Here is a 144,179-nt window from a genome sequence, read left to right on the forward strand (position 1 = left end):
TGGAGCCTGAGGAGGTAGGGGAAGCCCTAAATGAGTTTTTTGCTTCTGTCTTTACAAAAGAAACCAACTTTGTAGTGAATGAAACCTTTGAAGAGCAGGTTTGCATGCTGGAATGGATAGAGATAGACGAAGCTGATGTGCTGAAAATTTTGTCAAACATTAAGATTGACAAGTCGCCAGGCCCGGATCAGATTTGTCCTCGGCTGCTTTGGGAAGCGAGAAATGCAATTGCTTCGCCACTTGCGAAGATCTTTGCATCCTCGCTCTCCACTGGAGTCGTACCTGAGGACTGGAGAGAGGCAAATGTAATTCCTCTCTTCAAGAAAGGAAATAGGGAAATACCCGGCAATTATCGACCGGTAAGTCTCACGTCTGTCGTCTGCAAGGTGTTAGAAAGGATTCTGAGGGATAAGATTTATGACCATCTGGAAGAGCATGGCTTGATCAAATACAGTCAACACGGCTTTGTGAGGGGTAGGTCATGCCTTACAAACCTTATCGAGTTTTTTGAGGATGTGACTAGAAAGGTTGATGAGGGTCGAGCTGTGGATGTGGTGTATATGGACTTCAGTAAGGCATTTGATAAGGTTCCCCATGGTAGGCTCATTCAGAAGGTCAGGAGGAATGGGATACAGGGGAACTTAGCTGCTTGGATACAGAATTGGCTGGCCAACAGAAGACAGCGAGTGGTAGTAGAAGGAAAATATTCTGCCTGGAAGTCAGTGGTGAGTGGAGTTCCACAGGGCTCTGTCCTTGGGCCTCTACTGTTTGTAATTTTTATTAATGACTTGGACGAGGGAATTGAAGGATGGGTCAGCAAGTTTGCAGACGACACAAAGGTCGGAGGTGTCGTTGACAGTGTAGAGGGCTGTTGTAGGCTGCAGCGGGACATTGACAGGATGCAGAGATGGGCTGAGAGGTGGCAGATGGAGTTCAACCTGGATAAATGCGAGGTGATGCATTTTGGAAGGTCGAATTTGAAAGCTGAGTACAGGATTAAGGATAGGATTCTTGGCAGCGTGGAGGAACAGAGGGATCTTGGTGTGCAGATACATAGATCCCTTAAAATGGCCACCCAAGTGGACAGGGTTGTTAAGAAAGCATATGGTGTTTTGGCTTTCATTAACAGGGGGATTGAGTTTAAGAGTCGTGAGATCTTGTTGCAGCTCTATAAAACTTTGGTTAGACCGCACTTGGAATACTGCGTCCAGTTCTGGGCGCCCTATTATAGGAAAGATGTGGATGCTTTGGAGAGGGTTCAGAGGAGGTTTACCAGGATGCTGCCTGGACTGGAGGGCTTATCTTATGAAGAGAGGTTGACTGAGCTCGGTCTCTTTTCATTGGAGAAAAGGAGGAGGAGAGGGGACCTAATTGAGGTATACAAGATAATGAGAGGCATAGATAGAGTTGATAGCCAGAGACTATTTCCCAGGGCAGAAATGGCTAGCACGAGGGGTCATAGTTTTAAGCTGGTTGGTGGAAAGTATCGAGGGGATGTCAGAGGCAGGTTCTTTACGCAGAGAGTTGTGAGAGCATGGAATGCGTTGCCAGCAGCAGTTGTGGAAGCAAGGTCATTGGGGTCATTTAAGAGACTGCTGGACATGTATATGGTCACAGAAATTTGAGGGTGCATACATGAGGATCAATGGTCGGCACAACATTGTGGGCTGAAGGGCCTGTTCTGTGCTGTACTGTTCTATGTTCTATGTTCTAAGATTCACTGACATTGGCTCAACATTCCTTGATTAGAAAATGAGTGGAGTCATGATGAGATACCTGGAGGTTTTTCAGGGAGAACTAGGGACTATCAAAGAGGCCAACACCACATTTGCATGTTGACCAGGAAGCAATCCCAAGATCCTGCGAGGCCTGCCCAGTGCCCAGTGCTTTGTGAGCAAAAGCAGAGGCAGAATTAGGAACAGTGATAATGGGAACTGCAGATGCTGGAGAATCCAAGCTAATAAAGTGTGAGGCTGGATGGACACAGCAGGCCCAGCAGCATCTCAGGAGCACAAATGCTCTCTGATGAAGGGTCTAGGCCCGAAACATCAGCTTTCGTGCTCCTGAGATGCTGCTGGGCCTGCTGTGTTCATCCAGCCTCACATTTTATTATCTATGGCAGGAATTAGGAGACTGGAAAGTAAAGGAACCATCAAACCAGGTACAGAATGGGCAGCACCGGTCATATCGATTGTGAAGCCTGACGGGTCGATTTGCCTTTGCGATGTCCTTAAACAAACGGTAAACCATTTTTCACTGCTGGATGAATTCCCAATTCCTCACATAGAGAGATTATACACAAAGCTGGCAGAGGTAAGCTTCACTAAGCTGGATATGAGCCATGCATACCTGTGATTGTGGTTAAATGAGGATTCCCAGCAGTATGCTACAATTAATACCCATAAGGGCTTGTGCCAATGTATGAGACTGCCATCTGGGGTATCATCAGCCTGTGCCATTTTACAGCAAACGATGGAGAACATTTTGCAAGATCCACCCAGCTCACCATTCATCTGGATGACACGCTAATAACCAGGAAGCACAGAGAGAGCTTGGACATGGCCCTTAGATGTATCTCCCAGGTGGGCACATGCTTTAGAAGGGAAAGTGTATGTACCAGGCAGTGACCTCCTTGGTCTACAGAGTCAACAAGGCCGGGTTACACCTGTTGGAGGATAAAGTGAGGGTGACCAAAGGTGCCCCAGTTCCCGGTCTGTACCAGAGCTCAGGTCCTTCCTGGGGCTGGTGAATTATTACAGAAAGTTCATACATAACCAGCCTCCATCCTGGCACCTTTGCATCAACGCCTAAAACAGGGTCAGCCTTGGAAATGGTGGGATAGCCTAGCCTTAGCTTCTAGGTAAGTGAGGAAACAGTTATCATCCTCTCAGGTGTAGGAACACTATGATCCCATGTGAGATCTGATACTAACATGCAACGCATCCCCATATGGCATTGGAGTGGCATTAGCTCAAAGTGAGCCCAATGGAGAGGAACACCCAAAAGCATATGCATCCAGGACTTGAGCTAATGCAGAGTGTAAATACACCCAGATAGAGAAGAAAGGTTTGGTGGTAATGTTTGGAGTCAGGAAGTTCCGCCAATACCTTTATGAATATAAATTTGTAATAATAACGGGCCATAAGCCCCTGCTAGCTGTAGTTAAAGAGAACAAAGCAGTGCTATCCATAGCTTCAGGCTGAATTCAGTGGTGGGCTCTAACACTACGTTGTAGAATGACAAGTTGGAGCGCTGCGCGGGAGGCCAAGTAGCAAATGTGGATGCATTCAGCTGCCTCCCTCTGGCTGATGCACCCCCGATGGTACCGCCACTGGAATAGCCCATAAAGGTTTTAAATTTTCTGGACACACTCCCAGTCACAGCTGACAGTATCAGCCTCTGGACACAGAAGGATCCGGTCCTGGGAAACGGGAACAGCTGGCGGTGATGGGGAAAACCAAATGGCCATCACAGCCAGAACTGACACCATTCTGAGCCCAGAGAGACCCAATCACGGTAGAGGACGGCATATTATTATGGGGAGCAAAAGGGAATGTCCTGAGCAAAGGTCACTACTAGATTCTGGCTGAACTCCACCTGGGTCACTCAGGGGTTTCCAAAGTGACGATCTTGGTGAGACGTTGTGCCTGGTGACTAGGATTGGACGTAGACATAGCAGCGTTGGTGGAGTGCCCACAGTGCCGTCAAGGACAAAAATAACAGCCAGGAGCGTCCCCACACCCACGGGTATCGCTGGGTAAACCCTGGACTCAGTGACACGCCGACTTATGCAGGTCCTTACGTGGGCTCAATGTTCTTAATCATTGTCGATGCCCTCTCAAAGTGACGGGACGTGCGTAGAGTTTGTTTGTCAAACACTGGGGACAATGACAGGAAGGCTGCACACAATTTCTGTAATACACGGACTCCCGGAAGTGTTGGTCACTGAATGGGCCATTGTTTACCAGCAGGGAGTTTGAGTATTTCCCAAAGTCGAGCGGGATTCAACACATGAGGACAGCTCCGTCCCACCCACCACCCAATGGTCTGGCAGAAAGAGCAGGCCACACTTTGACGGCAGCATTAAGGAAACGGCCTGCAGCATCACTTGGTACCAAACTGCCCCAGTCCCTGTTTGATTGTGGGACCGCGCCTCATGTAACCACAGGGATGGGTCCAGCAGCGTGACTAATGGGGAGAAGACTCTGCACCAGGTTAAACCTGATCTTCCCAGACCTTGTGGGGTGGGGGGTGGGGGTAGCGGGGAGGGTGAAACAGCCTCAGGAACCTCAGTGCCAGGCACAAGACGGTGCTAAGGGAGAGAGATGGTTTGCTTTAGGGGATGGGGTTTGGTGTAGGAGCCGCGGGAATGGCCCTGCATGGGTAAGAAGCGTGGTCAACGTGAGGTCAGGCCCAGTGACATATAAAGTGTGGGTAGGTCCTGAACAAGCACATGGACATGTGAAAGCAGGGAACTTGCAAACAGCGTGGGTGTAAAACATTCCCGTTTCCTCAACAGCCTTTCCGACTGTTCCAGAACCTGTAGGTTCTCCCTCTGTGTCAAGCATTGAAGATACCTCGGCATCTGAGATGGACACAGCAGATGTCACTGCCTTGGAGCCTCTGCCACCTGAAGAGAGGGAATTTTTTCCAAGACACTCCAGGTACAAGAGGCGCGTTACTGTGCGTTACATGCTGCCCATATTAGGGGCAGAGTTGGAGGAACCTGACCCAGTGCTAAAACACCCGGAAGGAGCTACAGAACAAACCAGCCTCGGGCACAGAGGGGGAGGGATGTAGTAATTGTAACAAAGTCAGCCTGGTGAACCTCATAGAGTAGGAGTTCCCTGATTGGGACTGTTAATCTGGTCCAATGAGGGAGCCCTGGCTGACAGATAGAAACAGGAGTGTCAGTGGTTCTGTTCACTCTTCAGGCTGGCTCTGAGGGAGCTGCATCGGTGTCAAGCACTCTCCAAATGTAAGTAAAGGGAGATTTGATGATAGAATACCAGCATCTGTGGGATTATTTCAGCCTTACGTTCAAACACTCCCAGATACAGAGTAAAGCTCCCTCTGCACTATCCCCCATCAAACATTCCCAGGACAGGAGCAGCATGGGGTTAGATACAGAGTAAAGCTCGCTCTGCACTATCCTCCATCAATCACTCCCAGGACAGGGACAGAATGAGGCTAGATACAGAGTAAAACTCCTTCTACACTGTCTCCATCAAATACTCCCAGGACAGGGACAGCATGGGGTTAGATACGGAGTAAAGCTCCCTCTACACTATTCCCCATCAAACACACCCCAAGACAGGGGCAGTATGGGAATAGATACAGAGTAAAGCTCCCTCTACACTGTCTCCATCTAACACTCCCAGGACAGGGAGAGCACAGGGTTAGATACAGACTAAAGCTTCCTCTACACTTAAAAACCAATAGAACTGCGGATGCTGTAAATCAGGAACAGAAAGTTGCTGAAAAAGCTCAGAAGGTCTGGCAGCATCTGTGAAGGAGAAAACAGAGTTAACGTTTCGGGTCCAGTGACCCTTCCTCAGAACTGATGGTGGCTGGGAAATCGTCTGTTTATACGCAGAAAATAGGGCGGTGTGTGGGGTAAGGAGTAAACGATAGGACAGAGCCCAAAGGGAGAGAAAGACAGTTGGACAGACAAAGGAGTTGCTAACGATCAGGCTGGGATGGTGAAGAGTTGTTAATGGGGACTGTCAGTGACTAACAACAGGGGGTGTGTAGTGGCAGGCTCTGCGGTAACAAGAACCAAATTTGGTTCCCTGAATGCTTACAGGTTCTTCAGAAAATGCAGGGACCAAAGGGTCTGGGCCCTCAATGGTAGGGCCCTGTGGAGTGTTGTTGATCAAAGAGACTGAGGAGTTCAGGTACACAGTCCCTTTTAAAATTGCATCACAGGCAGGGTGCTTAATTTGGCACGCTTGCCTTCATCGCTTGGAACTTTGAGTGTAGGAGTTAGGACATTATGTTGAGATTATACAGGACGTCGTTTTGTCGTTTATCTCAAGAGGGTTGGAATATAAAAGCAGTGATGTGCTTCTGAGGCTTTATAAAGCTCTAGTCAGGCCCCATTTAGAATACTGTGTCCAATTTTGGGCCCCACACCTCAGGAAGGACATACTAGCCCTGGAACGTGTCCAGCGGAGATTCACACGGATGATCCCTGGAATGGTAGGTTTAACGTATGATGAACGGCTAAGGATCCTGGGATTATACTCATTAGAGTTTAGAAGGTTGAGGGGAGATCTAATAGAAACTTACAAGATAATGTATGGCTTAGAAAAAGTGGACGCTAGGAAGTTGTTTCTGTTAGGTGGGGAGACTAGGCCCCGTGGGCACAGCCTTAGAATTAGAGGGGGTAAATTTAAAACTGAAATGAGACAACATTTCTTCAGCCAGACAGTGGTGGGCTTGTGGAATTCATTGCCACAGAGTGCAGTGGAGGCTGGGACGTTGGATGCCTTCGAGGCAGAGATCGACAAATTCTTGATTTCAGAAGGAATCAAGGGCTACGGGGAGAGTGCAGGGAAGTGGAGTTGAAATGCCCATCAGCCATGATTTAAATGGTGGAGTGGACTTGATGGGCTGAATGGCCTTACTTCCACTCCTATGTCTGATGGTCTTATGGACATTGATGAGGCCCCTTCTCAGTGACGTGTCCAGTTCTGCTCACCCTGTTCTCCGAAGGATATTATTCAGCTGCATCAGGTTCCGAAGAGATTTACCAGGATGTTGCCGAGAATGGAGGGTTTGAGTTGTGGGGAAAGGTTGGATAGGCTAGGACTTTATTCCCTGGACCGTAGGAGGTCAAGGGGTGACCTTATAGAGGTTTATAATATCATGAAGGGCATTGATAAGGTGAACAGTAGATGCCTTTTCCCCGGGGTGGGGGAGATCAATAGTATGGGCATATTTTTGAGTTGCGAGGAGAAAGATTTAAAATGAACCTGAGAGGCAACATTTTCACACAGGGGTGTTTTGGATTAGATTCCCTACAGTGTGGAAACAGGCCCTTCAGCCCAACAAGTCCACACCACCCCTTGAAGCATCCCACCCAGACCCATCCCCCTATAACCCACACACCCCTGAACACTATGGGCAATTTAGCATGGCCAATCCACCTAACCTGCACATCTTTGGACTGTGGGAGGAAACTGGAGAACCCGGAGGAAACCCACGCAGACACGGGGAGAACGTGCAAACTCCACACAGACAGTTACCCGAGGTTGGAATCGAACCCAGGTCCCTGGCGCTATGAGGCTGCAGTGCTAACCACTGAGCCACCGTGCCACATGTGGAATTAACTGCCAGAGGAAGTGATAGATGCAGGAACAGTTACAGTGTTTAAGAGACATTTGGACAGGGACATAAATAGGAAAGGTTTAGAGGGAGATAATGGGAACTGTAGATGCTGGAGAATCCAAGATAACAAAGCATGAGGCTGGATGAACACAGCAGGCCAAGCAGCATTTCAGGAGCACAAAAGCTGACGTTTCGGGCCTAGACCCTTCATCAGAGGGGTTCATCTCTCTGATGAAGGGTCTAGGCCCGAAACGTCAGCTTTTGTGCTTCTGAGGTGCTGATTGGCCTGCTGTGTTCGTCCAGCTTCATGCTTTGTTATCAAGGCTTAGAGGGATATGGGCTAAACACAGACAGGTGGGACTAGTTTAGTTTGGGAAACGTGGTCAGTGTGGACGGGATGTACAAAAAGGTCCATTTCCATGCTGTATGGTCCTGTGGCTGTGTTATCAAAACTGTGAAATGGACAGTATTGACCAGATATTTTGCAGCAGCTCTCAATAAATAGCAATGCAGCACCCCGGAGGAAGACTATTGCTAAAGAAATGTTCCTTCAATTTATCTGCAGAGTTGAAGGTGTATCGTCTTGTCTTGGACTTGCTGAACCAATAGGAACTCAGCCTGAGCAATCAATCTCTCCTAAGAGCCCAACAAAGCACCCTGCAACCTTCTCTGCTCCTGGGAATACATGCCTAGTTTTCGGAATTTCTTCTCTTTAATCTAATCCTTTGAGCTCTGGTAACTTTCTGATGAATCTGCCTGATACTTGGTCCAAGGTCACTGCACTATTCCTGAAATGCAGTGTACTGAGGAAAACTAAATCACAGAGTTCCTACCGTGTGGAAACAGGCCATTCGGCCCAACACGTCCACACCACCACTGCGAAGAGGATCCCACCCAGACCCATTCCCCTACATTTCCCTCGTCTAACCCACCTAACCAACACGTCCCTGGACACTACGGGCAATTTCTGATGGCCAATCCACGCTAGCCTGCACATCTTTGGATTATGGGAGGAAACTGGAGCACCTGGAGGAAACCCATGCAGACACTGGGACAGTGTGCAAACTCCACACAGTCGCCCGAGGGTGGAATCAAACCCGGGTCCCTGGTGCTGTGAGGTAGCAGTGCAAACCACTGAGCCACCCCACAATGCCAGGCTCTGATTACAGAGAGACAGGGAGGCAACAGGGATGGTTCAAACTGTGGGTCACTGTGAGTCAGGCAAGAGGAGAGGCTGTGAAGGAGAAATCTTTGTCATTATACCAGCCGGGGAACTACACTGTTATCATCACTTTACATTGCAAAAGGACATTCAACCAACTGAGCTAACCACATGCCTCCAGACGTGGTTTAAGTATGGCCCTGTAGGGCTCCTCTGTAGAAAAGGAATCGCTTGGGAAATGCATGGGATCCATCTATCCTCTGTGATTGGATCAAGGGCCCGTGCAAAGTTCATCAGCATCTAACTCCTAGGGTGCTTCGCGCTGGCGTTTACAATATCAGCCCCACCTCCCCCAATCCTCACCAAAATCAACAGCTCCCCTCCCCCACATTGCCCTTCTTTTCAGGAGCAAAAACAGAAGTTGCTGGAAAAACTCAGCAGGTCTGGCAGCACCTGTGGAGAGAGAAAACAGAGTTAATGTTTCAGGTCTGGCGACCCTTCCTCAGAACTGATGGTGGCTGGGAAAATGTCAGTTTGTATGCAGAAAATAGAGAGGTGGGTGGGATAGGGAATAAACGATAGGATTGAGCCCACAGAGAGACAGTTGGACAGACAAAGGAGTTGCTAACGATCAGGCTGGGAGGGTGAGTAGCTGTTAATGGGTAGCTATAGAGAATGTTTCTCATAGTAGCTATGAGAATATTGATTTATATGTAGAAGATAGGTTTGGGGGAGGGGGTAAGGAGTAAATGATTGGTGGGGATAGAGCCTAAAGAGAGAGAAGAACAGTTGGACAGATAAAGGAGTTGATAACGATCAGCCTGGGAGGGTGAATAGTTGTTAATGGGGACTGTTAGTGGCCAACAATGGGTAGTGCCTGAAAACCGAAAGAACTGCAGATGCTGTAAATCAGGAACAAAAAACAAAGTTGCTGTGCTCCTGAGATGCTGCTGGGCCTGCTGTGTTCATCCAGCTCCACACTTTGTTATCTCGAATTCTCCAGCATCTGCCGTTCCCATTATCTCTGTTGGTAAAGCTCAGCAGGTCTGGCAGCATCTGTGGAGGAGAAAACAGAGTTAACGTTTAGGGTCTGGTGACCCTTCATCAGAACCTTCCCTCAGAATGGGGTGGGGGGGGTGTGTAATGGCAGGCTGTATGGTAACAAGGCCTGGTGTGTGGGGTAGGGGGCTGGGAGGTGGGAGAGTTTAGGCCTGAAAATTATTGAACTCGATGTTGAGTCTGGAGGGCTGTAGGGTCCCCAAGAGGAAAATGAGGTGCTGTTCTTCCAGCTTGTCCTGAGCTTCACTGGAATGCTGCAGCGAGCCTGAGACAGAGATGTCGGCCAGTGGGGGGCAGGGTGGGGTGTTAAAGTGGTCAGTTGGAAGCTCGTGACCAGAATGTCCCTTTCCCCTTCGCTTCTTTGAAAGCTATTCCCATTCACTCTCTGTACTCATGGTAGAGCCTTAAGTAAGAGGGTCCTTGACCAACAAATAATAAATCTTTAGTGAGGAGGGGGCGGGTAGATGATTCCCATGGACAGTTGACATCTGTTCTTTCTCCACTTTAGTTTCAACAGTATTTTCTATATTTGATCTTCCACTAATAATTCTCCCTTCCCCCGAATGACTAACCTCGTACGCAGAACAGAATCTGCAAACGCTTCCCTGTAAAGCCCCTTCCGGTCTGTAGTTTTCCAGTGAATTGGGTTCGGCCTTTCGATTTAAATAGATTTCACTTACTTCTCTTTGCAACAAGTGTTTCAAATCTAGCAGCTGTCCGTTCCATTCAGCTGCTGGTGTCCCTGAATCTCTGCCTCCCGCGGCATCTAACACACTCGGTCAACATCACCCACTCCCCATCATTCTGTGCTGGGCCATACCCTCTCCATCCAGCTCACTGAGGCCACTCTGCAGGTAGTGGAGGGAGCTGAGATGTGGGAGGGAAGGTGGGCTGACATTCACTGAGTCGCCCTGCAAAGCTCAGGGCTAGCAACAGGCAGTGAAGTCTCCTGTTTGCAGAACCAAATGGCTGAGCAGAAGAGGCAGGTCAGAATAGCACAGCATTAAAACATGTCTTGCCTGCAGCACTAGGGCAGAGTCCCACAGCACAGCCCCGTACTCCCTGCGGTTCAGGGTATCACCAAATACCTGAGTCAGCGAAAATCCCATCCACGACCTCAGCATTTCATGGAAACTCCTCAAAGCCAGCTGTTGGAACTGGGGCATTAACTTTTAAGAGAGAACTGGGTTTTTATTTTATCTTTATTTTCAAAATGTCATTGTGTATTTATTAACAAAATCCTTTGAGTGTTCTCAACCATGTTTCCATTTGTTACTGAGAAATCTATCTCATGACATTGTATCAAGACCAAAGGGCTGGTCCCAGTGTTTCGGCCAATATAATCCCAGCGCCAGGACACGTCACCATGGAAATTCTTTCCCTTCTCTCTTTAAGCCGCTGACCCATGGACACTGAATGCCATGCACTATCTCACACAAACAGCTTGACCATTCAACCATACTCATCTGGTCTGAGCCATCCCCTTCTGAAAACCATACCTGTGCAATTCTGGCTTTGATACAAAGGATTATTGACCCAGGGAGATGAGACTCTCTCACCTCACTGCCTGTTGCTAGCCCCAGGCTTTGCAGGGCGACTCAGTGAACGTCAGCCCACCTTCCCTCCCACATCTCAGCTCCCTCTGTTACCTGCAGATTGGCCTCAGTGAGCTGGATGGAGAGGGTATGGCCCAGCACAGAATGATGGGGAGTGGGTGATGTTTATCGAGTGTGTTGGACACGGCAGAGATTCAGGGACACCAGCAGCCGAAGGGAGCGGACAGCTGCTAGATTGAAACACTTGTTAGCTTCATGCCTTTCAGGAGAGGTTTGAGCTGGGCTGGTGTTGCTCCTGAGGGAGGGCTGTACTCTCAATGATGCCCTCACTCCAGGAAATACTGCCCTGTCAGGAATACAGAATCAAGCCTAAGGCATTGCTTTGTGGAAATACAGGGAATTCTCTCCGGTGTCCCGATTATTGGGTATGCGTGCACATTCTCTGGTTGTTGATCCCATCACAGTTTGTGGGAGCTTGCTGTCTGTGTATTTAAATCCCCACCCTGTGGCTGCAATGGCTCTGTTCCATGTGACTGGGACAATGGTAAGCATTCATCCTTTACCCAGGCTAACCACACCATCAGCCTCCAGCCCTTTCCCATGTGTCCAGCTACAAAAACAGAAATTGCTGGAAAAGCTCAGCTGGTCTGGCGGCATCTGTGGAGAGAAATCCGAGTTAATGCTTCCGGTCCCATAACCGTTCCTCAGAGCCTCTTCAGAGTGTCCAGCTGTTGGGCAATGGGACTGCTCTCTCTCTCTCTCTCTCTGTCTCTCTGTAGCTCTTTCTGTCTCTGTCTCTCTCTCTCTCTCTGTCCAGCTGTAGGGGATGGGGGTATCAGGCACTGCTCTCTCTCTCTCTCTCTCTCTGTCTCTCTTCCTCTCTCTTTCTATCTCTCTCTCTGTGTCCAGCTGTAGGGAGTGGGAGTATCAGGGACTGCTCTCTCTGTCTCTCTCTCTGTCTCTCTGTAGCTATTTCTGTCTCTGTCTCTCTCTATATCTCTCTCTCTGTGTCCAGCTGTAGGGGGTGGGGGTATCAGGGACTGCTCTCCGTCTCTCTCTCTCTCTCTTTGTGAGTCCAGCTGTAGGGGATGGAGGAAACAGTATCTGCTCTCCGTCTCTCTCTCTCTCTCTCTCTCTCTCTCTCTCTCTCTCTCTCTCCCCCCGGCATTTACCTCAGCCCATTCTTCCTCAGCTGAGTCTCCATCACCTCCAGAATAAGACAAAATCATTGTGGACTCACTCTTCCATCAGAGGGAGGTGGAGGCAGGTTACCTGCTGGTGAGTTGAACCTGAGGGCCCCTGTGCCTCAGGTGGGGTTGAGAAGGGGAGATCGGCATGGTAACTCGGCCTGTGTGGGAATTGAACCCTTGCTGTTGGTGTCACTCCCTAGCAGAGACCAGCAATCCAGCCACCTGAGCTAACCAGCCCCTTCTCCACGTGTTTCCCATATCCTCCAGCCTCCCACATTCCTCCCTTGTGAACACATTCAAAACTCTATTCTCTTTGTCCGAGCCCACGTTAACTTTCATTCACAGATTCAACATTGTGGGCAATGAGCTCTTAGATTCATTTGAAAATATTTCTTTTTGTTTCCAAATGCCTTGCTCCTGCTAATCTAATCTCCTCCAACCCAATCGTTTCCTGATTTTGCCATGGTCTTGTCATTCCGACCTGCTGAGATCCCTATTTCTCCATTATCGATGGCCATGTCTTCAGCTGTCTAAGCCACAGGCTCAGGAATTCCCTCCTTAAATTCCCTGTTAATATCCTCCTTCCATCTGCCACTTTCTACCAACTGTCCTCATCCCTCACTCAATGGTTTGCTGTCTAATCCTTTTTGAGAATAGCTCCTTTGAACTGCCTTAGGGTTTTGATTAAAATTTCTACATAAATGCAAGTCATTTCTTTTGCTCAGAGGGTAAAATAGGACCTGACTCTAATGTCTCATCCAAACGTGTGCCCACAGCAGGAACATGCAAGTGAAGTCTTTTACACAGAAACACAGAAAATAAGAGCAGGAGTAGGCCATTCGGCCCCTCGAGTCTGCTCCACCATTCCACATGATCATCCAACTCAGTGCCTTGTTCCTGTTTTGTCCCCCCATACCCTTGATCCCTTCAGCCCTAAGAACTACGTCTAACTCCTTGAAAACATTCAATGCTTTGGCTTCAATAATGTTCTGCTGCAGAGAATTCCACAGGCTCCCCACTCTGCGTGAAGACATTTCTCCTCATCTCAATCCTAAATGGTCTGCCCTGTATCCTTTAACTTGTGATCTCTAGTTCTGGACTCCCCAGTCATTGGAAATATCCTTCCTGCATTTTTCCCAGTCCAATCCTTTCAAATTTCATACATTTCTACAAGACTCCTGCGCACCTCCCACGCACCCCCCCCCCCACCATTCTTCTAAACTCTAGTCTGAACCAATCCAGCCTTTCTTCATACATTGGTCCCACTATCCTGAGAATCAGCCTGTGGGGTTGAAGGGCCTGGCTGTTGCTCTGCAGTTAACACACCGTTCTGACTGACCAGCAACATCAAACCACGCCACCCCTCCTCTATCCCCCCACCCACTTCTACCATTGGTAGACCAGGAAGGTTTACAGATCAATACTCAGCCCAATTGGTTGGATTACGACACGCATTGCACGGACCTCCATGGTCCTGGGACGGGGCTTGGACCCAAAGCTTCACTCCCTGAGGCAGGAACACTGTCCACTGTCCCACAAGTTCTCCCTCACCTGAAAGACAACATCTCCAACAGTGCAGGCCCCTCTGTGAAAGTTTAGATGATGTGGTCAAGTCATTCAGTCATTGGGTCGGAGAGTTGTACAGCGTGGAAACTGACCCTTCAGCCCAACTCGTCCATGACAACCAGAAACCCTAAATTAATCTAGTCCCATTTGCCGGCATTTGGCCCGTATCCCTCTAAACCCTTCCTATTCATGTCCCCATCCAGATGCCTTTTAAATGTTGTACCAGCCTCCACCACTTCCTCTGGCAGCTCATTCCATACATGCACCACCCTCTGTGTGAAAAATCTACCCCTTAGGTCCCTTCTATATTTTTCCCCTCTCACCGTAAATCTATGCCCCTCTAGTTGTGAACTCCCCCACCTTGACTATTCACCCTATCCCATGCCTGTCTTGCTTTCAATGAAGCTGCCCCTGGTTTCTCCCTTTCTGGAACATTTCCACTTTAGCAGGAAACATTAACTTCATTTCTCTCTCTCTTTTTGCAGATGTGGCAAGGTCCATCGAAAACTCCAAGCAATTTTAGCTTTGTTTGAGAAGCAGCTGGGTATGTTTCTGGAGTGAGCAAAGTTTTGGAGTGGAAGTGCAGCTGAGAAGAATGGATACAAGCATCATGAATTAAATGGTCACCTCTTTTTCAGATTTATCGAGGCAGAGGTCGTCATTCCAAGCTGAAACATATACTGTCAGGTGTAATTCCGCAACTAAGTGGCACTTACTGAACAATCCTGAGTCTGCTAATAGCTACACCAACAGCTAAGGTAAGATGATCATACTATGACTCAGTTACAATTACTAGAATTGGCATATATTCATCCACAAAGATCTACTCTCTGCAAACAAAAGGAATATGTCCCAGCCTTGCACCATTTTTAGATTATCCTGGAGTTTGGGTAGCCAATAGTTTCCTATTCCTTCCTCCATGGCAACACCTCGGCCAATCAGAGTCAACTTGTTGTCCAATCAGCCCCCTTTCCTCCTGTACATTGATATGATTGGTTGATATGGGGCATTCTTACCTGTGTTCTGACAAGTGCAAGATGAAAATACTGGGACCCACATCTCTATTTCAACAACACAGCTTTTCTTCTTAAATCCATTCCATTATCTGCTATTGGAATTTCTCCTCTGAAGGTCCATGCAGTAGTGTTAGGTCTCCCATTGTGTGTTGGTCATTTATCGAGAGCGGGAGTTTGATCAGTCATGAGGAAATTATGATCAATCCTGTGTTACAACTGACAATAGATTGATCCTGGATCAATGATGGCTCTAGAATGTGATATAGGTCCTGGTAAAGATAACGAGATGACTTGAGAAATCCACCAAATTGTTAAGCATTGTCGATGTTTTTCTCAACCAGGTCATCGCTACGTTACTTAATAACTGGCTAAACTGGAACTCTCGGGTAATGGCAACTTTCCAGAGGGGCTTGGCTCTTTTAATGAGAGGATCATGTCCATTTGAACTGCATTTCACGCTGCCTTCTGACTTGTTTGTGCTTTTCTGCAATAAATTAGTTAATGTTGAAAGAGAGCAGTTTCTGACCTGCTTATCCATTAATAAATTAATTACAATGTAAAGAAAGAGAGAGACATATTCTGCGATGCAATCCTCTTCATTCTCTAAAAGGGAAATGTTATTGTCTCCCATACACCCACTCACTGACCGGTTGGGACTGAGCCACACAGACCACTGTTTGAGCTGTTTCGTTGATGTTTCTGCCAAATCCAACGCAGACTCATGGCAGGACTTAATGAGGCACAAGGCGTGGGTCAGAGAAACTTAAAGGGAGAAATTAAAACAATTTGCGTTCCTGGATCACCATTTCCCCAGTTTCAGATTGACAACAATTGAAGTGCGCTCACTATTGTGATGGCTGTGGACGGGGCTCTGCCCAATTTTAACACAGCCGGATCCCACACGCAGACGCACATCTACATGCCACGTTGGCGATGAGGTTGAATCCAGGCAGGTGAGGCTGCTGAGTCTTGGTACGGGCTAATGGGCTTACCTGTGATGCCTTCATGGTTAAACAGCCACCTGGCCTCACAGTCTGGTGCAGTATGTGGAAGGAACCCTCGTTCAATTGTCCGCAGCATGACTCAGGCAATAAACATGGAATGAAACGCACACAGGAATGTAAACAGAACAGTTTCAGTTTGCCAATTGGCAGGAGATCGTTCAGTGCCTGTAAACTAATCTTTTGGGATCATCTATGTTCACAGAATCAGCTGAGCTCCTTGATTACAGTGAACTGTCACTCTCTCTTGGCCATCAATCTGCATCAGTTTCACACACGCTCTCTTCCTGATGGGCCATGTGCGTCAAGCCCTTTCTCCTGAGAACCCTCTGTTAGACCCATAACTTCTAATATCCTTTACCTTCAATGCTCCAAGCACCCTCAGAGTTGTGGGTCCCACACGACACATGTCCCCGTCATTCACTGAGCATCAGTATCCTAGGGGTTACCGCCAAGAAGAAACTAGGAATCCTGGAGTGAAATAACTCACCTCCGTTCTCCCCAAACCATGTCCATCATTACACAGACAGGTCAGGAGTGTGAGATAACAAGGTGTGGAGCTGGATGAACACAACAGGCCAAGCTGCATCAGAGGAGCAGGAAAGCTGACGTTTCAGGTCTGGACCCTTCTTCAGAAAAATGACTGTACTTGCACGCAGCTTCAAAAATATTCGAGAAGCTTGACAGCTTCCAGGACAAAGTTGCCCAGTGTAAGCGTCTGAGGGGTGGCCTTCTCGAGGTTTATAAAACCATGAGAGTCTTAAGTAACATGAATAGCAAGGGCCTTTTGCTTAGGGTGGGGGGGTTCAAAACTAGGGGCATATTTTTAAGGTGAGAGGAGAAAGATTTAGAAAGAATCTGAGGGGCAATGCTTTCACACAGAGGATGGATTTTATGTGGAATTAACTTCCAAGAAAGCGTTGGATGTAGTTACAGTTACAACATTTAAAAGACATTTGGACAAATACATGATCAGGAAAGGTTTGGAGGGAATTCGGCCAAACACAGGCAGGTGGGACTAGTTTGGTTTGGGAAACTTGGTCAGTGTAGGCTGGATGGACTGAAGGGTCTGTTTCTGTGCTATTTGACTCCATGACCACTTCTATCTGGAAGAGCGAGGGCGGTAGATCCCCTGCAACTTCCCCTCCAAGCCCCTCACCATCCTGACTTGGAAATATATTGCCGTTCCTTCACTGTCTCTGGGTCAAAATCCTGGAATTCCCTCCATAGGGGCATTGTGGGTCAACCCGCAGCACATGGACTGGAGCAGTTCAAGAAGGAAATTCACACACACCTGAGCTGGGGTAATAGAGGAGACAATGACCTCGTGGTATTATCACTGGACTGTTAACGCAGGGACCCAGATACTGACCGGGGGACCCAGGCTCGAATCCTGCCACGGCAGATGTTGGAATTTGAATTCAGTAAATATCTGGAATTACGAGTCTCTTGATGACCATGGATCCATTGTCAATTGTCCGTAAAATCCCATCTGGTTCACTAATGTCCTTTAGGGAAGGAAACTGCCATCCTTATGGGGTCTGGTCTACATGTGACTCCAGGCCCACAGCAATGCGGTTGAATTTGAACTGCCCTCTGGGCAATTGGGGACGGGCAATAAATGTTGTCCTCACCAACAACACCTTCATCCCATGAATGAATAAAGGAATCAGTGCGGGCAACAAATGTAGGACCAGCCAGTGATGCCCACATCCCCTGAATAATTTTTTAGAAAGACCATCAAAACACCATATCATCAAAGCTAAGACAACGAGGTGTGGAGCTGGATGAACACAGCAGGCCCAGCAGCATCACAGGAGCAGGAAACCCTTTTTCTGAAGAAGGGCCTGGACTCAAAACGTCAACTTTCCTGCCCCTTTGTTGCTGCTTGGCCTGCTGTGTTCCTCCAGTTCTACACCTTGTTATCTCAGGTTCTCCAGCATTGGCAGTTCCTACTATTTCTGTACCATATCGTCAAAGCTGGCAAATTTGTCAGAAATTTGAGCTGAATTAGCCAGACATGATTTACTCTTCACAAATCCTCCTTGACCTTCTTTTCATCAGTTGATCACATTCCAAGAAGTCAGCCCCTACATATCATTTCCAACAATTAGAATAAATAAGTGTGAAGAATAGACAGATTTAATGGGTTTTTGATCAATGTTCCTTGAAACTTTCATAAGGAAACCTTGGAATGTGTTCTAGCAGCTAACAGATAGAGTTATAGAGATGTAAGGCCTGGAAACAGACCTTTCGGTCCAACTTGTTCATGCCAACCAAATATCCTACATTAATCTAGACCCATTTGCCAGCATTTGGTCCATATCCCTCTAAACCCTACCTATTCATGTACTCATCTAAATCTCTTTTAGATGTTGTAATTGTACCAGCCTCCACCACTTCCTCTGGCAGCTCATTCCATACATGCATCTCCCTTTGTGTGAAAAAGCTGCCCTTTAGGTCCCTTTTAACTCTTTCCCCTCTCACCTTAAACCTATGCCGTCTGGTTTTGGATTCCCCTACTCCAGGGAAAAGACCGTGTCTATTCACCCTATCCATGCCCCTCATGATTTTATAAACCTCTATAAGGTCGCCCCTCAGCCTCTGAAGCTCCAGGGAAAATAGCCCCAGCCTGTTCAGCCTCTTCCTGTAGCTCAAACCCTCCAACCCTGGCAACATCCTTGTAAATCTTTTCCAAACCTCTTCAAGTTTCACAGCATCCTTCCTGTAGCAGGGCAATCAGAAGTGCTCACAGTATTCTAAAAGTGGCCCTAACCAATGCCCTATACAGCCGCAACACAGCATCCCAACTCCTATACTTAATGTACTAACCGATAAAGGCAAGCATACCAAACACCTTCTTCACTAAACTATCTACCTGAGACTCCACTTTCAAGGAACTGTGAGCCTGCCCCCCCAAGGTCTCTTTGTTCAGCGACACTCCCAAGACCTGACCATTAAGTGTATAAGTCCTGCCCTGATTTGATTTGGTCTGGGAGTTGGTTCCTCAGAAAGTCCAGTCATCACAACAGTAAAATATTTTCATCACCTATCTTCTGATTTTAATACCTGCGATCTTTAAGAATTAAATTTGTTTTTAAAAGAATGAAAATTGGATGGAAAATGGCCATAGCAATCGCTGCAAATAGAAACGAGCTGAGGAAATCAATATGGGACAAACAAAGTTACCTGAGTTAAAATGGTTACTTTACCTGAAGATTCAAAATGAATCAACTGAATGAGGTGCCAAGAAACTCATGAACCCTTTTGTAATTTACATTGACACGTATTGGGCATGAAAGGACTGAATAGCTGCATCTGCCCAGCTTGGGAACACAATGAGCCAGACTCTGGAATACACAAATGAACCATATGACACTGGGATAGCAAGAATTTCTGAAGAAGTGTCTAGGCCCGAAACGTCAGCCTTCCTGCTCCTCTGCTGTTTGGCCTCCTGTGTCCATCCAGCTCCACACCTTGTTCTCTCTTAACCATATGACACTAAGTGCTTGGCACAGTGGACTGGTAAAAGCAAATATGGGAAGATTCTTTACCTCCGCTGTTTCCTTCACAACCTCTCAGAAGTCTACACCAATGATTAAAGCAGAAATGGGCCAAAGTTTCACTTTTTTTTTAAGGATCCAACAAATTTTGCAGCTGGTGGAGATCCAAAATACTGAATAAATTGTTAAGGGCTTAGGCTTAACTATAACAATCAAAGAATTAAGAATTTTTTTAGAGATAGTAGGAACTACAGATGCTGGAGAATCTGAGATAACAAGGTGTAGAGCTGGATGAACGCAGCAGGCCAAGCAGCATCATAGAGCACAGAAACTAACGTTTCGGGCCTAGACCCTTCTTCAGAAAATCCTACTCTCCTGGTTCTTTTTTCTGAAGAAGGGTCTAGGCGCGAAACATCAGCCTCCCTGCTCCTCTGATGCTGCTTGGCCTGCTGTGTTCATCCAGCCCCACACCGTGTTATCCAAGAATGTTTTAAACTGCCTATTGTCGATCTTCTACTTGTACTGGGCAACCTCCCCTTTTTAAACTCTATTCCTGTATTTGTGTCTGTATGTCATATTTTTTTTTCTGGCTTGTAGCTAATAAAACTTCTCTCCCTTTCACTCAAGTATAGGTTTTTTTATTGTTTCCTTAATTCTGACAAGTTGCAGAATGTGGGTGAAGTGTGTGATATAGCTGCTCACTGAAGAAATGTCAAAAGTGTTAGTTGTCACCAACGGAGACAGACTTAAAAGGAGATGCTGCCTGACCTGCTGTGTTCCTCCAGCTCTACACTTTGTTATCTGTAATGGTTTATCCCTTGTCTCAAAATTGTAACCGGCTCCACAAGTTCGATTCTTACAAAGAGCTGTCTCCTGGCCTGGCTCATTCTCCGGGTATCTAACTCCCATATGTAAGGATTGCAGCGCAAGGCTTTTTTGAGACTGCAGGAAATATCTGGCATTTTTTTGTTAGCCTAGTTTGATTCCTTCCAGAGCAGTCTGTGACCACCCCCCAACACGGTCAAGTCCATGAGGCAAATACCCTTATTAAAGTTTCCTCTGGTTTCTCCCTGTAACTTCACCACCAAATAAAGGAGAAACTGGCCTTGTATTGCGTGACCAAGATGATTTAAAAGGTCAGGAATTTCACACCAGAGGTTAGAGGTTGTTATTGTTTTCTCTGGAGGAGACGTTTCAGCGGGAGCCCATTGGTGGTCTGCAGACTGATGAGGTCAGTTGCAGTAAATTCTTCTCCATTCTCATCCTCACTCGGCTCCTCAATCAGAGGGAGATTAAAAGTAAGAAGCAAAAAGCTTCCTCACCCAGCAGGGAATGGTTCTGTCCAACAAATTAGCAACACTGGTCTTTGAAACCAGCACTGAAACAGGCTGACTGCAAAGGGAAGGGATTGCAGCACATGAGTAGGTGGGAGTGAGGGATTTGATGGTCATTGTGGAAACTGCAAATGGATAACACCCACTGACTCACAACTGGTCATCTCCATTAACCAAAACAAAGCCAGCTAATTGCCATTAACCAACTCTAAACTAGCAGATGATCCACACTGACCAATACTGAACAGTTACCTTGTAACTTTCAACTTGGGTAATTGCATGTAGGTCCCTAGGAGCAATTCACAGCTCTTCCCAAAGTCAGGCTAGAGCTGAGGGGCAATTACTGGGCAGAAGAGAGTCAGGGGGGACCTCATGGCCTTCAGAACATAACCAGCGTCTGTGACCGCGCCCCCCCCCCCCACTGCCAACACAGTGACGACGCGGGGGTCTGTCTCTGTGACCCCCGCACATGGTGACAGGGCAGGGGCCTGTGTCTGTAATCGCCCCCACACGGTGACAGGGTGAGGTCTATGTCTGTGATCACCCCCCCCCCAAATGGGGATGGGGCAGAGGTTTGTGCCTGTGACCCCCCCACATGGTGTTGGGACTTAAGTTGCAATAATGTTTGCTAGATCTGTGTGTCAAATGTCAACCATCCATTTCACATGAGCTCATCATCAGAATGATCCCATCTGTCTATAAAACAAATGACCTGAGAACATCCTTGGAAATGTTCAAAATCACACACCATCCTGAATTGATTAACAAGTCATTAGTTCCAGAAGAAAGTGATTATCCTTTCCATTAACCCCGCAGTTGCTGCAATAATTAGCCCAGTACAAAGAAGGGTCTTAATTCTCTGGGTGAGACTCAACAATACTGAGGTTTCCAATGAAGCCAACTTTATAGCGTGTGGAACTGTACAAATTCCCCTTTGTGTACTGACTAGTGAATGGAGGTCAGTGGTAAACAGCATGAGGGAGCCCTGACTCCAGCAGGAACATTGTCAGCTAGGACACTGAGGAAAGGAATCGCATTTGACTGTTCCATTTCGAAGATGAATTTGAGACCAGGATGGAGATCAGATTGTTATCTGAGATAACAAGGTGTGAAGCTGGATGAACACAGCAGGCCAAGCAGCATCAGAGGAGCAGGAAGGCTGATGTTTTGGGCCTAGACCCTTCTTCAGAAGATTTCAGCGCTCCTCTGATGCTGCTGGGCCTGCTGTGTTCATTCAGCTCCACACCTTGTTATCTCAGATTCTCCAGCATCTGCAGTTCCTACTATCTCTCAACTGAGTGAGTAACTGGGTTCATAAGTTCTGCCATTATTGATTGAGATAATGGTGGTTGGTCTGGAGACAATGGTATGGTTCTCCAGGGAGATGCCTATGGGAACCTTGACTGGCCCATTGGTGCATACACTAGCAACAACAAAGCAAATGGACACTGTCTTGCTATTGAAATGCTGGACATGGCCTTCCTAAAGGTGAAGGTGTTGGTGGACACGTTGTTCAAACTGGTCGGTGCCTTTGTTGGGTTCCACAGGAAACGTCTGTTCAATGCAGTATGGTGTAACCTCCTGCCCCTTCCCTGTTTCCGATCTGGTGATGGTTTACGATATAAGAAGCTGCAGCACATGAGAAACTCCTGTCATGCTCTAACCAATCAAAGTCAACCTATTCGGTTCAGAGTTTAACAAAACCTGGCTGTTAATTGTCAGTCAGCAATAATCGGTGCATTATAGAGTCATAAAACATGGAAACGGGCTCTTCACTTTAACCAGTCCATGCTGAATATAATTCCAAACTAAACAAGTCCCAACTGCCTGCCCCTGGCCCATATCCCTCCAAACCTTTCCTATTCACATACCGATCCAAATGTCTCTTGAACACTGCACTTGTACCCACACCCACCACTTCCTCAGGAAGCTCATTCCACACACCCACCATCCTCTGTTTAAAAAAATTTACCTCTTTTGCCTTTTTTAATCTCTCGCCTCTCACCTTAAAAATGTGCCTCATAGTGTTGAAATTCCCCAATCCTTAGGAAAAGGCAACTACCTTTAATCCTATCCATACCTCTCATCATTTATAAACCTCCACAAGATCACCTGTCAACCTCCTACACTCCAGTGAAAAACATCCCAACCTATCCACCATTTCTATATAACTCAAACCTCACATATCCCAACAGCATCCTGGTAAATCTCTTCTGAATCTTCTTCAGTTGAATGATATCCTTCCAAAACTGGGTGAGCAGAACTGAGCACAGTGCTCCAGAAGAGGCCTCACCGAGGCCCTGTACAACCTCAACATGAAACCCTGACTCCTGTACTCAAATCTCTGGACAATGAAAGCAAGCGTGCCAAACGCCTTTTTAACTATCCTTGTCGATATGTGATGCAAACTTTAAAGGATTATGTACCCGGATCCCTAGGTCGGTCTGTGCTACAACAGTACCCAAGGCCCTATCGTTAATTGTATAAGTCTTGCTTTTGTTTGTTTTACCAAAATGCAATACCTCACATTTATCCAGATTGAACTACCACCTGCCATATTTCAGCCCATTGATCCATTTGATCAAGATCCCTTTGTGATCTTAGAAAGCATTCTTCACTGTCCACTATACCACCAATGCTGGTGTCATCCACACACTTACTAACTGTGCCTCCGACATTCTCATCCAAGTCATTTATATAAATGACAAGCAAAATAGGACCCAGAACCGTTCCCTGTAGAACACCGCTGGTCGCAGCCCTCCAGTCCGAAAAGTAACCCCCCATCATTACTCTCCGTCTCCTGCCATTAAGCCAATTTTGTAACCAATTGGCTAGCTCACCCTGAATCCCATGTGACCCACTTTACGAATGAGTCTACAATGCAGAGCCTACTCAAAGGGTTTACAAAAATCCAAATAAACAACATCTACTGCTCTGCCATCATCAATCTTCTTGCTAACTTCCTCAAAAAACACAATCAAATTTGTGAGATACAATTTTCCTCTCACAAAACTATGCTGACTATCTCTAAATGTCCATAAACCCTGTTTGTTATAATCACCTCCAACAATTTACCCCCAACCAAAATCAGACTCACAGGTCTGTAGCTGGGACAACACCTCTACCAATCAGAGGTAGAGGTGCCAACCAGAATGCCCCAATCAGCACTCGCCTGTCTTTCAGCGCAAATGGTGGCTTTGTCATTGAGTTGGCATTCTTGCAAAAGCTCCTGATGAGTGCAAGAGGAAAGCCTCTAGGACAATGTATCTTTTCTCATCAGTCGGCTGGCACTGTTCTGATCTTGTTAATCAACACATAATCCGAGATCTGAATGAACGCAGCAGGCCAAGCAGCATCAGAGGAGCAGGAAGGCTGACGTTTCAGGCCGAGACCCTTCTTCGGAAAAAATTTTTCCAGGCCCGAAATTTTTCCTGCTCCTCTGATGCTGCTTGGCCTGCTGTGTTCATCCAGCCCTACACCTTGTTATCTCAGATTCTCCAGCATCTGCAGTTCCTACTATCCGCACATAATCCAGGGGGCAGGCCTTCAAAGCTTGCTTTGTCAGTTTTGAGTTGAAAAGAATCAAAAGAAATCTGGGCGTTAAAAGTTGGTAATGGGAAACGTGACCTTGAGGCTGTTAGATACTTACAAAATCTGAACTGGTTTATCGACTTTCTTCAGGCCAGCCAATTACCTGTTCTCAGGTTGATATGTGACTCCAGTGGGCTCCCTCAGCTGTGTCCGAGGCCAGTTTGCGTTGGGCACATTGTGGCCCCCTTACCAGCAGTTTAACAAACATTTTGACAGAAATCAAGAGGCTTCAGTAGGAAATTCTGCAGGCACAGGGGCCAACACATGCTGGGGAAACAGGAAAGCAAAACTGAACTAAAATGCAGATTATCAAGTGATTAAATCAACCAAGTGAAGGATGCATAATTTTGCAAGTGTTGCCAACGCTTTTTACAAGTCAATTAATGAGCTTTGACGTGTTAGGAATCAACTAATTGCCTTCAACAAGAAGGAAGTAGAAAAATCTGGCATGGAAATCTCCCTCAATGCATTAGCATTTCCCTGCAGGCTGCCTGCTTTGCTCAGGGTCACGTGACAAATACACCACAAAAATTTGGATTAAATTTTGACACACTCATTGTTGTCACGAACTCTCACTCTGATGTTTTGAAAAGGGGTATTCTCAGGGTGTGGGGCATTACCGGATAGTTTGGCACTGGCCCCAAATGCTGGTCGGTGCACCATAGGAAGGATGGGATTGCACTGGATTGGGTGATTCACCAGGATGCTGCCTGCGATGGAGTAGTTTAACTGTGAAGCGAGGCAGCGAAAACTGCAGATGCTGGAGTCAGAGACGACACAGTGTGGAGCCGGAGGAACACAGCAGGCCAGGCAGCAACAGAGGAGCAGGACCCGAAACATCAACGTTCCTGCTCCCCTGATGCTGCCAGGCCTGCTGTGTTCCTCCGGCTCCACGCTGTGTTAACTATGAAGGCAGGCTGGGTACTCTTGGGTTGTTTTCTTTGGAGCAGGGAAGGCAAAGGTGGGTGGGGGGTGGGGGGGGGCGGGGTGGGGGGCGCCCGATAGAGGTTGTGTGAGATTATGAAAGGCATGGAAAGGCGGGGGGAATAGGAAACAGCTGTTCCCCTTAGTTGAAGGGTCAATAACAAGGGGGCATAATTTTAAAGTGAAAGGCAGAAGGTTTACAGGGGATTTGAGGAAAAGCTTCACACCGAGAGGGTGGTGGGGGCCTGGAATGCATTGCCTGGGAGGGGAGTTATGGTGGGAAACTTCACAACCTCTAGAAAGTACATGGTTCAGCATTTGAAATGTCATAACATTCAAGGCTATGGGCAATGAATAGCCTCCTCCTGCTCCCATGTCCCCTGTTCCTCCCCATGATCTAGAACTTCTCCCATGTTCTTGTGACTTCTAGAATAGAACCTTCAACAGGCAGGGGCTACATTTCCACATCTTTAGAACATGAGCCTTGATTGGCCAAGAGCTGGATCCAGAGGCTGTTTCAGCAGCCAATTGAGCGCTAGGACACTGAGGCTGGCTTTGGTGGTGTCATCGAACAGGCCAGGTCAAGATCATGACAATTACTCTTCTAAAGGGTGCAGTCTACACCACCTACTGAATAACTTCATCAGACAACAGCCTGGGGACGGATGTCACGAACATGAGAGAGGTCATCGTCACAATGCCCCGATTCAAACGCCACATCGAAAACTGGTACGTTTGAGTTTCTTTTGCCAGAGTTTCGCCAGAATGAACTGGGGGAGATGGCAGGGGAGTGACGAGAAGCAGGAGGCTGGTTGAGGCCCAAGACGATGGGCTGAACGTCCTCCGCCCATGCAGTAACCGATGTGTGATTCTGCTTTCTTTTGGCAGATGAAACCCGGAGGCTTTCAACTTAAATCTTTTCATTGTGATGTCACAAACGGAGCTGGCGCCAGCTCTCTGGGTACAGCAACAAAGTAAGTCACCATTGGACAATGGAGAGGTTCCATTATACACCATGACCCTGCAGTTCCTCTCATTTTAACCTGTCACCACAGCTTATTACATCTTTTTAAGGCCGTTTTCAAGTCGGGTGCCTCCAAAATAAGGGGACGTCTAACACGGGATACAAGATATGCAGAGTATTTTGACCTTATTGTAGGATAATAGGTCGGCACAGCATTGTGGGCCAAAGGGCCTGTCCTGTGCTGTACTGTTCTGTGTTCTATGTTCTATGTTCTTTTGTAAAACACTAGTTCAGCCTGCGCTGTGTCCAGTTCTGGGCTGTACACCTCAGGAATGATGTCTAAGCCTTGGGGAAGGTACAGAGGAGGTCCACCTGACCAGTACCAGGGATGAGGAGCGTTGGACCCAATGGAGAGGCTGGTGTTGTTTTCCATAGAAGAGATGTTGCAAAGGTAATAGTTCTAATATATTACATAAATTGATGAATCAGAAACTACTTTCAGGGAAAGGTGTTTACCAAAGGACATGGTAACCAGCCAAATGGGGAGAGATGAGCATAAGGAGCTCTGTGTACCGAGCTGGTGAGTTGGCAATGCACCGTTGGAGAAGGTAGTCGCGTTGTGGAGCTGTTGTTGTTGGACTGGGACAGACAAAGTCAGGAGTCAAACAGCACCAGGTTATAGTCCCATGGGTTTATTTGAAATTAGTTTTCGGACAGCTGCTCATTTACCTGAAAAAGGGGTAGTGCTTCGAAATCTTGTGATTTCAAATGAGCGCAGCATTTAACTTCTGAGACGTAGTGGAGGCAGGTTCAACAGGAAGTTTCAAAGAGATTTTGAAATGGACAATAGTTGAAATAGAATTGTTTGGCTGGGGGTGAGAGTAGGAACAGCATTGGACATCATTCAAAGGGCTAGCACATGCACATTGGGCAGAATGGACACCATCCATCCAGGCAAACTGATTCTGCCATTACAATGGGAGGTTGGTTTGATATCTCCCAGATGTGTGAGGAGCTAGGCTGAGCAGCAGAAGCATTCCTCACACAAATGCTGTTCCAGAAATAGTTTTATTTCTCTGGTTCCTTTGTCCGGCCCCTTACAGTTGGTATGGGAACCAGGGTGTTGGTAAACTCTGACAGAACAATGCCTGGCTCACAACACCCTCCACCGCACCACCCCCCCCCCCCCCCCCACCCCCTGCCCTCCCCCCCAATTTATCTCGAATGGACAAGCTTCAATCCCATCCCAAAACACCACAGCAGAAACACAAACCCTTCAAAAAGGAGCTGGAAAGGAGATTGGGTGGGAATGGGGGAGGGACCTGGGAGGATCTGAAGTGGGAGTAGGAACAGGAATGAGAAATGAAATAATCCAGTTCCTTCTGGTGGCATGTATGTGCCTCTTTGCTGGTGTGTGAGAGGGAAAGGGATTGGGCAAAGGTTAAATGTGGGGACAGAGACATGTTAGCCATGTTCACGAGGATAGGTCCATTTGGCCCATCCAGTGTCTGCTCGTGCTTTTCCATTGCATCTCCTCCCACTACACCTCATCGTTTTGGAACAATGTCTCTCCCGTTTTCTCTTGTCCACTCAGTCAGTTACGTTCAAAGTGGGCAAACAGCTAGGGCCAGGGAGAGAAATCACTGTTCTGAACCCAGGACCGCTCTCCCCTGACAGCACAGCCAGCCCCTTGAACCCTGGACTCTTGCTTGTTACACACTTAGCACACAGAACATTACAGCGCAGTACAGGCCTTTCGGTCCTCAATGTAGCACCAACCTGTGAAACCAATCTGAAGCCCATCTAACCCACACTACTCCATTATCATCCAAGATAATAAAGTGTGGAGCTGGATGAACACAACAGGCCAAGTAGCATCTCAGGAGCACAAAAGCTGACGTTTCAGGCCTAGACCCTTCATCAGAGAGAGGGTCCGAAATGTCAGCTTTTGTGCTCCTGAGATGCTGCTGGGCCTGCTGTGTTCATCCAGCTCCGCACTTTGTTATCTTGGATTCTCCAGCATCTGCAGTTCCCATTATCTCTGATCTCCATTATCATCCATATGTTTGTCCAATGACCATTTAAATAATATACAATAATTACTTCGCCCACTTCCTGTGGCAAAGATGCTGCTCTCTGAGCACAAAGATCTCTCTCTGTTTATTGACTGAATTAACTACCGACTACTTCACCCTGCCATCCACAAGTGGAAACATTTGCTCACTGACGGAGTTATACAGTCTTAGAGCTATACGGCGCGGAAACAGACCCTTTGGTTCAACTCGTCCATCCCAACCTGATATCCTAAACTGATCTAGTCTCATTTGCCGGCATTTGGCCCATATCCCTCTAAACCCTTCCTATTCATGTACCCATCCAGATGCCTTTAAAATGTTAGAAATCACATGACACCAGGTTATAGCCCAACAGGTTTATTTGCAAACACAAGCTTTCAGCGCCTCGCTCCTCCTTCAGGTGTTAGTGAGAGAGATAGTATCAGACACAGAATTTATGAGTAAAAGGTCAAAAGGTTCACACCGTTGATGAGGATGCATTAGACAAACCGAAGGCGCCGTTAAATCTTTGATCAGTTAGAAGGTGTTCATTGATCAATATGTACATGTACGTCGCCGACTTCCTTTCAAGTCACCGCCCTGAGAGAACGAAAGGTTTGTTTCAGTGTAAAGCAGATGTGACATTTTAGGCCAGACAATGAATGTTAGCTGTGAGGCCTTGTTTAGAATCTGTTTGTGTTTTGGTTTGGAGTCAGACCGGTTTTATTTCTAAAGTGGGAATTTGTAAGATGGCACATTGTGCGTTTCTGTGTGTCTGTGTGTGTGTTTGAGAGAGTGTGTGCATGTGACGAAGGGAGAGGAAAGTGCCTGTGTGTGTTTTGGCTTTTGATTAGATTCCCTACAGTGTGGAAACAGGCCCTTTGGCCCAACAAGTCCACACCGGCCCCTGAAGCATCCCACCCAGACCCATCCCCCTATAACCCACACACCCCTGAACACTACGGGCAATTTAGCATGGCCGATCCACCTAGCCTTCACATCTTTGGCTGTGGGACGAAACCGGAGCACCCGAAGGAAACCCACGCAGACACGGGGAGAATGTGCAAACTCCACACAGACAGTTACCCGAGGCTGGAATCGAACCCGGGTCCCTGGCGCTGTGAGGCTGCAGTGCTAACCGCTGAGCCACCGTGCCGTGTGTGTGTGTTGCTGTGAGAGAGGCAATGGAGAGTGCAGGATGACATGCCAGGATCTGCGCTGGACATACCTGGAAAATGAGGGGTCAACCTGGTGAAGCCACCAAACAGGAATACTTACATGCCAAACTGCGAAAGCAGCAAGTGATAGACAGAGCTAAGTGATCCCACAGCCAACTGCTCCGGTCTAAGCTGTGCCGTCGTGCCATCTCCAGCGGTGAATGGTGATGGACAATTAAACAACTCACTGGAGGAGGAAGCTCCTCAGATATCCCCATCCTCATTGATGGAAGAGCCCAGTACAGCAGGGCAAACGTCATGATGAAACATTTGCAAAAATCTTGAGCCAAAGGTGCCGAGTGGAAAATCCACCTTGGCCTCCTTCCGAGGCTCGTAGTTTAGTGACAAGAAAGTTTGCACCATACACATGCTAAGTAATGACCATCTCCAACAAAAGAGAATCCTTGATGCTCCATGGCATGACCATGACTGAATCCCTGACTATCAACATCCTGGGGGTCACCACTGACTGGAAACTCAACTGGACTCGTGAAATAACTCCCCTCCTGACTCCCCAAAGCCTGTCCCACCAATTACAAGGCACAAGGCAGGAGTGTGATGGAATACTCCCCACTTGCCTGGATGGGGGCAGCCCCAACAACACGCAAGAAGCTCAACACCATCCAGAGCAAATCATGGAACCTCATCGGCTCCTTTCAACATTCATGCCTTCCACCAAAGTCGCAGCAGTGTATACCATCTACAAGATGGGCTGCAGTGATTCACCAAAGATCCTCAGACAGCACCTTCCAAACCCAAGACCTCTTCCATCTTGAAGGACAAGGGCAGCAGATACATGGGAACACCACCCCCTGCAAGTTCCCCTCCAAGCCCCTCACCATCTTGACTTGGAAGTATATCGCCGTTCCTTCACTGTAGCTGGGTCAGAATCCTGGAATTCCTTCCCTAAAGGCATTGTGGGTCAACCCACAGCACATGGGCTGCAGCTGTTCAAGAAGTCAGCTCACCTCCACCTTCTCAAGAGGGGCAACTAGGGACGGGCAATAAATGCTGGACCCAGCCAGTGATGCCTATGTCCCTCACCTAATTGAGAAAAAGGTCATGTGTTTAGGGTAGAATGTATGGATGCTGCTGACATAGGAATATAGACTGCGATGTCATTGTAGAACTTCAAAACTGCAGGAGGAGGTGTGGGAGAAGGTTTGGCTACAGGAGAGCTGGAGGAAGGAGGCTTCAAGTGGAGGGGCTGGTGGGGAGTGAATAAGACTACAAGATTGATTGAGAGAGAAGGAGGGGCCTGTGGTCAGGCAGTGGGAGATTGTGAGGCTGCAAAGGATAAAGAATCGTATTAAACTTGTCAACAAGAAATGCTCAGCAACGTGGGAGCTAGAAACAGCTGAACTAAGGAATTTGTGGTGAATAAACGTGGAATCTCTAGTTTAAGGCAGACTAAGTTTTGTGGAGCAGGTATGACCTCTATGTTCTGGATGCTTTATAATAAACACTGTACATCAATTGTTAAAATCATATTGAAGATTGAGGTTTAAGATGCAGTACAAAATATTGTAACATCCTGGTTAAATTGTTATAGCTTCGTCCATATATGATCATAGCACATCAACTATGGTGTGACCAGTTTGTGGAAGGTGTGTTTAGCAGATAGATTTTAGTGTGTGTCAGTTACTGTAAAAACGCACTTTGTTAACTTCTGCCTGTTGTCTTCTGCCAATTTAAATATTGTGGTTTCTTAGAAATTGATGCTTTCCTTATGTGTTGGATCTCTAGTTTTGATGGAAGGGTTTGATAATTCACAAAAGCGAAATCATGTCTGACTCATGTAATGAAGTCTCGACCAGAGTGGATAAGGGGGAACCAGTAGATGAGTTGTATTTGGTCTATCAGAGGGCATTCACCAAGGTATCTCACAAAAGGTTAAGTCATGAGATAAGAGCCTATAATGTTGGAAGTAGGATATTGGCATAGATAGAGAATTGGCTCATGGGTAGTAAAAGCAAGTGGGGGTAAGAGACAACGTCACAAAGTGCTAGCAAAACTCAGCAGGTCAGGCAGCTCTGTGGGAAGAAAGCAGAATCAAACTTTAAAAGTCCAGTGAGTCTTCATCAGAACTAGCTACTGGGCTTGAAACGCTAACTCAGCTTCCTTCACACAGATGCTTCAGGGCTGCTGAGTTTCTTCAGGACTTTCTGTCTTTGTTACAGATCTTCAGCATCCTCAGGTCTTTAAAATAAAAACTGAAACAACCACGGAAGCTGTAAATCAGGAACAAAAACTGAAGTTGCTGGAAAAGCTCAGCAGGTCTGGCCGCATCTGTGAAGAAAAATATCAGAGTTAATGTTCCGGTGACCCTTCTTCAGAACCAGCAACTTCCGTTTTTGATCTTCAGGTCTTTGTTTGATTTTAGTGGGAATATGGGGATCGTTTTCAGGCTGGCGACATGTGATCAGTGGGCTCCACAGAGATCAATGCTGGGACCGCAACTGTTCACAGTATATATTAACAACTTGGAGGAAGGAAGTGAATGTACTGTAACCAGATTTGCAGACAACCCGGAAATAGCTGAAAGGGCAGATAATGGGAGGGTTACAAACAGTTTATAGAGAAATAGTGACAGGTTAAGTTCGTGGGTAAAAATTTGGTAAATGGAGTATATTGTGGGAAAATGTGAAGTTGTTCATTTTGGAAAGAGAACAAAAGGACACAGCATTATTTAAATGGTGAAAGGCTGCAGAAAGCTACAATACAAAGGGGCTTGGCGGAGCTTGTACACGAAACACAGAAAACTAGCACACAGGTACAGCAGGTAATCAGGAAGGGCTAATGGAATGGAGGCTGTAAGGACTGCAGATGCTGGAAGGTGGAATTAATAAATGTGGAGCTGGAAAAGCACAGCAGGTCAAACAGCGTCCGAGGAGCAGGGAAGTCAATGTTTCGGGCCGAAACCCTTTAGATGGAGTCCTGTCGAAGGGTTTCGGCCTGAAGGACTGACTTTGCTGCAAAAGCACTGACAGCACTGCACCCACCAAAAGTTTTACCAGCCCCTTTTGGAGGTATGGAAGGAGTAATGGGGAGGGGGGCGGGGGGCGCGGATCAGGACCACTGCAGGAATATCACAATGTGGAAGCTGACATTCTGTCTCCCGTCATTCTTGATGAAAAGGAAAAGGGAAAGGCACAGCATCCGAGATATTTTTGGAAATTTGACAGGACACTGAGACATTAAATGAAAGACTGGGACATTCCTGGCAAAACGAGACATCTAGTCTTTTTGATGAGGTTCTGGTCATCAGCATGCTCATAGGACAAATATGGCCAAGTGCTGTCTCAGAGATAGTAGGAACTGCTGATGCTGGAGAATCTGAGATAACGAGGTGTAGAGCTGGATGAACACAGCAGGCCAAGCAGCATCAGAGGAGCAGGAAAGCTGATGTTTCGGGCCTCGAACCACCTTGTTATCTCGGTGCTACTATTGTTCCTGCTTTATATCTTTCTATGTCTGTAACAACCTGCTTTTAAATCTATTTCTGTGCCTTGGAAACTTAATTTATTATGGTGTGGAGGCTTTTAGGTGTTTTACTAGCTCACAGACACTCTATAAATGTGAGCTATTGGTATGTTGGCTGCTGAAGTTCCCAGTGTAACTATCAGAAAGCTTCTGAAACTATCAGCGTGAAAACTCTAAAATGGGTGTCCCTGGTGATACAAAATGGGTGCACTCACATGGCAGGGTTTCCTGTTGACTGTATTCAGATACAAAATCTCCCGGGTTAGCTGCACCAGGCCAGTCGTTAAGAAAGCCCTGTTAACAGATGTATTCCAACTCTGGTGCACAGACAATATTTACAGCAAAGGGTTAACCATTGCATTGCCAGCAGGAAAGGAGCAAGGTTTTGAGACCGCACTTTGTGAGGGTTTTTTTTCGATCAGGCCTTCCCTTCCCGCAAAGCCCCAACCCTCTCAAACAAAGACAGAACAAAGGAACAGAGAGGGAGGAGTGACTGCAATGCTGAGGTGGGGGTGGGAGTAAGGGTTATATCCCTGGCTGCACAGCCCTTATTGTAAAGTGTAAGAAATGTAAACAGGCAGTGTGCTACGTGACTGGGAGGGCAGTTCTGGAATGAGAGAGGCAGAGGGAAGGGGGGTGGGTGTGTGGAGGCAGAGGAATATGGAGGGGGGGGTGCAGTTTGCAGGCAGCTGAGGAATGTAGGCTTCTGGCAAAAAGAAGTAATTGGCTTTAATGGCAATGATTGTATGTGTGTTTGGGAGAGTGTCTAAATATTTGAGTATGTCTGTGACAATGTGTGTGTGTGTGTGCAAGTGTCTGTTATGAGTTGTATCTCTGTAGGAATGACTGTGATAGTGTGTGTCTGACAGAGTGTTTCTATCTGAGTGTTAATGTGTGTCTATCAGAGTGCATGTTTTTGAGTGGCATGTCTGTCTGAGGGTGTGTTTCTGAGTCTATGTCTCTATGTCTATTTTGTGATTCTATGCATGTGTGTATCTCAGTATGTGTCTGTATGTAATTTGTCTAACTGGGTATGGCTGTGTAATTTGTGTGTCTGTGAATCTGTCTTTGTGTATTTTGTGTAACTGGGGAGTACCTCTGACTGCATTGTTTATAACTGTGTGTATTTCAGTGTGAGTAGGTATTTTGTGTGTGTGTGTGTTTCTGTCTGTAACTCTGAATGTGATTTTCTGCGTGTATGTGTTTCTGTGTGTCTGTACATCCCAGGAGTACCATCTCCCTCTTCTGACGAACCACAAAGCTGCTTTCCCTCTCGCTCTCTCTTCTCACAGCCGTGCCAGTTTTTACGTGCTGACGCAGAGAGGCAGTTTAGCTCTGGGGTTTTTCCACTTATGTTGGGTTTAGTGTTGAAGGAGGGCTGCTTAAGAACAGGGCCCTATAAATGAAATCCACTCTTTCACCAGTCACCGATTCAGTTGCAGTAAAGTAACCGAGTGATCTGTGAGCAGCTCAGGGATCCTCTAGCCTCTGGGATCCCAGGCACAGGTAACCAACAACGATTCTGGGACATTTTTCAGCAATAGATAAATTCTAGTTTTGTTTTTGAAACGTTTAGGGAAGGGTGAATTTTTTAATACGTGAAACTGCAATTTGTGAAATCGATTCCCGGGGCTTTGTGTATGTTGGGATTTCTGAGACACAACGTCTTTATAAAAACCCATTCTCACAATGAGGACTTTGCATTTAAACACATCCTCGTGTGGCTTTAATATTTGAGAGAATCTGGCAAATGGTGTAGGCGAACCGCCTATTAATTCTCGTTGTCCGGAAACAAAGGGGTCTGTCCGTTTGACAAGAAAACATTACTGAGCGGTTTTTTTACAGGATTTAATGATCCGCTCAGATCATTTTCCTGACAGTTTTTTGAAATATATGTAGGAAGGTGATATTTGGTTTGGAAGGGTTTTTTTAAAGAATAAAAAAAATCTGCTGTATTTTCCGTGACTATTTGCGAATTGTATTGGACCCTTTTCCCGGAAAGTTGTATCTCTCTCTCTCTCTTTCTCTCTCGTTTTTTTTGTTGTTTTTCTGTTTTTTTTATTTATTCTCTCAAACAGAAGGCTGGAGAAGTACTGGACCAAGAGTAAGGGCGTTATCCCCGGAGTACAGTACTGCTTTTGTTGTATGTATTGTTGTATGTAGCGAATTATTGCATTTTTAAAAATTGTTTTGTAAAAAGATCACACAAAAAGAAATTAAGAGGCACACACACACGAGAAACCTCGTCTGTAATGAAAAAGATCTTTTCAGAGAAGCATAGATTTTTTTAAGGAAAAGCAGAGAAGGTTTACGTGGGTGAGGTCTGGAGGGAAGTGTTTTGAGTGAGTGTGTGTGTGTGTGTGTGTGTGTTTTGGAGGGGGATGTAGAAGACATAAACGAACTGAAAAAATGGATTTGTAAAAGAGAGGGGCCCTGTACTGAGCGGAATATGCACAACGTGCTCTCCCCATTTGTAAATGGAGATTTATACAGAGGGCACTGAGACAGATACAATCCAGCAGAGAGACGAAATATTATTTCTAAGGCAGAATAGAGAATGGATTAAATCCCAATAGAGAATGGAAGTGTTTTTATTGTGGGGGGGATTGGTTGGGCGGGGGAGACAATGGGGATTGATTTTAATATTGGAATAAAGTGATCAGATATAAAATGAGATAGAGTTGGTGCTGTGTGTCAACGATCAGTCCTGATTAAACCCCCCCTCTGTTTCTCCTCCTTCCTCCCTCTTGTGTGTGTGTGTGTGTGTGTGTGTGTGTGAGATCAGGAATGGCCCGGGGTGAAAAGATGCATTCTTTAAAAGATTTTCACAAAGACACCCTGAAGCCCTCCCCCGGGAAGAGTCCGGGTACCCGGCCCGAGGATGAAGCAGATGGGAAGGTGCAGCGGGAGAAATGGGCCAGCAAACTCGACTTTATCCTGTCCGTTGCCGGAGGCTTCATTGGTCTTGGGAATGTGTGGAGATTTCCCTATCTCTGCTACAAGAACGGTGGAGGTAAGTGTGTGCTTTGGGCAGGGGGATGATACTGTGTGGGAGGCCATTCGGCCTTGCACAAGGGAGTGGGGCGGGGGGGGTAATTATGTACTGTGCGTTTTATCTTTTGTTGGGTTTGTTCTGCTGAACCGCCTCCATGCAGGAACGTAAAGGGTGTGCATTTCTTTTTCATCTCCCTGAGCATAGTCGATTACTTCCCCTCGCCTCCCTGTGTCTCTGCATCTGCCTTCCCCCGCCCAAAAAGATACACAATATTGAGAATCCACGTGTTGGAATCCTAATCTTAATTAAAACAAGAGACAGGAGTGGCCTGCGGTACATTTGTTTCGTACACCATGCTGTATCTGTGCTCTCTGTAGCTGACTAAAATGGTGGCAGATACTGAAGCCCTGAGTATATTTACTGAAGGTTACAGCTTCTTCCCTCCATCCGTCCCCTGGGTCGTTGAATGTGGGAGATGCTCATCTCAGTGTGTGTCCCAGCTGGAATGACCTCTCCACCTTTCCCCCTCCTGCTCTGTGTACCATGCACAGCAATATCCACAAACATCCAGATAAAATGGTACCTTCGCCTCACCTGGGACTGTGTGTGGTTTGGATTTAGCAAGGCGGGCCTGTTATGATGTAAGGTTTGCGTTCACACAGGAACATTTTTTAAAAATGCTTTGCAAAATTTACCTTTTCTCCATTGACAAAGATAAATTTTAAATGGAAGATTGGTAGATGTCACAGCAGTTTTGTTCTGTGTCTGTGTGTGTGTGGGTGCCTGTGTGTGTGTGAGAGAGAGAGAGAGAGAGAGAGTGTGGGGGGATAAAGGCAAAGCCATATCAGAAATAGTATCAGGTAGAAACAGTAGATATGTTCCAACCAACCTTTATTCTCCTCCCCCTCTCATTAACTCTCACCCCTCTCCCCTCGCATATCCTTCTGATTCCTGCTCCTGAATAAACAGACCAACACACATTCACAATCTGTAACATCACGGCCCGGCATATCCCCCACACAACCATTACCGTCAAGCCAGGGCATCAATGGAGAGGGCAGGACGATATGCCAGGAGCAGCACCAGGCATAGCTGAAGATGAGAAGCCAACCTGGTGAAGTCACCAAACAGGATACTTACACACCAAACAGCGAGAGCAGCAAGTGATAGGCAGAGCTAAGCGATCCCACAGCCAATAGATCAGATCTAAGCTCTGCAGTCCTGCCAATATCCAGTCGTGAATGGTGGTGGACAATTAAACAACTCACTGGAGGAGGACACTCCACAAATATCCCCATCCTCAATAATGGAAGAGTCCAGGACATCACGGCAAAAGATAAGGCTGAAGCATTCGCAGCAATCTTCAGCCAGAAGTGCCGAGTGGATGATCCATCTTCACCTCTTCTAGAGGTCCTGAACATCACAGATGCCAGCCAATTCGATTCACTCCACGTGATATCAAGAAACAGTTGGAGACACTGGACACTGCAGTGGCTACGGGCCCTGACAACATCCTGGCAATAGCACTGAAGACTTGTGCTCCAGAACATGTGCTCCCCTCGCCAAGCTGTTCCAGTACAGTTACACTCTGGGATCTACCCAACAATGTGGAAAATTGCCCAAGTGTGTGCAGTACACAAAAAACAGGACAAATCCAACCCGGCCAATTCCCACCCCATCACTCCCCTCTTGATCATTAGCAAAGTGACAAAAACAGTAATCCCCATGAACTGCATGGCAAAACAGGAACTCAGTTGTTCAGAGTCCAGTCACTTCTTTCAAGTTACCGTCCAGACTATGCACTGAAACAGATGAGAGGGAACATTGTGGGAACATAATGGGTGGCCCCATTGGCATCACAGAAATAACCTGCTCAGTGACACCCAGTTTGGGTTCTGCCAGGGCCACTCAGCTCCTGATCTCATCACAGCCTTCGTTCAAGCATGGACAAAAGAGCTGAATCCCAGAGGGTGAGGTGAGAGTGACAGCCCTTGACATCTAGGCTGCATTTGACTGAGTGTGGCATCAAGGAGCCCTGGCAAAACTGGGATCAGTGGGTATCAGGGAGCAAACGCTGCAGTACCTGACACATAAGAAGATGGTCATGGTTGTTGGAGGTCAATCATCTCAGCTCCAGGACATCTCTGCAGGAGTCCCTCAGGGCAGGAGCTTCATCAGTGACGTTGCTCACTGCATCACAAGGTCAGACACCATCTGTGAAAAGACAATCAAGTTTCTGCTCAGTGACTTTCATCAGAACTGTACAAGATACCCAGCAGAAATTCACCAAAGATCCTGAGGCAGCACCTTCCAAATGACCACGACCACTTCTATCCAGAAGGACAAGAGCAGCAAATACATGGGAACACCGCCCCCTGCAAGTTCCCCTCCAAGCCACTCATTATCCTGACTTGGAAATATATCGCTGTTCCTTAAGTGTCACTCGGGCAAAATCCTGGAATTCCACCCCTGAGAGCATCATGGATCAACCCACAGCACAGGGACTACAGCGATTCAAGAAGGCAGCTCACCCCCACCTTCTCAAGGGGCAATTAGAGACATGTGATAAATGCTGGGCCCAGCCAGCAACACTCATAGTCTTAGAGTGAATAAAAAAAACCATTAGCCTACACCTGGTCTTTTCGTTAGAACTGAAAAGAATGGCTTTTCAATCTTTGTGAACTGTTGCACCTCTCTAATTACTCTGCCTTTATTTTACTAATATTTTCTGCATTTTCTTCAACTTTGCAATAGCCATGTAATAATGCAGAGACCAGCACTGTGCTGTGAATTAGGTCACCAAGATTCTACATCTGTTGGTTCAGTGTCTCCTAGCTTTTGTACCCTGGTTGTTCATAAGTAGGCACCCCTTCTGATTTTTTGACTCTGGTCAAATTGCGTTGGAATTTTGAATCGTTTCTCTATTTCCAGTAGTCTTTGCTGCTGTGCAACGATTGCTTTTGTAATTTTGCTGAGGAAAACGACCTCTTTGTTCCTCCATTCATCAGGAATTTGATCCCTTTCTGTCTCATTCACTTAGTCTTGTTTCTGCCTGGCTACGGTTTGATGCTGCCTTCCATGTTATTTAACTGCGTTCCTACTGCTGTGTGACCCCACCCCCCACCTATGTCTTCCCCCATTCCTGACTGGTGGGGGGTAAGAGTCAGAACGCAACACTCTTGTCTCTTGACTTAGAAGTTTGTGGTTTGAGACCCACTCTAGAAACTGGAATAGAACCACTCCAAGCCTATCTCTGCAGTACCTGAGGGAGTGCTGCACTGTTGATGGTGAGATTTTGAACCGATCTCTGTCTGCACTCTTGTGGGAATGTCAGAAGATCCTTTGCTACACTTTTTGGAGAAGAGCAAAGAGGATGTTGTCCCCTGCAACTATCCCTTAGCCAGCACTGGTAAGGCAGGTCACCTGGTCATGCTGAATAGAATCTTGCTGTGTACAAAACCAGTTGCTGTTTTTCCTAGATCGCAACAGTGACTACACTTCAAAACATTTACCTCGGTGTCTGAAAAGTGTTTTGCGAAATATTTGTGGTTGTAAAAGATGTTCTCGAAATGCAAGTCAGTCTTTTCCTTCCCAATTTTATCATCAGACGAGCAACAAAAAAATTTGTGTGGATTGTGCTGGGTTTTTGTCTGAATTTGCTGAGGTCCCAGCACTCATTGATAGTGACAACAATCCCCCATTTTCTCTCAGCCCCACAAGCATCCCTTGATTCTAAGCTGCTGTTTTTGTGTGATTCTGGAGCCAAGTTGAAGCTCAAAAAGCATTTCCTACATTTTTCTTGGTTTTGAGAGCTGGAAGGATTCCTGCTGTTTGAATGCTGGCTTGTCGTGTGGTCTCTGGTCTGTAATCAGTTTGCTGTATGTTCTATGTGATCACACCAGCCGAGTGTCTGCTATTTGTTGGAATTAAATAATAGGATTTAGCACAAGTAGTTATCCAAACAAGTCCCGTTTGTGTCTAATGTACATTCTGCAAGAAATATTTCCCTTTCACCCTGCATCGTTTCTCCCTTGGCATTATTAGGTGGGGCTGAACAGAAGCAGCTGTGTGCTTTACACAATGCACCCCCTCAAAAAGTTTGGATAACAATCTTGTGGCTGTACAGACAGGGAGAATGCTGAGTTGGCACAAAGAACAGTTTGAGGGCCATTACCCCTGAAGGAATGTTGTACCCTGGTGCTTCTGCCAAGTTACCGACTCGCTTTAGCGATTCCAGTGGGGACATGCATTGTTCCCTCGTGGTGGCAATGAATAATAGTTGAACACCCCTTGGTAACAATAACCCAACAAAGAGATAGCTATCTTTTATTGCAACCTGTTAGCCATAATAGCTGAAACCGGCACAGTAACTCGTTACGGGCAGGAAACCAGGAGGCAGGAAACACTGCGACTGGTAACTCTGCCACTGGGAATGTAGGGAGAGGCAGAATGTAACAATTCTGGTCTTTAACCTGCCATCAGTGAATCCTTTTACACAAACAACTGAGACTTGAAGCACATTTTTAAAATACCTCCAAACAATACTAAGCTCCTGCATTCCAGTTTAAACCAAGTCAAGCATTTGGTGGTAATTTTTAGTTGAGGAGAAGATATATCAGGACAAACAGTAGAAAGTTTGGTCAGAGAGCTAGGCTCAGGAGTGTCTTCATGCAGCAGAGACACATGGGACTTTTCACGCAAGGTCTTCCCAGGGATAGGAGCTGGGAGCTGAAGGTCTGGTCCCAATCCAGCAGGAGTTAAAACTGGGAATACTCAAGAGAGCAGAACTTGAGGAACGCAAAGATGCTGGAAGCAAAGGAGTTGTCGGAGCAGAGGTTGGTAGCTATCGCTGAAGACAAGTCCACTAAATAAAGGTAAGAGTTCCAGAATGAAAGCTGAATCACATCGTTGTCCCCACCAGTACTGTACCCCAGTGTTATACAGTGACAGACCTGTCCCCCACCGGTACTGTACCCCAGTGTTATACAGTGACAGACCTGTCCCCCACCGGTACTGTACCCCAGTGTTATACAGGGACAGACCTGTCCCCCACCGGTACTGTACCCCAGTGTTATACAGTGACAGACCTGTCCCCCACCGGTACTGTACCCCATTGTTATACAGTGACAGACCTGTCCCCCACCGGTACTGTACCCCAGTGTTATACAGTGACAGACCTGTCCCCCACCGGTACTGTACCCCAGTGTTATACAGTGACAGACCTGTCCCCCACCGGTACTGTATCCCAGTGTTATACAGGGACAGACCTGTCCCCCACCGGTACTGTACCCCAGTGTTATACAGTGACAGACCTGTCCCCCACCAGTACTGTACCCCAGTGTTATACAGTGACAGACCTGTCCCCACCTGTACTGTACCCCAGTGTTATACAGTGACAGACCTGTCCCCCACCGGTACTGTACCCCAGTGTTATACAGCGACAGACCTGTCCCCACCGGTACTGTACCCCAGAGTTATACAACGACAGACCTGTCCCCACCGGTACTGTACCCCAGTGTTATACAGCGACAGACCTGTCCCCACCGGTACTGTACCCCAGTGTTATACAGTGACAGACCTGTCCCCCACCGGCACTGTACCCCAGTGTTATGCAGTGACAGACCTGTCCTCCACCGGTACTGTACCCCAGTGTTACACAATGACAGACCTGTCCCCCACCGGTACTGTACCCCAGTCTTATACAGTGACAGACCTGTCCCCACTGGTACTGTACCCCAGTGTTATACAGTGACAGACCCGTCCCCACCGGTACTGTACCCCAGTGTTATACAGTGACAGACCTGTCCCCCACCGGAACTGTACCCCAGTGTTATACAATGACAGCCCTGTCCCCACCGGTACTGTATCCCAGTGTTATACAGTGACAGACCTGTCCCCCACCAGTACTGTACCCCAGTGTTATACAGTGACAGCCCTGTCCCCCACCGGTACTGTATCCCAGTGTTATACAGGGACAGACCCGTCCCCCACCGGTACTGTACCCCAGTGTTATACAATGACAGCCCTGTCCCCACCGGTACTGTACCCCAGTGTTATACAGCGACAGACCTGGCCCCACCGGTACTGTACCCCAGTGTTATACAGTGACAGACCTGTCCCCCACTGGTACTGTACCCCAGTGTTATACAGTGACAGACCTGTCCCCCACCGATACTGTACCCCAGTGTTATACGGCGACAGACCTGTCCCCACCGGTACTGTACCCCAGTGTTATACAGTGACAGACCTGTCCCCCACCGGCACTGTACCCCAGTGTTACACAATGACAGCCCTGTCCCCACCGGTACTGTACCCCAGTCTTATACAGTGACAGACCTGTCCCCACTGGTACTGTACCCCAGTGTTATACAGTGACAGACCTGTCCCCCACCGGAACTGTACCCCAGTGTTATATAGTGACAGCCCTGTCCCCACCGGTACTGTACCCCAGTGTTATACAGTGACAGACCTGTCCCCCACCGGTACTGTACCCCAGTGTTATACAGTGACAGACCTGTCCCCCACCGGTACTGTACCCCAGTGTTATACAATGACAGACCTGTCCCCCACCGGTACTGTATCCCAGTGTTATACAGGGACAGACCCGTCCCCCACCGGTACTGTACCCCAGTGTTATACAGTGACAGACCTGTCCCCCACCGGTACTGTACCCCAGTGTTATACAATGACAGCCCTGTCCCCACCGGTACTGTACCCCAGTGTTATACAGTGACAGACCTGTCCCCACCGGTACTGTACCCCAGTGTTATACAGCGACAGACCTGTCCCCACCGGTACTGTACCCCAGTGTTATACAGCGACAGACCTGTCCCCACCGGTACTGTACCCCAGTGTTATACAGTGTCCCCACCAGTAATTGACCATTATCCAACAGCCTGTATGATCCCGGTCGTGAGCTTGAGCTCGGTGTTCACAGGGACAATGTCAGAGTTTCCTTCGAGTCAGTTGGAGAAAATGCCTTGGGAGCTGATAACATGAACTGTCACTCCTCCAGTGCTCGATTGCACAAATATTAATTGCCTCCTGCATTGATTGAAACTGGCTATTCTGAGTGTCATAAACAATTTGAAAATCTCAGCCAGTCACCATCCTGTTATTCCTAACTCCCAGTGACAGTGTTCCAGCTAGAATTCCGAATTCTCCTCGTCTATTGTTCATTCATTTTGGATGTGTGTATCCATGTCAAGGCCATCAGTCTTACCTGTTCAAAGCTGTGACACAATAAATAGCAGCGTGATTTAATGATGCTCACTGGGATTATTTTACAATTTAGGCAATTTTAACCTGTTCTAAGGAGCTTTCTGTTGAAGGTTCTGTTCTGTTGGCAAACCTGTTTTTACTGGCTGCCTGTAGGCATTGAATCAGAGTCAGTGTTCTAGTGTCTGTGACCTGTGTAGGTGATACAGTGTTGTCATTGTTGTAGTGTGGGAGAGATGGCAGCTCATTTCCACACAGCAAGATCCCACCAGAATGCTGCGTGTCAATGACCAGATGATCTATTTTATGGGAGTTGGGTGAGGGATTGGCTGGGGGAAACTAGAAGGAATTTCCCTGTTTGCTCCTACGTCTGGGTATTCTGTATCCAAGGGGTTGGGGGGGGTGGGGAGAGAGAGACAGAGGGAGGGAGGGAGAGAGAGAGAGAAACAAAGCCTCAGTTTATAGGCTGGTCATGGAGAGAGAGCAGGATGACATTGCCCCGCTGTCCAGCTCACTTGACCTCTCAATACAGTCATGGCCACTCTTATATTAACAATAATATCTCTCTCTTTTCATCAGCCAACCGTAGGAATTCCTCACTCTTAGCTTTGAGTCGTTATTCTTCATATACATAGCTGCACAGTATCTCAGAACTCTGGAGTAAGGAATTCCTTGTCCTGTGAGCTGCTGAACAGGGCTACATTGGGGATTGAAGATAATGAAATGTGAGGCTGGATGAACACAGCAGGCCCAGCAGCATCTCAGGAGCACAAAAGCTGACGTTTCGGGCCTAGACCCTTCCTCAGAGAGAGGGATGGGGTGAGGACCTCCCAGTCGCAAACCATTTCCACTCCTCCCAGTCGCAAACCATTTCCACTCCCCCTCCCATTCTTTAGATGGCATGTCCATCATGGACCTCCTGCAGTGCCACAATGATGCCACCCGAAGGTTGCAGGAACAGCAACTCATATTCTGCTTGGGAACCCTGCAGCCCAATGGTATCAATGTGGACTTGACCAGCTTCAAAATCTCCCCTTCCCCCACTGCATCCCAAAACCAGCCCAGTTCGTCCCCTTCCCCCACTGCACCACACAACCAGCCCAGCTCTTCCCCTCCACCCACTGCATCCCAAAACCAGTCCAACTTGTCTCTGCCTCCCTGACCTGTTCCTCCTCTCACCCATCCCTTCCTCCCACCCCAAGCTGCACCTCCATCTCCTACCTACTAACCTCATCCCACCTCCTTGACTTGTCCGTCCTTCCTGGACTGACCTATCCCCTCCCTACCTCCCCACCTATACTCTCCTCTCCACCTATCCTCTTTTCTCTCCATCTTCGGTCCGCCTTCCCCTCTCTCCCTATTTATTCCAGTTCCCTCTCCCCATCCCCCTCTCTGATGAAGGGTCTAGGTCTGAAACGTCAGCTTTTGTGCTCCTGAGATGCTGCTTGGCCTGCTGTGTTCATCCAGCTCCACACTTTGTTATCTCGGATTCTCCAGCATCTGCAGTTCCCAGTATCTCTGATACATTGGGGATTGTATTCATTTCTGTGCTCAGGATCTGCAATGGGGTTGGAACCAGTGGTACTGTCTAATTTATGAGGCAAGGATTGCCCCATCAGAGCAAGGTTCCTTTCCCTGTGGAAGCCGGTAATCGAAAGATTATTCCAGTCAGTGTAAATTCAAACCTGCCCTTGCACTGTTGAATATTTGTAGAATCCCTGCAGTGTGGAAGCAGACCCTTCACCCCAACATGTCCACACTCAGAACATCCCATCCATTCCCATGCCCCTATACACCAGGGACAGTTTAGCTCGGCCAACCCACCCTACCCTACACACCTTTGGACTGTGGGAGGAAACCGGAGCATCCGGAGGAAACACACGCAGATGCAGGGAGAACATGCACACTCCACACAGACAGTCGCCCAAGGGTGGGATCGAACCTGGGTCCCCGTCAAAGCGCTAACCCCTGTGCCACCTTGGATTTCTGATGACCATAATGGGGTCAGATTGTTGTTTTTAAAAACCCCACCATCTGATTCCCTTGTGCCCTTTTTGGGGCAAGAATATCTGTCCTTGGCTGGTTTTAAGCCTGTATGTGACTCCACTCTCAGGAACTGATTGATAATGTTAATAAAAACTGAACTGCGGATTCTGTAAATCAGGAACAAAAACAGAAGTTGCTGGTTTTGTGCAGGGAAGGTCATGTCTTACCAACTTAATAGAATTCTTTGAGGACGTGACAAAGTTGATTGATGAGGGAAAGGGTGTAGATGTCATCTAGATGGGCTTCAGTAAAGCGTTTGATAAGGTTCCCCATGGCAGGCTGATGGAGAACATGAAGTCACATGGGGTCCAGGGTGTGCTTGCTAGATGGATAAAAAAACTGGCTGGGCAACAGGAGACAGAGGGTAGTAGTAGAAGGGAGTTTCTCAAATTGGAGACCTGTGACCAGTGATGTTCCACAGGGATCTGTGCTGGGACCACTGTTGTTTGTGATATATGTAAATGATTTGGAGGAAGGTGTAGGTGGTCTGATCAGCAAGTTTGCAGATGACATGAAGATTGGTGGAGTAGCAGATAGTGAAGGGGACTGTCAGAGATTACAGCAGAATATAGATAGACTGGAGAGTTGGGCAGATAAATGGCAGGTGGAGCTCAATCTGGGCAAATGCAAGGTGATGCATTTTGCAAGATCAAATTCAAGGGCGAACTGTACAGTAAATGGAAAAGTCCTGGGGAAAATTGATGTACTGAGAGATCTGGGGTTCAGGTCCATTGTTCCCTGAAGGTGGCAACGCAGGTCAATAGGGTGATCAAGAAGGCATAGGGCATGCTTTCCTTCATTGGGCGGGGTATTGAGTACAAGAGTTGGCAGGTCATGTTGCAGTTGTATCGGACTTTGGTTTGGCCACATGTGGAGTACTGTGTACAGTTCTGGTCGCCACATTACCAAAAGGATGTGGATGCTTTGAGAGGGTGCAGAGGAGGTTCACCTGGATGTTGCCTGGTATGGAGGGTGCTAGCTATGAAGAGAGGTTGAGTAGATTAGGATTATTTTCATTAGAAAGAGGGAGGTTGAGGGGGGACCTGATTGAGGTCTACAAAATCATGAGGGGTATAGACAGGGTGGATAGCAAGAAGCTTTTTCCCCGAGTGGGGAACTCAATTACTAGGGGTCATGAGTTCAAAGTGAGAGGAGGAAAGTTTAAGGGAGATATGCGTGGAAAGTTCTTTACGCAGAGGGTGGTGGGTGCCTGGAACGCGTTGCCAGCGGAGGTGGTAGACGCAGACACGTTGGTGTCTTTTAAGATATATTTGGACAGGTACATGGATGGGCAGGGAGCAAATGGACACAGACCGTTAGAAAATAGATGACCGGTTAGACAGAGGATCTCGATCGGCACAGGCTTGGAGGGCCGAAGGGCCTGTTCCTGTGCTGTAGGTTTCTTTGTTCTTTGTTTGTTTCTTTGAAAAGCTCAGCAGGTCTGGCAGTATCTGTGATGGGAAAAAAAAATTTAGGGTTAACATTTCGGGTCTGGTGATTCTTCCACAGAACAGAGCAAGTTCTGAGGAAGGGTAACCGGACCTGGAACGTTAACTCTGATGTTTTTTGCTTTTCCAGCAACTTCTGTTTTTTGTTCCTGATTTACAGCATCTGCAGTTCTTTCAGGTTTTTGTTACCATCTTGGAATTGATCTCTCCAACGTAGGTCTTGTCCTGCTGGAGATCAAGTTGGGGGTCAGAACCCGGGTGGGGGTGGATGATGAGGGAGTGGGAGGGGCACTCAGGCCAGGGTCATGGGGGTGGGGGCATGTGAATGTCAGCAAGGTTAGGGGAAAGAAGTGGGGTCAGTGGGGGGGGGGTGATTCAGTGAGAGGTCAAGGAGTCAGCGAGGGATGTTGTCTCAACCATCCGAGTATGAGTTGGACACTGTGAGGGTGGGGAATGAGGAATCCTGAGTAGGTGGGTGGCGGTGGGGCACAGTGAGTGGGTGGGGCCCTGTGTTGGTGGCTGTTTGGGGAAGGGGGGTTAGTGTGGAAGCGATGCTGCTCCTGACCGTGGGGATTAAAGCAGGCGGGTGGTGAGCAGATGTGGGTGATATCAGGTTTGGTTAATATCAGGGGATTATCCTCTCTCTGACCACAAGCTGCTGAGCTTCAAATTCCAAATTCATTTTTGTCTAAATGAATAATTTGTGAACCTTCAACTGGGACTTTGATTCTGTGGAAATGCTGTCACTTTCACTTCAGGGCTGCCTCTGTTTCTGTTTGCACTTTAGCCCCCCACTTCACAATAGCAGCTTCCTGTTTTGTTGCAGAGGCAGCCGTAGAGACCTGAGTCACTTTTCACATGGGCATCGCTGGCCGGGCTCAGCACTTGCTGCCCGTCCCTAATTGCCCCTTGGGAAGGTGGTGGCGAGTTGCCTTCTTGAACTGCTGCAGTCCATGTTTCCTTTGCCCTCATTCTATGAATGAATTATTGCTGGCTAGGCTAGCATTTATCACCCATCCCTAATTGCCCGGGCGCATTTAAAAACCAACCACGTTGCTGTGGGTCTGGAGTCACATGTTGGCCAGACCAGGTAAGGATGGCAGTTTCCCACCCTAAAGGGCATTAGTGAACCAGAGGGGTTTTCCCCAACAACCAACTCATGGTCAGCATTACACTCTTAATTCCAGATATTTATTTAATTCAAATTCCACCATCTGCTCGAATGGGATTTGAACCCGGGTCCCCAGAACATTACTTCAGCCTCTGGAGTAACAGCCACGCGGTCATTGCCTCCCCATGCCTGCTGTACATAGACCCACAATGACCTTGGGGAGTTCCCATTCCCAACATACAGCATCCTTTTATTGTGGTGCATCTGTCCCAAATGTGAAAAGTGTTGGCTTTGAAAGGGGGCCAGATTACTGAAGAGGCTGATGGGAAATCCTCCCTGTGCATGGAGGGCGGCATTGACCGTGTTAATGAGCAGGCCACCAGCTTCCTCAAGACTCAAGAACCTGCCTGTCTTCAGGTGAAAGTAAAAGTTCCCATGGAAGTTAGTTCTCCGAGAAGGGCAAGGTGTTCCTGACCAACATTTGCCCCTCCAGCAGCCCCACTAAAACAGAGCTTGGTATATAGGGTCACAGTTCCGAAGGAGCTAGAGTTCATGTTCTATTGGCTTCACCCGTTCTGCTGAGATCATTTACAACTTATGGGTAGGGAAAATGAGTCAATGTCTCACCTTTGGAAGGAGCGGATGGATTTGTCCCACCTCCTTAAGTTCCAGTCTTTCCACCTGATTAAATAAGAGTTATACTTATTTCTATGGTACAAAACCCCTTCCTGTTTTCTAAGGAGAGGGGCTCTACAGTAGATCCTTGACCACAAATGACTGAATAAGCCCACGACAGAGCCAAGAGGATTGGTGTCAGTGAATTGACAATGCTTTTTTTTCAGTGGGTGCGCGGGGGGTTTTTAAATCAGATACCCAAAGGAGTGAGCTGGGGAAACACCACACACGCTTGCTACCTGTTTACGATCACATAGCTATTTGTGTGAGCTCGCTGTGCTGCAGTTGGCTGCATTTTTGGATATTTTGGCTCAGCACATCCTGGGGTGTTGCAGGGTGCTATAGAAATGTAGAGAGTGAGCGACGAAAAAGGCTGGTTGGATGAAAATGTGTTTACGGACACCGAATAGACTAGAATCGTAGAATTGAAGTAAAACACAAATATGTGAGGAAACTGTGTGGTGATTTAGTAACGGGCAGTGATCCTGTTGGATTAAACAGTTGGCACGTCGCTGTAAATATTGTAATGTGAGCCATATTCTTGCTTCCTCTCAGCAATATTGATACTGTCCCTGGTGCTGGTCACTGACAGAAGCAGCCATTTTGTGAAATGTTTCCCTTTTTTTTATTTTTGTTGTTGCTGAGGCTCCCAGTCCCTGCCTTTCATCTGGCGAAGGGCACGAGGCTGTCAGAGGCAGCTCCTCCTGCCTCCGAGCTCCCCCTCCTCTGCTCAACCCCTGCTCCAACTCCCACCCCACCCCCCGACACAGGGTCAGTGTTTTTCCAGCCTGATGTGCAGCAGCAGGATGTCAGAGTTGAGAGGCAAAACTACATTCATGTCCTTACAGCTGGGATCTTAACATCACCCTCCCCCTCCCCGCCCCCAGCCTCACGGTGGACAGACAAGGTCCCTCCCAGCAGCAGCTCCCAGATGCAGGATGAAGAGAAAACTGTCGGCTTAAGGTCTCCAGAACCTCGCCAGTCAGCAGCTGAACTTTGTCTCATCTCCCGGCCACCCACACAATTTATTCTGAGCATTTTCAGAAAAGAAACCTGTGTTGGTTTCCATTTGCTGTTCAGTGGGGCTCAAAAAGCCATTGCGAGGAAAAGGTCGGAGGTGTTGAAATGAAGCAAGCCATTTCACCCATCATCTCAATGCTAGCTCTTTCACATGCTATCCAATTTCACTGGCCATTGTGTGGAATTAATAGCAGACTGTGTCCCTTCTCTCTCTTTCTCTCTCTCTCTCTGGCTCTCGCTTTCTCTCTCTCTCTCTCTCTCTCTCTCTCTCTCGCTGTCTCTCTCTCTCTGGCTCTCTCTCTCTCTCTGGCTCTCGCTTTCTCTCTCTCTCTCTCTCTCTCTCTCTCTCTCTCTCTCTCTCTCTCTCTCTCTCTCTCTCTCGCTCGCGGTCTCTGCATTGCTGCCTCTCTGTGATTGTGTTGCTGTCTCTAGCTCTGGCTGCTTACTCAGTCTCTGTCCCTGTCTCTGTCTTTCCCTCAGAGTCTCTCTCTCTCTATCTCTCTCTCTCACTGATACCCTGCAGATAGCTGCCTCCTTTGCTCAGACATGACTGACATTGACAGACAGAAGCTCTATAATTAACAGCCTGCAACCCCCAGGCTGAAGACTGGAGGTCATTCCCAGGACGGGTGGGAGTGAATATTGATTCAAACCAAGATGTCTCTCTGTTGAGAGACAGATCAGATGTTCCAGCTTTGGACTGAAGCTGGGTTTGAGTGAGAAACACAGGTCACTATAAACCCTGACCTCCTGACCCCTGGCTCTGGGATGGATCATTGACAATAATTTCTCTCATTGAGCACCGGCAAGTGTGTGTGTCTGTGTGACTGTGTCTGTGTGACTGTGTCTGTGTGACTGTGTCTGTGTGTGAGTGTGCGAATCTGAATCTGTGCATCTTTGAATGTTCAAACATCACTCCGGATACATTTTGCTCTTTGAGATGGGAGATAACTGCTTCCTCCCTATATTCCTGATCCGAAAGCTCACTGCTCAAACACTGAGCAGCTGAAGGCAATGTGCTGGGGTGGGGGCTGGGATATGGTACTGTATGCCAGGCTGCACCACAGTGGGCGGGGGCTGTTGGCACAGTACTGGGTACTTGGCTGTGCTGGGGGGGAGGGAGCTGGTGCTTGATGATACAAGAGGAATAAAAACACAGGAACTAATTCCTGGAGGTATACCGTTGTGCAGTAATAGGGCCGTGGGGTGGTTGGAGGGAGCGCCAGAGAGATTTGGTCATGGAGGTTTGAGGGGGTTTGTCACTCTCCTGAAGGCGAGGCTGTAGCTAGCTCGCAGCTCTTTTTGGAAGGCAGTGTCTCAGATCAGAGTGTGGGTGCTTTCTCAGCTCGTTTGGAGGGGGCTGTGCTCTATTCTCAACTAAAAGCAGCCTCCGGGAAGAACACTTTCTGGTCACTACCTGCTACTGAAGTACTTACATGAAACTGTGTACAGTCAGCTGGAGGCACATGATTGACTGTTCTCTTATTGTGTTTTTTAAATTCATTCATGGGATGAGGGTATTGCTGGCCAGGCAGCATTCATTGCTCATCCCTAATTGCCCAGAGGGCAGTTCAGAGTCACCCACGTTGCTGAGAGTCTGGAGTCACATGTAGGTCAGACCAGGTAAGGATGGCAGTTTCCTTCCCGAAAGGACATTAGTGAACCAGATGGGGCTTTCCCAACAATTGACAATCCAACCCCCCCACCCCACCCCCCCCAGGACAGAGACAGCACAGGGTTAGATACAGAGTAAAACTCCCTGTACACTGTCCCCATCAAACAATCCCACAACAAGGACAGCATGAGGTTAGATGCAGAGTAAAGCACCCTCTACACTGTCCCCCATCAAAACCTTTAAATATTACAGTCAGAGAAAGTTCTCATACCTGGTTTTTGAATTATGAACTCTGTGATTTTCCCATCTCCCAGGCTCCCTTAACCTCTCGCCGTGCCTCCATTAGTTGGTTCTTATTTGCTGCCCAGCGCCTCCTTCTGGGCTGTCAGTGTCATTGCAGTATTTGGCTGTAGGACAAATACAATGGCAGTTCTCTGATGTGGGGTGGGGGGGTGGTATGGCTGTTTGTTATCCCATCCCCAAACCCCTCCCACCCACCTTCCAGCCCAAGTGCAGCCAATGTTGACGAGAGTCACTCTGTCCTGGAGTGAACTCTGGCATGTTTTAACTTCTTGCCTTCCCCAAAGTGCGTCACATTAATTCCCCAGATCAGTCCCTGATGGTGAGTTGTTGTGATCTGAGAGAGTGGTGTATAATAACAGCAATTTCAGAAGGAAATGGGAGAAACACTGGAGGAAAAGGCTAGTGGCTATGGAGCTGGGTGAGTGGATTAACTGAATCGTTTTTTGAAAGGGCTAGTATGAGCATGATGGGTAGAATGTGGTGAAGCAATGTTCTTAAAGTGATTGATCTGTTCACAGCAAGAAGTTCCAACTTTGAGCCAACCTTAGGAGCATGTGATATAGGTGCAGGAGTAGACCATTCAGCCCATTGAATCTGTTCCACCATTCAATGAGATCATGGCCTTTATGGTAGTCCTCAGCATGTAGAGCCAGAAGTTGCTGGAAAAGCTGAGCAGGTCTGGCAGCATCATGGGAGAGAAATCAGTTAACATTTGGGGTCTGGTGACCCTTCCTCAGAACTGATGATAGTTAGGAAAATGTTGGTTTATGCGCAGGAGACAAGGTTGGGGGAGGGGGTGAGGAGTAAACATAAGGTGGGAACAGAGCCCAAAGTGGGAGAAGAGCGATTGTACAGACAAAGGAGTTGGTAATGATCTGGCTGGGAGGGTGAGTTAGTGGAAAATGCTGGTCTGCCATTACACGCTACCGATTGTAAATCACTGATAATAAAGCCTGGCATGTGGAGTTGGGGGCTAGGGCATGAGTTCAGGCCCTAAGCAGCACTTCATCTGGACGGTATGTTTGGGCCCTTGGATAGTGGAAAGCGGGGGGTTAAATGAGCGGGTGTTACACCTTCAGCAGTTGGAGGGGAAGGTGTCGTGGGCCTGTGGGGGCGGGGGGGTTTGTTGGAATGGAGGAAGAGTGGACCACAGGTTCCCGGAGGGAATGGTCCCTTTGGAAGGCAGACAAGGCAGGGGAGGTGAACATGTGTCTGGTGGTGGAAATGGTGTCAGATGATCTTCTGGATGTGGATGCTGGTGGGGTGGTCGGTGAGGATAAGGGGAACACTTATCACTGTTACAGGAGGGAAGAGAAGGGGCGAGGGTTGAAGTGCGGGAGATGGGTTGGACCTGGTTGAGGGCCCTGTTGACAACAGAGCTGGGGAATCCTCAGTTGAGGAAGAAGGTGGGCATTTTGAAGTTGGCCTCATCTGAACATATGCAACAGAGGCGGAGGAACTGGGAGAATGGGATGGAGTCTTTAGTCCAGAAAGCTATGGGAGTCAGTGAGTTTATGATGATAATCCTCAACTCCACTTTTCTGCCTTTTTCCCATAACCTTCAACTCTCTTCCTGACCAAAATTCTGTCTGTCTTAGCCTTGAATGTACTTAATGACCCAACCCCGACAGCCCTCTTTGGTAAAGAATTCCACAGATTCACTTCCCACAGAGAGAGGAAATTCCTCCTTATCCCGCCTAAAATGGGCAACCCCTTATTCTGAGATTTTAGCCTTTGGTCCTAGACTCCCCCACAAGGAGAAACAGCCTCTCTGTATCTACCCCGTCAAGCCCCAAGAATATCTACGGTTGCCTCGCATTTTTGTAAGCTGCAATGGGTACTGGCCGAAACTACGCAACCTCTCCTGATAAGATAGTCCCTCCATCCCTGTGAATGGCCTTGAAAGATTACCATCCGCTGGCAGGGAAAGCCAGTTCCATTAGCTCAATACTATGTGGAGCTGGAGAAACTCAGCAGGTCAGGTCAGGAGTCCTGGTGAAGGGTATAAACCCGAAACGTCAGCTTTCCTGCTGCTTTGATGCTGCCTGGCCTCCAGCTCCACACTGTGTTCTCTCTGACTCCAGCATCAGCAGTTCCCACTAGCTCCAGGCTCCATTAGCTCCTCTATTTGACCTCATATACATGCTCCGCCCCCAGAGATGATGTCACCAGGGATAGCGTTCAGGCTGTTTGCGTTTGGAAGGATGTCGCTCAAAATTGTGCAAGTCCCAAACTCCATTTCCAACTGGAGGAATGCAGGGGGTGGTGTGTCGTGTCCATACTGGTGTTAACTTGTGTATTTGGCACATCACCAAGCTCTGTTATTCACTTCTGGGATGTGGCTGTCATCAGCTGGGCCCAGCATTTATTGCCCCATCCCTAGTTGCCCCCTTGAGAAGGTGGGGGTGAGCTGCCTTCTTGAACCGCTGCAGTCCATGTGCTCTGGGTAGACCCACAATGCCCCTTAGGGAGGGAATTCCAGGATTTTGACCCAGTGACAGTGAAGGAACGGGGATATATTTCCAAGTCAGGATGGTGAGGGGCTTAGAAGGGAACTTGCAGGGGGCGGTGTTCCCATGGATCTGCTGCCCTTGTCCCAGATGGAAGTGGTCCTGGGTTTGGAAGGTGCTGCCTGAGGATCTTTGGTGAATTTCTGCAGTGCATCGTGTAGACAGTACACACTGCTGTGACTGAGTGTCGGTGGTGGAGGGAGTGGGATGTTTGTGGATGTGGTGCCAATCAAGCGGCTGCTTTGTCCTGGATGGTGTTGAGCATCTTGAGTGTTGTTGGGGCTACATCCATCCAGGCAAGTGGGGGGTATTCCATCACACTCCTGACTTGTGCCTTGTAGATGGTGGACAGGCTTTGGGGAGTCAGGAGAGGAGTTACTTTCTGCAGGATTCCCAGCTTCCAACCTGCTTTTGTAATCACTGTGTTTATGTGGCGAGTCCAGGTCAGCCCCACAATTGTCTGGGATCTCTGCACTGTCCTGGTTTGGAGTGTTGTGTTGCTTATTCAGGAGGCACACCTCCGGTCTCAGGACCTTTCATGCCCCTTTGCTTTATGACGTTGACCCAAATTATTTCATCTCTGACTACTGCTGTGATGTTCCCCTTCGTCAAAAATGCCACTCCCCCTCCCCTCTTTCCTCCACCTCTGTCCTGCTGAAAACACCTGTATCCTGGCCCATTAGGTTTCCAGTCCTGTCCCTCCCCTTATAAAAAAAATGAAGGAACTGTGGATGCTGTAAATCAGGGACAAAACCAGAAGCTGCTGGAAAAGCTCAGCAGCGTCTGTGAAGGAAAAAGCAGAGTTAACGTTTTCGGTCCCTTCAGTTCTGAGGAAGGGTCACCAGACCTAAAACATTAACTCTGTTATTAACTTCACAGACACCATCAGACCTACTGACCTTTTCCAGCAACTTTATTTCCGTTCCTCCATTAGCCATGTCTCTGTGGCTATAATACCCCAGCCCCACGTACATGTCCACCCCCTGAGTTCATCGGCCCTACCTGACAGCCCTCTTGCATTGAAAGAGATGCAACTTAATCCCACAGGAATTCCTCACTCCCTGTCCTGTTCCAGCCTGACCTGTCTCTTCAGTTTGCTATTTCTGATTCCTGTATCTCCTCCTTCCAGCCTCGCACTTGCCTCCCTGCTGTTGAGGATCCCCCCCACCCCCCCAACCCACCCACCTAGTTCGAACCCTCCCTGGCAGCACCAGCAAAGCTCCCTGCCAGATATTGGTCCCCGTCCAGTTCAGGTGCGACCCATTCGTTTCCCCTGCTGTCAGGAAAGCAACCCGGGCCTGTCTAATCCCTTTTTATCACTGAAACTGTCTAGCCCCAAGGCAACATCCTGGTAAATCTCCTCTGCTCCCTCTCCCTCCTGTGATGTGGATCCCAGACTGGCACACAGTGCTCTCGCTGTGATCTAACCAATGTTTTATCCAGTTAGAGCAACACCTCCCTACACTGTTACTCTGTGCCTTGGCTATTAAAGATAAGTGCAGCACGAGCCTTTTCCACCATTTTATCTACCTGTTCTGATACCTCAAGGGACCAGTGGGCATGCATACTAAGGTCCATCCAATCCTCAGTACTATTCCACATCCTACCATTCATCATGTGTTCCCTCGTCTTGTGTGTCCTGACCAAGTGCATCGTCTCACATTTATCTGGATTGAATTCTGTTTGCCACTGATCAGTCTGTCTGTATCTAACTGTAATCTCAGGGTCTCCTCCTAACTATTTACCATCCCGCCAGCTTTCATATCATCCACAAACTTGTGTTCAAAATTGTTTATATGAACCGTAGACAGCAAGGAGCCCAACACTGACCCCTTGTGGAACTCTGCTGGACACCGGCTGCCAACCTGGGAAATACCCCTCAACCATCATCCTCTGCTTTCTGCCTCTCAGCCAATTCTCAATCAAATTAGAACATTGGATGTAGGAGCAGAATTAGGCCATTCTGCCCATCAAGTCTACTTGCTTTTCGATCATGCACGACCTGTTTCTCAACCCTAAATATGCCAAATTTCCTTGGATCTCATATGCTCTTCTCTTCGCTGTCAGTAGCTTATCAAAAGCCTTGCGGAAACTGCATCAAAAGCGTTGTCCTCATCTACAAAGCTGGTCACCGCTTTGGAAAGTTCAGTCCAGCTGGTCAGTCATGCTGTCCCCTTAACAAAACCATGCTGGCTGTTCTTGATGAATCCCTGCCTCTCCAAATGCAGAGTAATTCTGTCCCTCAGAATTGCTTTCAATAGATTCCTCAACACCAAGACTAGGTTGACTGACCTGTAGTTTTCTGGTTCATCTCTCACTCCTTTCTTGAATAACAGTAGCATGTTGGCTGTCGTCTGGTCCTCTGTTACCTCTCCTGCGATCAGAGGAATTGAAAATTACTATGAGCTGTTTCCTCCTTTGCCAGCGGCCTGAGACACATTTCATCTGGCCCTGGAGATTTATCTCCTTTTAAAGCTGCCAGATCTCTCGGAACCTCCTCTCCGCCTGTGCTAATTTTCTAAAGTATCGGACAGTCCTTCCCCTGATTTCTGTACCACATCATCCCTCTCACTAGAGAACAAAGTATTTATTCAAAAAGCTACCTGCATTCTCCAACTCCACACCCAAATTACTGCTGTGTTCCTCTCCCTTGTTATCCTTTCATCCCTAATGTGCTTGTAAAATAAGTTAAATAAATATTTTGTCACATTCTGAGGGAGCAAGGTACAACATTTACTGTGAGGTATCGTAGGATTGAAAGTCAGAGTGTGGAAAAGTTTGAAAAAATACCAAGTAAACAATGGAACAGTAATTTATTTTGAGACTTGTACAGCTAGTTGGAGAGTGAGAATCTCTACGTCAGTCAGTCAGTCTGTGACTATGTGGTCATGAAAACATAAAACCATGGGGCTTTGTTTAAATAACAGGCTGTGTTTTTTTAAAATTTCACTCATGGAACATTTATTGCCTGTTCCTAGCTACCCCTTGTAGGTGATAGTGAGCTGCCACCTTGAACTGATGCTGTTCAGTTGCCCACAGAATTATTTGGTGTTTGTGCATGAGCCTGGAAGTGGTTACAAAAACAAAGGAAGTTACAAGTGAGCTGAACCTGTGCAGCTGCGAACATGTCTGAAGCGTTGTCAATAAGGCTGGCATTTGCCTTTAGAGAGAGGCGGGCACTACAGTGGGTATAATGCGTCATCTCCCCCTTCCATCTCCATTTGGATTTAGATCCTTCCTCCCATCCTGCCCCACGCAGACACCCTCGCTGCGAACTGAAGCAGAAGAGCAGAAGCTCCTGGTTAGATTTCGAACCAAATGTTATCCCTTTTGCTGCTCAAAACACAAGCTATCCCTCAATCACAGGGAGTCCTGTCACTCAGGAGGGGCTGAGGGTCAGTGAGGGTCACTCAGGGGCTCCCTCCAAGTTAGTGAGGGTCTGCGGACCAGTGAGGGTCTGTGGGCTAGTGAGGGCCAATGACGGTCTGCGGGTCAGTGAGGGTCTGCAGGCCAATGATGGTCTGCGGGTCAGTGAGTGTCTGCAGGCCAATGACGGTCTGCGGGTCAGTGAGGGTGTGAGGACCAGTGAGGGTCTGCAGGACAGTGAGGGTCTGCGGGCTAGTGAGGACCAATGACGGTCTGCGGGTCAGTGAGGGTCTGTGGGCCAATGATGGTCTGCGGGTCAGTGAGGGTGTGAGGACCAGTGAGGGTCTGCGGGTCAGTGAGGGTGTGAGGACCAGTGAGGATCTGCAGGACAGTGAGGGTCTGCGGGCTAGTGAGGACCAATGACGGTCTGCGGGTCAGTGAGGGTCTGTGGGCCAATGATGGTCTGCGGGTCAGTGAGGGTGTGAGGACCAGTGAGGGTCTGCGGGTCAGTGAGGGTGTGAGGACCAGTGAGGATCTGCAGGACAGTGAGGGTCTGCGGGCTAGTGAGGACCAATGAGGGTCTGCGGGTCAGTGAGGGCCGATGACGGTCTGCGGGTCAGTGAGGGTGTGAGGACCAGTGAGGGTCTGCGGGTCAGTGAGGGTGTGAGGACCAGTGAGGATCTGCAGGACAGTGAGGGTCTGCGGGCTAGTGAGGACCAGTGAGGGTCTGCGGGTCAGTGAGGGCCGATGACAGTCTGCGGGTCAGTGAGGGTGTGAGGACCAGTGAGGGTCTGCGGGACAGTGAGGGTCAATGACGGTCTGCGGGTCAGTGAGGGTGTGCAGGTCAGTGAGGGTCTGTGGGCCAATGATGGTCTGCGGGTAAGTGAGGGTCTGCAGGTTATAGTCCAACAAGTGAGGGAGGGCCTCTGCTGTCAAATTGAAATCTCTGATGAATGGAATGCTGTAAAACAAAGAGTCACCTGAGCCTTGGAAAGACCCTTTCTCCCGAACTGCAGAGATTCCCGAGACGGGGCTGTCATGTTAGAATACGGATGGAAATTGTTTGGCAAAAACAGCTGGAGGAGGTGAAACTCTCCTCCTTCCCATTGCAGAGAAGCGTCTGGTTTCAGCTCAGTTTCTAGAAAATGGCTGATGTTAAAAATAGATCAAAATACTTTTACCATTCCTCATTCTGAGAATGAGTCATAGTGCACAGTAACACACACAGTCAGTAACACGCATGCAGTAACGCGCACGCAGCCAGCAACGCACACGCAGTAACGTGCATGCAGCCAGCAACGCACACACAGTCAGTAACACGCATGCAGTAACGTGCATGCAGCCAGCAACGCACACACAGTAACGCACACAGTCAGTAACACGCATGCAGTAACGTGCACGCAGCCAGCAATGCACACGCAGTAACGCGCACGCAGCCAGCAATGCACATGCAGTAACGCGCACGCAGCCAGCAATGCACACGCAGTAACGCACACACAGTAACACACACACAGTAACGTGCACAATCAGTAACACGTATGCAGTAACGCGCACGCAGCCAGCAACACACACAGTAACACGCACGCAGCCAGCAATGCACACGCAGCAACGCACACACAATCAATAACGCACACGCAGTAACGTGCACACAGTCAGTAACACGCATGCAGTAACGCGCACGCAGCCAGCAACGCACACACAGTAACGCACAGCCAGCAACGCACACGCAGTCAGTAACACTCATGCAGTAATGCGAACGCAGCCAGCAAGAGATATAAAGTAACGCTTTAAGTAAAGTAATTTCCTTAAGGAAATGTTCCGCGATAATTCCCAGGTAGTGATCTGAGTGAGAAATGAGTAACTATGCCCAGTGTGTCTCCCTGCCATTTAGTACCCGCTCAGCCCAATCTGATTGGTGACAGCACAGTCCACGTGGTGCCCCCACACGACATTCTACCAGTGTCGGGGAGGGGGTGGTAACGTGTGAGCGTTGGATTGACGTACTGTGCAGCTTCCGTCTATTCCCACTACGTTTGGTATTGCAGGCTGCGTTCACACTGCTATCACACCACTCAGCTCTAACTGTCGGAGAGCGCAGAGCCACCAGCTTCTCAATGATACAGCTGCACCCACAGGGCCTGGAGCTGCGTTTCTGGTGCTAGTGTTTGATGGTTCAGTTGAACACTTTTCTGTGTCAGCATCAACCCAGCACTAAAACACAGTCCCAAAACACAGCCTGGCCCTTAAAACACTGTCCCATAACACAGCCCAATCCCAAAACACAGTCCCATAACTGGGCCTGGCCCCTAAAACACAGTCCAAAAACAGCCCAGCCCCTAAAACACAGTCCCATAACAGGGCCTGGCCCCTAAAAAACAGTCCCAAAACACAGTCAGACCCCTAAAACACAGCCCCAAAACATGGCCCAGACCCTAAAACACAGTCCCAAAACAGGTCCCAGTCCCCAATACACAGCCTGGCCCCTAAAACACAATCCCAAAACACAGCCATGTCCCAAAATACTGTCAGAAGCATAGCCTGGCCCCAAAACACAGCCCAGTCCAGAAAACCCATTCTAGAACACGGTCCTGCCCCAAGACTCAGTCCCAGAACACAGCTACAAAATGCAGACTAGCCCTCAAAATGCAGTCCCACAACATGGTTCAGCCCCCAAAACGCAGTGTCAAAACACAGACCCAAAATGGGGCTGCACCCCCAAAACACAGGACCAAAATGCAGCCTGGATGCCAGAACACAACCTGGCTCCCTCTCTGATGAAGGGTCTAGGCCCGAAACGTCAGCTTTTGTGCTCTTGAGATGCTGCTGGGCCTGCTGTGTTCATCCAGCTCCACACTCAGTTATCCTGGCTACAAAAACGCAGCCTCTCACCCAAAACACAGACCAGCCCCAAACAAACTAACAAAAACAGAATTAGTTGGAGAAACTCAGCGATCTGGCAACAACGATTGAGAGAGACATCAAGACAACATTTTTAATGGTAAAGATTCTTCACCAGTGACTAGACTGAAATCGTCACAGAGCTGGAAAAATAAAGGCCATAATTCTCCAACATTTTCCATGTTTTAGGGCATTCTGGAGGTCGTCACTCCATGGACAATATGTTAAATTCAAACGGTTTTCTAGAAAGTAGGGTAACAGCTCAGCTGTGTTTTAGTGATGTTGGCTGAGGGAGAAATAGTGCCCAGGATAATGGGCACAACCTCCTGCTGGGCAAGAACCTAAAATACTCGACACCCACTGCAACCTGTGTTCATGGTTCTGCTACCAATATTGAGGGAGTGCCGCACTGTCGGAGGGTCAGTACTGAGGGAGCGCCGCACTGTCGGAGGGTCAGTGCTGAGGGAGCGCCGCAATGTCGCAGGGTCAGTGCTGAGGGAGTACTGCACTGTCGGAGGGTCAGTGTTGAGGGAGCGCCGCACTGTCGGAGGGTCAGTACTGAGGGAGTTCTGCACTGTCGGAGGGTCAGTACTGAGGGAGTGCCGCACTGTCGGAGGGTCGGTGCTGAGGGAGTGCCGCACTGTCGGTGGGTCAGTGCTGAGGGAGTGCGGCACTGTCGGAGGTGCTAACTTTGAGATGAGATATGTCAACTCTCAGGTGGCTTTAGTACTGCTGCTGATGGGGAAGGCACTTTGGGAAGCTAGTGTTTTTTGGGGTTGATATGTTCTCAGTCCTTGTGTTTCGGATGTCAGGAATCATCTGGAATCCTGGGCTGGGACCTTCGTTTTCCCTTCATCCCCCAACACCTTGATGAAAATTTACATTCTTGTTTTCTGATCCATTGCCCCTCCCTTCCTCTGTCACCTCCAACGCAGCAACCCTCCGAGATCTCTGCGTTTCCCCAATTCTCGCCCCCTGAAGCAGCCCTTGATCCCCATTGCTCCCCCATTGGCGGCCGTGCCTTCGCCTGCCTGGGTCCTGGAATCAGCAGTTCCCTCCGTCACGCTCAGTGCCTCGTTCATTGTTTCTCAAAGTCCCGACTTTGTTTACATTTCCTGTTCCTCGAAACTCCCCCTGGGAGCTTGTGTCAAATGTCAGTTTGGACCTTCCCAAGAAGCATCTTGGGACGTTTTCACCATGGCCAGCTGTGAATAAATGCTCAGTTGTTGTTGGTGTATTTGCTGCCGTACTAAGGCTTTAGGTCGCAGTGGTTACCAAAGCCAGGCCAGTGGGATAGTGTGCGGAGGCCTACTGAACGATACACTCACTGACTGGTGGGTCTGGCCTGTCCGTTCAGCTCAAGGCATGTGTTACACTCGAAGCAGTGTTGAAACAATTCCGAAGACATTGCCAGAAAGCGCTCTGCTTCCGGATCTGCCGCACAGATTACAAAATCAAACAACAAGACATCAAACAGAGTGTGTGCTACATCTGACGGTAGTGGGAACCAGCCCCAATTAAAACCAGCAGCTCCATACCGTGGCCCCAGTGTGAACGAGACATTTCCTCATGACGAGGGGAGAGTTTCACAAGCGGTTCATTGTCATTCCTTGCTCTTGTGGCTTTTCGAGGCTTAACAGAGGCAGAGGATATGAGCCTGTGCGGCACCAATCCACAGAGTGGGCCCAGAATTGTACACCAGATGCTTTCAACCTCTTCACAGCCTCGTGTTTAAGAAAAGGAAGTGGAGGTGAGGTTCCTCACCTCCCCCCGCCCCACCGAACCTTACAGACACATGACCAACCCTCCCCCCACCAACCCTAGCCTCCCTAGCACCTCTGTCCTAAGCTCCCTGTGACTTCAGGCCCTCCTACAACTGCCAGTTCCTGGCCCACTAATGTCACAATGGCCTGAGCCTTCATCCAATCCCAGAATCTGGGGAATGCCCCCCCATTTTCATCATGCCACCATCAGCAGCCATGCTTTTAGTTGGCTGGTCCCACACTCTGGAATTCCTTCCCTAAACCTCTCCATTTCCCCCCTCTCTCTCTCTCGCTCTCTCTCTCTCTCTCTCTCTCTCGCTCTCTCTTTCACAATTTCTCTATGACTTTTCCCTATTTCGCTTTCTCTCTCACTTCCCATCTTTTCTCGATCCCTCCCTTTCTGTGTTCTCAATCACTCTCTCTTTCTCTTTTTTTCTGCTCTCTATCCCTCTTTTGCTTTCCTCTCTCTCTTTCTCTCTCTCTCTCTCGTGCTCTCTCTCTGGCTTGCTTGTTCTCGCTCTCTCTCTCTCTCTCTCTCTCTCTCTCTCTCTCTCTCTCTCTCTCTCTCTCTCTCTCTCTCTCACACTCTGTCTTCTGCCTTGTTCCTTCCTTAAGCCACTCCTTTAAGTACTGTGTATCTCTGGCCAAGTGTGTGGTCTGATTTAAGTTCATGGCTCATGGCCCCTGTCTGTCTGAGGAGTGCCTCCCTTTTGGGTCCCTTCTGGGTTTGTCTCCTTCCACGAGGCAAGTGAGACTGTGAGCACACCCCCACGAGCCTGCAGCAGGCCCCCAAGAACAACACAGCAAACCTTCAACTCACTCAGGCCTTGTGCAACACAAAATGTGGGCCTGATGTTCACAACTGTATCAGGCACATTACCTTCGCTTCCTGAATTCTGACTCTCGGGAACTAGAGAGCAAAGCATTTCTGAGAAAATATCCAAACCAATTCGGAGAGAACTAAAAATAAAAGGAACTGTTGCGAGCGATGTGACCCTACCTAAGCTCACAGCTAGATTTCAACAGCTTACACTGTGCAGAGCGAACCACAGGAATTTATATAAAGTGCTAACTCAACCTTTATATAATAACACAAGGTTAAACGATCAGAAAGTAGATTGTAGTTAGAAATCTCAGGGAAAAGTTCTTTGCTGTTAAATGTTAAAATTGGCTCTGTTCCAACTCCAGTCATTGACATGAAGCCATTTGCTCAGTAGAGTGACTGATGTTGAGATTGGGTGGTGTTGTGTGCCAGGCAGTGTCTGTATGTGCACGTGGGTCTTTTGACATCACTCACTTGGTACCTGTGATGTGGCTAAGACACCAAATTGTTAATGCCCGCCAGCAGGAAGAGCTCAAGTTTGTGTTGTCAGCAGCAAGCTGTGTTTTAAAGACATTTTGCAAAAGAAAATCCCCAATATTTCCCTCGTCTATCTAAAGCAAACCCTATGACGGAGCAGGCAGTGAGTGGTGGGAGGTTATACAGTCATACAGTGGGGAAACAGACCCTTCGGTCCAACTTATCCATGCTGACCATACATCCCAGTCTGACCTAGTGCCATTTTGCCAATATTTAGCTCATATCAGTTCAAGCCAGGATGTGACATGCCCCTCTAAAGTAGTACATTCCAATTGCGTTAACTCACACGTGTGCCACATAATTCAGGGTGCAATGTTGCTGTCCTCTCTGCAAAAACATTTCCCTGTATGTGTTGAGTTTGATCACTGCAGTTAACCTTCTCTGCTCAAAGGAGATCAATCCCAGCTTCACCAATTTCCTTCAAACCCCTCAATAGTTAGTTGATTGTTTTTCACTAGCACAGACACGATGGGCCAAAGGGCCTGTTCCTATGCTGTAGATCTCTTTGAGTCTATCTCTGGGGCTATTCCATTAAGTCTCCCCTGTGCCCTCCTCAAAGCTGGGTATGACCATCTCTTCTGCCAGACAACAGGCACCAAATGCAGACCAAGAAGGCAGCTCACCACCACCTTCTCCAGGGGCAACTAGGGACGGGCAATAAGTGGAGGGCCCAGCCTGCAACGGCCGTGTCCCGCGAATGAATCTTAAACAGAAACTAGCCCCTGCTGGGCACAGAGTGGTGATGGTAACCACTGAGAAGTTCTGGAAGTAGAGTGAACTTAAATGGAGTTTGAATAAAAGGTTTATGTTTTTGCTCCTTTAATTTATCCTTTTCTTTTTCCTCTCCGTTCAGGTGCTTTTCTCATCCCATACTTTATCTTCCTGATTGGTGGAGGGCTGCCTGTGTTCTTCCTGGAGGTAGCACTTGGTCAGTACACTTCCCAAGGGGGCATCACCTGTTGGGAGAAACTCTGTCCCATTTTCTCTGGTAAGTGCCAGCACTCAGCATGACCTTGAGGCTCCCGTCCTCCAAGGAGTGTGAAGGTGGTGGGCTGGGGGGAGGGTGGGCAACGTGGGGTCGGGGAGGTGGGAATGTGAGGGTTAGGGGAGGGAGCATGAGGGTCGGAGGGAAGGGTGAAGGTCAAGGGGGACCATGAGGGTCACAGCAGGGGAGTGTGAGGGTCAGGGGGTGAAGGGTGAGGGCCGGGGGGCTTAGTATGAGGGTTGGTTGGGTAAGCATGAGGATCATGAATGAAGCGTGAGTGTCGGGGGTGGTGAAGGGGCAATGTAAGGCTCGAGAGAGAGGGGTGGGCAGTATGCGGTTTGGGGGCTTGAAAGGGTCGGGGGAGTGGGAGCGTGAGGAGTTGGGGAGAAGGGAGTATGTGAGGGTCAGGGGAGGGGGAGCAAGATGGTTGTGGGGGAGGGTGGAGAGCATGACGGCTGGGGGCAGAGGGTGGGCTACGTGAGGATCAAGGGGGAGTGTGGGGTTTGTGAGGGTTGGGGAGAGAGTGGGTGTGTGAGAGTCGGAGGGAAGAGGGGAATGTGAGGGTTGGGAGGAAGATGAGGGTCAGGGTGAGGGGGAATGTGGGGGTCAGGAGGGAGGGTAGGGAGTGTGAGGGTCACGAATGGTAGGGGGAAGAAGAAACAAACAATAAATAGTGGGTTTTTCCTGTTCCCTCAGACAGCAAAAGGGTGTGGAGCTGAGGGGCAGGCAAATAGAGTTAAGGTAGAGATCAGCCATGAGCTGATTGGATGCTAGTAGAGGCATGAAGTGCCAAATGGCCTCCCTTGTCTTCTATTCACATGATTAGGAAATTGAAGAGGGAGGTAAAAGGAAAAAGCTACTCACTAAAGCTGTCAGTGAGACAAGCTAACCTTGAGTTCGAATCACACAATCCCTACAGCGTGGAGAGAGGCCATTCGGCCTATTGAGTCTGCTCCAACTCTCTGAAGAGCATTCCACCCAAACCTATCCTATAATCCTGCATTTACCACAGCTAACCCACCTAGTCTACATACCCCCACGAGAATATGGGGCAATTTAGCATGGCCAACCCACCCTACCCTGTCCATCATTGGGCTGTGGGAGGAAACCGGAGCACCTGAAGGAAACCCACGCGGACACAGGGAGAATGTGCAAACTCCGCACAGGCCTGAGGCTGGGATCGAACCTGGGTCCCCGGTGCTGTGAGGCTGCAGTGCTAACCACTGAGCCATTGGGTCACCTGTAGCCCCTGTAACGTTTAGAGTCGAAGCTGGTGGAGTGGAATATTACAAGTTGCCAACGACAGCTCCATCTGATGTTTGAGAAGTTGACTACGAATTCTCAGGCTGCGGGAATGTCCGGCCAATGTCTCAGTTGCCCTGGGTAGATGGAGGCCGGGTGAGGTCCTGAAATAGCCAACTAACTGAGCCTCCAGAGAGGCCAGTGCCTTCGTGACTGGAGACCAAGGAGAAATACATAGGTAACCCTGCTGGATGTTTGACCAGAGTTCAAACTCACCAATGGTTTAAGCTTAATTCACGTCCCTAAGCTGGGGCTTGGGAACACATCAGAGCAGGCAGTCATACCAACCCATGTGCCTCCTGGGTATTGGGGAGAGAAACGGGTCCAGGGGTCTGCTGCCAGTGTCACCCCCCAACCCCCGAATCCCTGGGTCACATACCCTGATGGGATTGTGTGGCGATGACTAGCACACGGTGGGAGTCACTGCTGCTTTCTAACTCCTTCATGAAACGTAGTCATAACTGGTGAAGCCCTGATTGGTCCCCTGTCCCTTACCCGGCCATTTCAGAGGGCAGTTGCTATGAATCTGGAGTCACATGTAGGCCAGGCCAGTAGATTTCCTTCTCTATGGTGGGGCATCTGAGACCATGTGACACAGGAGCAGGAGTAGGCCATTCAGCCCACTCAAGCCTGTTCCATCATTCAGTGAGATCGTGACTGGTCCGATAATCCTGAGAACCCCACTTTGTCCCTTCTCCTCCATAACGCTTGATTCCCCTTCCTGATTAAAAATGTCTATCTCAGCGTTGAATTTACTTGATGATCTGGGCTCAACAGCCCCCTTTGATAAACAATTCCACAGATTCTCTCCCTTCGGAGAGAGGAAATTCCTCCTCATCTCCATCCTGACTGGATGAGCCTTTGCTCTGAGCTGATGCCCTCTGCTCCTAGACTGCCTGGGCAAGGGGAAACACCCTTTCTGCATCTCCCCTGAGAGCCCTGTCTGTTTCAATAAGGTCACCTCTCTTACTTCTAAACTCCAATGATCACAGGCCCAACCTACTCAACCTGTCCTCATAAGGCACTCCCTCCATATCAGTCAGGTGAACCTTCTCCGGACCACCTCCAGTATCAACATGTCCTCCCTTATGGAGGGGCCCAAAACCGTTTGTGGGATAAATTTGACACCATAACTTCACCTTCGTTGAAGGGCGGCTACTCGACTTGCATTGCTCATCAGATCGAAACACCACAGGCGTCCATCCTCAGGTCGTTTTGTCTGGGTCACGTGATTACAAATCCAATGGGTGTGCCACTGCACCACTGCGATTCACGGCCAGGTTGACCCAGCATCAGGGATTGGAGGGGGGACAGAGGTGGTGGGTGGTGTTCAAGGAGGCTGTTTCAGACTCATGGAGATTGGTAAAAGCGGAGCAGTGGGATGGCGTGGGGGTGGGGAGAGTGGACAGTATGTGAGGGTCAGGGGAAGGGGAGCAAGATGGTCGTGGGGGAGGGTGGAGAGCACGACGGCCGGGGGCAGAGGGTGGGGTATGTGAGGATCCAGGGGGAGTGGGTTGCTGCTTTCTTTGTGAAATAGAAAGATGACCTTGTGTCTTTGGTTGGCCAGGAATCGGCTGTGCGTCCATCGTCATTGTCTCCCTGTTGAATGTTTACTACATCGTTATTCTGGCCTGGGGACTCTACTACCTCTTCCAGACCTTTCAGAGTGAACTACCCTGGGCAACGTGTGGCCATAGCTGGAACACCAAGAACTGTATTGAAGACCGCCTGAGGAAAAACATCTCCCTGTGTGTGACCTGCAATGGCACGAACCTCACGTCACCTGTGACAGAATTTTGGGAGTAAGGAAAGCCAGCAATTCCATTCTCGTGTCTTTTTACAGAAAACACAGTTTAGCCAAAGTCCGGCAACCAGTCACAGGCCGAGCCTCAGCCTGGCCGCTCCTCCAGTTCGGATGGAAACAGTCAGCTGACATTAACTCTGGGCTCTTCAGCTTATTGACCAATGAGCACTACCAAACCCACTGCTCCCGGGTCCATTGGCCTTGTGTAAGCATAGTGAATAAAACCATTCTGCCGCCTCCTGAGAGCTAGCACAGGCTTGATGCTCTGAATGGCCTCGTTCTGATCTGTATCCGTCTGTCATTGTACAACTCTGTTGAGCCAGGATAAGATCAGGCCGCTAGCATAACATACATAAGACTAGTAATTCCATCAGACCGACCCTTCCCTCTGTCCTGCCCCACCCTGTCAATCCCCTGAAACTGACCGGGAGCTCCCATGGACCCCTCATGGGCAACCTAGTCCTCATTGAGATAGTCTCTGAGCTCAGTTACCCATCTCCAAGCAGGAACTCTGCCAATCCCCGTGGGTTCTGAGGAAGGGCCACTCAATCCGAAACATCAACTCTGATTTCTCTCTCCACAGATGCTGCCAGACTCGCTGAGCTTTTCCAGCAAATGCAGTTCTTTGGGGTTTTTTTGTTTAATCCCCATTGGTTACCTGTTCCCGCTCAGTTCCCACTTGTTCTCAGCATCAGTTACTTCTCTCTGATCCCAGTTCACACCCGCAATCTGAGCTCGCTTCCATCGGCACCCTGTACTCTCTGGTTTACATCGGCTCTCGCTCCTGTGTCGCCTCAGAAGTTTGACTGTGTTTTGACATTTCTCTGGGAGCTCGCTGTCCCCACCCTTTCCTCTGAGACCAACTCCTGTCTGCCGAGATCCCCCGTCCCCACCAACCCAAGTCCGCCAATCTCGGCCTCTTGAGCATACCCCCAATCCCGTCACCCTGCCAACGGTTGCTGTGTCTTCAGCTGCCTGGGACCTAAGCTCAGGAACTCCCCTCCGAAACCTCTCCACCTCTTATCTATCTTTAAGATGCTCTTTCACACCTGCCAGGCCATTGGCCAGCTGTCCTAATCTCTACTTGCACATCTTGATGTTCAGTTGTGGCAGTGAAGCTACCGTGAAGTGCCTCGGGCCATTGTACAGTGTTAAAGGTGCTATGAAAGTGCAGGTTGTTGTTGACTTCCTGCCTTGATCTGTTCAGGATTGGTCTTGTCTTTTATTCCAGCTCCTCTCTACCAAGTGTCATCACAATTCACATATTAAATGGATTCTGTTTCTTCAATCCATTTCTGGCAACAATTTGCACAATTTCCTTTTCTCTGAAACATCACTTCCTGGTCACGCACTAGAACCTTTGAGAAGATCCTTCCCCCGGTCCCTTTGTTGAGCATGGACAGGGCTCACATTCACTGACTCTCTCCTGCTCCCCCCCGCCTCCCCCACCACCATTACCCAGTTCACTGATATTTCCACGTATTGGCTTCTGTCACTGAAAGTGGATGAGAGTTCCACAAACATCGCACTGTCTGGGTGAAGACCTCCCTCCTCACCTTGGTCCTCACTGGCCCACCCCGTATCATTAATCAGTGACCCCTGGTTCTGGACTTCCTGGCCTTTGGGAACATCGTTCCTGCATCTGCTGTGTCTCGCCCCGTTAGCATCTTCAATGTTTCTGTGAGATTACCCCCCGCTCATTCTTGTGAAATCCAGTGAATATAGTTCGAACTGATCCAGTCTGTCTTCATACATCAGTCCTGCCGTCCCAGGAATCTGTCTGGAAGGATCTCCCTTCATCAGCAGAACATCCTCCCGCCAACAAGGAGACAAAAACTGCACACAGTGTGGTCTCACCAAGGTCCTGTCTGATCGCAGCGAGACATCCCTGCTCCAACACTTGAATGCTCTCGCTATGAAAGCCAACATTGTTTACCCCCCTCACTGCCTGCCGCACTTGTAATGCTCACTTTCAGCAACTGGTGTACAAGGACACCCTGGTCTCAATGCACCTCCCCCACCCCCGTTTCTCAATCTATCACCATACAGATAATAATCTGCCTTCCTGTAAGAGGAACTGGTAACAGAATGGGTAGGAGCTGTGGTTCAGTGGAGTTAGCACTTCTGTTTTGGTGACTAGTAGGTTTGCTGTGAATATTGTCACAGCACAGCTCACAGTGTGAGACAGGAACTGCATTGCTAAAGACGCTGTCTTTCAGATATGACCTTAAACTACTGTCTGCTCGGCTGGATGGGAAAGGTCACAGTTTGGAGAAGTTGTGGGGTCAGTTCCCTCCCACAGTTCTGGACAATTATGTATGAATATCACTGAAATGTTTGCTCAGAATCACTGCATTTTGCCTTCCCCACGTCAGTGTAAAATCACTTCATTAGATTTGAAGTCCCAATGTTGCGAAAGCTGCTGTGTTAGTTTATTAGCCACCTGTCATGCCCACGCGATCTGATGCCATCCTGCTAGTGGTTGCCTGCAGCGGTGCCATTCCTGGTAGACACTCTAACCATTCTCACTGAGATAGAGCCAGGTTTTACTGAAAGCTTCAGAGTCGAGCTGTGACCTTCGCAGAGGCAATAGTACAACCCTCCTCCTGGGTAAATGCAGTGCCTCGGCCACCTTTCTGAGGGTGCTTCTTTCAAATTTATCTTTGTGTGGTCTTTCTTTGGCTATCTCGGAAGGCTGTAATACCTGCTCCCACTCCTAATTCCTGCGTTCCTATCCATTACCTGCCTCGGCTGGTGTGGAGCCCAACACTTAGATCAATTCAGACAGCTGCCCGGATGGATGATCAGTGGCACCCGATGTGAGGACTCCAGTTACTGGGAACATTGAGCGCCAGTTCAATTTTGTGGCTGTCCTTTGGCGTTGCTGGTTTTAAAGAATTCTGCTTTGAACTTCCTTCATCAGTGAGTTTACAAAATGTGAAATTCCAGGCTTTCACCCCAACCCAATCAGAGTGTAATGAAGGGACATTTCCCATTTCCCAGCTTTGAGCCCAATTTGTCCCATGTTGGAATCACCTTGCAGCTATCTTCCCTTTGAACAAAGATCTGCAACCATCACATTAACCTCTCCTTTGTCTTTCTAGGTCTAATGAACCAAATGTCTGTCTTCAACATTTTCTGTTGTTAATTTACATTTTATTGTGTACTCTTACAAAAACGCCTGGGAGTGTTAGTAGCAAAGCAGAAAGGGAAAACATTGGACTGGGGAGTGGGGGGAAGGCTTACTCTGCATCTAACCCTGTGCTGTCCCTGTCCTGGGAGTGTTTGATGGGGAGAGTGTAGAGGGAGCTTTACTCTGTATCTAACCCCGTGCTGTCCCTGTCCTGGGAGTGTTTGCTGGGTACAGTGTAGGGGCAGCTTTACTCTGGATCTAACCCTGTGCTGTCCCTGTCCTGGGAGTGTTTGCTGGGGACAGTGTAGAGGGAGCTTTACTCTGTATCTAACCCCGTGCTGTCCATGTCCTGGGAATGTTTGATGGGGGACTGTATAGGGGGAGCTTTACTCTGTATCTAACCCCATGTTGTCCCTGTCCTGGGAGTGTTTGATGGGGGACAGTGTAGAGGGAGCTTTACTTCCAGTTTCAAAGAGTGCAACAGCTTTACTGTCAGTTTAGGAGAGTAGGGAAGCTTTACCTTCAGTTTAAAAGAGTAGGTGGAGCTTTACTCTATATCTAACCCTTTGGTGTATATGTCCTTGGAGTAATTGATTGGGGACAGGGTAGAGGGAGCCTTACTCTGTATCTGACCCTATGCTGTCCATGTCCTGGGAGTGTTTGATGGAGGATAGTGTAGAGGAAGCTTTACCCAAAGGCCTGGGATTATTTGACAGTGGTCTTGTTGCTTGAGATTTTAACCTAGCTACTTCACTCTGAATCATTGAAACAATGGAACAAGTCACATAGACATCTACAATGAATAATTATCTGTAGCTGAGTTAATTACTGTTTTAACTGTGAGGGAATATTTTGCAAATATGAGCATGGACGTTTTAAGTTCACTTTGTCCAACTGTTTTGTGTTTTCACTGTTATCTTGCAGTTCTTTCCCTCTGTGCCTCTTGTAACCACATGGTGGTCTCTTGTTCCCTGGGTAGAGAGCCTGCCTGAGCTGCCCAGTCAGCGGGCCTGAACATTAAACCGCCTAGATGAATGGGACACAAGCTTACTCACCCAGTTCACTGAGAGTCGTTAATAAATGCTTTCCCTTCAATTTCCGAAGCCAGTGCCAGGGGCTGTTTGTTGTGATGTGGAGGTCGCAAACAAAGTAAATTGGAAGTTGTTTTAATCCGAAGGTAGCCCATGGCTGTTTTGTTTCTCAATCTTTTCTGAAAATGAATTTGTTCTGCATGCCAGCTTCCACCCTCTCCCGCGCCCCCTCCCCTCTCTGAGGAGCCTGTGGCATGCTCGTCTGCTTTCAGTGAGCATGTTATAAAGCAGCAGCACCGTCCCAATGGAACTGCGGCACATGCCTTCATCTCATATCTCTGCTTTGCTCCGGTTTTCCAGGCCCTCCAAATAATATTGCGTTTGTTTTTCCTCCCTCTCTCTCTTTCCCACTCTCTTGCCCTCTCTCCTTTATTTCTCTCCCTCTCTGTCTCTTTTTCCTCCCCTGTCTGGCTGTCCCTCCATCTCTCACACCACCTCCTGTCTATGTCCTTCCTCTCTCTTCCACCCTCTGTCTTTTACACCTCCCACCATAACTTCTATTTCCATCTCTTTATTTTCCTCTTTTTTTTGTCTCTGGCTCTATCCAAATTTCCTCCTCTCTTTCTCTCTCTCTCTCTCACTCTCTCTCTCTCTCCCCCCCTCTCTCACCTTCTCCCCACCCCGGCCCATCTGTCTGCCTGCTTCTATCTCTGTGCCTGTCTGTCACACTCTCCACCTCCCCCTATTTTTTTCTGTAACCCTCTCTCTGCCTTCCTTCCTGTCTACCTGTTTGTTATTCTCTCTCTCTCTGCCTCTCCTTCTCTCTCTATCTGTCTCTGCCTCTCTCCCCAACCCCTCTCTCTCTCGCTGTCACTCTCTGTCTGTCTCTCTCTCACTCTCGCCCTTGCTGTCTTTCTCTCACTCTCCCTGTCTTTCTCTCACTCTCTCTCTGACTCTCTCTCACTCTCTCTCTGTCTTTCTCTCACTCTCTCTGACTCTCTCTCACTCTCTCTCTGACTCTCTCTCACTCTCTGTCTGTCTCTCTCTCACTCTCGCCCTTGCTGTCTTTCTCTCTCTCTCTCTCTCTCACTCTCTGTCTTTCTCTCACTCTCTCTCGGTCTCTCTCTCTCTCACTCTCTGTCTCACTCTCTCTCTGTCTCTCTTTCACTCTGTCTGACTCTCTCTCTCTGTCCCCTTTGCCCCTCGTTCCCCTCGCTGTCCTTCACTTTCCCAGGCGGAACGTGCTCGGCCTGTCTTCTGGAATTGACCAGGTGGGCTCTCTGAAGTGGGAACTGGCGCTCTGCCTCATGGCAGCTTGGATCATCTGCTTCTTCTGCATTTGGAAGGGTGTCCGTTCGACTGGCAAGGTGAGGCTGAGACTGTTTCGGTGACTGATTGCCGGGGCGGGCCCTTTCTCTGGCAGTGGGAGATGGTGGTGAGGTGGGAACCTGGTAGTCAGGCCAGGAGTAGGAAGATGGTGCAGCTTAATACGTGGCTAAAGAGTTGGTGCAGGGGGGAGATATGTGGATCATTGGGATCTCCTCCTAGGCTCCCTTCCAAGGACCTGTACAGAAAGGACAAATTGCACCTTATCCAGAGGGGCACCTACCTCCTGGCGGGGAGGTTAGCTCGAGCTCCTCGGATGGAGTTAAACTAGTAAGGCGCAGAACCAAAGGTTAGAAAGTGAGTAGGAGGTAGCAATTAATAGGATAAACAGGCAGGGCCAGTGGTGAGAGAAGGAAGCATAAAAGATCAAAATGTGAGTTGAAAGTTGGAATAAATAAGGCTTATAGAACATAGAACATTACAGCGCAGTACAGGCCCTTCGGCCCTCGATGCTGCACCGACCTGTGAAACCAAACTGAAGCCCATCTAACCTGCACTATTCCATTATCATCCATATGTTTATCCAACGACCATTTAAATGCCCTTAAAGTTGGCGAGTCTACTACTGTTGCAGGCAAGGCATTCTACGCCCTTAATACTCTCTGAGTAAAGAACCTACCTCTGACACGTGTCCTATATCTATCACTCCCTCGTGTTAGCCATCACCATCCGAGGAAAAAGGCTCTCACTGTCCACCCTATCTAATCTTCTGATCATCTTGTATGTCTCTATTAGGTCACCTCTTAACCTTTTTCTCTCTAATGAAAACAGCCTCAAGTCCCTCAGCCTTTCCTCGTAAGACCGTCCCTCCATACCAGGCAACATCCTAGTAAATCTCCTCTGCACCCTTTCCAAAGCTTCCACATCCTTCTTATAATGCGGGGACCAGAACTGTACACAATACTCCAAGTGCGGCCGCACCAGAGTTTTGTACAGCTTCACCATAACCTCTTGGTTCCGGAACTCAGTCTCTTTACCAATAAAACCCTAACACACCGTAAGCCTTCTTAACAACCCTATCAACATGGGTGGCACCTTCCAGGGCTCGGTGTTATCAGGGATGAATAAAGAAGAATGGAGAGTGTGGAAAGCGCAGCTCACAAGAAAATATTAGAAGAGAAAGACAAATCAGCAGAGTGTGTGTTCAAAAACCCTGTAGCTAAATGATGCTAAAGTGTCGGGTATGCAGGGCACTTCAGTCTTAGAGTAGGATAATGGGTCTACACAACATGGTGGGCCAAAGGGCCTGCGCTGTTCTAATTTTTAAATGCACACAATTTTTGGCTGGATTTGGTACGGATAGGCTGGAAGAAAGATCCATTGAGTGTATGAGGGACTGTTTCTTAGAGCAACATGTCATGGAGCCACACAGAGAATGGGTACAGAAGATTTGGCATTATGCCGGGGGCGGGGGGGAAGGATTGCTGAATGGTCTTACAGCTATAAGGATCCTCTTGGAAGGAGTGACCACACACCATGCTAGAGTTTCAAATACAAGTCAAAAGAGCTGGAGACAGAGTTGAATACGAGAGTTCTAGTGTAAGGCAAAGAGCAGAGGAAAGAGTTGTTCCGAGTGGACTGGGCAAAAATATTGAAGGGCAGGACAGTTGAAGAAGTTGGCAAATATTTAGCGAGGTACTAAATAGCTCTCAATTAAAGAATATTCCTGAGGGGAAGAGGAATTGCAAACAGGTAAAAACAAATCATCAGAGTTAATGGGAACTGCAGATGCTGGAGAATTCCAAGATAATAAAATGTGAGGCTGGATGAACACAGCAGGCCAAGCAGCATCTCAGGAGCACAAAAGCTGACGTTTCGGGCCTAGACCCTTCAATCATCCATGGCTTAACAGGGAATTCGAGGTTAACATCAGAGCAAAACCGAGGGCATATCAGACTGCAAACGTAGTGGCACCCTGGGGGATTGGGAGAACTTAAACATCCTCAAAGGGTGACTAAAAACATAACCAGAAGAGCTAAGACGGACTATGAAAGGAAACAAGCATAAAACAAAAGCACTGATGCCAAATAGTGAACAGTGAACCGAAGTTTAGAGGATGAAAACGGTGAGGTAATAACGGGAAACTCAGAAATGGCAGAGGCACGAAACCAATATTTTGTCTCTGTTTGCACAGTGGAAGACAATAATTTCTTCCCAAAAACTGCAGAGGAAGTTGCTGACAGTACTGTAGCTCGGGGGCAATATTTGTGGGGGAGGCAATGGCCTGGTGTTATTATCACTGGGCTGTTATTCCAGGGAACTGGATAATATCCTGGGGACCTGGTTCAAAACGCACCACGGCAGGTGGTGGGGTTTGAATTCAATAAAATATCTGCTATTAGGAGTCTAATGATGACTGTGAATCTATTTCTGATTGCCCCTACGCCCCCTCCAGCCCCCTACACCCCCTCCCTATCTCTGTAAACCCCTCCAGCCCCTACACCCCCTCCCTATCTCTGTAACCCCCTCCAGCCCCTACACCCCCTCCCTATCTCTGTAAACCCCTCCAGCCCCTACACCCCCTCCCTATCTCTGTAACCCCCTCCAGCCCTCTACACCCCCTCCCTATCTCTGTAACCCCCTCCAGCCCCCTACACCCCCTCCCTATCTCTGTAACCCCCTCCAGCCCCTACACCCCCTCCCTATCTCTGTAACCCCCTCCAGCCCCTATACCCCTCCCTATCTCTGTAACCCCCTCCAGCCCCCTACACCCCCTCCCTGTCTCTGTAAACCCCTCCAGCCCCTACACCCCCTCCCTATCTCTGTAAACCCCTCCAGCCCCTACACCCCCTCCCTATCTCTGTAACCCCCTCCAGCCCTCTACACCCCCTCCCTATCTCTGTAACCCCCTCCAGCCCCCTACACCCCCTCCCTATCTCTGTAACCCCCTCCGGCCCCTATACCCCTCCCTATCTCTGTAACCCCCTACACCTCCTCCCTATCTCTGTAACCCCCTCTAGCTCCTACACTCCCTCCCTATCTCTCTAACCCCCTCCAGCCCCTATACCCCTCCCACTCGCTGTCACTTCCACCTTACAGTTACAGCTGTCTCTGAGATCTCAAACACTCAGGGATTGTTTCTTCAGCTCTTATTTTTTTTGACCAAAAGTGACAGAGAGATGGCCAGTTGCTTCTCCCGTCCTGTCCTTGCCGGCGTCGTGTTACAACAAGACAAGTGTGGGGATTATGTGTTTTTTTGCCAGTTCCCATGTTGTCTCGCTGCTGCCTGTTCCTTGCTGACCCTGTGAGGCCCAGCCGGCTGTGTAAGCGATAAGGAGGGTTAGGGGTGAGCTGGCTCAGCCTGCCTCCACCATGGTGACCCTGCCCTCCATGTGAACCTACAGGCCCTGGAGAGCTAATCCCGTAAGACACACAGCTGCAACGATTGCTAAACTATGACTGGATTCATAATCTGTCAGCCTCGACTATAGATCACACACAGAAGGTCAAATCCCTCATGATAGCTGAAGATTTAAGTTTAGTTAAATAAGATGACTTTTCATTTGTGCCTGTGCTGGAATCCCAGAGCAGTGCTCCTCCCTTTAAAGAGAAAGACAGCACGTGGTGAGTTTAACCTGATGGTTACCCTGCTTTGGGTGAGGATTAAGGCTGAGCTGTTGGGATCTTCACTGTGGCCTCAGGCTGGGCGTGGGATTTGAACCCACCCTGTTCACAGTTACTATTGAAATCCTACTGCCCAGCTAGCTCAGCTAACCGAACACCACGCCCCCCCCCCCCCCCCCCCCCCCCCCCACCACCCCCATCTTAACCTTTGTCATGGCGATCACAGCTCTGATCGAAATGTCGGGAAAAACCCATCTGGTTCACTAATGCCCTTTAGGGAAGGAAACTGCCATCCCTACCTGGTCCGGCCTCCATGTGACTCCAGATCCATAACGATGGGTGACTCTCAGCTGCCCTTTAAAATGGCCACACATTTGTGAATAACGTCACTCACCACTGGCTCCCAAAGGATCGACAGTGAATGTTGAACTTCTTGGCTCCTTGTGGTACAGTGATAGTGTTCTCACCTCTGGGCTAGTAGGCCGGGGCTTGGGAGCCACCAGTTGCAGAGGTGTCTAATAAGATCTCAGAGCAGGTAGATTTAAGACGGCTCTCAGATATCCCTCTGACCCCATTAATGCTGACAAGGGCTGAAAGCTTACAGTCAGTACATCACTGAACAGACCCCTCATCATTTATATTCACCCCTTGAATGGCCTAGCAGTAACTTTGAGCTCCTGGATCCTCCCCACAGTTTCCCTTTGAAATACAGTAAACAGTGTCTCTCTGTTGATATTATCAAATCTATTAATCACTTTAAACACTTCATTTAGATCACTCTTTAATCCACTGTATTCAGGGAGAGTACAAATCTAATCCATACAACCTGGTCTCATATTTTAACCCCTTCCCCCACTGGGCCCATTCTCTGCTCTGCTCTCCCTCCAAGGCCTGTATCTCCTTCCTGAGGTGTAGGGCTCAGAACGGAGATAGTAGGAACTGCAGCTGCTGGAGAATCTGAGATAACAAGGTGTGGATGAACACAGCAGGCCAAGCAGCAACAGAGGAGCAGGAAAGCTGACGCTTCGGGCCAAGACCCTTCTCCAGAATGGAACCCAGTTCCTCTGGATGGGAATCTGACCCAGTCTCAGTACAACTGTAGCAAGATGTCCTCACTAACACATGCCCCTATCCATAAGAATGTTAATACATTGGAATCAGGCCAGAGAAAATCAACCCAATTAATACCTGGAGAAAGCTGGAAGACCAAAAAAAAACCCATTGAAAATTGAAATGGGAGAAGGCCATTCAGCCCCTTGAGCCTGCTGCACCATTTATTGGGATCATGGCTGATTCGACATCCCTCACATCCATTTTTCCGTCCTCCCCCTGTAATTGTTGATTCCTCGATGACACTCGGCATTTATTGCTCATCCGTAATTGGGCAATTTAGAGTCAACCACATTGCTGTGGGTCTGGAGTCACATGGAGGCCAGACCAGGGAGGGATGACAGTTTCCTTCCCTAAAGGGCACTGGTGAACCAGATGGGGTTTTTGATCATTGACAATGGACTCACAGTCATCATTGAATTCTTAATGCAGATATTTTTTACAGAATTGAAATTCCACCATCTGCCGTGGTGGGATTTGAACCCAGGCCCCCTGAACATTGTCTGGGTCTCTGGATTAACGTAATACCACGAGGCCATTGCCTCCCCAAGCTGTCTGTGACAAGGCGTTCCGAAGACACTCAACCCTCTGAGAGAAGAAATTCCCCCTCATCTCAGTCTAAGAATAAGGTATAAACCATTCAGGACTGAGATGAGGAAGAATTACTTCAACCAGAGAGTTGTTAACCTGTGGAATTCTCTCCCACGGGAAGCTGTCGGGCCTGGATCGTTAGATATATTCTGGAGAGAGCTGTATGCGGCTCTTGGCGGCTGTAAGGGTATGGGAAGAGAAAGCGGGAATGGGATACTGAGATTGCATGATCAGCCATGATCATGTTGAATGGTGGTGCAGTCTCGAAGGGCCGAATGGCCTACTGCTGTCCCTGTTTTCTAAGTTTCAGTCTTTCAGCTGGTGCCTCTTCATTCTGAGGAAAGGCCAGGCAGGTTGGGCCTGCATCTTCAGGAGTTTAGGAGAGCCAGAGGTGACTTAATTGAGATATCTGGTCCTGAGAGTGATATTGACTGGGTGCATGTATCCTCATTTGGGGGCCGGGGGGGGCGTCGGCGAGGAGTCTAGAATTAGACGGTCACTGTTTAAAAACAAGGGAGTGTCCACTTTCAAACAAAGATGAGGAAACATATTTTCTCTCTCTCTCTGAGAGTTTCTTTAGAATTCCCTTTCCCAAGCGACAGCAGCTGCAGAGTCTGTAAATGTTTTCTTAAGGCGGGGGAGATAGATTCCCGGAGACCAAGGCGATGAAAGATTATTGGGGCGCGTGTGGTGTACAGAAGTGTAGGGTTGGGGTGAAAATCAGATCCTCCACAATCCTCTTTGAATGCGGGAGCAGGCCGGAAGGGCCGACTGGCCTGCTGTGGTTCCTTGTCTGGGTGTAGAATTCCACTTCCTTTCGGAAAAGGCTAACACTGCGTGGGACTCCTTAATGACTTTCTGTATCTTATCTGCTAGCTGATAGAGAGAGAGTTGTGTGTACAGATTCTCCGACCTCCCCCACCCCCTGGCCTACCGTTTCACTGCTCACTGTGTTTGTTTAAATCCGGCTGATGGTGGGAGATGCTGGAGTTAATGGAAACTTGTTTTGATCTGTGTCCCTCTCCACCCAGGTGGTTTATATCACTGCGACATTTCCTTTCCTCATGCTGTTGGTCTTATTGATCCGTGGAGTCACTTTGCCAGGAGCAACTCAGGGAATCAAATTTTATCTATATCCTGACATTACTCGCCTCGGTGACCCACAGGTGAGTGCGTTCTGGTAAACCCACAGCCCCCTGCCCCAAAACACCGCCAGAGCCCAGCTGATTCTGAGAGGCAGGGGTGCTTGGTGGTAGAGAGACGGGAGAGGGAGAGGTAGCTTGTCTCTGTGTACAGATCAGTGTGCCGTCAAGCTTCGTCATGGTCAGGGACCCAGTGAAACAGCTCAGGATCTGAGCTCCGTCCACGCCCAGGGCTCGGGCAGTAGCAAGGCACAGCTTCACCCCCTGGGCAATGCTCACTCCATACTCTGCACTGACTCGATTGGTCCTGGGCCCATTGACAGTGACCACCACGGACCTCAGCATCCTGTTCCCATCCAGTGCAGTTGGGGGGGTGGGAGGTCCGGGAGTGGACAAGGGTCAGGAATGGGATTGCCACATGGACCAGCCAACCTCCGCTTGGGCCAAGGCATTGTGGGAGTGGAGCAACTCAGGGGCAGGACACTAGGGGGGATGTCAGGGGGGAGCATGGGGGCAGGATGTCGGGGGGAGCATGGGGGCAGGACCTCAGTGGGGGACTGGGGGCAGATTGTCGGGGGGGTGTGGGGGCACGACATCAGGGGGCGTGGGGGCAGGATGTCGGGGGAGTGTGGGGGCAGGATGTCGGGGGAGTATGGGGGCTGGAAGTCGAGGGAGTGTGGGGGCAGGATGTCGGGGGTGGTGTGAGGGGGCAGGATTTTAGGGGGCGGAGTGTGGGCAGGACATTGTGGGGGGTGTGGGGGCCGGAAGTCTGGGGGGGGGGTGTTTGAGGTCAGGACATCGGGGGGTGGGCATGGGTGCAGGATGTTGGGGGGAAGCAGTGTGGGCAGGACATCGGGGGGGGTGGGTGTGGGGGCAGGATGTTGGGTGGGGCAGTGTGGGCAGGACGTCGGGGGTTGTTTGGGGGGGGGAGCGCGAGGGGGCAGGACATCTGGGGTGGACATAAGCGGGCAGGATGTCCGGGGGGGGGGGGAACACGAGGGGGAAGGACGTCCGGGGGGGGGGGCGCGAGGGGGCAGGACGTTGGGGGGGGTGAGGCACGGGGAGGGTGGCGCGAGGGGGCAGGACGTCGGTGGGGGGGAAGCGAGGGAGCAGGACGTCGGGGGGGCGCGAGGGGGCAGGATGTCGGGGGGGGCACGAGGGCGCAGGCCGTCCGGCTGCCAGCGAAAGCATAGTGTATCACACTTGCGCTTTTGGCTTATCAGCTGTCGCTCTCTTTCCCCCAACTCCCCTTGTCATCCCCCCCTGCCACCCCTGCTCTCCCTGTAGGTATGGATTGATGCGGGCACACAGATCTTTTTCTCTTATGCAATCTGTTTGGGAGCGATGACATCACTGGGAAGTTACAACAAATATAAATATAACTGTTACCGGTAGGTGGATTACTCGTGGGGCTTGGGGGTCGGGGGGCGCTGCTGATGGGGAAATGAGTCTGTTCTCCCGGCTCGTTCGGCAATGTTATTAATGCCATGCATCCGTTGTGATGTGTGTACACTTAGGGACTGTATGCTCCTGGGATGTCTCAACAGCGGTACCAGTTTTGTTTCGGGCTTTGCGATATTTTCCATCCTTGGCTTCATGGCTCAAGAACAAGGGGTGGACATAGCAGATGTAGCTGAGTCAGGTACGAGCAGCTCCAGGTGCATTGTGCACAATTTAGAGATTTGACCATTTTGTAATCAGTGTTTTTTTGTAGCATGCATAATCCTGGCCTTGCTGTTTCCCAGTTAATCCGACTTTGCTGAGCCTGTCTGATCGGATCTGGAAGGGGTTTCCTCCCCACATTTCCAACCAAACTAACAAAGGGGCTTCATTGCCTCTGAGCATGTACCTGATGCACTGTGTGCCCGCTTCCTGGCAGAGAGACCTCTCTGGTGACCAGCGGGCCGGCTGCGGTGCCAATGTTCATTAACAGCTCACCGAAAAAACCCAGCAGCTGGCACGTGCCCTCTTCCCCAAAGCCCTCCCCATTACCACTTGCTGGCATTCTCTTCAAGCTGGGGGTAACATGTTGGTTGGCTCTAACCCAGCGACGCAAGCGCTGCTGCGGCTTCTGGAGGTCTCCTGCACTGAGGAGGGCCGAGGGAGTTTTGGTGGGGTCGGGGAGGAAGGGGACGTGTCAGGGAAAACAGCGCGGTCACCCCGTATGACAACAACCATGCACCCCCCAACCCCCAACTCACTTCCACCACCCAACCCCCAGTGTCTGCATTCCCCACTGCTGTCCACTGATTCCTGCTGGTCAGGCTCAGGCTGGTTGGTGATGCCCCTGTAGCCGAATAGACCAGCTGCCTCGCTTCTCATCTAGGAACATCTGGGCATGTTGCTGCCAGCGAGATGCAGTGTGCCCTTTCAGCGTAGTCACTGTCCCCACATCAGCCTTGCATCAAATGATTGTTTTCGATCGACACTTAACAACTGTTAGTTTTGTGATCCACGTAATTCCATGCATGTGGCATTCATCTAATTTAAAGTAATTTTTAATACTTTTACAAAAAGTGGGTAGCCAATCACGCAGTGGGTTGGCAGAGAATTAACCGTCCTGCAACAACTCTGCAAGAGCTTTGGAGAGAGTCCCCGGGCGGCACAGGGGGAATGGGTGCACTGATCTCTGACCTCTGTCAGGGTTTGCCACACAGGCTCACTCGCTGACCTCTCTGAGCTGTCGGAGTGTTCCACAGACAAGGAGCATGGCATCAAACAGCCCCAAAAAGAGGGGCCCGCAGTTGGGAAGCACCTTCAGAAAGTCCACAAGCATGCAACTAGGGTTATATTGTACATCAGTATGAAGCTCACAGAGTTAGAATGTAGAGGGAGCTTTACTCTGTATCTAACCCTGTGCTGTCCCTACCTGGGAGTGATGGGACAGTGTAGAGGAAGCTTTACTCTGTATCTAACTCCATGCTGGCCCTGTCCTGGGAGTGATGGGACAGGCTGGCGGAAGCTTTACTCTGCATCTGTCCCTGGGACTGTTTAATGGGGACAGTGTAGAGGGAGCTATACTCTGTATCTGACCTGTGCTGTCCCTATCCTGGGAGTGATGGGACAGCGTAGAAGGAGTTTTACTCTGCATCTAACCCCGTGCAGTCCTTGTCCTGGGGGTTTTGATGCTGATCCTGGTATCTATCGGTTCCATAACATATGAAACACACCAAAGTGAGTGGAATGAAAACAGTTCACGGGAAAAGCCCTGAACCACGCGATGTTTTCTATGTTCAGTTTCCCCACCTTTACCACAATTCTAAGCACCTGCAGCTCACTCTGACTTATGTAGCCACTCCCACCCCTTTCGATGAGTGGGCATTGAAAAAAGATCTTCCTCAGTCAGTAAATACAGAGTGGGGTATGGCAGGGGGGGGTGGTGGGGGGGTGCACAGTGCGAGCCAGGCTTGGGAACTTCTGTTTGTGTGCAGAGTTCAATCCTTGCTGCATCTCCTGGCCAAGGAGCCCCTTAAAACCTCAGCCTGATATCGAGCATTAAATTGCTGACCTGGGACCAAAGCTTGTTGCATTCCCCAAGTCTTAATTTGGTGTTAAAGATCGAAGCAATAACAGCATCCACAGAGACAGTAAAGACTTTTATGATAAGGATCACACAGTCATTCCAATCCAATGACCTGCAGTGTGACCTTGCAGTTACATGTTCTTCAGTCTGACTTTTAATGAATTGCTTTCATGAAAAAAGGTGTACATTGAAACATTAAATCTGATTCAAAACTAATAATGTAGCTTCTTTTTTCTTGCTTCTTTCTATGAAACAATTTATTAATTTTTAACCACTCTATAACCTGCTTTTGTCAGTTTGGATATTACTCTAATCTTTTGAAAGTCGGCTTTGCTGAAGATGGAGAGGGTAGATAAATTGGAAACTCTTCTTTTTGTGGGTGATATGACAAAATTAATTTTCCGCGTCCTCTCGAATGACTGGACTGGTTATAAGAGACCGATCTCATTTCATACCAGTAACAGTAAAACTGATTGATTGATTTGCCAGTTGTGATTAATTACTCCAACTTGGCTCAACTGTGTGTGGGATGTTCTTCTGTAAATGTTCACCACCATCCACCCCCACCCAGCCCCTTCCCATCAACCCACACCCTATCGCCCACAAGTTGTCCAGTGTGTGACCCGTGTGTGCAGACGAAGGGCACAACAGTGAAGAGCCATTTTCTGATATCTCCAGAGGTTCCGAGCTGTTTACTGCTGACTGTACTCGCTGCGAGACCACAGCTAATTCCCCCAACAAACCCCCTAGTCTCCTCCTTTGAAATGGTCACCGAGAAAATATCAAGGGTTAAACATACCCTCACCATCCCCGTCCCGACCCCCACGCCCATCGCCAATCCCCATCCCATTCCTCTATCCCATCGCTTCCTCATTCCCCCTCCCCCAACACTATCCGCTCCCCCATCACTATTCCCAACCCATCGCTATCCCCCCCCATTCACTATCCGCTCCCCCAACACTATCCCATTCCCCATCACTATCCCCGGCCCCCATCACTATCCCCCCCCCATCACTATCCCCTCCCCCATCACTATCCCCTCCCCCATCACTATCCCCTCCCCCATCACTATCCCCACCCCCATCACTATCCCCACCCCCATCACTATCCCCACCCCCATCACTATCCCCACCCCCTTCACTATCCCCACCCCCTTCACTATCCCCACCCCCTTCACTATCCCCACCCCCATCACTATCCCCACCCCCATCACTATCCCCACTCCCATCACTATCCCCACTCCCTTCACTATCCCCACTCCCTTCACTATCCCCTCCTCCATCACTATCCCCTCCTCCATCACTATCCCCTCCTCCATCACTATCCCCTCCTCCATCACTATCCCCTCCTCCATCACTATCCCCACCCCCATCACTATCCCCTCCTCCATCACTATCCCCTCCTCCATCACTATCCCCATCCCCATTCCATACCCCTCCCACATCACCATCCTGTACCCCTCCATCACTGTTCCGTTCCCATCCAGTGCTCCCTCCATCCTGTGGTGAGCCAGTTTCTGATGTTGTGCAGCTCCAGGAGAAGGGCTTATGGAGACAGTGTTCCTTCACTCTGGTGGCCCTCTTTTATTCAGTGTCTTTGTGGACAATTTGGCAAGTCTAGGCCAGGAACTGTAAACTCCGCAAGCCTTTTGCATTCTGTAAATGTGGACGCCAGTCAGCTGCCTCTGGTCATTTTCTCTGGCACTGTGCAATAAGCTGGACTTGTTCTCAAACCTACATTCCTTGCGAGTTTCTGGAATGTTCTTGACCTGAGAAGCAATTCTAATAATTTTCCAGGCAGTTCGGAATTAGGGACAAATAAATGACTTTAACACCATTGCACTGAGGTCTTTAATCTGAGTTATATTATCCTGAGAAAGAAGAATGTTTATATCTCTTCTTGACCTCAGTGAGCAGTAAGATGCGTTGGAACGCCATGGAATTTTTACACTGTAGGTAATTCGGCCCACCAGCTGCTGGTTAAGTGACCAGGGAGTTGGTGGTCAAATGGGGCATATCCATTATTGGTTTTAAGCAGTTTTCCCATTGCAAATGTGAAAGGAAAGGGCGTTTTGAAACATTGATACGCATGCTAGCTTTGTTTAAGAGTAACTGCTGTGATATAACGTACCTGTGTATATTTTTTTGTGATGTGAAATTACATGATCATTTAGTGCCTCTTGTCCCCCTCCTCTCCTCACTTCCTGCCCCTCATTCCCCATCCCCCTTTACCCCCTCCCCACACCTCCACCCCGTCTCTCTGCATTTGCCTCCTTTTAGGTCCTGGTCTGGCATTCATCGCTTACCCTAAGGCTGTGAGCATGATGCCTTGGCCTACCTTCTGGGCTATCTTGTTTTTCGTAATGCTCCTTCTTCTCGGATTGGACAGTCAGGTCAGTTTGAACTCCAGGGGGTCATGTGTCTGAGAATCACAAGCAATAAGCAGCTGCCTGGGGCATGGGGTGTGCAAGGCCTGGGGGTGGGGAGGGTGGGATTTTTGTTTTCTGGCAGGTGGAGGGGTTACAATTCTTCCCCCACCTCCTCCTTCTCTCTCTCCCTCTCTCTCTATCTCTCTCTCTGTCTCTAATGCTTTCTCTCTCCCTCTCTCTCTCTCTCTCTCTGTCTCTCTCTCTCAGTCTCAGCTTGATTATAACCAATGGGAGAGAGGGCTACCTATACTTCACTTTCCAGCTGCATTTTCCACTGGGGATTTTTTTTCATGATGGTGGATCTTTCTCCAGCTCCCTAAACCCAGCGGGTGGGGAGCAGGCCCCGTGTTTTGGTATTTACCCCGTTTTGCCATTGGACATAGTCATTGGGGTATCTGGGTCACAGTGTGATTGCAGCCCAGGCCAGCAGCTTGCCGAGGAATGTTGGAACAGTCCTCAGCGACAATCCCTCTCTCCCACGAGCGACTGGTAAACTCTGCCACTTACTGTCACTGCAGCAGCTGTCTGTTTATACCTCCTACTAGTCCTGGAAATGCTGGTGTGAAATCTTGTCCCAAAGATTGTAACAACTAGACCAACAAACTGAGGATGCACTGTGGTGAACCACAGGCGTTTCTCTGGCTCTGCGTGTGTTTCTGGGGGTCATGTGTGTTCCCGTGCATGTGTCTGGTCCTGGAAGCACCCACATGCACGTCTTTGCCTCTCTATGTTTTCTAGGGTCTGCGTGTGCTCTCCCGCGTTTCTCTGGGTCGTGTGTGTTCCCACACACGTGTCTGGTTTGGCGTGTGCCCACACGCACATCTCTGGGCTGTCATGTGCCCATGCGCGTGTCTCTGAGTCCGTGTGTGCTCTCGCGCGTTTCTCTGGGTCGCGTGTGTACCCACACGTGTGTCTGGTTTGGCGTGTGCCCGCACGCACATCTCTGGGCTGTCATTGCGCCCACGTACGTGTCTCTGAGTCTGCGTGTGCTCTCCCGCGTTTCTCTGGGTCGTGTGTGTTCCCACACGCGTGTCTGGTTTGGCGTGTGCCCACACGCATGTCTCTGGGCTGCCATGTGCCCAGACCCGCACACAAGCTCACTCTCTCACACACATGCCTGACCATGTGCTCATGGATGTCCTTCATAAGTTCATACATGCATGCGTGTGCACTCGGACACACGTGTGCAAGTTGTCAACTCGACGTGTGTATGCTTCTGATCCTGTCAGTGTGCAACAGGTGGAACACACCTCCATATGGGATTACCTGTGCTCACAAACATGAAACATACATGGCTTGGTCAGTTCGATTGTACACAACTACATGTTCCCGCTTGTCCATAAACTCCACGGTGACAATTTTTGTTTAAATCTCTTTTCAACAAACCAATGGCAAAATAATAAGCTGTGATCAGAACCCCTGTCCCACCTCTACTGCCTTCTAATTAGATTTGCAAGGGAAACCTGAAACCTTTTTTAAAAGGGAGTTTCTTTTACATTGAGGGGCCATGGGGCTGAGTCAGCAGAATCTCATTTGTCTTCTGTTGGTTCTCAGTAAGACAAAGGGAGACGGGAGCTTTTTCAAAAATTCAAATTGGAGGTACAGTTTCCTTAATTAAGAATACAGTAAAAGCCTGATGTGTTTATCTGGGAGGTCTGAGGCTTTTTGTACCATAGAGACCTGGCAGTTGGCCGAGACATATTTGATCTGTGAGTTAATATTTGTGCATCACATCCTGTTTAAGTTGTCCAGACAGGTAAGTGATTGTTAACACCTGTTGGGTGTGTGTGTGTCTCTGTGTGTGTGTGTGTGTGTGTGTGTGTGTGTGTGTCTCTGTGTGTGTGTGTGTCTCTGTGTGTGTGTGTCTGTGTGTGTGTCTGTGTGTGTGTCTGTGCGTGTGTGTCTGTGCGTGTGTGTCTGTGCGTGTGTGTCTGTGCGTGTGTGTGTGTGTGTGTCTCTGTGTGTGTGTGTGTGTGAGCGTGTTTGAGCGTGTGTGTGTCTGTGTGTGTCTGTGTGTGTGTGTCTCTGTGTGTGTGTGTGTCTGCGTGTGTGTGTGAGCGTGTGTGTGTGAGCGTGTGTGTGTGTGTGTCTGCGTGTGTGTGTGAGCCTGTGTGTGTGTGAGCCTGTGTGTGTGTGAGCCTGTGTGTGTGAGAGCCTGTGTGTGTGTGTGTGTGTGAGTGTGTGTGTGTCTGTGTTTTTTTTCCTGAGGGTGGGAACAATGATTTGAATTTGTCTGTGTCATGTGCGGACCCCCGAATCTGGCTGCTCAGGGCAGGACTGTGTGCTGTGCGTGAGAAGGCTCACCTGTGATGGTCACTGCAGCCAAATACCCCATCCCTTCCCTCTGCCCCCAACCCCAGGGCTCCTCACTGAGCACAGCGAGAGCAGCATTGAAGGGGCAGCTGATACCCCAAATGGGGGCAGGTGACCCCCAGGGAGTTTGTGAAGCCCCTGATCTGCCTCTGAAGGATGGTGAAGCAGCTAGTGTTCACCCTGTCTTGTTTTTTCATGTTATAATCTCCTCCTGATAAGTAACCAGCACATGTGCGTACGAGATAAAAATCCTCCAGGTAGTATTCACCTCCATGTTTACCATTGATGCAGTGCAATGAATATTCAGACTGTATCTCCTCACCTGCCTCAGAGATCAAAAGATGCAAATACTGGTAAATCACACGGCTGGAGTTAATATTTACTTAAAGGTGCAGTTTGATAACGCACAGACCGAGAAGAGACATCTTCTGCCTCTCAGCGCAGTGCTCATCCATTCCAGCTCTGTCCTTTAACATGTGACATTTCGTGTGTTAGGTTCTGGAACCCTAATTGGAAAGAGTTTGCTTCCTCACTCTACTCAGGCCCTGGGAAAATACACCCACATTTCTCAGGGTGAGACAATGTAGAGGGAGCTTTACTCTGTATCTAACCCCATGCTGTCCCTGTCCTGGGAATGTTTGATGGGGGTCACAGTGTAGAGGGAGCTTTACTCTGTATGTAACCCCGTGCTGTCCCTCTCCTTGGGAGTGTTTGGTCAGGAATCACAGTGTAGAGGGAGCTCTACTCTGTATCTAACCCCGTGCTGTAGCCAATCACAGTGGTGAGATAAAACATCTGGATTTGTGTGACAAAACTGGATGTAGTTGAAATGAAATTTTAATTCCTGTTGCTATTTTGTGATTTATTGTCATTGCCAGTGAGTTACAGGATTGTAAATGTTAAATGCTCCAGTTTAAGATTAAGCTGTAACTTTTGTACTAAGTGCATTTATATAGAGCCCAGTCAGTTATTTTCCTCAAATAGCAGCCTGACAGGCAATGACAAACTGACAGTGCCCCCCCACTCCCATACAACATACACTGTAACCCCTCCTTCCCCACATCCTTGACTGCTCCCCCTTGCTGCCCCCGTCATATTCCACCTGACCTCCAGCCCTCTGTTTGCCCCGCTCCTGTTTCTTCCCTCCCTCTCCTCCACTCTCCCTCCCTCCCTCTCCTCCACCCTCCCTCCCTCTCCTCTCATCTGCTCCTGTCTCTCTTTCTCTCTCATACACGTGCCCTGCCATCCCTCCCTCCCTCTCTGCCACTCTCCCTCCCTCCCTCTCCTCCACCCTCCCTCCCTCTCCTCTCATCTGCTCCTGTCTCTCTTTCTCTCTCATACACGTGCCCTGTATCCCTCCCTCTCCTCCACTCTCCCTCTCCACCACTCTCCCTCCCTCCCTTTCCTCCATTCTCCCTCCCTCCCTGCCCTCTTTGCCTACAGACAGTATCCCACACCACCAGCCTCTGTATGAACTGCGGTGGTTAATGATCTGAGCGGGCAATGTTGGTGATGGGGTCAGGGAGGCCGATGTGTGCAGTGGGGACATAGACTCAGTGAGCAAGGGCTATTGCGTCCACGAGGAGAGGGAGACTGGGAAGGGATTGAAATACCAGTGCTCAAGATTATCCGTTGCACCCAGCTTTAAGGACACAAATTCCCAGCCCCAATGAATCCTGATCCTCCCACAGAGTGACAGAGCCGATGAAATAGAAGCTTATGAAGGTGCGACCGTCGGGAATGTGAGCTCTGAATACAATGTCTGATGTGTTGCTTTTTGTCTCTGACAGTTTGTGGAAGTTGAGGGGCAGATTACTTCCCTGGTCGATCTTTACCCATCCTTCCTAAGGAAGGGTTACAGACGAGAAATCTTCATAGCTATAACATGCACACTCAGCTACCTGCTGGGGCTGACTATGGTGACTGAAGTAAGTACAGGACCTCTGTGTTTGCACCTTTAATCATTTAGAACCACCTGCTTTGTTGAAGGCTGTTAGCAAGAAGCTTATCTTTTAAAAAAATCCACCAAAACCCTCCTTTTTTAGTTTTATTTTTTCATGGAATGCATTTATTGCCTGTCTTTAATTGCTTAGAGGGCACATTGCTGTGGGTCTGGAGTCACATGTGGGCCAGACTAGGTAAGGATGGCAGTTTCCTTCCCAAGAGGACCTTAGTGAACCAGATGGGTTTTCCTGACAATTGACAAGGAATTCATGGTCATCATTAGATTCTTATTTCCACATTTTTAAAACTCGAATTCAAATTCCACCTTCTGCTGTTGGCAGGATTCGAACCTGGGTCGACCACTGCATTACGTGGGTCTCTCAATTAATAGCCTAGCAATAATACTTTTAGGCCATCACCTTCCCTGAGGGTACCAGGACAGGCTTAGACATGATGGGCCGAATGGCCTCCTGCTGTACCATAATAAATTCTGTGACATTTCAATGCAAAGCTTTCTGAGGAACAGGAAATATCCGAATTTTACAATTTTATGGGTAACTGCCACTGGTTTTAGATTCCACATAGTTTGGTTGACTAATTGAAAGTATTAGTTAATCGGCTGTGACATTTGAACTGGGTCCTTACAGCATTTTAAGGCAAGAGGGGAAAGATTTAGGAAGGACCTGAGGGGCAGCCTCTTCACACAGAGAGTGGTGAGTATATGGAATGGGCTGCCAGAGAGAGTGACTGAGGCAGATACATTAGCAACATTCAAAAAACATTTGGATAGGTACCTGGATGGGAAGGATTTAGAGGGATATGGGCTAAATACGAGCAATTGGAACTAGCTGGGTGGGTGCCATGGTCAGCATGGACCAGTTTGGCCCGAAGGGCCAGTTACCATGCTGGGACACGCTATGACTGTAATGCCCTGGGTCTCTTGATGAGCCACATGATTTTATTTTTCCACAAGGTTTGCTATTTCTTGCTCACATTAACTGTTTTCATGATACATCTTCATTTCGTGGAGGCTCGAGGCCATTCCAGAAGAGCGACTATCCCTCACAGCTAGCCATTCAGATCTTGCTCCGTTTCCCTGGTGACCATAAGCCTAGGCCTGATTGTTCTCCCAGTGTAGCAGTAAGCAGGCCCACACACTTGGGTCTGCTTGGGGGGCCTCGACACCCATATCTCAGGGATTTCACGTGTCCACGTGTGTGTGTGTCTCGGAATTGGGGTGTGCTGTCGCGTGTTTCGTTCAGTCGCAAGTGGGCGGTGAGAGCGAATGAAGAGAAGGTCGAGGAGATGAGATAAAGGGAGAGGGTGGCAGAGGAGGGAGAAGAGAGATGGAGGGAGAGGTAAGATGAGGAGAGATGGAGGGATGGCAGAGATGGATAGAGAGACAAGATGGGGCGATAGAAGGATAGTGGAGATGAACGGAGGATGGAGAGACAAGGTGAGAGGAGATGGAGAAAGGGAGAAGGACGAGAGAGACGGAGCGATGACAATGACAGAGGGAGAAGTGAGAAGGTGGTGACTTTTGGAGGGCAGCAATGAAGAGAATGGGTGAAGAGACAATGGAAGGATGGAGACAATGGATGGATGTAGATAATGGAGGGATGGAGACAGGGAGGGATGGAGATAGGAAGGGATGGAGACAATGGATGGATATAGATAATGGAGGGATGGAGACAGGGAGGTATGGAGACAGGGAGGGATGTAGATAATGGAGGAATGGAGACAGGGAGGGATGAACTGGGAGTCTCAGTCCCTTTATTTTGTGTGACACTGATGCTTTCTCTCCCATAACAGGGTGGGTTGTATGTGTTCCAGCTGTTTGACTACTATGCAGCCAGCGGCATGTGCCTTCTCTGGGTGGCATTCTTTGAATGTATTGCAATAGCCTGGGTGTATGGTAAGTGATGGTGCTCATCTCTCACCCAAAACAGATACACTCACCCCACTGACACTCAACTCACAGGCACGTCATTGCCCCAGTGTTATACAGTGACAGACCTGTCCCCCACCGGTACTGTACCCCAGTGTTATACAGTGACAGACCTGTCCCCCACCGGTACTGTACCCCAGTGTTATACAGTGACAGACCTGTCCCCCACCGGTACTGTACCCCAGTGTTATACAGTGACAGACCCATCCCCCACCGGTACTGTACCCCAGTGTTATACAGTGACAGACCCATCCCCCACCGGTACTGTACCCCAGTGTTATACAGTGACAGACCCATCCCCCACCGGTACTGTACACCAGTGTTATACAGTGACAGACCTGTCCCCACCGGCACTGTACCCCAGTGTTATACAGTGACAGCCCTGTTCCCCACCGCTACTGTACCCCAGTGTTATACAGTGACAGACCTGTCCCCCACCGGTACTGTGCCCCAGTGTTATACAGTGACAGACCTGTCCCCACCGGTACTGTACCCCAGTGTTATACAGTGACAGACCTGTCCCCCACCGGTACTGTACCCCAGTGTTATACAGTGACAGGCCTGTCCCCCACCGGTACTGTACCCCAGTGTTATACACTGACAGAGCTGTCCCCACAGGTACTGTACCCCAGTGTTATACAGTGACAGACCTGTCCCCACCAGTACTGTCCCCAGTGTTATACAGCGACAGACCTGTCCCCACCGGTACTGTACCCCAGTGTTATACAGTGACAGCCCTGTCCCCACTGGTACTGTACCCCAGTGTTATACAGTGACAGCCCTGTCCCCACTGGTACTGTACCCCAGTGTTATACAGTGACAGACCTGTCCCCAACCGGTACTGTACCCCAGTGTTATACACTGACAGAGCTGTCCCCACAGGTACTGTACCCCAGTGTTATACAGTGACAGACCTGTCCCCACCAGTACTGTCCCCAGTGTTATACAGCGACAGACCTGTCCCCACCGGTACTGTACCCCAGTGTTATACAGGGACAGACCTGTCCCCACCGGTACTGTATCCCAGTGTTACGCAGTGACAGACCTGTCCCCCACCGGTACTGTACCCCAGTGTTATACATTGACAGACCTGTCCCCACCGGCACTGTACCCCAGTGTTATACAGTGACAGCCCTGTCCCCCACCGCTACTGTACCCCAGTGTTATACAGTGACAGACCTGTCCCCCACCGGTACTGTACCCCAGTGTTATACAGTGACAGACCTGTCCCCACCGGTACTGTACCCCAGTGTTATACAGTGACAGACCTGACCCCCACCAGTACTGTACCCCAGTGTTATACAGTGACAGACCTGTCCCCACCGGAACTGTACCCCAGTGTTATACAGTGACAGGCCTGTCCCCCACCGGTACTGTACCCCAGTGTTATACAGTGACAGGCCTGTCCCCCACCGCTACTGTACCCCAGTGTTATACAGTGACAGACCTGTCCCCCACCGGTACTGTACCCCAGTGTTGTACAGTGACAGCCCGGTCCCCACTGGTACTGTACCCCAGTGTTATACAGTGACAGCCCTGTCCCCCACCGCTACTGTACCCCAGTGTTATACAGTGACAGACCTGTCCCCCACCGGTACTGTGCCCCAGTGTTATACAGTGACAGACCTGTCCCCACCGGTACTGTACCCCAGTGTTATACAGTGACAGGCCTGTCCCCCACCAGTACTGTACCCCAGTGTTACACAGTGACAGGCCTGTCCCCCACCGGTACTGTACCCCAGTGTTATACAGTGACAGCCCTGTCCCCACTGGTACTGTACCCCAGTGTTATACAGTGACAGACCTGTCCCCAACCGGTACTGTACCCCAGAGTTATACAGCGACAGACCTGTCCCCACCGGTACTGTACCCCAGTGTTATACACTGACAGAGCTGTCCCCACAGGTACTGTACCCCAGTGTTATACAGTGACAGACCTGTCCCCACCAGTACTGTCCCCAGTGTTATACAGCGACAGACCTGTCCCCACCGGTACTGTACCCCAGTGTTATACAGCGACAGATCTGTCCCCACTGGTACTGTACCCCAGTGTTATACAGGGACAGACCTGTCCCCACCGGTACTGTATCCCAGTGTTACGCAGTGACAGACCTGTCCCCCTCCGATACTGTACCCCAGTGTTGTACAGTGACAGACCTGTCCCCACCGGTACTGTACCCCAGTGTTACACAGTGATACACGTGTCCCCACCATACTATAGGCCAATGTAAATGGTGGGGGCATTGGGAGAGTGAGTCAGAGTTGGAAGCAGTGTGATTGCAGGAATGGGAGATGTGGAATGGAGAGTTTTAAGATCGGGTTTTTTTAAAGAATAACATGGAAAGTCTGTCACTCTTACAGCTGTAGGGGTCATCCCTGGAGGGTGAGTGGTTTTCACTTCACACCCAGATTGTAACAGACTGCGAAAACAAAGTTACTGGAAAAGCTCTGCAGGTCTGGCAGCATCTGTGGAAGAGAGAACAGAGTTAATGTTTCAGGTCCGGTCACTCTTCCGCAGAACTCAAGGTGTAACAGAGTGCGAAGAGTTAATGATGTCCAACAGTAACTGAAGCTCAGTAACCGCCATTCCTGCCTCCACCCTCCCAAAGTCCTATATGCCACGAGTTCAGAATCCTGGATCTCCCTCCCTAATGGCATTGCTGGTGTTTCTCCACCACACCAACTGCTCAAGAAGGCATCTTGCTACCACCTCCAGGGGCAACTGGGGATGGCCAATAAATGCCAGGCCCAGCTAGCCATGCCCACATCCCAATAACTCAAAATTTCAGTTGCTGTTTTAACCTCCACTTTGGGAAATCCTGACCTTTAACCTCTTCATTAGAAACATTGAAGACAGGAGCAGGAGGCCATTTGGCCCCATTGAGCCTGCTCCACCATTCAGTCGAATGGCTGATTTTTAAATAATATTCAAAGACTCCACCCTCACCGCTCAGTGGGGGAGGGAGTTCCACAGACTCATAGCTCTCCGTGAACAGACGTCTCATAATTTCTGTCCTGAATGCGGGACCCTTTAATTTTAAACCATGCTCCCCCCCACCCCTTGTTCTGTGCTCCCACAGTGGGAAACATCCCCTCAGCTCCCACTCTGTCAAATCCCCTCCAGATGCCATAAGTTTCAGTAAGATTCCCTCTCATTCTCCAATGGATCAGCCTGTCGTTGTAAATTAACCCACCCTATCCCAGCAGCACACTTCTCTGAACCATTTCTTACAAATTCATTCCTTTTATTAAATGAGGAGAATGTGAAACTAGACACTGTGCTCCAGATACCATCTCACTGGCCAGCAGGGCTGGTATTATTATATCCCCTTCCTCTCGCAGTAAGCCACAAGCTATAAGTTCAGACTTTACTCTGTTTCGACAGCATTTGTGTTCTCACCAATAACAGGTGTGTTCAAAGCAGAAAATGTTGGAAATGCTCGGGCAGTGGGTGTGGCTCAGTGGTTAGCAATGCAGCCTCACAGCACCAGGGACCCGGGTTCAATTCCAGCCTCGGATAACTGTCTGTGTGGAGTTTGCACATTCTCCCTGTGTCTGCGTGGGTTTCCTCCAGGTGCTCCAGTTTCCTCCCGCAGTCCAACAATGTATAGCTTATGGTGGATTGGCCATGCTATATTGCCCGTAGTGTTTGGGGATGTGTGGGTTAGGTGAATTAGCCGTGGGAAGTACAGATATAGAACATAAAACATAGAACAATACAGCGCAGAACAGGCCCTTCGGCTCTCGATGTTGTGCCGACCTGTGAACTAATCTAAGCCCATCCCCCTACACTATCCTGTCATTATCCATCTGCTTATCCAAGGACTGTTTAAATGCCCCTCATGTGGCTGAGTTAACTACATTGGCGGGCAGGGCGTTCCACGCCCTCACCGTGGTGACAGGGTGATTCTGGCTGCAGTGCTGTTCAGAGGATCAGTATAGAATCAGTGGGCTGAAGGGCCTGTTTCCACACTGTAGGGATTCTGTGAATATGGGGGATGCAACAGGAAAGAGAGGAGCTTCACACTTCCAGTCTACGACCTACTAATGGAAAGACTCCCTCTGTTTTTCTCACAGAGGCAGTGTGATGTGCTGAGTCTCTCCAGCACTTCTTATTTTATTTCAGACATTCAGCATTTGCTGTGACAGCTGCTTATCATTTTATAACACACTCCTGAAGAGAATTGGTTTATTAGTGCTGCTGTTGACTCAGCTTGTTCTGGTTCTAATCACACGCTGACAGCACTAGCTACCCTGACGCTCTGATAGCGATAAGCCATGTTTACATATAAAGGCATTGTTTTTATTTGGGCACCCATCTTCTCGTTTCTGGCCTTTCTGATATCTGCTGTGAGCTGAGAGCACCGAGGAGCCAGATGGGACACAACGATTTCTACAGAGCTTTTTGTTCTGTTAAAATGATTTTTCGGTTGTGTAGTGCCATCGCTAATGTCTGTGGAACTGGCCATAAATAGATGATGAATGTAGAATTTTACAGCACTGTAACAAGCTATTCGACCCCATTAGCTCTGTGCTGGTGTTCATGTTCCACACAGTCTCCCTCCCGTGCTTCCTCACATCCCTCCTCATCTCAATATCCTCAAATTCCTTTATCCCTCAGTGTTTAGCCAGCTTCCTGTTAAACATACCACTGTTCATCAGCACGGACCCTACTTATTGGAATGAATTGCGCATTCTCCCCACCCTCTGGGTAAACTTCTGAATTCTCAACTGCATTTGTTGGAACCATATTAGATTTGTGATCATTCCTATAAGTTAAGACCTCTTCCCCACATCTGCCCCATGTCTTAGTTTCCTTTAAAAGACCTTCATTAGGTCATTTCTCAGCCTCTTTGTCCCACTGTAAAGAAGCAGAGCCTGTTAGCTCTGCCCTGAGAGTTATACCTTCTGAACTGTCCAATACTGTCAGGCTCTCTGTGTCAGGTGCCTCTATATCCTTTTTAAAAATTAACCAGAATCGTTAACCTACATCCCAGTGCTATTGTAATTGGAACCTTTGCTGGCTGCCAGTTTAATTGTGTGAGATGAAGGGTTTTTGATGAAAGATGAAATTACCGCAGTCCTGCTGGACCCTGGGGCTGCTCTCCCACAAGAGAGAAAAATGATTAGGGGTGGTTTAACTTAAGGGTCATCACGCCTCAGGCAAGGGCAGAAGGTGAGGAGGACACCCAGTGAGGGAACTGAACCCACATTGTTGGTGTCACCTTGTGTTGCAAACCAACCATCCAGCCAACTGAGCTAACCGAGCCCCATTTCTGAAGAAAGGTCCCAACCCGAAATGTCAGCTTTCAGAGAACAAAGAAAATTACAGCACAAGAACAGGCCCTTCGGCCCTCCAAGCCTGTGCCGAACCACATCCTCTATCTGAACCTGTTGCCTATTTTCCAAGGACCTGTATCCCTCTGCTCCCTGCCTATTCATGTTTCTGCCCAGATACATCTAAAATGACTCTATCGTGCCCGTCTCTACAGTCTCCGCTGGCAACGCGCTCCAGGCACCCACCACCCTCTGTGTAAAGAACTTTCCACGCATACCTCCCTTAAACTTTCCTCCTCTCACTTTGAACTCATGACCCCTAGTAATTGAGTCCCCCACTTGGGGAAAAAGCTTCTCGCTACCCACCCTGTCTATACCCCTCATGATTTTGAAGACCTCAATCAGGTTCCCCCCTCAATCTCCATCTTTCTAATGGAAATAATCCTAATCTCCTCAACCTCTCTTCATAGCTAGCACCCTCCATACCAGGCAACATCCTGGTAAACCTCGTCTGCACCCTCTCCAAAGCATCCACATCCTTTTGGTAATGTGGCGACCAGAACTGTACACAATACTCCACATGTGGCTGAACCAAAGTCCTATACAACTGCAACATGACCTGCCAACTCTTGTGCTCAATACCCCGTCCAATGAAGGAAAGCATGCCATATGCCTTCTTGACCACTCTATCCACCTGTGTTGTCACCTTCAGGGAACAATGGACCTGAACCCCAGATCTCTCAGTACATCAATTTTCCCTAGGACTTTTCAATTTACTGTATAGCTCACTCTTGAATTTGATCTTCCAAAATGCATCACCTCACATTTGCCCAGATTGAGCTCCACCTGCCATTTCTCTGCCCAATTCTCCAGTCTATCTATATTCTGCTGTAATCTCTGACAGTCCCCCTCACTCTGCTACTCCACCAATCTTAGTCTCATCAGCAAACTTGCTGATCAGACCACCTACACCTTCCTCCAGATCATTTACATATATCACAAACAACAGTGGTCCCAGCACAGATCCCTGTAGAACACCACTGGTCACAGGTCTCCAATTTGAGAAACCCCCTTCTACTACTACCTTCTGTCTCCTGTTGCCCAGCCAGTTTTTTATCCATCTAGCTAGGATACCCTGGAGCCCATGTGGCTTCACTTTCTCCATCAGCCTGCCATGGGAAACCTTATCAAACTGTTTTCTGTTCCTCTAGCCCTCACTGTGTTATCTCTGACTCCAGCATTGGCAGTTCTTACTGTCTCTGACTGAGCTAAATGACTGCCTTTTGGAGCTGGCAGTGAACACTGGTGCCTAGATCAGGGTGATTGAAATAATATGTGTGAATCTAGTCCCTTCTCATCAATGAACAGGCTAACTGCTTTAATAACCTGAAATACTGATCACAAATAGTAATTGCTGATTATCATCAATAACCTGATCCCTTTCTCTCCTCCAACAGGAGCTGATGATTTCTACGATGCAATTGAAGACATGATAGGCTACAGGCCTGGGATTTGGATGAAGTGGAGCTGGACTGTAGTCACTCCACTGTTGTGTATGGTGAGTCCAGAATCATCATCATCATTAGCTCTGTGTTTTTTAGCTGGTACATGCCATGAGCTCTCATCAGGGCAACTGATGAAAATACCAAGGCACAAGGAAAGCAGTGTATAAGTTGTATGAGAACTATCATTGATAGTGAGGAAGGTTAACAAAAATTACAGAGGGATCTTGATCAGATGGTGAAGTGGGCTGAGGATTGGCAAGTGCATTGCAGGTAAGTGTGAGGTGTTAGACTTTGGAATGTCAAACCAAGGTAGGGCTTATTCAGTAAATGGGAAGGTTCTGAGGAATGTTGTGGAACAGAGGGACCTAGGAGTACAAGTACATTGTTGAAAGCAGCATCACAGGTAGACGGGGTTGTGAAGAAGGCATTTAGCATGCTTGCCTTAATCAGTCGAGGCATTGAGTATAGGAGTTGGGACATTGTTACAGTTGCATAAGCCATTGGTGAGGCTGCATTTGGAATGTTGTGCATGGTTTTAGTCACGCCATTATACGAAAGACATAGTTAAACTAGTATGTTTGCAAAGAAGATTTACGAGGATATTGCCAGGACTAGTCAGCCTGAGTTACAGGGAGAGGTTGGCCAGGTTACGACTTTATTCCTTGGAATGTAGGAGAATGAGGGGTGACCTTACTGAGGTGTACAAAATCATGAGGGACATAGATAGGACAAATGCATACAGCCTTTTACCCAGGGATGGGGAATTGAAACCTAGAGGGCGTAGGTTTAAGGTGAGAGGGGAAAGATTTAGGAAGGACCTGAGGGGCAGCGTCTTCACACGGAGAGTGGTGTGTATATGGAATGGGCTGCCAGAGAGAGTGACTGAGGCAGGTACAATAGCAACATTCAAAAAAACATTTGGATAGGTACCTGGATGGGAAGGATTTAAAGGGATGTGGACAGCAGAAATTAACTGAGTGGTTGCCATGGGCAGTGTGAACCAGTTTGGGCTAAGGGGCCTGTTTCTGTGCTGTATTACTGTGAGTCGACGACTCTGCTGAACTCCTCCCCATCTTTAACCTGTCTTTGTGACCTCAATTTACTGGGATGTTTGCTGTCAATCGTCTAGCTTATTCCGAATGCTTCAAACATTAAGATACAAAGCCTTTTACGTTTCCTGTATTATCAAGTTTCTCTGTATTTGCATTTGGAAGTTTCCATGACAACTGACCGGCTGACACCCTGTATTAGTTTAAGACCCAGTCACAGCCCTAGTTATGTGATTTATCAAAGTGGTGAATGAACAGTGTGAGTGATGTTAGTGAAAGGATAGACATTGGTCAGGGCACCACGGAGAGCTCACCTGTTCTTCCTGCAGGAATGTCTCTGCAATATTTAGCACGTTCCTGGGAAGCCAGAACAGAAACTGAAGGAACTGTGGATGCTGTAAATCAGAAACAGAAGTTGCTGGAAAAGCTCAACAGGTCTGGCGGCATCTGTGGAGGGAAATCAGAGTTAACGTTTCGGGTCTAGGGACCCTTCCTCAGAATTCGTTACTGGACCTGAAACATCATTAACTCTGATTTCTCTCCACAGATGCTGTCAGACCTGCTGAACTTTTCCAGCAATTTGTGTTTTGGTTCCTGTAAAGACTTAAATCTGTAACAGTTGATTGTAACGGCAGCAGTTCCGGCAGTGCGGCTGTCCCTCAGATTTGGTTTATTGTTGCATGGACCTGAGTACAGTGAAAAGTTTTGTTTTGTGAGCAGTACAGGCAGATCATATCAAACAAGGGCATACAGGTCACAGGGAGCTTAGACAGAGCGAGGAATACAAGCTGCACGGGAAGTGCACTAAGCAACATCAACATTAACAAGATCCGCATTAGATTTGAAGTTAGAGAGTCCGTTCCTCAGGCTAATAGCAGCCTGGAAGAAGCTGTTCCTGAACCTGCTGGTGTGTGCGATCAGGCTTCTGTACCTTCTGCCTGATGGAAGAGGCTGTAGGAGATCATTACCGGGGTGGCAGGGGTCTGTGATAATGTTGGCCGCCATTCTGTGGCAGCGACCTGTGGAAATGGAGTCCATGGATGGAAGGTTGTTTTCTGTGATGGTCTGGGTGTGAACACCACCTTCTGTAGTTTCTCACAGTCCTGGGGCAGAGCAGTTGCCGTACCAGGCCGTTACACACCCAGGCAGGCTGTTTCCAGTGGTATATCTGTAGAAGTTAGTGAGGGACCATAGGGACATGCTGCCACACAAGGGAGAGTCAGCCTGGATTCTGCACCCTGGGGTTAGGATTTGAACTCTGATCATAAGAACCAGGAACAGGAGAAGGTCATTCATCTAGAACATAGAACATAGAACATAGAACAGTACAGCACAGAACAGGCCCTTCAGCCCACAATGTTGTGCCGACCATTGATCCTCATGGATGCACCCTCAAATTTCTGTGACCATATGCATGTCCAGCAGTCTCTTAAATGACCCCAATGACCTTGCTTCCACAACTGCTGCTGGCAACGCATTCCATGCTCTCACAACTCTCTGCGTAAAGAACCTGCCTCTGACATCCCCTCTATACTTTCCACCAACCAGCTTAAAACTATGACCCCTCGTGCTAGCCATTTCTGCCCTGGGAAATAGTCTCTGGCTATCGACTCTATCTATGCCTCTCATTATCTTGTATACCTCAATTAGGTCACCTCTCCTCCTCCTTTTCTCCAATGAAAAGAGACCGAGCTCAGTCAACCTCTCTTCATAAGATAAGCCCTCCAGTCCAGGCAGCATCCTGGTAAACCTCCTCTGAACCCTCTCCAAAGCATCCACATCTTTCCTATAATAGGGCGCCCAGAACTGGACGCAGTATTCCAAGTGCGGTCTAACCAAAGTTTTATAGAGCTGCAACAAGATCTCACGACTCTTAAACTCAATCCCCCTGTTAATGAAAGCCAAAACACCATATGCTTTCTTAACAACCCTGTCCACTTGGGTGGCCATTTTAAGGGATCTATGTATCTGCACACCAAGATCCCTCTGTTCCTCCACGCTGCCAAGAATCCTATCCTTAATCCTGTACTCAGTTTTCAAATTCGACCTTCCAAAATGCATCACCTCGCATTTATCCAGGTTGAACTCCATCTGCCACCTCTCAGCCCATCTCTGCATCCTGTCAATGTCCCGCTGCAGCCTACAACAGCCCTCTACACTGTCAACGACACCTCCGACCTTTGTGTCGTCTGCAAACTTGCTGACCCATCCTTCAATTCCCTCGTCCAAGTCATTAATAAAAATTACAAACAGTAGAGGCCCAAGGACAGAGCCCTGTGGAACCCCACTCACCACTGACTTCCAGGCAGAATATTTTCCTTCTACTACCACTCGCTGTCTTCTGTTGGCCAGCCAATTCTGTATCCAAGCAGCTAAGTTCCCCTGTATCCCATTCCTCCTGACCTTCTGAATGAGCCTTCCATGGGGAACCTTATCAAATGCCTTACTGAAGTCCATATACACCACATCCACAGCTTGACCCTCATCAACCTTACTAGTCACATCCTCAAAAAACTCGATAAGGTTTGTAAGGCATGACCTACCCCTCACAAAGCCGTGTTGACTGAGTAAGCTCTGTCAGTTAATCTCATCACAGCCTCTACACCACTTCTCGTTAACCCTCTAACCCAAATTAAAAATCTGTGTGCTCCATAAATTTACACAATGTCTGAGCATCCGCCCACCTTTCTCCAGTGAATTCCACAGGAAGCTGCTGACTTGGTGAGAGGAGTATAACTCAGTGAGAGTGAGCACACCGTGCTGATCACAGCCACTGCGATGCAGAATCTTTTTACTCATTCATGGGATAAGGGCATCGCTGGTCAGGGCAGCGTTTATTGCCCATCCCTAATTGCCCAGAGGGCAGTTCAGAGTCAGCTTTATTGCTGTGCGCCTGGAGTCACACATGTAGCCCAGACCGGGTGGGGATGGCAAGATAATAAAATGTGAGGCTGGATGAACACAGCAGGCCAAGCAGCATCTCAGGAGCACAAAAGCTTGTTGGCCTGCTGTGTTCATCCAGCCTCACATTTTATTATCTTGGAATCTCCAGCATCTGCAGTTCCCATTATCTCTGGGGATGGCAGTTTCCTTCCCTAAAAGGCATCAGTGAACCAGGTGGGTTTTTACAACAATCGGCAACAGATTCATGGTCATCGTTAGACTCCTAATTCCAGATCTTTATTGATTGAATTCAAATCCCACCGTCTGCCGTGGCAGGTTCGAGCCCAGGTCCCCAGAACATTCCCTGGGTCTCTGCCTTAACAGTAGGCCATTGTGCGTGCCCCACCCAGTGAGTGGGAAGGTGGGGGGACACAATGCACTGTACACTAACTCCTGTGCTGGGAGGGAGCTCGAACTCACCAAGCCTCCTGCTGTGATAACTTTGCCTTGCATGGTGAGGGCCCGTTTACCTCTGGAGCACATAGTTTAACAGTGACGACTACGCAGCTCGACCCTGCTGATGACCGTTTCCACGGTTACGGAATGAGTCAGCCATCAGTTGTGTGCAGCCCTGGGTTCTGGGTGTCTATGCAGAGCTGAATGTTGGCTTAGCCTTTCCTCACAGACCCACAGCCTCCCACAGAAACACTATTGGCTCAGGCTGGGTGCAGTGACGAGTAAGTATTCCCTGCACAGCACATGACTCAGCTTTACCAGGAAACTATCTCATCAATGGCAACAGTTCACACTGAAGCTACAGGGAGCTTATGAACACAGAGCTTTACTCTGCATCTAAACCCTGTGCTCTCCCTGTCCTGTCAGTGTTTGATGGGGTCAGTGCAGAGGGAGCTTTACTCTGTACCTAACTCGGTGCTGTCCCTGCCCTGGGAGTGTTTGGTGGGGGGTTGGGAGAATGTCGAGGGAGCTAAGACCAGTGTTTCTAACAGATGCTTTATTTTGCTGGTTTCCCTGTAGGCTTGTTTTATCTTCTCTCTTGCCAAGTACACGCCATTGACCTACAACAAAGTCTACAAGTTCCCTGATTGGGCGGAAGGTTTGGGTTGGCTGTTGGCTCTGTCCTCCATGATCTGCATCCCTTTGGTGGTGGTTGTGAAGATTATTCAGTCAGATGGGCCAATAATTGAGGTAAGGTGATCGTCAAGGCTTGAGCATGTTGACCCGCAGCTGGGGATCCCGCTTGGTTGTAGAGCTCTGGACTGCTGGAATTAGCTGCGCTCTGGGACGTCCATATGCTTATCCAATGACGACTTAAATGTACCTAAAGTTGGCGAATCTACTACCGTTGCAGGCAAAGCGTTCCATTCCCTTACTACTCTCTGAGTAAAGAAACTACCTCTGACATCTGTCCTATATCTTTCACCCCTCAATTTTAAAGCTATGCCCCCTCGTGCTCGCTGTCACCATCTTAGGAAAAAGGCTCTCCCTATCCACCCTATTCAGCCCCTCTGATTATTTTATATGTTTCAATTAAGTCACCTCTCAACCTTCTTCTCACTAATGAAAACAGCCTCAAGTCCCTCAGCCTTTCCTCATAAGACCTTCCCTCCATACCAGGCAACATCCTAGTAAATCTCCTCTGCGCCCTTTCCAAAGCTTCCACATCCTTCTTATAACGTAGTGACCAGAACTGTACGCAATACTCCAAGTGCGGCCGCACCAGAGTTTTGTACAGCTGCAGCATAACCTCTTGGTTCCGGAACTTGATCCCTTGATTAATAAAAGCTAAAACACTGTATGCCTTCTTAACAGCCCTGTCAACCTGGGTGGCAACTTTCAAGTATCTGTGTACATGGACACCGAGATCTCTCTGTTCATCTACACTACTAAGAATCTTACCATTAGCCCTGTACTTTGCCTTCCGGTTATTCCTACCAAAGTGCATCACCTCACACTTGTCTGCATTAAACTCCATTTGCCACCTCTCAGCCCAGCTCTGCAGCTTATCTATGAGTAAGGGATATTATTGTATTCATGGAGCAGAGCCATATTCTCTGCTAGTGTTGCAGGTTTGGGGGCAGAGGGAGTGGGGAGGGGGGGGTTTACTGCAGTTGGGGAGTGGTGTGAGAAACAAGGAGGGGAACCCCTTTTAAATCCTTGAAAGCAAGCCTGACGTTTTCAGCCAAGCTTCTCCCCATGAATCCAATCGCGTCCTTTTTTCCTGTGGGCTCATTGTTGATTCCAGGAACTGTTCCTTCCCACAAATAGGGAATCTGAGAGCTCTCCCTACCACCAAACATTTGGATCAGTCAACAGCTTTGAAACTGATAGATGCAAGATTCATGGGAAACTTGACAGGGTCGATCTGGAGAGGTTGTTTCCCCTTGCGGGAGAGCCTAGGACCCAGAGGGGATCATCTCAGAGCAAGAGGTCTCCCATTGATAAGAGACGAGGAGGAATTTTTTTCTCTCCGAGGGGAGCACAATCCCACAATTCTTTACCACAGAGGGCTGTAGGGGATGCGTGACTGAGAACATTCAAGGTGAAGATAGACGAGATTTTTAATCAGTAAGAGAATTGAGGGTTGTGGGGAAAAACGCAGGAAAGTGGAAGATTATTAGATCAGCCATGACCTCATTGAATGGTGGAGCAGACTCGATGGGCAGAGTGGCCTACTGCTGCTCCTGTGTCTGATGGATTGCTTTCGGGGTCGTGGGCCAAAGGTGAGTTGAGACCCAGGTGAGCTGACTCAGAGATGCGGTCAGCTGGAGGGGCAGGGGCGCGTGAATTGTTTTGCATTCCATTGTCACCAAGTCTAACTGTGACCCCCCCCCCCCCCCCCCAACCAACCCTGTCTTCTCTCCACCATCTCCCCCCCCCCCCCCACCCCACCCCACCCACAAAACCACAGCGGATTAAGATGCTGACTGCACCGAAGGGAGAAGGAAGGAAGCCGAAAGATGTAGCGTTGGATGCTGAAGCCACAGTTCCACTCAGTCCCAATGGGACTGCAGGAAACGAAGTTGGAAAGCCCACTCAGATAATTATAGAAACTGCGATGTAAGCTCTCTATGAGAGACTAAAATTGTGCTTTTTTTTTTGTTTGACATGAACTCCAGCCTTTCCAGGACCAGATAACCCCATTCACCTAAACCTCAGTTTGAACTGAATGTTTAATCCCTCAGAACATAGTAAATAAAACTATAGAAACAACTCACCTCTGTAACTTGGTCAAGCGATCACTCACAAGTATTCCAAGTGTTGGTCACTCCAATCCAAAGGCTAGGTTCAGTTTCCTAATCCTTGGGGAAATACTCTGGCTGTGTTTCCAACATCAAGGTGATCTGCTGGAGTTTTATTTGTTTTTTTTTTGCCCAGTTGCCCCCTTCTCCATCCCTTCATCACCTTCAATGTGGTTTTCTGATTTGTAGAACCCTACCGACCACCAGCACCAACCACCACCCCCCACCCCCGCCGCTCCTGCCCAGCACACATGCCCCACCCCATGAGAGTTGGAGCCAGTCTCAGGAGCACCCTGTTTGTTCTCTCTGTGTGATCAGGAGGTTATACATGGAGCAGAATTATTGGAATTCCGATTTCTTCTTGCCCTCCCTCCCACACTAGTCCCCATCCCTCAAACAATTTTTTTTCTATTTAGCTTTTTGTATGTAAGATGTTGTAAGAACAGGAACACAGTTCTAAACACTGTTGCATTGTAGGAATCTGTTCCCCACCACTCACGCACCCTCCTAATCCTCCACTACCTCCATCCTCCACCCTTCCCCCTACTCCTTCTCCATTCTCTGCTCGCCACTTTCCCTCATCCGTCCCCCCAAAGTCCCTCTTCCTGACCTTCCCGCCCCCCCCCCCCACTCTCCCCTCCGACACTCACCACTTCCCCAGCCCCCTCATCCTCTTGCCCAACATCCCTCCTCCTGTACCACCACCCACCACACTCCTCCTCCTCCTCCTCCTCCTCCTCCTCCTCCTCCTCCCCCCTCCTCCCCTGCCCCTTCCTCTCTCCCTGTGGTCAAGGCGAGAGGGTCAATCCCACAATGCACTGGACCAAACCATAGTGGGCGGGGGTATATATTAGCAGCTATTTTGTGAATAACATGCAGTTGATAGATTTACAAGAAGCTTAAAACAAAATGTTGCACAATGTTTGAAGTTCTTTTTGTGTGCGTGTGTGCGTGGTAAAGGAATGATTTCACATTATACCTGTGGCGTTTTTTAAAACTACAATCATTGTGTATAGAACAATACTGACTGTTTCAGTATCAATGTTGTAGTGAATCTCAATGAAAAACTTTCCAACCCTTGTTCTTTTTCTGTATGGACCTATTTTAATCTGTGATCACCCTGTTAAAGACTTTTTAGATTCTGTTGTTTATGTCAGACATATACAAACAGCACAGCTTCCATGTCTGTGTTGTACAAGTCAGTCAAAAGTGCTCAGAATCTTTACCCTTTCTCTGTCTGTCTGTCTCTCTGTCCCTCTCACACTTTCTTTTTCTCTCTCTCTCTCACTCCCTATTGCACTGCATTTTTTTTTTGTAACAACAGTTTAGTACAATCTAAGAATAGACCCCCTTCCTTTTGAACCATCAACCTGTTTTTTAAACCATGTTTTGAAAAGAATTTGGCTATTTTATTTCAGTTTTAAACCCTCTGTGTGTGTGTGTGTGTGTGTGTGTGTGTGTGTGTGGAGGGTCAGTGCTGAGGAAATGTTTCCTTCTTAACCCTGGGTTAAAATTGATGAAACAGTCCACAGCCCCTTCCCTCAGCCTCACTGTGTGCGTCCCCAGTTGGAAGGGAGTATCAGAAAGAAACTTTTTTTAGAGAGTGGGGAACATATTTTCACTCCTGGAGGTTATGATAAATCAGGAATTGAATGTGAGAGTTCTGCCCCTTGTAGTTTGTCAGCAGAGGATCTGGGGAACAGACCCATGTTGCTGAGAGGACACCTGTTTTGGAAGCAGTTGATCTCCTGAGCAGGGAATTCATTGTGTAACACCCACAGATCCTGCCTCGTAAAACCGCCCCCCAGAACCTTTACTCAGCTTCACATTCACAGTCGCCTGTCAAAGATTTTCTTAGCCTGTGGAAGAACATGTCAGAGGGGATCTGGTTAATTTAACACAAGACCACGTCCAGATGAAGGTGAACATGCACACCACTTCCCTTTCTCCTTGAGTCACATTGTGAAACCACTGTTAGACCTGCAGTGGGCCTCCATGTAGCTCCAGTCCGTCTTGAAGCATTTGGCGTTCAAGATGGCGGCCCAGCACCAGCACCCCTCCAGGAAAGCCGCCAGGAGTGGGCGATAAAACAGTGTTCCCGTTCCCCGTGAGTGAGTCAGAAAGACAGACCCTCCACCCTGGCTGGCCAGCTCATCGATTGGGAGGTAGGGACAAGAGCAAGCCAGTTAGCCCCGAAAGCCCAGAAGGTCATCCCAAGATCCTTGGTGATTCTGCCAACCCAGAACCCAATTCTGGGCCCTCGCGCTCTTCGCCTCTTCCCTCACCTGCACCCCCCCCCGTCTGATTGGCAGCTCTGTGCCCACAATCACTGTTCGTAATCTCTCTTCTGAATGAAGAATTTGAGTGAGGGCTTGAAATGCCTCACAGCAGGGTTAGTGAGCCTGGGGCAGAGGATGTGGAGTTGGGATGTGTTCAGATTATTTGGAGGTCAGTGGTGGGGGATGGGGAGGTGGTTTAGCTAGATTGATGTTAGCGATGTTTTCAGTTATGCTGCTTCACTTCTCCGTGTTTTACATTCTGCCCAGTCCTTGGAATAATGAGTGACGCACTGTATGGAGCTGCGGCTATTTCTGTTGTAAGGTCAGTCAGCATTGGCAGCTGTAACCGTGAGATAATGGTGAGTCAGGGACTCTGAGCTCCGGCTCTTTATATTGACTGTGCTGAAGTGACAGGTGAATGATTAAACCAACAGGCATCTGCACTCCACTGAGCGTGAGAGTTTATAAAAGGGGAAAAACAAAGATAACTTGGACAGCAAAATAACATGTTCCTTTATTTCCTCTTGACACTTTCACCGTTGGCACATTTTAAAGAGGCGGGGAAGGAAGGCAGGTTTGACTGGGATAGATATCATGTGGATTACATTCCAGGCAGAGTAGGTGACCGCAGACGCGCCCCCCCCATCCCCCGCCGCCGCCGGTGATCCAGATGAGAGAGAGATGTGAGGGATCTGACCTCTAACCTGATTCCTGCTTGCGATCTCGGAGTGTCGACTGTGAGAAGTTCCCTTCCCCCACCCCAGCCTCGCACTGTTCCAAAATCACGTCCAGTAGATAGAGGGACAACACATGGAAGAGACCACCTTATCCTGTCTCTGAATGTGGAGAAGCCAAACCTAATTTGCAGAACATTTCACAAAGAAACAAGCAAAGAGTTCAAATATTATTTTTGACCTGGGTTTTTTGCTCTTATATTATTGATTGAAAGCAATGCATTTTTCTTTTACAAACAACAAAACCAGGCTTTCTAAGCACCCGCGTAGATAGTGACTCAGCCAGGAAACCCCACATTGTAAAATCACCTGGTGGGCTGGAGGAGGTGGACGGTCTGGGAGTGGTGTGCAGAACGGGTCAGGGCAGGGCAAAAGTGCTGGGGGTATTGTTTTCTGCTGCATTATAGTTTTCTCAGTTGGTATTTGAGGGTTGGGATTAGAATCGGGGAGGGCTGGTGTCGAAGCTGTGGGCAAATGAGCCATTTGGTGTGAAGAGGGAGAGGTTCGATAAGAGTTGGCATCTATGCGCACACACAGAGACAGAGGCAGGGGGGTGGGGGTTGTGGGTAGAAGGTACACAATGCACCAGGCAAACAGCACTGACCTCAGCATTCCCCACCTCCCCCCCCCCCCCCCCCCCCAACCTTCAACCCCCACACCCCAACGCACCTCGATTCAACAAGAAAGCCGGGCAGTCTGTAGGCCGAGTGAGCACTACGCTGAACCATGAAGTGTTATGAAGAATTTGACTGCTTCGATTAATGTTTTAAGGTAATATACTAGTGTTTTAACAGAAGCTTCATCAGGTTCTGATGCTGCAATGTTTTTAATTTTTATTTTTGGCGTATTGACGTGAATACCCTGACTGAATGTTAGGCGTGTGAATCTTGACTCAAGCCAAAAGAAGTTTCCAGAAATGGTTGACTGCTTGGTCCACCTGTAAATATTGGCCAGCCCAGAACTTAACTCTCACATTTCATCATTATTCTGGCTTTTTTTGTGTGTCAAAAACTACACATTATGAACATAGATATTAAAACTACACTTTGAATAGTGAATAAGTTTTTAAAAACAAAAGTGTATTTTTTTTATTTTTAAAAATGTTGGGAAGTACGTCTCCAAATTTGATGTGAACGAGCCGGTAATTTTGTAGACTTGTTTTGATGTAGTTGGCAGGAACTTTAACCGCTTACCTTCCAACTATTTAGGGGGGCCTGACTTGACAGTGATGTGCAGAGGAGGGGGAGAGAGAGAGACCGAAAATATCATCTCTCATGTCCCAGGCTTTGAGGTTCCCCAATCCTCCAGGGCTGGCCTGGAGTCTCTGGGAATCAAAGCCCAATGTTCCTCAGAGAAAAACCACCAAAAGATTTGTACTTATTTTGACGCTTTCTTTAAAAGTTTCTCTTCTCCCACCCCAGATGAAAGAATTACATGTTGAAAATGAGGAAAGTTGGCCAACAGTTGAGCATTGCCCAACTGGGTAGAGAGTTCTTCTCGCTCACTCATTGGCTTAGGACAGCAGCATGTCACATGTCAGCTGACCAAAGGCTGGCGCATGGGGGCAAATCATGTGACGGAGACTCCAGGATTGGCAACCCCCAGCCCCCACAGTACCAAGGCATTTGAAGTTCACTCTCTCTCGTCCCCTCTCTCTCGTCCCCTCCTCCTCCTCTTCTGTCTCTCTTCCTCCTTCACACTCTTCCCCTCTCTTTAATGTGGAAGAAGGATTTGTGGTGAGTGTATTTGGGGAAGGAGGGGGAAGCACTGTTGGGGTCTCCCCTCGTATTGTTCATGGGTCAACGGTTAGTGATCCTTGTCAAGTCCTCTCTTGAACACTTGTGCTCATGTGGAACGCAATTAAACGTTCCGTTTTTAGCTGTTTGCATTTTTTTTAGAAGGAAAGAAAAGATATAAAAGATATGTATTTATATTATACTGTGTACCCACTTGTCCTGTGCTTTCTTAGGTGATGGTTCCAGAATTGTATTAGAAATTTTGATCTTGTACTGTGTGGAAAAATAAACAAAAAGTCAAAAAAAATTAATAAATGTTTACAGTATTCACTGAAAGCTCTGTTCCTGCTTTGTTTTCTGTTTGGGAAATCACCTCAGGTGGGTTTCAGATGGTCACGTTCTCACGCATCGCTCAGCCATAGGATCCACTGTCGCTGCACTGGCCACAGCACAGTCCATGCTCAATGGACAGGGCACTGCCCGAGGGTCAGTGCTGAGGGAGCGCCGCGCTGTTGAAATTTCCTGAAAAGTTCCAGCATCCACCACGCTCTGGGGGAGAGAATTACACAGATTTGTGACCCTTTGAGAGAAGCCATTCCTCCCCATCGCTGTTTTATACCAGTTACCCCCTAATCCTAAAGCCAAAACCTCTCGTCCGAGATTGCCCCACACGAGGGAACATCCTTTCTACGTTTACTTTGTCATTCCCCTTTAGCATCTTATGGGCCTCAATGGGATTTCCTCTCGATCTTCTAAACCCCAGAGAGTATGGGCCTAAACTGCTCAATGTCTCCTCATCGGGCAAACCCCTCATCCCTGGAATCGATCTGTGAACGTCCCCTGAGCTGCCTCCCAATACAACTGCACCCCTCCCCGGGGAAGGGGACCACCACGGTACTTAATACTCCGGGGTGTGGCCTCACTAATACTTTGTACAACTGCAGCAACACATCCCCTACTTTTAGACTGTGTTTCTTTAGCGATAAATGCTGAAATTCCGTTTGCCTCCCATATTACCTGCTGCTGACTAGCAAGAGTGCTCATACTGGCCCAATGCCCAGTATACACTGACCAGCAACCCCAGTGCACAGTTAGCCCCAGGTCATAACATGCCCAGACACAGGCAGCACATCATCGTACCTTCCTGTTTCCATTCGTTTATGGATTGTGTGCATTACTGGCTGGACCGGCATTTATTGCCCTGTCCCTAGTTTCCCCCTTGAGAAGGTGGGGGTGAGCTGCCTTCTTGAACCGCTGCAGTCCACCTTCTGTGGGTAGACCACAATGCCCTTAGGGAGGGAATTCCGGGATTCTGACCCAGTGATAGTGAAGGAACGGCGATATACTTCTAAGTCAGAATGGTGAGTGACTTGGAGGGGAACTTGCAGGGGGTGGCGTTGAGATGAGGAGGAATTTCTTCAGGCGGATGTTGGTGAATCTATGGGACTCATTTCCACAGAAGAATATGGAAGCGAATCGTTGTATCTGCTGCCCTCGTCCTTCTAGATGGAAGTGGCCGTGGGTTTGGAAGGCGCTGTATGAGGATCTTTGGTGAGTTTCTGTAGCGCATCTTGTAGATGGTACACACTGCTGCAACTGAGCATCTCTTAAGATTAGCAATGCAGGTTCAGTTGGCAGTTCGGAAGGCGAATGCAACGTTAGCATTCATTACAAGAGGGCTAGGATTCAAAAACAGGCACATGCTGCTGAGGCTTTACAAGGATCTGGTCAGACTACATTTGAAATATTGTGACCAGTTTTGGGCCCCATTTCTGAGGAAGGGTGTGCTGACCTTGGAGGGGGTCCAGAGGAGGTATGCAAGAAAGATCCCAGGGATGAAGGGTTTGTCATGTGAGGAGCACTTGAGGACCCTGTGTCTGTACACAATGGTGTTTAGGAGGATAAGGTGGAAACTGATGCAAACCTTTAGAACCCTGAGTGGACTTGATCGAGTGGGCGTGAAGAAGATGTTTCCACTAATGGGAGAGACTAGGACCTGAGGGCACAGCCTCAGGCTGAAGGGACAATCCTTTAGGATTGAAATGAGGAGGAGTTTCTTCAGGCAGAGGCTGGTGAATCTATGGGACTCATTGCCACAGAAGAATATGGAAGCGAATCGTGGTGTATATTTAAGACAGAGACTAATAGGTTCTTGATTGGTAAGTGGATCTGAGGCTATAGGGAGCAGGCAGGACAATGGGGTTGAGAAACACATCAGCCATGATCAGATGGTGGAGCAGGATCGATAGACTGAATGGCCTAATTTTGCTCCTATATCTTGTGCTTTTATGGTCTTATGGTGGAGGGAGTGGGATGTTTGTGGATGTGGTGCCAATCAAGCGGCTGCTTTGTCCTGGATGGTGTCGAGCTTCTTGAGTGTTGTTGAATGTATGTGTTTGAAGATCCTTTTGTAACTCCACAATATGAGATTGTTATAGACATTTTAGATATCTTGCCTGTAGAAAATTCTGAAGTTTCGCTTGTGTTCATTCGTGATAGATCTACCTGGTTCTTTAAGTGATAGGTTGTCTTCTATTTTGTGGCTGTTCACGATGGGCAACCTGTAACACTGGAAGCTCAGTTCCCTACAGCTGAGATGCCTGTTATTTTGTCAGGATCCTGTCCATCTCCAATGGTTCTCCATTGCCGCTGGCACAGGGAAATGTGGGCATCTGCCTGGTTCTGCCTCCCTGTCATGCTGCAGTCCTCATCACAAGGCAAACTGTTTATTGTCGGTCATTTGGTGGGTTCAATGGAGTGAGCAAATGTAACCTCTGTGTTATCTCCTTCAACAGAGGGATTACTTTCCTCAAAAGAGACAACAGGCCCTTTGTGAACATTGTTGGTCAAGTCTATGGGATTGCATCTCTGTTTCCAGTGAATCGCTGATATCACTAGTTGGCTCATTCCTGGCCGTTATGTTGTGCAAGAGGAAACTGATCGAGAAAGGCCTCCTACAGTTGATCTTTTGTTTTCTCTTTCTCTGCTATTTGTAATCTCTTTTTTAGGAGACGTGAAAGGTCTGCTGTATCTTGCAGCCGTCCTTGGAGTGGAGCTTTCGGAGCTGAGATTAAGTCAACTTCATTGTCTTCTGAAACTGCTAAATGACGAATATTCAGAGCCGCATGAGTATCTCTGCTTCATTAGGATCAGCGTACAAGGCTTTGATAAACTCTCCTCCATTAGCAAACTCTAACCTGTATCTGCCATATCACACTCATCCTGACACCTCCGATGCCCCAAAATTGAACAGAGAACAGTCTGAGACCCTTTAGGCTTCAGTCATTGTTTTGCTTCTGTAAGAATAGATGCATCCAGCCCTGTGACCGGTTTTATTTTTTTTTACCATTAACCATGATTTCTATATTCCATAGTTTAACTGGGTCCGGATAATTGGGAACACTGGGGGCCTGCAATTTAGGACATAGAACATAGAACAGTACAGCACAGTACAGGCCCTTCGGCCCACGATGTTGTGCCATGGAGTAATCCCAATCCAAAAATAAAATAACCTCACCTACATTCCCCTCAATTCACTGCTGTCCATGTGCATGTCCAGCAGTCGCTTAAATGTCACTAATGACTCTACTTCCACGACTACCACTGGTAAACTATTCCATGCGCTCACAACTCTCTGGGTGAAGAACCTCCCTCTGACGTCTCCTCTATACCTTCCTCCTAACACCTTAAAACTATGACCCCTCCTGGCAGTCAACCCTGCCCTGGGGAAAAGTCTCTGGAACCTGAAAGAGCCAAATTCTAGCTCCAATGCTCTGTTGTTACAGAGAAACATAGAAAATAGGAACAGGGGTGGCCATTCAGCCCCCCAATTCTGCTTTGCCATTCACAATGGTCATGACTGATCATTCAACTCAGTCCTCCGTTCCTACCTTTCTCCATTCCCTTTGAACTAAAGCTACCTTCTTCCTGAAAACATCCTATGTTTTAAACTTAGATAAGAGATAATGGGAACTGCAGATGCTGGAGAATCCAAGATAACAAAGTGTGGAGCTGGATGAACACAGCAGGCCAAGCATCTGATGAAGGGTCTAGGCCCGAAATGTCAGCTTTTGTGCTCCTGAGATGCTACTTGGCCTGCTGTGTTCATCCAGCTCCACACTTTGTTATCAATGTTTTAAACTTAACCTGCTTTCTGTGACAGAGAATTCCACAGGCTCCCCATTCTCTGGGTGAAGACATTTCCCCACTAACCTCAGCCTGAAAAGGCCTGCCCTCTATCCTTAGACAGTGGCCCCTGGTTGCAGACTCCCTGGTCATCAGGAACACCTTTCTGTATTTACCCTGTCTGAACTTTTCAGGTTTCCACGAGATACCCCCTCATTTCTTAAAATTCCAATGAATATAGTCCTTAAGTGATTGAGTCTCTCCACATACGTCAGTCCCAGGAATCGGTCTGATGAATGTTTGTTGCTCTCTCTTCTACAGCGATCCAAACTTGAAAAACACCCTTAGACACGTTTTCTGTGTGTATTCTCTGAGCCGAGGCTTAATTAGCACTTTATTTCACACCTCCAGGAAGTCCAGACAAATCACATCCCTTCTCCATTCACTGGAAGAGGCTAATGAGCTTCTGGGAAAGGGAGGGAGAAAACGCAGGTGTCATGTCAGAACGCAAGGACTTAGGAAGGACTGGCATGGGGGCCTCACTGAAGTAAGTTAAAAAGTAGACCACCAAAGTAAATCTGAACCACTCTTGGGTTAGTGCAAGGGACAATCAGATCAAAAAAGTGAACACGTGGCCCGAAAATATGGTGTGCAATGAGGGAGCCAAGGAAATTCTGGCATGTGTATTGGGATAGGAGGGAGTGGTCCTGATTGGATGACCTGTGCTTGAAGGTCCTGGCAGAACAGATAAAAAGAACAAGATAGAGATGGCGTTAAACCAATAAAGAGAGGGGAGGTTCCTAATGAACATCATAAATGACCCAAAGATAAAAGAGCTCGGAGCAAAGATCAAAGTACAGAAATTGATAAAGGCTGTATAATTCCAACAGAAACCAGTTCTGACAAGTAATATTAAAGCTTTAATAAAGCGGGAATGTCAACAAATGTCACATATTAATTTGGCAGTGTTATAGTTTACCAGTGACGAAATAGTGGCTAAATGTAGGAAAGGTCCAAAAAGACAGGACATACATAACCCATAACATGTACAGACAGAATGGAGATTGTTAGCAGAACAAAAGTCATGTATAAATGGTGGGGGGGGGGGGGGAGGTGGGGGTGGAATCAATAAACATGTCAGAAAACACAAGCTCAGCTTATATGACAAACAGGCTCTTGAACAGCACCTTCCAAACCGACAAGCTCTGGACAAGTCTGACCCCAATGTGAAACCGAGCTTGATGGATCATACGTTTTACATTTGCATTTTGTTGGCCACGTTGGTTAATCACTGAACACATTCACTGAACAAGAGGCTGCCAGTGTACTTTTTACAAAAGAGCATAAGCATAAGCATAACACCCACAGTCTATTACACTGTACAAGAATCAGTTGAAATGGTATTGTTACAAACATTATAAAGAAGGATTCAATCCTTTTACCCTCACAGCGATCTTACAGATACTCAACCTCAGTGAAAGGTCTCCCTGTTTCTTCCTTACAGTTCCTTGTGCAGTTAATGCTGCTGCATTTGGTTTCTTTTCAGCAAATGTTTGTATTCCCTCAGTTTAATTTATTTAGTTCATATGTTGCTTCATGTTACTTGTTAAGCAAACTGCTACCACAGCTCACTCATTGTTTGACATGGATTCCTTAAACCTCTCTTTCACAGCCTTATGTTTCTGGGGTTTCCTTCTACTGACATTAAACCAGCAAAGACTTGCAATCATTTGATAAAACTGAAGTTGAATATTCTTGAAAAAAGATACATTTGTTAAGGGTTTTCACCTTATACTCATCAGGATTCTTTGCAAGAATACCACTTAAAGCAAACCAAAACACTAATACTTCATGAGAGAACAGTGCTAATTGATTAGCAACTGTGATTGGTACAGCTATTGCTATGGAGAATGCAACAAGTATTGGTGATTGACATTTAACTGCCAGAATGTGCTTAAATTTCAAACCAGGCAGGTTGTCTCTGATTGATAAAGGCATTGCACTGAAAAAATGAAAGAGCAAATGGGTGTCTAAGATAATAAAGTGTGAAGCTGGATGAACTCAGCAGGCCAAGCAGCATCTCAGGAGCACAAAAGCTGACGTTTAGGGTCTAGACCCTTCCGAAACGTCAGCTTTTGTGCTCCTGAGATGCTGCTTGGCCTGCTGAGTTCATCCAGCTCCACACTTTGTTATCTTGGATTCTCCAGCATCTGCAGTTCCCATTATCTCTGAGCAAATGGATGTCACCCATTTTGTTGATTTGAAACAGACACATTACGAGGTCTGTTTCTGCCTTCAAAGCACAAAGCCTTTTGTTATAATGAGCGGAACTTCTAGTACACCTGATTATCACACTGTGAGTACAATTAACAATCCAAAATTGACTGTCTGCATAATGCAGGATTATCCACTAAATGTTGACCAATTGTAAAATCACGCCTAACATTGGACACAGTGTTGCGAGTTTTATAAGTGCAGAATGGTTGATAATATTAGTACCTTCTCGGTTGTGGACAGCTGAAGGGATATGCTGTTTGATACAACCTGCCAGACTTTCAGATGTATGGCTGCCATACCTGGCATCACACTGACACTGAAACTCAGATGCCACATGACTCATTCATCAGAAAGAAAGAACATCAATTTCCTACAGTCTTTTATGCTGTTTTCTCAAGGAATGAACTATTGACATTGAGGCTGTTAAAGTCTCATTTAAACACTTGTAAACACATTTCCAGACACCCCCATTATGATGCATACAGCTCAAAAATGAAACTAAGTCCTTCCCTTCTTCACCTCCCCCTGTGCAGGAATATAAGTCAAACTGAAAACTATGCAGGGGTCTGTCCACCTTGGAAGCTAAGTTACCAAAGTCTAATAATCAGAAGATGTCACCAACTTTCGCTAAGGGAAGGAAAAAGAAAACAGGAAACTCCAGGTCAGTTGTAGAGTCATAGAATCTCAGAGTTTGCATTGGAATAGTCATGACAGCAGGTAACAGAGGCATTTGTGAGTGATTCATAATACCATTCAAATTACAAGCAGGAGCAGATGGGACCAGACCAGTTTATGAGTTATACAGATCAGAAACAGTCCAGCTTATCCACATGCCACCCAGTCATTCTAAATTAAGGTAGCCTCATTCACCAGCATTTGACCCATATCCCCTAAACCCTTCCTACTCATATACCCACCCAGATGCCTTTTAAATGTTGTAATTGTACCAGCTCCCACCACTTCCTCTGGCAGCTCATTCCATAAATGCACCACCCTCTGTGTGTTAAAGTTGCCCCTCAGGCCCCTTTTTAAGGCTTTCCCCTCTCACCTTAAACCCATGCTAAGTTCTGTTGATAACAAAGTGTGAGGCTGGATGAACACAGCAGGCCAAGCAGCATCTCAGGAGCACAAAAGCTGACGTTTCGGGCCTAGACCCTTCATCAGAGAGGGGAATGGGGAGAGGGAACTGGAATAAATAGGGAGAGAGGGGGAGGCGGACCGAAGATGGAGAGAAAAGAAGATAGGTGGAGAGAGTATAGGTGGGGAGGTAGGGAGGGGATAGGTCAGTCCGGGGAAGACGGACAGGTCAAGGAGCCAGGATGAGGTGGTAGGTAGGAAATGGAGGGGCGGCTTGAGGTGGGAGGAAGGGATGGGTGAGAGGAAGAACAGGTTAGGGAAGCAGAGACAGGTTGGACTGGTTTTAGGATGCAGTGGGGGGAGGGGACAAGCTGGGCTGGACCGCTTTGCAGAGCACCTCCGCTCGGTTCGCAATAAATAACTGCAGCTCCCAGTCGCGAACCATTTCAACTCCCCCTCCCATTCCTCAGACGACATGTCCATCAAGGGCCTCCTGCAGTGCCACAATGATGCCACCCGAAGGTTGCAGGAACAGCAACTCATATTCCACTTGGGAACCCTGCAGCCCAATGGTATCAATGTGGACTTCACCAGCTTCAAAATCTCCCCTTCCCCCACCGCATCCCAAAACCAGCCCAGCTCATCCCCTCCCCCCACTGCATCCCAAAACCAGCCCAGCCGGTCTCTGCCTCCCTAACCTGTTCTTCCTCCCACCCCAAGCCGCACCTCAATTTCCTACCCTCTAACCTCATCCCACCCCCCTTGACCTGTCCGTCTTCCCTGGACTGACCTATCCCCTCCCTACCTCCCCACCTATACTCTCCTCTCCACCTGTCTTCTTTTCTCTCCGTCTTCGGTCCGCCTCCCCCTCTCTCCCTATTTATTCCAGTTCCCTCCCCCCATCCCCCTCTCTGATGAAGGGTCTAGGCCCGAAACGTCAGCTTTTGTGCTCCTGAGATGCTGCTTGGCCTGTTGTGTTCATCCAGCTCCACACTTTGTTATCTTGGATTCTCCAGCATCTGCAGTTCTCATTATCACTAAGTTCTGTTGATGTCAACATTTGTGAACATGCTGGAATGTACAGCAATGCAGTAACTGGGCTATTCCAAATTCACAATGAAATTATAGAATTGAATCCCCATAGTGTGGAAGCAGGCCATTCAGCCCATCAAATCCACACGAACACAACAAATATTCCACCCAGATGCACCCACCCCTACCCTATCGCTGTAACTCTGCATTTCCCACAGCTAACCCACCTAGCCTGCACATCCTTGTGCACTATGGGGCAACTTAGCACGGCCAATCCACCCTAACCTGTACACCTTTGGACTGTGGGAGGAAACCGGAGCACCCGGAGGAAACCCACACAGACACGGAGAGAATATTCAAACTCCACACAGCCGCTCGAGGCTGGAATGAAACCTTGGTCCTGGAGCTGTGAGGCAGCAGAGCTAATCACTGAGCCACTGCACTACCCTAACTGGGTTGCATCATTACAGATTTCTGAAATGCACACTTTGTTCGACAAGTCTGCTCAAACCGCCCAAGGTTGGAGGTAGATAAGAGAAGATAGTGGAGGTGATGTATTGGGGTTGTTAAACAGGAGTTGGTTAGGGATAGGACACACAACGGGTGATTATACTCTATGGGGCTCAGCAGTCGGGCAATATATTAACTTGGAATAAGGACAGATCCACAAATAAAGTGTATCCAAAAATGGACCCATAAGGGGAATTGGTGAAAGTCAATGCTTTGGCAACAAACATTCTTTTTATAATTCACATCAATGACTTCAATAACATTTGGATAGATACATGAATAGGAAAGGTTTGGAGGGACATGGGCCAGGAGCAAGCAGATGCGGGTAGTTTAGTTTGGGATTACGCTCAGCATGGACTCTTTAGACCAGACTGTCTGTTTCTGTATGACTCAATGAAAGGGGGGACATGGTGAAGGCATTGAGGCTAAACTCATAGACAACAGCAAGGCAGGTAGGAAAGCACACTGTGAGGGAGACATGAGGGAGCTGCAGGTGTATATAGGCAGGTTGAGTGAGTGGGCAAAAATCTGGCAGAGTATAAGGCGGGGTGGGGGTGTGGAAGGAAGAATAAAATTTCACTGAAATGGAGAATGACTGGGATTCTGAGCTGCAGCAGTGCATTGGTGTTCTCATGCACAAAGCACACACAGTTAGCCTGCAGGCACAACATGTGATCAGGAAGGCTAGTGGAGTGATACATTATTATGAGAGAAATTCAATGTAAACATAGGATGGGGGGGTTTCAGGACGAGGGGGCATGTTTTTAAGGAGAGAGATTTTAAAAAGACATGGGAGCAAATTTTTTACACGGAATATGATTCATGTGTGGAATGAACTGCCTGAGGAAGTGGTGGATGTGGGCACAAATACAACATTTAAAAGACATTTGGATAAGTACATGGGTAGGGAAGGTTTGGAGGGATATGGGCCAGGAGCAGGCAGGTGGAACTAGTTTAAGTTGAGTCTGTGGCCAGCATGGACTGGTTGGACCAAAAGGTCCATTTCTGTGCTGTATGACACTGAAAGCAGGCAAGCAGGCCTCTCTGATGAAGGGTCTAAGCCCGAAACGCCAGCTTTTGTGCTCCTGAGATGCTGCTTGGCCTGCTGTGTTCATCCAGCTCCACACTTTGTTAAGCAGATGAACCACAGCTTATCCAAACGCTGGGAAAGGTTGGCTTTAATTGCTGTTTTCTGCAAACACTCACTAAGGTGGATCATTATCTGGGATCTACAGAAAGACCATTAAGATAAGATCCATACACTTTCTCTCCTCTGCCTCACTGTCTGCTTCTAGATATATCCTAATCAAACCCATTCAGGGATGTTATCTCACACTTTGTGAGGTCACTTGATTCTGAGGCGGGGATACTGCAAACTGTGAAAAATAGTCAGTTCTAAAATCCAACCCATTGACAAAGTGAGAGCTGGATGATCCATTCTGTCAATGGTAATTATCACATCCCCCCCAGGCAGTTTCAACCAAAGATCTCAAACTGATTCATCATGTTGGCTCCCACACCCATTGTGGTGAATTATTTACCCTAATCTCATCAGCATGCAGTGACTTGTCACACACAGCTATTTACTTTCTGCAAGTCCCAGTAAAGTTCACTGAGCTCCAGAACCACTCCTGGTGACATTTACGGCTACAAAGACACAAGCTGCTGACGAACTATCTCCCGGGATTTCAGATTGACCCTACAACATGAGGAACAGCCAGGCAATTGGGAAATTCCCAACTGGAATGAAGTGACTGTGATGAGTAGTTTGGGCGTGTTAGATAGCCATTTCAAATTGCACTTTGGATTATTTTTGTGGCTTTCCATACAGTGCAGAAAGAGTCTGCACCCACCATTCAAAGAATGTCCCACCCAGGACCACAGACTTACCACGGACAACTCCACCCTAACCCACACATCCCGGGACACTACGGGACACCTTAGCATGGACAATCCACCCTAACGCATACATCCCGGGACACTACGGGACACCTTAGCATGGACAACCCACCCTAACCTGCACATCCCGGGACACTACGGGACACCTTAGCATGGACAATCCACCCTAACCCATACATCCCGGGACACTACAGGACACCTTAGCATGGCCAATCCAACCTAACCTGCACATCCCGGGACACTACGGGACACCTTAGCATGGACAATCCACCCTAACCCATACATCCCGGGACACTACAGGACACCTTAGCATGGCCAATCCAACCTAACCTGCACATCCCTGGGCACTATGGCACAATTTAGCACGGCCAACCCACCCTGACCTGCAAGTTTTTGGACTGTGGGAGGAAACCGGAGCACCTGGAGGGAAACCCACACAGACACGGGGAGAATGTGCAAACTCCACACGGAGAGTTGCCTGAGGCTGGAATCGAACCCAGGTCCCTGGTGCTGTGAGGCTGCAGCGCTAACCGAAAGCAGATATTCCTGACCATGCAGTAGCTGATAGTCTTTTATAGTCAGCCCCTGGGGATAGTGAGAGAGGATGGCATCAAGTTTCATCTCAACAACAAGAGAATAGACTATCCTTCGCTGTCACATGTACTCGATTGCAGAAATACAGCGAAACGCTTTTGCAATGCCTGCTTCTTATGGCACTATCTTCAGTACAAGTTCCTGCGTATAAATCTTGTACGCTGAAGAGGAATAAAAAGTAACTGTAATACTTTATAGGTTTAAACAATAGCTTAGAAATAAGATATCTTTGAAGGATTAACATTTATGGGAAGGCGATGGCCTCGTGGCATTATCACTGGGCTGTTAATCCAGCGAACCAGATAACGCTCTGGGGACCCAGGCTCGAATCCTGCCACGGCAGACGGTGCGATTTGAGTTAAACAAATATCCGGAATTAAGAATCTAATGATGACCATGAGTTGATTGTTGGAAAAACCCATCTGGTTCACTAATGTCCTTGAGGGAAGGAAACTGCCATCCTTACCTGGTCTGGCCTACATGTGACTCCGGACCCACAGCAATGTGGTTGGCTTTTAACTGCCCCCTGGGCAATTAGGGATGCGCAGTAAATGCAGCCTGGTCAGTGGCACCCCCATCCCATTAATGCCTAAAGGAAAACGAGATTACAGTGTAGCAGCTCTGCACGTGGTGTGACCGCCTGTGCCAGACCCCACCCCAATCCACTCTAAGCCTCAATCTGCTCCATACCAGCACCCAGCTGCTCCAAGGTAAGTTCCAGATCTGACTCACTGTCCGCGCGCCACCCCAGGACTCACCACCTGTGCGCTGCTCTGGGACTCACTGACCGCATGCAACCCCGGGACTCACTGCCTGTGCACTGCTCTGGGACTCACTGACCGCATGCAACCCCGGGACTCACTGCCTGTGCACTGCTCTGGGACTCACTGACCGCATGCAACCCCGGGATTCACTGCCCACACACAGCTCTGGGACTCACTGACCGTGTGCAACCCCAGGACTCACTGCCCACGCATTGCTGTGGGACTTGCTGCTCTGGGACTCACTGCACATATTCTGTCCTGGGACTCATTGCCTGTGCACTGCCCTGGGACTCACTATCCGCGTGCAAGCCTGGGACTCAATGCCTCTGCACTGCCCCGAGACTCACTGCCCAACACTGCTCTGCGACTCACCGCCTGTGCGGTACCCTGGGACTCACTGCCCATGCACTGCTCCAGGACTCACTGCCCACGCACTTCTCCGGGACTCACTGCCCACGCACTGCCCTGGGACTCACTGCCCACGCGCTGCTCCGGGACTCACTGTCCGTGCACTGCTCTGGGACACTCTGCCCACGCACTGCTCCGGGACTCATTGCCCACGCACTGCCCTGGGACTCACTGCCCACGCGCTGCTCCGGGACTCACTGCGTATGCACTGCCCTGGGACTCACTGCCCACACTCTGCTCTGGGACTCACTGCGTATGCACTGCCCTGGGACTCACTGCCCACACTCTGCTCTGGGACTCACTGCCCACGCACTGCTCTGGGACTCACTGTCCACACACTGCTCCGGGACTCACTGCCCACGCACTGCTCTGGGACTCACTGTCCGTGCACTGCTCTGGGACTCTCTGTCCACGCACTGCTCTGGGACTCACTGTCCACGCACTGCTCTGGGACTCACTGTCCACACACTGCTCTGGGACTCTCTGTCCACGCACTGCTCTGGGACTCACTGCCCACGCACTGCTCTGGGACTCACTGTCCACACACTGCTCTGGGACTCACTGTCCACGCACTGCTCCGGGACTCACTGTCCACACACTGCTCTGGGACTCACTGTCCACGCACTGCTCTGGGACTCACTGTCCACACACTGCTCTGGGACTCTCTGTCCACGCACTGCTCTGGGACTCACTGCCCACACTCTGCTCCGGGACTCACTGCACATGTTCTGTTCCAGGACTCACTGCCCACTTGCTGCCCTGGGACTTGCTGCCCACACACTGCGTTGGCACTCACTGCCCATGCACTGCTCTGGGACTCACTGCCAATGCACTGCTCCAGGACTTACTGCCCACGCACTGCCCTGGGACTCACTGCCCATGCACTGCTCTGCAACAGTCTGCCCACACTCTGCTCTGGGACACTCTGCCCACACTCTACTCCGGTAGTCACTGCCCATGCACTGCTCTGGGACTCACTGCGTATGCACTGCTTTGGGACTCACTGCCCACACTCTGCTCTGGGGCACTCTGCCCATGCACTGCTCTGGGACACTCTGCCCATGCACTGCTCTGGGACTCACTGTCCACGCACTGCTCTGGGACTCACTGTCCACGCACTGCCCTGGGACTCACTGCCTATGTACTGCTCTGGGACTCACTGCCCACACTCTGCTCCAGGACTCACTGCCCGTGCACCATTCTGTGACTCACTGCCCGCCCTGCTGGTTCACAGCCCAGGAGTGACATTTCAGTATTGCCTTAGTCTACCTCGCAGCATCCTATGTGCTTCACAGGCAATGAAGCAACTTTGAAACATATCCTCAAGCTACAATGTTGAAGCAGGGCTGTAGTAGGTCACAGCAAGATCCCACAAATTTCCACGGGGTAAGGACATAAGAACTAGGAGCAGGAGTAGGCCATTCAGCCCCTCGAACCTGCTCTGCCATTTAATATGATTATGGCTGATCTCATCTTGGCCCCAACTCCACTTTCCTGCCCACGCTCTGTAACCTTTCAACCCATTACTCATTAAAAATCTATCTCTTCCTTAAATGTACTCAATGTCCCAAAATCCGTCACACTCTGGAGGAGTGAATTCCACAGATTCACCACCCTTTGATCAAGAATCTATCAATCTCAGCCTTAAATAGACACAAGGACGCTGCCCCCACAGCTCTCTGTGGGAAGGAGTTCCAAAGGCTCACAACCGTCTGAGAGAAGAAATTCCTCCCCATCCCAGTCTCAATCAAGGATCCTAGTCTCTTTTGAAAATTTCCTACTTGAAGGGGAGCAATCCGAGCCTCGCCACTTTCTCCACATTCACTGAAACAAAATTCTGTGATATTCTAGGAGAATATTGAGACAACTGGTAGAAGCACAAAACAGATCTGATTAACAGACTGAAATAATTAATTGGACTCATTACAGTCCCAGGAAATTAACATTGCAGAGCTCTGGAGAACTCCATAATTGCTTGAGCATTGACATTGAAATGGAAACATCAATCGATATGTTCAGGGACCAGGAAATTGTCTCTGAGTTTGGTCCCAACTGTTCAAAGCAATTAAACATTGCACAAATCAAATTTAGGAGTCAATCTTCCAAAAGCTATTTCTGTGAAGCTTTCTTTACAGAGTGACCCTGACACAGATAATTTTTGGGACGTTCTGGGTGCAGGTGAAAATGATCTTTCAATAACAATTAGAAGTTATGCTTTAGATTTGCAGCTAAAGTGAACACTAAACAGTATGGGTAGCACAGTGGCTTAGTGGTTAGCGCTACCCACTCACTGTGCCAGGGTAACAAAGTGTGGAGCTGGATGAACACAGCAGGCCAGGCAGCATCTCAGGAGCACAAAAGCTGACGTTTTGGGCCGAGACCCTTCATCCGCAGTTCCCATTATCACAGCGCTAGGGTTGTGAGCTCACTGTTACCCTCTGGTGACGATCTGTCTGTGTGGAGTTTGCATGTTCTCCTCGTATCTGTGTGGGTCTCCTGTAGGTGCTCTGGTTTCTTCCCACAGTGCAATAATGAGTAAGGCTAGGTGGATTGGCCATGGGGAAATGCAGAGTTATAGGGTGGGTCGGGATGGGAGGGTCAGTGTGGATGAGTGACCTGATCTTACACTGTCGAGATTGTATGATTATAACGTGACAAGGAGAGAGGAAGTATGGAAAGCAACATGACAGCTGGTCATCAATCTGTCGTTCTAAACTTCTTTTTCTCCACTTATAATTTATTCCTAAAATCTGCAATGCTGCACTTTTTACTTCTCTATTTTTCTAAGAACTATAACTAAAGAATCTGTACCTGACGAACTTTGCACCTGAGATGGTTCCATAAGCGGCAAGTTGTACATTTTTCATTGCACTCTTTCGAGTACATGTGACGATGAACCTAATTCTAATTGGAATTCATGCACATCTCCTTCACACAAAGGCAGAGCATGCTGGAGAATCTCAGCAGGTTTGACAGCATCTGTACAAATGTTTCGAGTCCCTTCGTCAGAGCTGAAAATAACTGCAGGAGACTGGGATGGGGAGGAATTTCTTCTCTCTGCAGGTCCTTATGTTGGTGAGAGCGTGTTGGTTAGGGGGCAAGGTGAATAGAGTGTACGGAGGAAGAGAGAGAGAATGAAGAAAAAGGATTGGCAAACATATTCCCTCTTCTCCCGCAGCACCTTACAGGCTTCAGGGCCCGCGACTGAGTTTAACAAACAAACTGAGGTTGAAAGTTCTGACTGAACCTGCCTCCAGCGCCTTCCCAGGCAGCGCATTTCCATGCCCTGGTTACTCACTCACTGAAACCATTTCTTTCTCACCTCTGTTTTGTTTGTACATCTCTTTAAACTCACCAAAGGTGACACAGGGACATGTTCTGTTTGTTAGGATCGAGAATGTGCTGCCTGAAAGTGTATTGGGAATAGATTCAACAGGAACTTTGCAAAGGAATTTTACTATTGTGGGCCTCCTCTACACAGGAGGGATAAAACACAGGCTGGGGGACCACTTCACAGAGTATCTACATTCTGCCTGCAGTAAAGACCCTGAGCTTCCCACTGCCTGTTACCTTAATGCACCACCCCCATTCCCTGGCCAACATCTCTGTCCCAGTGATTGCCGCAGTGTTCCAGCAAAGCTCAGCACAAGCTGGAAGAACAACACCTCATTCTCCACCTGGGGACCCTGCAGCCCTCCGCGTTCAAGATACAGTTCAATTATTTTAGGGCCTGAGCATCTTTTCCCATGTGTCCTACACCCCAGACCTTGTCATCACACTGGTTGCTTTCAGCACAGCCGTCCTACTGCCAGAGATAGTAGGAACTGCAGATGCTGGAGAATCTGAGATAACATGGTGTAGAGCTGGATGAACACAGCAGGCCAAGCAGCATTGAAGAAGGGTCGAGGCTCGAAACGTCAGCTTTCCTGCTCCTCTGATGCTGCTCGACATCCTATTGCCACCCGCTAATCGTCCTGACGAGCAGCCGTCCTTTTTTCCAGGCTCACCATTATCCATCTCTGTGTCTCACAGTCTCCATTTCTCTTTGGGCTCCATCTCTACCAACACTCACCCCTTTCCCCTACCCTCTATCAGCTCTGAAGAAGGTTTACGGGACTCAAAACATTAACTCTGTTCCTCTCTCCACAGATGCTGCCAGGCCCGCCGAGTTTCTCCAGCACTTTCTGTTTTTGATTGAGATTAACAATGTCAAACTTTAATTTGGTTTATTGTTGTTGCATGGATCTGAGTACAGTGAAAAGTTTTGTTTTGTGAGCAGTACAGGCAGATCATATCAAACAAGGGCATACAGGTCACAGGGAGCTTAGACAGAGCGAGGAATACAAGCTGCACGGGAAGTGCACTAAGCAACATCAACATTAACAAGATCCGCATTAGATTTGAAGTTAGAGAGTCCGTTCCTCAGGCTAATAGCAGCCTGGAAGAAGCTGTTCCTGAACCTGCTGGTGCGTGTGATCAGGCTTCTGTACCTTCTGCCTGATGGAAGAGGCTGTAGGAGATCATTACCGGGGTGGCAGGGGTCTGTGATAATGTTGGCCGCCATTCTGTGGCAGCGACCTGTGGAAATGGAGTCCACGGATGGAAGGTTGTTTTCTGTGATGGTCTGGGTGTGCACACCACCTTCTGTAGTTTCTCACAGTCCTGGGGCAGAGCAGTTGCCGTACCAGGCCGTTACACACCCAGGCAGGCTGTTTCCAGTGGTATATCTGTAGAAGTTGGTGAGTGACCTGATGGACGTGGCAAATCTCCTGAGCTGCCTGAGGAAGGAGAGATGTTGTTGTGCCTTCTCGACCGTCACATCTACGAGGGGAATCCAGGACAGGTTGCCAGTTGCCGTCACACCACGGAACTTGACGCTCTCCACCTTCTCAATCACAGCTTCATTGATGCAGACTTGAGCAGACTTCTGAGAGGTTATCCTCCTCTCTCAGCCCAGCTCTGTGTGGGTTGTGCCCAGCACAGCCAACCCATTTTCAACCTTCCTGTCAGCACCTTGCCCAGTACCAATCTCTCTGGGCTACCATCTGCATCCCTTTGTTTGCCTCTTCACTTCTTACTGTTGTGTGGGAAGCTGGGCAGATTCAGGGGAGACTGGAAACAAGGCTGGATCAAGCTGGGTGTTGCACTCTTGGGTGTCAAGGTGAGGGAGCAGGCAGTATTTGCGATGGGACATCAATGCGGGAAAACCCATTGGGAAATACGGGGGAGAGGTATGGACCTTCAGAGACTCCATAACAGAACATTGAGGAGCTGACGAGGGGTTTGAGAAACATAGCAATAGAGAGGGTTTGTGAGAGCAATCTGAAGGGAAGGAGCTGGAGATGGAAAAGTTATTCTTTTTCATGGACCCCTCCCCCAGATCCCTCCTTCAGATCTATAAGCAGGTGAAGGCCCATCCAGCAGGCACAATGAAGAGCCGGAATCTCTGACTGGAGTTGAAGAGGTCTCAGAGCAACCAACTATAGGATCACATCATCCGGATCATGGGGACATGTTGGAATGCTAATACCAGGAATGGGACCTGATAGGGTAGGTGGCTGTTGGCTCCATGGGATTGCTGCACAGCAAGCTCCCTCCCAGTCCAGCCTTTCCAATCTCCATTAGCCCCAGGGACATCCCATAGAGGTGATGGAATAGTGGCAGGGCCAGGGCACGTCAGACAAGGCTCCCTCAGTTAAGATAGCCACAACAGAGGCCCCCAGCTGGTGTAACAGCCTTCCCTCATCACCAGACTGTAAACTGATTTGGCTTCCTACTGAAAGCTCCCTCCAGGAGGAGGCACTGTCTTGTGCTGGGCATCAGGGACCTGCCGTCCCAGTGAGGGTGAAATTGCGCGAGATGGCATCATTGTGCCTTTTGAGACAGTGGCAGGGGTGGCTTTTCCATGGGATCTTGCTGAGCAGTGTGAGCTGGTCAGTCTCTCTTCCGTCCTCTGGCTCTCTGCTGCACAGGGATTGGCCGTCCTCCACCACAATCATATCAAGCTCCCCCTGTCTCTCCTCAATCCCATGGCCTGCACTTTCTGGTTGTTTCTAACTCGATCTGTTCTCCGTTGGGAGGAAGGGCGTTGACAATCTGTGTGATGTTGGGTGGGGGGTCAAACACTTTAAGAGTTATCCAGGTCTCTGAGGTGCCTGCCTTGGGCAGCACATGGCGAGGTTGGGAAATGGGGCACAGGGCTCTTTGACCTTGCTCTGTGCACACAAGGTGTATCAGGCAGTGTGGGACCCTGGGACTGATTGAGCAGCAGGGAATCACAATGTTCTTCTACCTGCCCACACCATCACTGTTCCTGAAGGCTCATGCCAGCCATCACCAACTGGGCAATATCCGGCCGTGGGTACAGACGGAGGTGCCAGCTGTAGCAGAGCTCCCAGTTGGAGTAACTTTGGAACCCAGCCTCTGTCACTGGGGGAGGTCAGGGGAGGGGTCCCAGGCAGATTGTCAATTACAGTGACAGTGATATTAACCTTCAACCAAGGACATCCAGAGGATTCCTCAAACCCACCACCGTGATGGGAGGAGACATCTCCGAGCTCATTTCAAAGCTGGGCCTCAGTGAATTGGAGGAGATCCAGAAGAGGCAGCTTTGTTGCTTCTTTCTCAAGTATAGGACAACCTTTGGGAAAACGTAATGATGACGTTGGCTGTTGGAGAGTAGGAAGCTTCTAGACTGTGACTAAAGAGGCAGTTCAGAGAAGGTCCACTAGGATGGCCCCTGAAGATGGAGGGATTTTCTTGTGAGCAAGAGCTAATCAAGTTAGGACTCTACTCACTGGAGTTTAGAAAAATAAGAAGTGATCTCACATCTCCCCTCCCTACCTCCCCACCTATACTCTCCTCTCCATCTATCTTCTTTTCTCTCCATCTTCGGTCCACCTCCCCCTCTCTCCCTATTTATTTCAGTTCCCTCTCCCCATCCCCCTCTCTGATGAAGGGTCTAGGCCTGAAACGTCAGCTTTTGTGCTCCTGAGATGCTGCTGGGCCTGCTGTGTTCATCCAGCCTCACATTTCATTATCAGTGATCTCACATGTTGGGTTCTTAAGGGGTTTGACAGGGTCAATGCTGGGAGGATATTTCCTTCATGGGAGAGTCTAGGACGAGAGAACATAGTCTCAGAGTGAAGGGGCACTACTTTAAGACTGAGATGAGGAGGAATTTCTTAACATAGAACATAGAACATTACAGCACAGTACAGGCCCTTTGGCCCTCAATGTTGTGCCGACCTGTCATACTGATCTGAAGCCCATCTAACCTATACTATTCCATGTACGTCCATATGCTTGTCCAATGATGACTTAAATGTACCTAAAGTTGGCGAATCTACTCCCGTTGCAGGCAAAGTTCTATTCCCTTACTACTCTCTGAGTAAAGAAACCACCTCTGACATCTGTCCTATATCTTTCACCCCTCAATTTAAAGCTATGCCGCCCTCGTGCTCGCCGTCACCATCTCTCAGAAGGTTAGAAATCCTTTCCACAGAAAGCTGTAGGTGCCAGAGTCCTTAAGTATATTTAAGATTGAGAAAGATTGATTCTTGATCTGTCAGAGAATAGGGGGAAAGTGCAGAAAAGTGGGTGTGGGGAATGTCAGATCAGCCATGATCCACGTGAATGGTGGATCAGGTGAGAGGAGTCAAATGGCCTACACCTGCTCCTACCTCTGATGGTCTCATCATCTTCAGGTAGAGGCCATAATAAAAACAAATGAGTGGGGAATGATTTGCATTTCCACAATTCCTTTCATGGGTGTCACCTTACAACCCCCTTCCTGTCAGCCTTTTGTTGCTTTAATAAATACAGCAGCTAATCTGTGGATAGCACGATCCGGGGAGAAATGTGTTAGAAAATCAGCAGATGGAGTTTAATGTTGGGAAGTGTGTGATATCACATTTTGGTGAAAAACTTAACAGAAGGACTGAGGCTGGAAGAAAACAAGAGCATTGTGACTTATCACATGATGCAGTGTCACACATGTAGGCCAGACCAGGTAGGGATGGCAGTTTCCTTCCCTAAAGGGCATTAGTGGACCAGGTGGGTTTTTACCCCCAACAATTGCTTCATGATTATCATCAGATTGTTAATTCCAGATATCTTATTGAATTCAAATTCCACCATCTACCATGGCAGGATTTGAACCCCGGTCCCCACAACATTATCTGGCTCCCTAGATAGCCTAGTTATAGTGCCATTGCTTCCCCCCGAACTGTAGCCTAACTCCATATACCTACCAGAACCGGATGCTGGAGTCAGAGATAACACACAGTGTGGAGCTGGAGGAGCACAGCAGGCCAGGCAACATCAGAGCAGCCGGAAAGTTCGGGTCAGGACCCTTCTTCAGAAATCTCTGTGTTATCTCTGACTCCAGCATCTGCAATTCTTACCATCTCTGAGAGAGATTTAAGGATAAAGCCAGGTCTTAAAGTCAATATCTCGGATTGGATAAACCCCAGGGATTCCTCAGTGTGATTTCGGTAAGTGGTGAGTATGAAGACCAAGATGTAATTTTGCATTTGTAAGGCCTTGGCTGGAGGCCTGTGTACAACATCGGTTTCTTTACAATAGGAAGGAGGTAGAGAAGTTAGAGAGGGGACTGAGCAAACTAACAGGCAGCCATTTCATACAAATAAAAAGGCGAAGCTTTGTTTTTATTCATAACTTGCTGGAAAAAAGCAAAACACCACAGACTTGTTTCATTATCACTTGAAATGTTAGGAAAGATTTTGACACACAGAGGGCGAGAGAGGTTTGGAACTCTCTCCCGCGAGCAGCAGCGCTTGCTGGCTCTGCTGTTAATTTTGACCCTGAGGTCAATAGATTTTTGTTAAGCAAAGCTTTTAAGAGAGTGAGTGGGCCAAAGGCTAACTATGGAGTTAGGCCACGGTCTTTTTAAATGGTGGAACAGGCTCGAGGGGCTGAATGGCCTATCCTGTGTTTTTTAGCCTTATTCTATCAGGCACTTGCAACATCCACACAATGTCATGCTGCTGTCTCTCCTCCGTCCCCCCACCCCCACCCACACTTATAATGGTCCTCACAAGAGGGTAGGGAGCTGACGCATTTGTCACACTCACTGCAAGGCCAGCTGAATGTTGCCAGAATCTTCTGCCTTTACTTTAATTATAGGATAATGCAGCGGAAGAGTTTAAAATGATGGAAAGATGGGCCTAGGTATGGGTCAAAGAAGACTATTTCTGCGTAATCATCTAGAGATCAGTGACATTTGAGCGACTGCTGGACAGGCACATGGACAGCAGTGAATTGAGGGGAATGTAGGTTAGGTTATTTTATTTTTGGATTAGGATTACTCCACGGCACAACATCGTGGGCCGAAGGGCCTGTACTGTGCTGTACCTTTCTATGTTCTATTAGAGACTAATCATTAGAGACTTTTAAGCAACTCTTGGATAGGCACATGGAGGATAGTAAAATGTAGTGTATGCGGAGTAGATTGATCTAGTAGACAATAAGTTGGCACAACATTGTGGGCCGAAGGGCCGGTACTGTTCTATGTTCTGGAACAAAGGGATCAGAGATAGAATGTGCAAGGACTCGGACCATCAACCAGAGAAACATCACACACAGAGCGTCCTGAGGCTGTTATCTCTCAGTCACTATGGTATCAATCAACAATTCCAATGCTCTTGTGGGCCACACCATCCCTTCCACCCTCCCGAAACCTGGGGGTGAAAAATCTGCCTCCTGTATCACAACTGATGCCAAGGACTGATCTTGGAGTCGGCTTTTCCAGAGTATGTTTTGTCCGATCTCTCACTGCACCTGAACAAACCAGGTCTCAATAGCTAACCACCCGACCCCCAGGGCATCTCAGGCAGCTGTTTTTTTTTGCCACACATCATTCCTGTCACGACTCAACAATCAGGAGATATTCCCGAATTCACCAGCACTGTCTGTGGCCACGCCATCTTTAAAATCCTGGTGGGCACCAGGGAGCCCAGAGCTGCCCTGGCCGGTCTTCATTACATTGGCAGATGTGGGGGGGTGTGGGGGGTCATTGGTCCCTTGCTTTGTGGTCACCAACTAGACAGGGTGGCGCAGAGGCAGATTGTCCTCTACAAAGAGCAAAGAACAAAGAAAATTACAGCACAGGAACAGGCCCTTCGGCCCTCCAAGCCTACTCCTATCCACATCCTCTGTGTAAACCTGTCACCTATTTTCCAATTTTCCAAGGATCTATGTCCCTCTGCTCGCTGCCCATTCATGTATCTGTCCAGATAAATGTTAAATGACGCTATCGTGCCCACCTTTACTAACTCTGCTGGCAACGCATTCCAGCACCCACCATCCTCTACAGGCACTCACCATTCTCACTCTATTTCTGTTCCCCTAACTGCCAAGGCTCCTGTCAGTTACCTTCACTATTACCTGCAACATCCTCCCCCCCTCACTCTCACCCACCCCAACCCCCCTACACCACCGACCCTGTGTGCTGTCTGTGCTGCCCACTCACTCAGGACACCTCCCCCCAGCCCACCCCCAGCACCAACAGTAACAACCGTGCCACCCACTACCATCTCCCTCAGTACCTGCCTCTCTCTCATTCCAGGGGAGGGAATCATCCCCCCATGGGGGCAGAAAGAGTCAGGCCGGGTGCAGGGCTGCCCGACATTCAGTTCCTCACCCCTCACACGGACAGGATCCTGGCTCTGCCGGACCAGAGCGGCTGAATGACTGTGTCCAAGCCTCTGGACTGGGATCAGAGGCTGCCGTTGGCTCGCTGTGCCAGGACCCCCTGGGGGAAGGCCTCCCTCCCCTTGACATGACCAACGCTAGCTGGCAGCAGTGACAAGCTTCCTGCCTATGTGTCTGCATAAGCAAGCAAAACCGCAGAACGGTCAGCCTGGCACCTCTGGCTGAGAGAGCAGGGCAAGGCAGGGATGCAGGCTCAGAGTGAGTGAGAGCTATCACAGTGAGTGAGGATCCCAGACATACAGGCCTGGTGCAGTCCCCACGCTGGGGGTGGGGGGTTGCGTGTCCCTGAGCACACAGTGTCCTTGGTGCAGGGTTACATCGAGCGTTACTGCGGCAGCGCTGAAGGGCAGAAATGTCCAGTACAATGAGGGTTCTTACGGGGGGGGGGGAGCTGGCACATGTTGGATGCCAATATCTGTGGATTGGTGTGTGTGACTGGTGCCTGTGGAGATGTTGTTGCCGACATTGAGGTCCTTCAGATAAGCAGCAAGTTCAACCACTAGGCAGCTGCCCTGGTTCCTAATCTCAAGTTTCCCTAAAGTGGTTTGATTAGTGAATATGTGAAACAAGGAAGCTGAAAGTGAAGTGGGCATTTAACAAGTAATAATTCCCCTTAATTGACATATGACTGATTGAGGGATTCACCACGTCGCTTGGGAAAAGTATAAACAATGGAGAAAATTGCTCTAGACATTGAGCTAGGCCTTGCCAGGCTTCACATTCGATTCTGCCTCAAGTTCCAACCCAGCTCTCCTCACTCCAACCCCACAAAAGTTGTGTCCCAGGTCACATTCCCTCATCATACCTGTACTTGCTGTGTCCCTGCAACAACAACACTTCAATCCTGAAACACTGACTGTTGCTCGAGCCCTCCTTATATTGAACATCCTCCAGCCCGACAACTCTCGGGCCACTCTCCTGAGTCCACTTCTTAGTCCATCTGTGGCGCTGCCTTCAGCTGCTTGAGTTCCAAGCTCTGGAATTCCCTCCTTCAATCTCACCGCACCTCCACCTCACTGGCCTCTATCAGAATGCTCCTTTAAACCGGGATTGGGTCACACCTCTTCTCAGCCAGCAAGCTTGACCCCAAACTCCTGAGCACTTGTCATTTTGAAACCTCATCTTGATCTCACGCTCACATTTCTGCCCCGGGTCTGCTGCAGAAGGAGCAGGAAGGTCCGCACCTCATATTTTGCACCAAGGCACTTTACACCTGTTGGGGGTCAACTTTGAGTTGTAAAACTTTACACCAGGAGCCCAGGCTTCCATTGTAGTAGCATTTTCATGTTTTGTCTTCACTCTCAGTTGTCCTCCAGGCAACTACTAACACCTTCACTGGACTAGAGGACTTCTCTACAACTATTACTACCCCCTTTTGCTTTTTATGTTACTGTCCTCTTACTTGAGGAGGAATGGATTAGAGATGGTTCAGGGGAGGTTCACAGATCGATTCCAGGGATGAGGGGTTTGCCTGATGAGGAGACATTGAGCAGTTTAGGCCCATACTCTCTGGGGTGTAGAAGATCGAGAGGAAATCCCATTGAGACCCATAAGATGCTAAAGAGGAATGACAAAGTAAACGTAGAAAGGATGCCCCCTCTTGTGGAGCAATCTCAGACGAGAGGTTATGGCTTTAGGATTAGGGGGTAGCAGGTATAAAACAGCGATGGGGAGGAATGGCTTCTCTCAAAGGGCCATGAATCTGTGGGATTCACTCCCCCAGAGCGTGGTGGATGCTGGGACTTTGAGGACATTTAAGGAGGAGATAGACAGATGTTTAATCAGTGATGGGGTGAAAGGTTATGGAGAGTGGGCAGGAAACAGGAGTTGAGGCTGAGATGAGATCAGCCATGATAGTTTTGAATGGCACAGCAGGCATGACGGGCTGAATGGCCTCCTCCTGTTCCAAGTTCTGATGGCCTTGTGTCTGTTCCACTCGCTCCTCCTGACATTTTCTCTACAGTAAAAAACCCATCCCTTTCCACCTTTCTCTCTTCCAAAGAAGAGTCATGTTGGGCTCGAAGCATTATCTCACTTTCCTTTCTCTGCAGATGCTGCCAGACCTGCTGAGTTTCTTCAGCAATTTCTGGTTTTACTTCGGATCTCCTCCACCTGCAGGATTTTAAAGGCATGTGTCTGGCTATCTATTCCCTGTAAGCCCTTAAATGGCTCAGTCTCTCGTTTGGCCTGGTCATGCTCCCATAAAGCAGGGAATCCCAATGTCGAAGGTAGTACATAAACCCTCACTGTACAGGTCATGACTGAGGTCTAAACTATGGCAATACTGAGGATTAAATTAAACAAGAGAATGGGGAAAAGCGGGTGAACTTATGAAAATATAAATTAGGAGCAGGAGGAGGCCGTTCAGCCTCTCGACTCTGCTCCACCACTCAATATGATCATAATTGATCTAACTGGTCTCTCCACTTTCCTGATTTTCCTAGTAACCTTCAACTCTCCTGCTTTTCAAGAATCTATCAGCCTCTGCTTAAAATATTCGATGTCCCCACCCATCAGGCGAGGATAAACTCTCATGTCTGATTGAAATGAGGTATCTCTTATTTGTAAAACCGTGTTCTTATGTTCTATTCTCTCCCACAAGGAGAAGCTTCTCCCTGCTGGGTCCCCTCAGCATTTTCTCTGCCACAATAAGATCACGTCACGATCCACCGAGCCCCAACGGACACCGACGCAATCTTTCAAACTTTCCTCATCAGGAAATCCTCCCATCCCAGGAATCAGTCAACAAACCTCCCCTGAACTGTTTCTAACGCAGTTGTGTTCAGGAGACAAATCTACTCCAGATATGATCTCATTACTGCCATGTATAACCATAGCAAGAGATGCCTGCTTTTCTGTTATATTTTTATATTAATGGTGGCTCAGTGGTTTGCACTGCAGCCTCACAGCACCAGGGACCCAGGTTCGATTCCACCCTCGGGTGAGTGTCTGTGTGGAGTTTACACATTCTCCCCGTGTCTGCGTGGGTTTCCTCCGGGTGCTCCGGTTTCCTCCCACAGTCCAAAGATGTGCAGGTTAGGGTGGATCGGCCATGCTAAATTGCCCGTAGTGTTCAAGGGTGTGTGTGTTAGGTGGGTTATGGGGGATGGATCTGGGTGGGATGCTCTGAGGGTCAGTGTGGACCTGTTGGGCCGAAGGGCCTGTTTCCACACTGTAGAGATTCTACATTCTGTCCCTGCTCTCAATCACTCACTGCATATTTTGTGATTCACACACCAGGACACCCAGATCCTCCTGTGCTTCAGAGTTCTATGTACCCTGTCCATCTCAGTAAACTCAGCTTTTCCACTCTTACCGACAAATTTTGAGATGGATTGTGAATATTCAGGTCGTATCACCAATCCCTGTAATAAGCCATTCATTGCATCTTGCTAACAGAGAAAAGACACATTGATTCCAACTGTGTGATTCCTGTTAAATAACCAATCCTTTTACCATGCTAATGTCACGCTCTGTATTAGGAGCACCTACGTAGTGTTTTGGTGACATCCCTGCCCCACTCCTAAATATCATTTGGTCACATTTTCATTTGTAATGCTTTCTTAAAAATCTATTCACCAACATGCCACTTCTGGCTGGGCCCAGCATTTATTGCCCATTTCTAGCTGCCCCCTTGAGACGGTCGGGATGAGCTGCCTCCTTGAACTGAAGTAGGTGAGCACTTTGGTGATAGCGATCACAATTCCGTTACGTTTACTTTAGTGATGGAAAGGGATAGGCGTATACCACTGTGCAAGAGTTATAGCTGGGGGAAAGGCAATTACGATGAGATTAGGCAAGATTTAGGGAGCATAGGATGGGGAAGGAAACTGCAGGGGATGGGCACATTAGAAATGTGGAGCTTATTCAAGGGAAAGCTCCTGTGTGTCCTAGATAAATATGTACCTGGCAGGCAAGGAGGAAGCTGTAGAGTGCGGGAACCGTGGTTTACGAAGGAGGTAGAATCTCTGGCCAAGAGGAAGAAGGCGGCTTATGTTAGGATGAGATGTGAAGGCTCAGTTAGGGCACTTGAGGGCTACGAGGTAGCCAGGAAAGACCTAAAGAGAGAGCTCAGAAGAGCCATGAGGAGACATGAGAAGTTGTTGGCGGATAGGATCAGGGTAAACCCTAAGGCTTTCTACAGGTATTTAAGGAATAAAAGAATGGCGAAAGTAAGATTAGGCCCAATCAAGGATAGTAGTGGTAAGTTATGTGTAGAGTCAGATGAGATAGGGGAAGCGCTAAATGAATATTTTTCAACTGTATTCACTTGAGAAAACTACAATGTTGTCGAGGAGAATACTGAGATACAGGCTACTAGACTAGGTGGGATTGAGGTTCACAAGGAAGAGGTATTAGAAATACTTCAGAGGGTGAAGATAGATAAGTCCCCTGGGCCGAATGGGATTTATCCTCGGATCCTCTGGGAAGCCAGGGAGGAGATTGCCGAGTCTTTGGCATTGATCTTAAACTCGTCATTGTCTACAGGAATAGTGCCAGATGACTGGAGGATAGCAAATGTGGTTCCCCTATTTAAGAAGGGGAGTAGAGACAACCCTGGTAATTATAGACCAGTGAGCCTTACCTCAGTTGTTGGTAAAGTGTTGGAAAAGGTTATAAGTGATAGGATTTATAATCATCTAGAAAAGAATAAATTGATTAGGGATAGTCAGCACGGTTTTGTGAAGGGAAGGTCGTGCCTCACAAACCTTATTGAATTCTTTGAGAAGGTGACCAAACAGGTAGATGAGAGTAAACCGGTTGATGTGGTGTATATGGATTTCAGCAAGGTGTTCGATAAGGCTCCCCACAATAGGCTATTGTACAAAATGCGGAGGAATGGGATTGTGGGAGATATAAGTTTGGATCGGAAATTGGCTTGCTGAAAGAAGACAGAGGGTGGTAGTTGGTGGGAAATGTTCATCCTGGAGACCAGTTACTAGTGGTGTACTGCAAGGGTCGGTGTTGGGTCCACTGCTGTTTGTCATTTTTATAAATGACCTGGATGAGGGCGTAGAAGGATGGGTTAGTAAATTTGCAGACGACACTAAGGTCGGTGGAGTTGTGGATAGTGACGAAGGATGCTGTAGGTTGCAGAGAGACATAGATAAGCTGCAGAACTGGGCTGAGAGGTGGCAAATGGAGTTTAATGCAGATAAGTGTGAGGTACTGCACTTTGGTAGGAGTAACCGGAAGGCAAAGTACAGGGCTAATGGTAAGATTCTTAGTAGTGTAGATGAGCAGAGGGATCTCAGTGTCCAGGTACAGAGATCCCTGAAAGTTGCCACCCAGGTTGACAGGGCTGTTAAGCAGGCGTACAGTGTTTTAGCTTTTATTAATAGTGGGATCGAGTTCCGGAACCAAGAGGTTATGGTGAAGCTGTACAAAACTCTGGTGCGGCCGCACTTGGAGTATTGTGTACAGTTCTGGTCACCGCATTATAAGAAGGATGTGGAAGCTTTGGAAAGGGTGCAGAGGAGATTTACTAGGATGTTGCCTGGTATGGAGGGATGGTCTTACGAGGAAAGGCTGAGGGACTTGAGGCTGTTTTCATTAGAGAGAAGAAGGTTGAGAGGTGACTTAATTGAGACATATAAAATAATCAGAGGGTTAGATAGGGTAGATAGGGAGAGCCTTTTTCCTAGGATGGTGACGGCGAGCACGAGGGGGCATAGCTTTAAATTGAGGAGTGAAAGATATAGGACAGATGTCAGAGGTAGTTTCTTTAGTCAGAGAGTAGCAAGGGAATGGAACGCTTTGCCTGCAACGGTAGTAGATTCGCCAACTTTAGGTACATTTAAGTCGTCACTGGACAAGCATATGGACGTACATGGAATAGTGTAGGTTAGATGGGCTTGAGATCGGTATGACAGGTCGGCACAACATCGAGGGCCGATGGGCCTGTACTGTGCTGTAATGTTCTATGTTCTATGCTGCAGTCCATGTGCTTTAGGTTGGCCCACAATATCCTTAGGGAGGGAATTCCAGGATTTTAACTCAGTGACAAAATATTTCCAAGTCAGGATTGTGACGGGCTCGGAGGTTGATCTTGCAGGGGCTGGTGTTCCCATGTGTCTGCTGCCCCTTCTCCTTCTGGATGGAAGTGGTTGTGGGTTTGGAAGGTGCTGCCTGAGGATCTTTGGTGAGTTTCTGCAGGGTATCTTGTAGACAGTACACGCTGCTGCGACTGAGCGTCGGTGGTGGAGGGAGTGGATAAAACATAGCATATAGAACAATATCAGAGATAATGGGAACTGCAGATGCTGGAGATTCCAAGATAATAAAATGTGAGGCTGGATGAACACAGCAGGCCAAGCAGCATCTCAGGAGCACAAAAGCTGACGTTTCGGGCCTAGACCCTTCATCAGAGAGGGGGATGGGGGGAGGGAACTGGAATAAATAGGGAGAGAGGGGGAGGCGGACCGAAGATGGAGAGCATCCGCTCCCTCCGCTCCAACCCCAACCTCACCATCAAACCCGCAGACAAGGGTGGCGCAGTGGTAGTATGGCGTACTGACCTCTACATCGCCGAGGCCAGACGCCAACTCTCCGACACCACCTCCTACCGCCTCCTCGATCATGACCCCACACCCGAGCACCAAACCATCATCTCCAACACCATTCATGACCTCATCACCTCAGGGGACCTCCCACCCACAGCCTCCAACCTCATTGTTCCCCAACCCTGCACAGCCCGTTTCTATCTCCTTCCCAAAATCCACAAACCTGCCTGCCCTGGTCGACCCATCGTCTCAGCCTGCTCCTGCCCCACCGAACTCATCTCCACCTATCTGGACTCCATTTTCTCCCCTTTGGTCCAGGAACTCCCCACCTATGTCCGTGACACCACCCACGCCCTCCACCTCCTCCAGGACTTCCAATTCCCTGGCCCCCAACACCTCATATTCACCATGGACGTCCAGTCCCTGTACACCTGCATTCCGCATGGAGATGGCCTCAAGGCCCTCCGCTTCTTCCTGTCCCGCAGGCCCGACCAGGCCCCCTCCACCGACACTCTCATCCGCCTAGCGGAACTCGTCCTCACACTCAACAACTTCTCTTTTGACTCCTCCCACTTCCTACAGACTAAGGGGGTGGCCATGGGCACCCGCATGGGCCCCAGCTATGCCTGCCTCTTTGTAGGTTACGTGGAACAGTCCATCTTCCGCACCTACACAGGCCCCAAACCCCACCTCTTCCTCCGGTACATTGATGACTGTATCGGCGCCGCCTCTTGCTCCCCAGAGGAGCTCGAACAGTTCATCCACTTCACCAACACCTTCCACCCCAACCTTCAGTTCACCTGGGCCATCTCCAGCACATCCCTCACCTTCCTGGACCTCTCAGTCTCCATCTCAGGCAACCAGCTTGTAACTGATGTCCATTTCAAGCCCACCGACTCCCACAGCTACCTAGAATACACCTCCTCCCACCCACCCTCCTGCAAAAATTCCATCCCCTATTCCCAATTCCTCCGCCTCCGCCGCATCTGCTCCCACGATAAGACATTCCACTCCCGCACATCCCAGATGTCCAAGTTCTTTAAGGACCGCAACTTCCCCCCCACGGTGATTGAGAACGCCCTTGACCGCGTCTCCCGCATTTCCCGCGACACATCCCTCACACCCCGCCCCCGCCACAACCGCCCCAAGAGGATCCCCCTCGTTCTCACACACCACCCTACCAACCTCCGGATACAACGCATTATCCTCCGACACTTCCGCCATTTACAATCCGACCCCACCACCCAAGACATTTTTCCATCCCCTCCCCTGTCTGCTTTCCGGAGAGACCACTCTCTCCGTGACTCCCTTGTTCGCTCCACATTGCCCTCCAACCCCACCACACCCGGCACCTTCCCCTGCAACCGCAGGAAATGCTACACTTGTCCCCACACCTCCTCCCTCACCCCCATCCCAGGCCCCAAGATGACATTCCACATTAAGCAGAGGTTCACCTGCACATCTGCCAATGTGGTATACTGCATCCACTGTACCCGGTGCGGCTTTCTCTACATTGGGGAAACCAAGCGGAGGCTTGGGGACCGCTTTGCAGAACACCTCCGCTCAGTTCGCAACAAACAACTGCACCTCCCAGTCGCAAACCATTTCCACTCCCCCTCCCATTCTCTTGATGACATGTCCATCATGGGCCTCCTGCACTGCCACAATGATGCCACCCGAAGGTTGCAGGAACAGCAACTCATATTCCGCCTGGGAACCCTGCAGCCATATGGTATCAATGTGGACTTCACCAGTTTCAAAATCTCCCCTTCCCCCACTGCATCCCTAAACCAGCCCAGTTCATCCCCTCCCCCCACTGCACCACACAACCAGCCCAGCTCTTCCCCCCCACCCACTGCATCCCAAAACCAGTCCAACCTGTCTCTGCCTCCCTAACCGGTTCTTCCTCTCACCCATCCCTTCCTCCCACCCCCAGCCGCACCCCCAGCTACCTACTAACCTCATCCCACCTCCTTGACCTGTCCGTCTTCCCTGGACTGACCTATCCCCTCCCTACCTCCCCACCTACACCCTCTCCACCTATCTTCTTTGCTCTCCATCTTCGGTCCGCCTCCCCCTCTCTCCCTATTTATTCCAGTTCCCTCCCCCCATCCCCCTCTCTGATGAAGGGTCTAGGCCCGAAACGTCAGCATATAGAACAATGTTTTGCCGAACATGACATAATGTTATAGACTGCTATCGTGTCTCCCCTCAGCCTGTTCTGCTCTGGAGAAAACAACCCGAGTTTTCTACCTCTTCTTATAGCCCATACTCTCTAATCCAGGCAGCATCTTGGTGAACCTCTTCTGCACCCCCTCCAAAGCCTCCACATCCTTCCTGTAATGTGGCAACCAGGACTGAATGCAATACTCTAAATGTGGCCTAACCAAAGTCTTATAAAGCTGCAACATGACTTCCTGACTCTTGTACTCAATTCCCTGACCAATAAAAGAAAATAAATCTGCAACTGATCTATATCCATCAGTATCCTTTGTCAACCTTCTACACTGTCCACCAATCTTTGTATTGTCTGCAAACGTATTAACCCACCCATCTTCATTTTCATCCAAATATATATATCACAAACAGCAGAGATCCCAGTACAGATCCATGTGGAACACCACTAGTCACAGACCTCCAGCCTGAAAAACACACTTCCGCCACTACCCTGTGGCTTCTAGAGGAAAGTTAATTCTGAAAGCATGTGGCCTAGTCACTGTAAATCCCATGCATCTTAATCTTCTGGATGAGCCTACTTTGAGGGACTTTGTTAAAATCCACATTAAAATCCATGTAAACAACATCTACTGAGATAGTGGGAACTGCAGATGCTGGAGAATCCAAGATAACAAAGTGTGAAGCTGGATGAGCACAGCAGGCCAAGCAGCAACAGAGGAGCAGGAAAGCTGACGTTTCGGGCCTAGACCCTTCTTCAGGAAAGGGTCTAGGCCTGAAACGTCAGCTTTTGTGCTCCTGAGATGCTGCTTGGCCTGCTGTGTTCATCCAGCTTCACACTTTGTTATCCACTGCTCTACTGTCACCTTTGTCACCTCCTTGAAAAATTCAGCCAAGTTAGTAAGACATGACCTTCCCCACACAAAGCCATGCTGACTGTCCCTAAATGGGTCTTGCTTTGCCAAATGAGCAAATATCCCAGCCCTGAAAATTCTCTCCAATAGCTTCCCACCCACCGATAGGAGACTCACAGGTCCATAGTTTCCTGGATTATCTCTCTTTGGCTTTTTGAATAGAGGAACAACAATAACAAGCTACTTGCCAATCCTCCAGGATCTCTCCAGTGGCTACCAAGGATGCAAAGCACTTGGGCAAGGCCCCAGCAATCTCCTCTCTCGCCTCTCTCAACAACCTGCGGTAGATACCATCAGGCCCTGGGTATTGATCCAATGTAATGCTCTTCAAGAGATTAAACACCACTTCTTTCTTGATCTCAAAATGCCCTAGCATATTAGCATGCTCCACACAAATCTCACCATCCTCCATATCCTTGTCCTCCGTGAATACTGACTCAAAGTACTCACTTAGGATCTTAGCCACATTTCTCACCCAAGGATCTCACCCATGTTTGCGGATGTGGTGCCAATCAAGCGGCTGCTTTGTCCTGGACGGTGTTGAGCTTCTTGAGTGTTGTTGGGGCTGCCCCCATCCAGGCAAGTGGGGAGTATTCCATCACACTCCTGACTTGTGCCTTGTAGATGGTGGGACAGGCTTTGGGGTGTCAGCAGGGGAGTTACTAACTGTGGGATTCCCAGCCTCTGATGTGGTCTTGTAGCCACATACATATACGGCAACTCCAGCTCAGTTTCTTGTTAATGGTCATTCCCCAGGATTTTGACAGTGGGGGGATTCTGTGATGGAAACACCATTGAATGGGCGGTGGTTAGATTGGCTCTTACTGGTGATGGTCATAGCCTGGCATTTCTGTGGCGTGGATGTCACTTGTCACTTGTCAGCCCAAGCCTGAATATTATCCAGGTCTTGTTTTGCATTTGGACATGGACTGCTTCAGTATCTGAGGAGTCGCGAACGGT

The 144,179-nt window shown here is 48.6% G+C and overlaps 1 protein-coding gene across 4 annotated transcripts; it reads left to right on the plus strand.

Annotated features, from left to right (window-relative positions):
- The first annotated feature begins 34,245 nt into the window (after positions 1 to 34,245).
- Positions 34,246 to 110,543, plus strand: LOC125460363 (sodium- and chloride-dependent taurine transporter-like). Of its 4 annotated transcripts, none has more exons than XM_059649705.1 (15): positions 34,258 to 34,458; positions 35,031 to 35,095; positions 35,738 to 35,965; positions 64,134 to 64,268; positions 67,135 to 67,369; positions 72,770 to 72,902; positions 79,218 to 79,352; positions 80,616 to 80,719; positions 80,846 to 80,970; positions 85,131 to 85,243; positions 89,383 to 89,520; positions 91,349 to 91,451; positions 98,219 to 98,319; positions 103,234 to 103,404; positions 105,128 to 110,543. In XM_059649705.1, the coding sequence occupies exons 3-15, from the start codon at positions 35,740 to 35,742 to the stop codon at positions 105,278 to 105,280; spliced, it is 1,872 nt and encodes a 623-aa protein (XP_059505688.1). In that variant the 5' UTR covers positions 34,258 to 34,458; positions 35,031 to 35,095; positions 35,738 to 35,739; the 3' UTR covers positions 105,281 to 110,543. The 4 variants fall into 4 exon arrangements, with proteins under 4 accessions (XP_059505691.1, XP_059505688.1, XP_059505690.1 ...); XM_059649707.1 differs by having other exon boundaries at positions 35,034 to 35,095; XM_059649706.1 differs by lacking the exon at positions 35,031 to 35,095.
- The last annotated feature ends 33,636 nt before the right edge of the window (positions 110,544 to 144,179 follow it).

The sequence above is a fragment of the Stegostoma tigrinum genome, chromosome 11 (genome assembly GCF_030684315.1).
Source record: "Stegostoma tigrinum isolate sSteTig4 chromosome 11, sSteTig4.hap1, whole genome shotgun sequence".
Classification (NCBI taxonomy): Eukaryota; Metazoa; Chordata; class Chondrichthyes; order Orectolobiformes; family Stegostomatidae; genus Stegostoma; species Stegostoma tigrinum.

What these genes read in the sequence shown, in the direction of transcription:
- LOC125460363 (XM_059649705.1), top strand. Translation starts at nt 35,740, where the DNA reads ATGGCCCGGGGTGAAAAGATGCATTCTTTAAAAGATTTTCACAAAGAC. An exon ending in CCTGTGACAGAATTTTGGGA is followed by an intron (nt 67,370 to 72,769) that starts GTAAGGAAAGCC and finishes TCACTTTCCCAG; the next exon opens with GCGGAACGTGCTCGGCCTGT. An exon ending in GGCTGACTATGGTGACTGAA is followed by an intron (nt 89,521 to 91,348) that starts GTAAGTACAGGA and finishes CTCCCATAACAG; the next exon opens with GGTGGGTTGTATGTGTTCCA.